Consider the following 144,179-nt stretch of genomic DNA (forward strand, 5'->3'; position numbering starts at 1 on the left):
AGGCTGCCCAGCAGTTGAAGGATAGAAATAGAATTAAGACTGCAAACTTCCTGCTCCCAAGCAATGTCCTTTCCACTCCAGTTCTCTCTCTCATCCAGGTCACTACCAAGAATTGGAAGGAGTCGGGACTATATCTTATTACTATTGTACACCTCCCACCAGACCATAGTGGGTTCTCCAATATCTGATGAATGGATATATGTGTGACTAAAGGAATGAGTAAAGGAATTTGGTGACCAGATCTCTGAGAAAGGTATTATGAAGGTTTTATAAGGCAAATTCTCATCACACAAGTAGCCATGACTACTTCATGTTAATTTAACCATTTGGGACAACATTCAGGTACAAAAAGGTAACATTTCTTCCTTTTTCTTATTGAAACTACCTGCAGCTAAACTCCCATCTACTAAGTCATTTTTCCAGGACCCTCACTTACCCTCTCCTTTGTGTTCTTCCCCCCAAATTCAGAGTTTAGAAACTCAGGAAAGTGGAAGACAAGTCTCTGCTCTGTAGTTCACCACTGTGCAAGCCCACAAGCTCCATTCTCATGAGGGAGCTCCACTGTCCCAGGCGGTCCATCCCTCTGAGCTCAGCCCTGCCAGGGTTCCCAGGACATCCACCCAGCCATGTGCCGTTAGAAGACCCATCTCCTTCTGGCCAGTGCAAGGGGTCACAGGACCCGCCACCCCCAGAGCCCCACCACCGTCTATCTTCCTGATCCTTGACAGATTAACGTTTTCTTCCAGGCAAGAGCCTTCCTCCTTTTGAACTAGAGATGCAAGTAACGTAAGTGTTTGAAGCAGATGAGAAGGAGGTGATAGAGAGCAGCTGGCCCTTGGAAATCAGTGTCGGGAGCAATAAAGAGTGGTGGGGCTGTAGACATTAGGTCTCTAATCAGCCACAGCCAATTGTTTCCCTTGGAAATGCCAGCCCAGTATTGCCAGATTTTTCCAAAGAAACCCCAAACCTAGATTTTCATCATAATGTCCCAAATTTTTAATTGTGGCCTTTGATTCCAATTTAAAACAGTGTGGACCAAACAAAACCCACCTGCAGATCATATTTGAGAGACATGGGGCTAGTCTTTTGAGAGAAAAAAAAATCGCTTAATTCTCTCCCCTAGAACAAAGGATTCCCAAACCTTGGAAACAGGGATCTGGCCTACACTCTAGAGATGCTAAGAGCGATGTGCACTGTCCTTCCATGATAAGATAGGAAAACCTCATTATGTTACAATAACACAATGTGTATGCATACATATCTCACACAATATGTTTGAGAAAATAACACACTCAAATGAATACATTATTTTTCAAATCAAGCACAGTTCTTTGTCTAGAAGCCCTTTTCTACATTGGGGTAGCTGTTAACCACTCAGATTGGTTAACAGACAAATATCTGTCCCTCTGTTTCACCACCTGTCACCTCTGCCAAGGGCCCGGTGATGCCCCAGGTGGCACAGAGCCGCTCACTCTTGTGTTTCTTCACCCCCTCATGCCCGGTGGAGAACCAAGGATGTGCCACAAATGTTTCGGGAGGGAAGGAACAGAGGAAAGGGACAGAGAAGCACGAAAAGGAGGAAAGAAAGAAGGGAAAGGCCAATGGGGCGAGATGGCTCCTTCTCTTTAGGCAGTGATGAGGCTCCTGTGCTGATGGCGCTCCAGCCCCGGCCGACCTTAGCAAGAAGTACGGCAGTTGTCCACAAAATGTGACTTGAGGGGTGCTATACAGGTCTCCCCATGTCCTCAAATATCTCCCGTCCTGTCTGGCCTTCAGTCTGAAAATCTACCCTTAGAATTTTGCACCTTTAATTCTTAATGGTTTTGATTTTCAAGAATTTCTTAAATTCTGAGAGGCATTTGCCTAAGCGTCACCTGGAAGGCTATTTTAAACACAGCTAATTGGACTCTGACTGTGGAACTCAGCGTGTTCTCAGCCAGGTGTTCTGGCTTCCATGAACACAGGAAGGGCTGGAGTCAGAACCAGCCTAGGACGAGGACTAGGGTTAGATGGGCCGGAGTTCAGGGTAAGATGAACTCAAAACTGCTGCTGACTGAAGAGGCTCTGGGAGAAACTCTGTGTATAGAGTAGACTGGAGAGCCACACTAACTGCAGAGGGCGCTGCTGCTCCATTCTGGACCTTTCCTGGTCCTTGGGCTTCCTCTTCACCTCAGTTCCACTCTCTTGGCCTCCCCACTTGCTCCTCCAAGGCTGAGTCCTGGTCTGGATTTCTTCTGAGAGTTAATAACTCTGTGAATCTGTGTGTAAATTCTGGGAACAGATTGCCTGGGTTGAAATCCCAGCTAGCTGTGTGATCTGGAGCTCTCACGGCCACACCTTCCTCATCTGTACCTCCTTACGTTCTTGTAATAAGTAAACATGTTACATTCACAGAGCGCTTAAGCCCAGGCCAGCATACGGTCAGCACTTACAGGGTTGGCTACGCTATTGCTCAGTGTCCCAATTCTTACAAGTGAGTTTTGGGCTTTTCCTCACCCAACCCTGCCTCACCCCAGGCCTCTCAGGGACTGGGCACCATCCCACCCAGGGCCTCTCAGAAAGCAGATACTATCCATGAACTTTAGTCCTCATCAGAGACTGAGAAGGCCCAGGGAGAGGGTTTCCTCTCCTGATGGTTGTATCCCATGAGACAGAAACTATTTGCAGAGCCCCTTAATACTCATCTTCACTTTCTCAGTTTTCTACTACAAACATGCAAAACCCATGTTGTAAAAAAAGTTATCCAAAAACAAAAAGCATGAAGAATCTGAGCCTTGAGCTACAAAGTTTTCTTCTTAGGAGAAGATGGGGGAGTGGGGGACAGCTTTGAATACTTTGAATATTTATGGGTTTTTTTCTTGTGTATTTCAAGAAAATAAGGACCCCACATGAATCAGTTCACTCATTCAACAATGAAGCCAGCTACATAAATATCTGGTGAAACAGCTTTCCAGACTGAAGAACAGTGAGGGCAATGCCCCCTAACGGGAACATGTGGATTACTGGAGGAACAGTGGGACACATGAGGCCTTGTGTTGGTTGTGGAAAGGGCTTTGGGTTTTAATCAAAATGATAGAAAATAATTCAAGGTTGAGAGCAGGTAAATGACAAGATGGGCTAACGTATTTAAACTTCACTGTCTGCCATACGGAACAAATTTCCTCATTCCTCGTTCTCCTGAGGGAAGGATGCAGTAAGTATCGGTAATCATTTTGCGTCCTTCGAAGCGTCTTGGTTTACTTGGGGAAAAAATGTTATATAAAGCTCTCATGTTTTATAATAAAAATTCAATGAATGAGTTTTCTTTATCAATTCCTACACCAAAAATCAGAGCTTAACAATGCTCACGCATTGCTTAGAAAATGAAAAACAAAAACACAACACATGCAATTATGTTATCGACCAGGAGCACACGTCTCTGCAGAGAGGGCGGGGCACAAATCGCAGCAGCACTGGGAGTGTGACAACCACTTAAACATACCCATCCGTGTTACGAGCTTTTACTTTTGCCTTAGCTTTTTTATCAAGTATAACATATGTACAAATAAGTTCACACATCGTAAGCGTGCACTCACTGAATTGCTACAAGGCAAACATAGCCGTGAACCATCAGCCTGGTGAAGAAACAGCATCACCAGCGCCCGCTCACGTAGCCTCCAAATAACTAGCTCCCCCTTCTCCCTAAAGGGGACCACTCCCCTGACTTCCATAACCATAAATTAATTTGCCTATTTTTAAATTTTCTATAAAAAACACCTTTTTTAATCTAAATTTATGAGATCCATCCATGCTGTTGCATCCAGCTGTGGTCAATCATTTTTATTGCCATACAGTATCGCATTGAGTGAAAATATTACAAGTTCCATTCTATTTTTGATAATCGACAACAAACAAACAAAGAAGGTAATTTCAGATAGGTCTAAGTTCCCTACTTGTCCCTCATAAGAAGATTCAGACAAATACAGAACTTTACAGCGTTAAAAATGAAATTTCTCTCCCCTCCCGTACCTTCCACACAAGTAATCACTATTAGAAGTTTGATGTTTACCCTAAATATATATTTTTTCATTAATGAATACATACGTGCATGCACAGACACACACACAGTTTTATTTTTATTGTTAACATGAATAAAATAATTCTGTGCATATTTTTCTGCACCTTTTCTTTCACTTAATATATCTTGGGAATATTTCTACATCAACATGTAAATCTGCCTGATGCTTTTTAATTACTGCAAGGTGTTGTATAATACGTATGCTTTGCTTTTTTTAACAACTCCGCTAATAATTGATTTTTTTCACATTACAAACATTGTCGCAGTAAACATTCTTATAAATATGTGAGCACTATACATCCTATACTATATACAAAAGGCATGTATGTTTGTGTGTGTATGTAGTAGTTGTCAAGCATAGTGCCATGCAATCCTAGGGGAGGACTCTAAACACTTCTGCCCATTGCGTCTTGGTATCAGAGTCATCAAGGAAAACAGAAGGCAGTCAAGCACTAGACTGAAGAATGTTTCACTTACAAAGAGAAGAGACAGAGCAAAAGCAGCTTCAACAGTGGGTGCCAGTTCCCCATGGCCAGCAAGTCTCTCCCTGGGGGCAATGCGGGACAATTTGCCTACCAGCACCCCTCCCATGCTGCAGAAGGAACCCCATCCCCTATCTGCAGTGGGCTGATATAGCAGTAGGGTTGACAAGTGTCATATCACACACACCATGCTTTAAGCAAAGACGAAAGAGCGCTCCTCGAGATGAAACAAGGAGAGAGATTTCCACCCCAGGCACTAAGGCTGGCATAGGCTGTGTGGGCTCTTTATCTCTTGGTAAGAAAATGCTCCAGGCTCAAGGCCCATTCTTATGCGGCTGAGGTGGGGTCGCGGTGCCAGGGACTTGGGACACACTGCTCACTGCTCCTGAGACTGCCTTTCCTAACAGTAGTGTATATTGCAACTAAACCATAGGATTAACTCCTGAAAGTGGAATCGCTGGGTCAGAGGATATGCATATTTTATGGTTATTGCCACATAGCTTTCAAAAATACCACACCAATTGATATTCCCATCTACAATATATATGTGCCCACTTATCTTTCGGTTTGTCCTTAATGATTTATACATAACCTTTTAACATATTGTACTAAATAATCCTTTTTTCTGTATGTGTTGAATTATGTAATTCAGAAGTTGAAGCTTTTCATCATTGTATATTTTAAGCAGGAAATGTAGTGCCTTAAATTACAAGTCTCTTGAAAAAGCTTTGGAATTAAATTTTTTTTAAACTCTAAGAATCACAATAATTGTCTTCTACGTAGGAAGTTATTCCAAGTAAGAAATGAGTCTAAATGTCTCCCTATGGTTGCTTTGTTAATGTTAAATCGTTCTTTGTACAATAAAGCGCAAAAAATGTGGAAGCATTTGAAAGTTGGAGTACGATGCATGGAAACTCCTTTGTGCACAAATAATTTCACAAAACAAGCTGTCAACCCCTAATCCATGCATTCAGTTATTGACCCAATCAGCTTTTCAAAACTGTAGCCTGATAGCAATGGCTGCCATAGCCAACAGAGTGTGCAGAGCCTTTGAACGAAGAATAGTGAGCCACAAAAAGAGATCCAGGCAGAAATGGTTTGATATGATCAAGGATCTCTAAACTGAAGCCTGTAATCCTCCTTGAAACAGCAATAGGAAGATTTGTTTAGTTGAAAGTCTTCCAGACGTGAAAGTCAAGTGAAACAAAAACTAAATTTTTTGTTTAGTTGACTGGCTCCTTGCTACACAGGGTCTTAAAAGACGTTCTAGCAAAGGAAAAAGCTTTATAGAATTTGATCAGAAGTTAAAAGCCACTAAAATAAGACATTTCACTTCAGATCAATCAAACATTGTAAATCAATTGCACTGGAAAGCTAGTTACTGATTTATTCTATGATTGATGGAATCCAAGGGTCCACTTCCACTCTCCTCTCTGCTTAGATTATAGTCTTTCCTGCTTAGATTTCCCAATCTGATCAGGTTCTTTTATTATAGCTCTCATAGAACACATTTTTGTTTGACTGTTTGGGTTTTTTTCCTTCACAGCACTTGTTTCATTTTATAATTATTTGTTAATTTGTGTGATTGATTTCTGTCTCAACAAGTAGAAAAGTAGAAACTATCTCTGGTTTGCTTGCCATAGGCATTCAAAAAAATATCATTAGGAGTCCATGCTCCCATTTAAACTCACAGCAAAGATATGTAAATTGTTTTAATTTAAAAGACATATAATTATGCTCAGAAGAAGATGAACCCATGTGCAGCCTAGAATCAGAATAGAAACACACCACACGAAGCAGGTGCTGAAACGGTGGCTGCTGGCTCTGAGTCTAGAGTCTCCTGGAGGCAGCCTCCTACTTTACTTCTTCGTGATATCTGGGACTAAGTGGCAAGGCACAAGAGCTAGGTCCCTTGTCAAGGACCTTAGACCTTAAGATTTCACCCATCGATTGAAAAAGGCTTTAAAAAAAAAGGCAAGGATACTGACCATGGCTACTGGTTATGTGGGGTGGAAGGAGTGAGCAGACACAATTGAAGAACCAGCATCTGGGCAAAACCACCTACTGGCCTGGCCACCAGATTTGCAAAATGATTGACTTCATTATGAGGAAGTGGCCCCAAATCTCCAATGTAAATTCTATTTCTGAACCAAAATGCTAAGTAAGTAAGAATGAGGAAAGAGAGAGAGAAAAAAAAATACTCCCATTTGATAAGAGTAGCACTATAAAATTCCAAAATATATAAGGAAAATAACTTTAAGCCAAAAATTGCAACAATAATGACTTCACTTGTGATGAAATACAAATATTAAGACCATTTGAAAAGAGAGTTTAAAGCAAGTATTTCAAAATTTTCAAAGAGGTAGAGGCAGAAAGGCCATCCATTAAAAAGCAATAAATTATGACATTAAAATGTATTAGCGATAAATGATATATAATTATTGCGGGAAAAATAATGAAACAGGATAAATTCTAAACTAAACACAGTTAAGTATTGCATTAACTAATAGAAAGTTAATAATGGAGAATTCAGCCACAGCAAAACAAAATAAGATTTTTTTTTTTTTTTTGGTGAGGAAGATTGGCCCTGAGCTAACATCTCTTTCCATTCTTCCTGTTTTTGCTCGAGGAAGATTGGTCCTGAGCTAACATCTATGCCAATGTTCCTCTATTTTTGTATGTGGGACACTGCCACAGCATGGTTTGATGAGTGGTGTGTAGGTCCGTACCCAGGATCCAAACCTGTGAATCCCGGGCTGCTGAAGAAGAGCACATGAACCTAACAACTACGACATCAGGCCAGTCCAAAAAAGATTTTTTTTAAAAAAATTGAGGAAAAAGTGACAAGAATAGATTGAATGGCTTCGATAAATATCCTTTAGAAGTTCCAAAAGAAGAGAGTACAAAGTATGACAAAGAAGAAAATAATAGCCCTTCACACCCACTAGAATGGCTATAATAAAAACGATGGCTAATAACAAGTGTTCTCAAGGACACAGGAAAGTTGGAACTCTCATACATTGCTGGAAAACAGTTTGGCAGTTCCTCAAAAAGTTAAAGATATAGTTACCATGTGACCCAGCATTCCCACTCCTAGATTTATACACAAGAGAATTGAAAACATATGTCTGCACAAAACTTGTATACAAATGTTCATAGCAACATTATCCATAATAGCCAAAAAGTGGAAACAAGCCAAATATCTATCAGCTGATGAACAGGTAAGTAAAATGTGGTATATGCATAGAATGGAATACTATTCAACCATAACAAGGAATGACATACGCATTCATGCTGCAACATGGATGAACGTTGACAACATTAGGCTATGTGAAAGATACAAGATGCAAAAGATTACATATTGTATGATTCCATTTATATTAAATATCCTGAATAGATAAATCCGTAGAGACAGAAATCAAATTAGTGTTTGCCAGAGGCAGAGGGACAGGGTGAAGGGGCAGTGACGGCTAATGGTTCTGAGGTTTCTTGTTGGGGTGATAAAAGGGTTCTGGGATTAGATAATGGTGATGGTTATGCAACTTGGCAATATACTAAAACAACCGAATTGTACACTTTAAAAAAGTAAATTTTATAGTATGTCGATTATATATCAATAAGGATGTTATTTAAATGTACAATGGCTGCAAATTTTATGGGATTGAAGACTTTAAACCAAAGATAGAAAACATGAAGAAAGTGCCAGCAGTAAATCCATAAAAGTAAATCCATATCTAGCTACGCCACAGTGAAACTTAAAACACCATCAGTAGAGAGAAATCTGAAAAAACTACCAGTGATAAAAGTCAAAATCCATATCTAGCTACGCCACAGTGAAACTTAAAACACCATCAGTAGAGAGAAATCTGAAAAAACTACCAGTGATAAAAGTTAAACTACAAAGGAATAATAGCAGACAGACTGAAGTTTTTATATCAGACATAATATATTCTAGAAAACATTGGAAAATATCTTTTAAAGAGTGAGGACAGTGGAAGGAGGGTGGAGAGATTGAAGCCAAAAGCCTATATTTAGTTAAACTAGTATTTAAGAGCGTAAATTGAGAAATTTTGAATACTATAAACATTAGGAATATTCATAACTCTTTCTGGAAGATATACTAAAGGATATACGTAGCAAGGAAAATGGTAAATGGAGAAGGAAGGGGTAAAAGGAAAGAAATGAAATAAATCCAGAAAGGTAGGTGAAAAAGTTAAGTCTAACTAACATAGAGACTCTTGTAGAATTTACCTCTTTCCTGCTAAAATATTAATATTAATTAACAGTGACTATTTGAAAAAGCAAATTTGACATTTTTTAAAGTGAAATAAAAATTCCAGATGAAAATAACTAGGAAGTAAAGAGGCAGAAAATTCAGTGGGTAAATAATGCTAGAGTCAAAACTGCTTTCAAAAATAGCAAGAGAAGAAAACAAGCTACTCAATTCTTTTTCTAGGGCTTGTAAAACCTGTAACAGCTTTATTGGTGTAAAATTGATATACAATAAACTGCACATATTTAAGGTGAGAATGTTGATGAGTTTTGACATACATATACAACAGCGAAATTATCATCACAATCAAAATAATAAACTTAATTAGGCCCTAAAAAAGTTTTCCAGTGCCACTTTGTAACCCGTCCTTTCCCTTCCAACCCTGCCTAATCTTGAGTCTTTCAGCGTTAGGCATGATGTTATCTATGTGTTTTTCATAGTTGTGCTTTATCATATTGGGAAGGTTTCTGTATAGTCCTAATTTGGTGGAAGTTTTTAAGAGGACGACTGTTTTATTTTGTCAAAGTCATTTACATTTTCTTCCAAGCACTGTTTTACCTAGATCTCACAAATTTTGATGTCCTATTGTTGCTTTTATTCAGCTCAAAATTCTTTCTAATTTCCATTTTGGTTTTCTCTTTCACTCACTTTTTTTATGTGTACTGTTTAGTTTCCAGATCTTTGGGGATTTTACAGATATCGTTTTGTTAGACTGCTAATTTAATTCCATTGTGGTCAGAGAACAGACTTTATATGACTTGAAATTTTTGCATTACCCAAGAATTATTTTAGGACCCAAAGTATGGTTTATTTTGGTAAATATTCTATGTATTGTTCACTTGTTGGGTAAAGCATCTCTAAACGTCATTCAGATCAAGTTGGTTGATAGTATTGTCAAATCTTCTATATCCATTCATATTTTCTGTTTCCTTGTTCTATCAATGATTAAGAGTGAGGTACTGAATTTCTGGCTATAATTGTGGATTTGTCTATTTCTCCTTGCAGTTCTATTGGGTTTTATACAATGTATTTTGAAGTTCTGTTACTAGGTATATAAGTATTTAGGATTATTATATTCTCTTGATTAATTGATTCCTTTATCATTATGAAATAACCCTCTTTATTCTTTGCTCTGACATCTACTTTGTCTAATATTAGTATAGCTATTATAGTTTTTTAAAAACTGGTATTAAAAGAGTGTATCTTTTTCCGTCCTTTTGCTTTTAACCTATTTGTATCTTTATAGTTTAAGTTTTTTCAAAAACAAAAACAACTCATAGATACAGAGAGCAGATTGGTGGTTGCCAGAAGGGAGAGGAGGTGAGCAAAATGGGTGAAAGGGTCAAGAAATACAAACTTCCAATTATAAAATAAACAAGTCCTGGAAATATAATATACAGCATGGTTGCTATGGTTAATAATACTGTGTTGTATATTTGAAAGCTTCTAAGAGAGTAGATCTTAAAAGTTCTCATTACAAGAAAAAAAATTTTGTTACTATGTGTGGTGATGAATGTTAACTAGACTTATTGTAGTGATCATTTCACAATGTATACAAATATCAAATCATTATGCTGTATACCTGAAACTAATATAATGTTGTATGTCAATTATATCTCAATTAAAAAAATAAAATAAAAAAATAAAAAGCGTTTTTCTTATAGACCCAACATATGGTTGGGTCTTGCTTTTCTTTATCCAATGTGACAATCCTTGCTTTTTAATTAGGATGTTTAGACTGTTACATTTAATGTGATTATTTACATGGATGAGTTTATATTTGCCATATTGTTATTTGATGTATAGTTGTCTCATCTGTTATTTATTGTCTTTTTCCTCTTTCACTACCTACTTTTGGATGAACTAAATATTTTTAATTATCCTGTTTTATTTCCTTTATTGACTTATTAGCTAATCTTTGTTTTATTTTTAGTGGATGCTTTAGGGTTGGTAGATAATTCTTTAACTTCAAGTTATACCTTCAAGTAATATTATACCACTTCATATGTAGACTACATATCTTACAACAGTATACTTTCATTACCCCTCTCCTGGCCTAAGTATTATTGTTGTCATATGTTTTACTTCTACATATGATATAAACCCCACAATACATTATTAAACTTTTTGCTTTACATGATCAATTATCTTTTAAAGAGGCTTAAAAATAAGAAATAAAAGAATATTCATTTTCCATCGTATTCATTCATTCCTTTGTGTAGAGTCAGACTTCTACTTGGTATCTTTTTTTTTTTTTTTGCCTGAAGGACTTTCTCCAAGTATTTACATTTCTTGTGGTGCTGGTCTTGTGGTGATGAGTTCTTTTACCTTTTGTATGTCTGAAGAAGTATTTTATTTTTGTTTTTGAACTGAATATGGAATTTATACCCAGTATAGTTTTTAAGGTATACTCTTTAGCTGGGTATAGAATTCTAGTTTGATGGGGGTTTTTTCCTTCTGTACCTTAAAGATATTGCTTCACTGTCTTCAGGACTAAATGCTTCTCACAATAATTATGCTGTCATCCTTATCTTTCTTCCTCTGTTTGTATGATATCTTTTTTCCTCTGCTTTCTTTTAAGAATTTCTTTCACTGGTTTTCAGCAATTTGCTTATGATGTGCTTTGGTGTATTTTTCTTCATTTTCTTGTGATCAGGGTTTGTTGCATGCATTAAATCTGTAGGTTTATAGTATTCACAAGATTTGGACAATTTTTGGTCAATATGTCTCCAAATATTTTATTTTGTCTCTCCCCTCTTCATTTGGAGATGCCAAATATACATATGTTTGTGTCCTTGAAGTTGTTCCACATCTTAATGATGCTCTGTTAATTTTTTCCAGGACTTTATCTCTGTGCCCAACACTCTTAAGCATTTTATGTATATTACTTCATTTTTTTCTCACAGCAAATATATAATTTAGGTAATATTATCCCCTTATTTAGAGCACTAAAAGTTAGGTAACTTGCCCAAGATTACATTGTTAGGAACTGGAATATCAGTGTTCTAACCAAAGCCATCCACTTCCAGCACTTATAATTACACTTATAATTACCCTTATTTATAGTGAAAAGAACACAGAGAATATCTAGGGATATTATCTCTAGCTGAGGAAACCAACTGCCACTTTCCTTCTCTTCTTTGCCCCAGAGACATGTCACTCAAAACATCTCAGAAGTGAAAGCTGGCCACAATTTATAAGCACACTTCCCACAATTTACAAGTACTGTTCTTCCTAAAACATTCTGTTCTTCCTAAAACATTCTTCCTAAAACATAATGCTGGATGGCATAAACCATAAGCTCCAAGCCTTCCCTAGAACCCATCCACAGCTGTCATCCTAGGTCCAGGAAGAGCTGAAAGAGGAACTGGAGCTTGGCTCAGTCCATGAACAAATCCACCAAGTCAACCTTACCTTTCATCCAGTTCATTAAAACTAGAAATTCAGTATTAAAAGATGTGAGGTTTATATATTACAATCCATATCCCACTTCTCATTTCTTAAGAAATGTTTGACATTTGTCCAACCTTAAAAGTTCATAAAGGAGTTCCTGTCCAGAGCAAAAAAGTAATAACTACTAAAATAGTCTCAAGATGTATAGGAAAGAGTTAAATATGAGCCACTGCATCTGCCATATAAAGACTCATTAACATAATAGCTACACTGAAAATATGCTTCCAAAAGTGGGAATCTGGAGGAGGATGTAAAAATTCTTAAAAGAATAGGAAAAAAGTTAGAAAAATCAATGTTTCTAGGACTTCTGTCTTCTCAGGTCCATCCCACCCAGAAGTTATCTCTTCCATAGGATAGGAACAGAATAAAAACATATAACTCAAGGATGGCAATGGGGGCCATCCACCAGGGAAGAATCTGGGTCATGGGAACCAGGAGGGCTCACCAAACCAGAGTGGTAGGTTGAATAGAGGATTAGTCAAGACAGGACAAGCTATTTATTTGCTCATTCCTATTAGGCATTCTTCCAGGTTGCACCATCTTAAAAAGGTCTTCACAGTGGCAGTAGTGCGTCACAAAGCCAAAATCAAGCTGTTCAGCAGATATTGGGGGAGGGAGGGCCAGAAGTTGGGAAATGAGGCAAAGCAAAGGGTACCAGAGTTCAGAAGCCATTGTGTTGAAACAGTCAAGCTTTGCCTGAAATGATTGCCCCAACTTGCCTCTCTTAAGGAGGCCGGGTTTTTTTATAAGCTTGGGAGTGACGATCTGATAAATAACCTCCACTGGATATTTTTCATTTCCCTCTCCAGTTCAAGCTCCATCTTCTCCACTTTGCTCTGTGACCCCAGGAGGCTGCCTAAATGGATTATATCAATGGGATGCATTGCTCTCTGACTTCCTATTGGGTTTCACTGAGCAGAAGCACGAGGGCATCAGAGAATAAGTGGCAGATTATTTACACGTCCACCTTCTTCCCTGCAGGTTAGCCACAGGCTAACTGGGCCCCTGGACTAAAGGTCTCTGATTCCAGAGGGGCCCTCTCCATGCTGCCCCTCTGCCTTCAGTTCTGGTGATGCTCCCTCCTTTGCTTCTTTAGACCTACAGGTGGCAAAGGCACCTGCGGTTTCCAGCCACTGGATATTGCACTATCACCTGTGGTTTTCTCAAGCCCTTCCCACACCTCTATATCTAGTCTCGTTATGCAACTCAACTTGAGTTATCCTAATTTGAGTGCTTCCTGCTGGGGCCCTAACCATAGAGTTGGCTGGGACCATGCATGCAGTGATGAGAAAATTGAAATCTCTGATACGCAAAAATAAATAAGTAAATAAAATAAAAGTGAGGTACTATATTAAAAGAAAGAAAGAAAGAAAGAAATCGCTGAGATTTGAGGAGAAGAAAAGACAGCAGAGAGGCAGTGCCCATGATGGGGCTGGCACACGTGGTCGGTACAGATTATTCTGTATGGTTAGCCATTTGTATAGCCATGCTAATAAGGAACCTAGAAAAATGTGACTGGTGAGATCACTGTGGGGTTAGAGGGGATACGGAATTCCTCAGACACCCAGAATTGTGGCCATTTAAAAGATACTGTGATTAGAGTGAACAAGGCCACTCATCAGAAATCCACTCAGGATCTATCCTTCACTTCTTGGAGGGCATCAAAATATAACAACATTAAATTTGCATCCTGGAGGGAATACTTAACTCCAGGGAAGAGATCATTTTTTCTGAATAAAAACACAAATGCAGTAATTTTAGTAGATTATTTTAATGAAACATATCTCTAGTGCCCCTAAACCCTGGGAATCTACCAGATCTGAATTGCTATAGAATATTACATTCCACAACCCCTGTTTCTCTTAAATGCATTTTGTTCTGTTAAAGTTGTTTCTATTTTTATAAAAATAAAATTTTTTTCTAGGTATGTTTTTAATTTTATAGATGCTTAACTGTATAAATTTTTCAGATGTGTTGTGGTGGAAAGAGTAGTAGGCTGTGAATGAGGAGACTGGGTCAGGCTTTGGGTCACCTGCGTGACCTAAGCATGACCTTCGCAAGCTCTGGGCTATTGACTGGTCAATTAGGGAGGGATGGTAGCAATCAATCTCATTTTGAGCATTCTTGCAATAAATGTCTTCGTGCTCTGCCTAAAATAGAATACTATATAAATATAAAGCCCAGTATTCTGATAAGGAAGAAGCGCCTTTGTAAATTTTATTAAAGTGGGTCAGATGTGCATTTCTATTGTCAACAAAATATTTCTTGAAAGGAGTTTTATTTAATTCTCTGCTACCACTATTAGTTCACTCTAACTAGTTTGAGCAAAATAACATTTGTTATGATTAACCTTGTACCTATTATAAGAATTTCAAAATGAGCTGCGTAATCAAGAAAATTTCACAGCAGCCCAAAATATTAATCTTTCTATCTATTTTTCTATGCCACCATATTAGCAAATGCTGTTTCTTCATGTTTGGCTTTACCTGACTATTGAACTCTAATCTGATTTGTCAAACTTATGGCAAAAGACCAAATAACTTCAAAACATCAAATGCTGTTGTACAATTCCATTTCAGCATCATGGGACAAAGTTCAGCAAATTCCAGATGGTAAAAGGAAACCACATCTACACATACTAAACTTTTCTTTAAGTATAAGAAACTCTCAACATGTTTATCTTTAAATCTATTGTGATTTTTCCCCCATTTGACAAGGAGAATTAGGTTATATGTGTTTTATGGATGCCGTCAGTCCTGAGTTGCTCATTAATCAATTAATAAATAGCTACTATATACCTATCATATGAAAAATTCTATATGGTAACAAAGGACATCAATCTTACTAGGAAGATCTATTTTAGATTCCCTGATTACACTGCATTTTTCCTCTGTCACATATAACTGAAATGAAACATTTTCACTCAATTAGTTGTTTTCTATTTGTCTCCCACTAGACTTCTAAGAAAAAAATAGTCCTTGGTACTTTGTCATAGCTATATCCTGGGAGCCAAGCATATGAGTTTCAACAAAACAGGTATTTGAAAATATTTGTTGAATAAATGAATGGCTTAAAAATTAGTTGGAAGACAATGCACATTTTTTATTTAGAGTTAATTACCAGTACAAAGAACAACTGATAGGATCAGACAATAATTCAGAAAAAGAGGTGTCACTGTGCACTGTGTAGAACAGATGGAATCTGAACTGTGATTGGACAGAGGACCTGCCCATCACAGGATGTAGTGTGGGGGCAGGATGGAAGGGAGTGATAGGGAGGGAATCTAGCCCAGGCCTCACATAACTCTTACATATATTTAGTCGTAGAAGTCCACTCAGGGTTCTGGAAGCAGATTATGCTCATTACAGGACACATCACCTGAACAGCACCATGAATTAATATTTTTTAAATAAATCCAGTAGTTGTGTCATTATCAAAATTATACGTCAGTGTGTCTTCTAGGTTACAAATGTGACTCATTAAATGCAATTTTAAAGCCATACTTTTGGTTCAGGTATGGGAAGGCACATAGACTTCACCCAAGCAAGTGTGATTAATACCTAGTGAGGGTTGACAAGATCTGGGCCATGTCAGGGTTCAGCTCATACCAGATAGCATTATCCACCAATGCATGTGGAATGGAGAATGGCTGCAGGTGACCCCTGATTTATATCAGAGCATGCCTTCATAGGACTATTGGTAAATCATCCAATCTAATGAGAAAGCACAGAAGGCAGGAACAAGGCAAGAATACCCAGTATTACCAGTACTACTTAACATTGCCCTGGAGGCATCAGTCAATGCATTTGACAAGAGAAATCATGAGTATAAGGATTGAGAAGGAAGAGATAAAACGATGCCCGTTTACAGGTGCAAGAATATCAACTGAAAAGCTACAGTCAGAAAATTCACTAAAATAATAGGATACAAAATTAACGTAGAGAAATTTACACAGAAAATAGTGGAAAAGAAGAGCAAATATTGAGTGGCCCTAACAGATAATAAAACAAAAATATAAAGCCTCAACATCCAAAACAGTGCAGTCCATGAGTAAATGGGTAAAACAAGAAAAATAATAGAAAGTTAGAAACAGACACAAATACACACAAGAATTTAGTATATGATAAGCATAATTTCCACTCAGTGTGTTAAAAATGAACTTTTTAAAGAAATGATGTCAGTATAACTGGTAATCATCTGAAAAGGTAAAATTGAACCCACATTTCACACCATAAACATATACTTTGGAGATTGTTGAGCCAAAGGGTAAATGCATCTTCACTGTTATGATCTCTAGATATTGCTGAGTTCTGCTACAGGGTTGATATCACATGATCCAAATGATCTAAGATATAAAAGTAAAAAATATAACTATACAATTGTCAGAAGAAAACATGTGTGAATTCCTTTACTTTTAAAGTTGGACTGTGGTAGTCCTTTCTAACTGTGACCCAAATTTCAGAAACGGTAAAAGAAAACATTGAGAAATTCAACTACTAAAATAAATTTATTCATAGCAAAAAAAATCATAAACAATCAAAGGACAAAAAGCAAACTGAGGAAAAAAAATATTTAGTACACTTGTCATAGTTAAAGTTTAATCTGACTAATATATATATAAGTGCCAGTATAAATCAACAAGAAAAAACAATATCCCATTGAAAAATAGGTGAAGAGCATAAATAATTTACGAAAAAAGAATTATAAATGGCCCCTAAACAAATGAGAAAATACCCAATTCATAATTAGGAAAAGGAAAATTAAAGCTACACTTGGATGCTGGTTTTCATTCAATAGGTTGTTAAAAATCCAAAAAGTTAGCATAGACTATTGGCAACACTGGGGAAGCAGACGCTTCTCATGTGGGAAAGAAGGAGCACAAACCCTAGAGGCAGGAGTTTGGCAATAATGAACAATAATAAGTGGATTTACCTCTTGATGCCTCAAGCCCATATCTGGTGATCTATCCTATAGGTATGCCTGCAAAAGACAAACTGAAATTTATGCAAAGCTATTGGTTTCAGCACTGTTTGAAATAGCAAAAGATTGAAAAGTAGCCACTTGACTACCATGCAGATGTTAAAAAAAAGAGAGATACTTAAAAATACACCCAAAATATGTAAATATTAACATGCAAATATGTAATACATAAATACATTTCTAAGGGAAAAAAATCAAAGCACACCAAACAATATATACAGTGCTTTCTCTGTGTGCACAACAAGTGAAAAGTAAGAATATGGATATATAAATAGACACATGCAAACTCAAGCGTTTGTATTGTAAAAATAAGGACAAGAATGAGAAATAAGGAAATACTAAAAATTATATGTATGGGTATAAATATGTGTGTGTATATATATGTATGTATACGTGTGTGTGTGTGTGTGTGGAGGGGGCAGGGAAGCAGGAAAAAATGGGTGGGAATAGGCATGGCTTGAGTAGAAGGAGGACCTGTCTGGGCATAGCTTTCTGTACAATTTTGTTCTTTGAATAATGAAGATAAATTACCTATTCCAAAAAATAAATAAACCAAATTTCTTCAAAAAGTTTTCTTTTTAAACAAGCTGAAACAAATGAACTTATCTGTACATCAAATTGACAACACAAAGCACACAGGAAGAGATTGATCTCTATCGACTTTAATACATAGTACTTTATATACTTGTAGCAAAATAGTTTCTACAGATAAGAAGAAACTCAAAGAAATTTTAAGTTCCTGACTCTCTTGCCTCCATCTTCCACATCTAAGGAAACTTGTGATCACAGTGGGCCCACCCAAGTAATCCAGAAAAATCTATTTTAAAGCCAGCTGACAAGCACTCTTCATTGTATCTGCAACCTTAATTCCCCTTGGCCATATAACATAACATATTCAGAGATTCTAGAGAAGCGTATGAACCCCTTCTGCAGCCACTGTTCTGCCTACCCGAGTTGGCTTCTATATTAGTGTCTTAGGGATGCCATGCCAAATTATTACAAACTGAGTGGCTTAACACAATAGTAATACATTCTTTCACAGTTCTGGAGGCCAAAAGTCTGAAATCATGGTGTCAACATGCTCCCATTCCTTCCATGAGGCTCTAGGGGAGAAGCCATTCCTTGCCTCTTGAAGCTTCTGTTGGCTCCAGGTATTTCTTGGCTTGTGGCCACATCACTCCAATGTCTGTCTCTGAAGTCACATTGCCTCAGCCTCTTCTCTGTGGGTCTGTCTTTCCTTCTCTGGGGGTCTATCTCAAAACCCCCTCTGCCTCTCTTATAAGCATACGTGTGATTGCATTTAGGGCCCAGCCAGGTTAATATAGGATAATCTCCTCCTTTCAACATCCTCTACTTAGTCACATCTTTTGAAACATTAATACTGAAAGGTTCCATGGACTGGGATGTGAACATATCTTTGGGGCCACCTTGTCTGATCAACAATAAATATCTGATGATCACCATTACCACCTGCCTTGACTAACCCTTAGAATACGGGTACGGATTTCACAGCAGCATCCTTATCTGCACTAGCAGGGTCACCAGATTGCTTCACATCTATTAATTCATGCCAATTGCTAAAATGATGAAACGAGCCCTTACTGCCATAAAAAGTTCTTCTGCAGTAGCTTTATAATTACTATTTTCTTTCAATGTGACAACTAGCTTCAACATTTTGACTGCATGCTAGCCAAACTAGTTGAATTTTTTTTATTGTCTTCAAAGTAGAAGTAAATACTCCATTTCAATCATAAGCAGCTTTGTATTCATACAGCAATTTAAACTAAAAGATGCTGAAGCATCTTTACCTTGTTTTTACATTCACAGAAAATTTCACTATAGTTTGTACCAAGCTCCATGCAGGCCTAGGTCTCATTCTATCTTCGCTTTACTGTCAACATATTCAAAACTTCTAATCAAATCTAGTCTACTTTCAATGTTATCAGTTTTCATCTCTTTGCTGCACTTTTATCCTTTTTGGTCAATTCCCTCTTTCAATTATCTATCTATATAAAATGTCACCTGGGTTTATCATGGGGAGACAAGGAGTTAACATAACTACATATTTTGCTGTCTGCGTATGAGCTGAATAATAGACACATGGTGACCCATCACTGACAGACGATGAAAGTGGCATGACTGGTCACAAATCGTGATTGCATCTGTTATTTATGTAATGATTTTTAGACTGAAAAGCTAGCAGCAAAGTTTGGACTTTATGCAATTACTCACAGTTAATATACCATGGTAAGTGAAATTCGAACCATGTTTTTGGGGGATTGGTGTGACAACTAAACTGTAGTAGCTGAAATCCATGCATATAAGAACCACACAAAGAGAGGACTGCCTGTATTCACCAGAATGGCTAAAACTTAAAAGACAGACAATACCAAGTGTTGGTCAGGATATGGGGCAACTGGACCTCTCATACACTGCTGGAAGATCTAAAAATTGGTACCATTTCTTGTAAACTCTTTGATGATATTTCCTAAAGTGTAATATACACATATTCTTTGATCCAACAATTCCATTTCTAAGTTCTTATGCAACAGAAATTCATATTTATGTGCACCAAAAGACATGTATTAGGAAATTCATAGCATTATCTGTAGTCACTCAAATGTTCATCAATAGCAGAATGGTACATCAATACAATTGAATATTATACAGCAATGAAAATGCACAACTATTGCTACATGCAACAACATGAATCCCATGAATATCACATTGATCAAAAGAAGATCGAAACAAAACAAAACAAAATACCATGCTATAAAACTCCACTTACGTGAAGTTCAAAAACAGCCAAAACTCACCTATGGTGTCAGGCCAGTGGGGTGAGAGAGAACAGTGACTGGGAAGGGACACACAAAGGACTTTAGAGTGCTGGTAATTTTCTTTTTCTTGATCTTAACTTTGTGTCTTATTGAAAATCCATTGAGCCATACATTGATGATGGGCACTTCTTGGTAATAACAATATACTTCAATAAATACAGGCATTGTTTTAAAATGATGGGGCCATATAAAAAGTATTCTGACACCAGTTGGAAGGTGATCCCAGATGTCAAAGTTGTGACAATTTCAGCATCAAAAACAATAATGAGTTTAATTGATTTAAGTGCATTTAATCAATGAAAAATTATGTTTCTAATAATCCAAAAAAATAAGAGAATTTGAAATATTGATATATGTGACAACGTGAATGAATTGCTAAAGAATTATGCTAAGTGAAAAAAATGACAGTCCCAAAATGTACATACTGTATGATTCCATTTATATAACAGTTTTTAAGTGATGGCATTCTAGAAATGGAGAACAGATTACTGACTGTCATGGGTTAGAGATCAGGAGGAGGTGATGGGGTATAGGATTTTGGGGGCTGGTTACAAAAGGGCAATTCAAGAGATCCTTGGAGTGATGGGACTATTCAATATCTTGACTGTGGTGGTAAATACACATACCTACACATGTGAAAAAATTATATAGAACTAAATACACATGCACGCACAAATGAGTACAAGTAAAATTGAGGGCATCTGAATAAGATGAGATGGATTGTATCAATGGCAATATCTCGGCTATTATATTATATTATAGCTTTGCAGATTGTTACCAGCATAAGAAACTGGGTAAAGGGTACACAGGAATCTCTCTGTATTGTTACAACTGCGTGTGAATCTACTATTAACTCAATTTAAGAAAAGAGAGAACTCAAAAACAGCTACGATTTGAGGCATCTATTAAACCAGCTCCTTTCTTAGAAAATCAGTAACTAAAGAGAAATAACTCAGCATTTCCAGTAGGCATCATATTTCAAGGAAACCAAATGAACACAGATTTTTACAGAAGAAAGCTAGCTAACAATGTAAAAGGAATGATCAAATTAGAAAATCATCATTGTGTAATACCTAATAAGATTATTGATGATACAAGGATTATGTCAGTATTAAATGTATTAAGTGTATGTTTACTTCTCATAAATGGGAAAATATAACTGTCTAATGAGGTAACCAGATGATCATTACACTAATCTAGCAGACAATCTCAGCATTCCAATCTAAATTAATCAGATATTTTAATTTCCTGATGTGATACAATACAAATTACACATTACTTATCATTTGTCTAGATAAAAATGCTTAACATTTATCCTGTGAGATAATACAAAATATAATAGTAGTCTCTGCCCTTGGTTCCTGGCACAGAGCTCCTCAAACCCTTGTAATTTCCTAAGTGATAAGAGCACTAGGAGCATCTCTCATTCTAATATTTATCTTTGACCTCTGCTCCTGAAACCTTGGAATTTCATGGGTGATATGAGTGTCGTTTGTCCAAATGAGGCCACTCTGGGTGGGCTCCTGCATGGCTCCTAGTTGGGGGCTGGTCACTAGAAATACCAAGCCATGATTAGAAGCTTGGAATTTTCAGACCCACCACCCATGCTCTAGAGAGGCAAAAGGGGCTGGAGATGGAGTTAATAACTGATCATGCCTATGTGAGGAAGCCTCCATAAGATCTCAAAAGTTCAAGATTCAGAGAGCTTCCAGGTCAGGGAACACATCTACATGGGGAGGGTGACATACCCCAACTCCACAGGGACAGAAGCTCCTGCACTCAGAACCCTCCCAGACCTCCCCATATGTATCTCTTCACCTGGCTGTTCATCTGTATCCTTTGTCATATCCTTTAACAAACTGTCAAACATAAGCAAATGTTTCCCGCTCTAGAAAATTAATCAAAACCAAAGAGGAGGTCATTGGAACCTCCAATCTACAGCTGCTTGGTCAGAAGGCACAGGTGATAACCCTGGCTTGTGACTGGTGTCTGAATTGGGGTGGGGAGGGCAGTCTTGTGGGACTGAGCCCTTAACCTGTGGAATCTGATACTATCTCTGGGTAGATAGTTTGGAATTGAATTAAGTTGTAGGACACCCAGATGCTGTCACAGAGAATTGCTTGGTGTGGGGGAAACCTCCACATATTTGCTGACCAGAGGTGAACTGTTTTATGTGAGTAGTAAAGGACACTCACAGGAAAGAAACTCGTAATAGGGAAGAACTGGGACTTTCCCTACTCAGGAGGTAGAAGACTGAGTTTTTCTCTTTATAATCCTTAAGGTTTATACCTAACTTCTAGTTTATAGGAAATGCAGGAGATAGAAGAACAACCTAAACTGCACCATGAGGAAGCAACCAAAGAAATTTAAAGATGTGACAACCCACAGGATAACACCTGAACCTCTTCAACATGCCAGCATCAGGGGCTTAGAAAGGGAGGGTCTTATGGCAGGGAGGTGCTCACTACAGTTCCAGGCACTCCTCTACATTTTCCAACTTCCCTTGCTGGTAGGTTTGGACTATGCAGCCAGTTCTGGCCAAAGAACGGTGAGCGTGTCAATTCTGGGCCATGGCAGTTGACAGCCAGGGGCCCTCCTCCATCCGTCTCTCGGAGGCCACCATCCAGATCCAGACGGCCAAAAGAAAGGTGAGGGAGGGCCACCCAACCTTTGTTGAATTAAGCAAGTGAAACCTCAGGCTTTGTCAGCTGCAATATCTAGCGTTAATTATTCTTCACCAATGCAGGGCCTGTACTAAATGAAAAAGAACTCAAGCACAAAGCAACAGATGTACTGCATGCTTCTGGATTAGAGCTAAGTCTGGATAAACTCCTGAAAAACATATTTGGGAGTCAACAGGAGAAATTCAAATATGGCTTGGGTGTTCAACAGGAGGTAAAATTTTGACATGCAGAGTTGGAGGTTGTCAACTTAAGAGAACAAGTTATAAACAACTTTGTGGTATGATATTACTTATGTGTGTATTGTGGATGTGTGTTTATGTCTGTGAATAAGCACACATGTACATTTATAACATGTAGAAGCGTTAACAGTGGTAAACTTTGGGTGTTAGGGATATAGTTGTTTTATTTTCATATTTTTGCTAATCCACGATGAACAAATAACTGCTCTCATAATAGCAGTTTACATAAAAGGTTATTTTTTAATTTTAAAAAAGATTACTGGTAAGACAAGCATTATGCTTGGTCATGTTAAAAAACAAGATTAAACTGAGTAAATTTTAAGGATCTGATTGGCTTTATTCAATGATTCATGAATCAAGCAGCATCCAATCTAGCAGACAGAAAGAGCTCTGAGGAGCTGTACAAAATGAAAGGCTTTTATAGGCAGAAGGGAATAGAAATAAGGGAGTTATACTAGGCAAAAAACAGATTGGTTGTGGCAAGGTCACTTTCCTTTAGGGGACGGCAGGGGTCTCTCAGGCAGGTGGCCTCAATGCTGCTGATGGGCTGATTCCTGAGGGGCTGGTTAAGACTCCACTTCTGGGAGAGCCGAAACTGTAATTAAGTTAACTCTTGGTTCGGTGACATGGGGCTTAGCAAGTGATTCCATCTGGGGCCTGTGTTTTCTAACAGTCACTAATAGGGGTGGGGTCCAGGTAAACAAAGTTTTGGTCAAGGAACAAATGTGGGAACAGAACAAAGTTGAGGCCTGAGAAAAACACCAGGAAAGAAATCCCAGGGAAGTTTGCTGTTGCTAAAATTGCTTAATTTCAGAAGCAGCCTTTTAGCAAAGGCAATTAAAATCTTCCCTAAATAGCCTATGCTATTCCAGTTAGGCAGGTCTTCCCCAGCTTTAAAAGGCCCTGAAATGGTGTTGTCCAACAGGACTCTCTACGATGAAGGAAACATTCTAAATCTCCATTATTTAATATGGTGGCCACGAGCCACATGCCGCGACTGAGCACTTTACATGTGGCTGGTGGGACTGAGAACTGAATTTTTTATTTTTTATTTATTTTATTTTAATTACACTTTAAATGTAAATAGCCGAAAATGCAGATCTCAACCACTGATCAAGGATGCTGGACCATAACCCAGCCACTGAAAGCCCGCTCTGTCAGGGTGGAAAGGCATCACACATCCTCAGGGATATGGGCCCCTCCAGGAGAGAGGCAGACTCCGCTGCGTTTGGAATTCTCCCCTCGCTGAACGTTTCTGCCTCCAGTGTCTAGTCTCTCGCATCCCTCTGCCAGGGCTAGGGCAAAGGTCCTCATTATGGCGGGAACAGAGGCGCTGCCTCAACTCACACAGACCCGAGAGAAGGACATACGGCGCTTTGATGACGCCAATTACAACAGAAAGCAAAATGATGATTTGGAATATCTGTTCATAGAGTGAATTCAGTAAAAACTAAATAAGCCAGCAAACACCTAAGTGAGCATGCCTAGTACTGCACTAGTTAGAACTGCTCCTGGACGTTGCGGGAGAGAGGGCCATCTAATCAATACCTCTGCATTCATTGCTGCTGGTCCTTCACATCTTCTCCTCAATGTCAATCCCAGACAATTGCAAAGAACCATCAGAAAGCCATAACAAAAATATACAAATATATGTGAGTGTATAATATATAATGGATATAAATATATACATACATGGTTTACATGCATATGTATAGGTAGATACATATCTATGTGCAAATATAATAAATATAAGGGCATACATTTATGCATTTCTGTACATATATGTGTGCATATACATGCATACATATACATGTACATGTTTATAGATGTATACATATATGGACATGTGTATATATGTACATGTATATCAAAGTACTGTCTCCACAAAATCATAGCAGAAGAGAAATTAGAAGGATTGAATTCAACTAGAGTCAAGACAACTCTACTAAGGATTTCAAGATAAAAAAATAGGAAATTTTGCCCCAAATTGAGTGTGCGTGAATACTATCCCCTTCTTACCTGGTAACAGAATGCTAATTTTACTGGAGGGGCAATATGTCCAGCTGCAAGATGACATTTCCCAACTTCCTTTGCAGCTAGGAGTTGCCATGAAAATGTAAGCAGAAGTAGCAGAAATAGGCATCAGGGGAAAATGCCCTTTTGCCTCTCACTTTCCTCTTCTCTCCGAGTAGAACTCAAATGTGATGATTGAAGCACCAGCAGCCACATTATGAACCTGAGGAAGGAAGCCAGGAACTTAAAAAACAGACGGAAAGGACAGAAGGAGCGTGGAATCCTGATGACTTTGGGGAGCTGTCATACTAGTCCAGGAACACTTAGCCACTGTATGTGTATTTACATTTAAAGAGCAGTCCCTACTTCAAAACAATAGCTCAACAGCCAATCAATCTTACATCTTTTTTTCAGGGATTCATCAAATATTCATGGAGAAATGACTATGAGCTACACCTCTCATTGGGTGCTGGGGAAACAGAGTGAACCGGGGCAGTCTTTTCCCTTAAGAAATTCCTAGTCTGGTGGAGGAGAGAGACACGTAAACCAGTAATTACAGAATGGTAACCTAAAAGATGATGTGGCAAACTCGAAGCTTCTATAGTTATTGTACTTTCAAATATTTCTCTTCTGCCATAATATATTTAATTCATATCATTGTCTGTTTTCCAAGGCCTTGAAATGACATTGAGAGTTTACTGACCATATCCATAATGGCATTTGAAGCTCATTATTCAATTTAGTTCAACAAATAATTACTGAGTACTTGTTATATTCAAGGCATTGGGCTAGGTTTTATGGGGAATACAAAAAATGACGGAGTAACAGTCATCCTTCACGTAGCTTTCTGGAGTCCCTGAGGGGTGCAAAGCATGGTTAATCTACATGGCCAAGACAGTCATTCTTTTCTCTAAAATTCCCCATGCTGAGAAAGAATTTAAAAAAAAACAAAACACAGCAAAGTGTTTTTTCTGTTACAGAAGAAGGCTAATTAATAAATGTAGAAAGAATGCTAAATTAGACAATCGCCATTTTGCAAACCCACTGTAAACATCAATTCAGGCAAGGGTCATGAGTGAACGTTAAAATCGTTGGGTGTACTACAACCTATTAGAACAACTAAAATGCAAAGCACAGACAACACTCAGTGCTGGAGAGGATGTGGTGCAACAGAAACTTTCATTTATTGCTGATGGGAATGAAAAACAGTATAGCCGCTTTGGAACAGAGTTTGGCAGTTTCTCACAAAACCTATAGACTCTTTCCATATGATCCTTCAGTCATGCTATGTACCCAAAGGAGTTGAAAACTTATGTCCACAGAAAAATCCAAACACAGATGTTTTTAGCAGCTTCATTCATAATTGCCAACTAAGATTAAGCTAAGATGTTCTTCAGTATGTGAATGGATAAATAAACTGTGGTGCTTCCAGACAATGGAATATTATTCAGCTATAAAAAGAAATGAGCTCTCAAGCCATAAAAAGTCATAGAGGAAACTTAAATGCATATTACTAAGTGAAAGAAGCCAACCTGAAAAACCTACGTACTATATCACTCCAACTATATGACATTCTGGAAAAGACAAAACTATGGAGACAGTCAAAAGATCAGTGGTTGCCAGGGGTTGGGAGAGGGAGGGATAAATAGGGGGAGCACAGAGGATTTTGGGGGCTGTGAAACTACTCTGTATGATACTATAATAGTGGATACATGTCATTACATGTCTGTCAAAACCTAAAAATAGAATGCACCTTAATGCAAACTCCATAGTTTGACTTGGGGTGATAATGACGTGTCAATGTGGGCTCATCAGTTATAGGTAATGTACCACTCTGATGCAGATGTTGATAGTGGGGGAGGATTTGTATGTGGTAGGGGAGGGAGTATATGGGAACTTTCCATGCTTTCTGCTCAGTTTTGCCGTAAACCTAAAACTGCTCTAAAAAACAGTCTATATAACCGTATTTTTAAAAATCACTAGGTGAAAGATTGTAAGAAGCAATATAGTCACATGGTGCCCAAGTACCATCATCAGACCACTGGTAATTGTAAAGGTGAAATCAGCCTTTACAACAGAGAACACTTGTGGTTGCTGCCTTCTCCTAGGGACTAAATTTAGCATCTCTAATGGTGGAACAGCCTGATACTAGACATTATGACAGGTTGCAATATGACGTATTCCACAGTATGTATCATATTTTCTTGCCAAAAATGTTTAATCTGAAGATAATCAATTTAAATAATCTAAATCTAACTTGAAATTTGAAGAAGATACAGGGGATAGAGGTTCAGTTAAACAATACCATGAGAAAAGTAAGTCAGACAAATAGAGAATACAGGATGTTCTGTAAGAGAACTTCCCTGAGCTTTTCAAAGTCGATGGCATATATATTTTTTTCAAAGTTGAGATGGACAGACTTATTCTAGGCAGAAAGTTATTAAACAGATATAACAACCAAATACAATGCATGAAACTTGATTGGATCTTTAGGACAAGTGGGAAAATCTGGATATGGATCAATATTAGATGGCATTCTAGAATCAATGTTAATTTTATTAGGTATGATCATTGCGTCATGGTTATGGATGACAACTTCCTTCTTCGGAGTTGAGTGCTGGGTACTTGCAGTTGTGTCATATTAACAACTTACTTTTTTTTATCCCCAACTAAAAGTTTATTAAATTTTATACATTTTAGAGACTTCAATTAGTTAACATCTACGTTGATTAAAATACTTAATAGATATGAACATGAATATAGAACAATTGAAAAAGTAGAACAACTGGAAAATAATCACAGGCAATTTTTCATTTTTACTTATTTTTTTCATTTTTACTTTTTTATTGAGGTAACATTGATTTATAACATTATGTAAACTTCAGGTGTACATCATTACATTTCAATTTCTGTGTAGACTACATCATGTTCACCACCCAAAGACTAGACCACCCACCACCGTACACATGTGCCCTGTCAGTCCTTTTGTGCTCCCCACTCCCTCTCTTCCCCTCTGGTAACCACCAATCTAATTTCTGTATCTGTGTTTGGTGGTGGTGGTTGTTGATTTTCTTCTACTTAAGAGTGAGATTGTATCGTATTTGACTTTCTCCAGCTGACTTATTTCACTTAGCATAATACACTCAAGGTCCGTTCATGTTGTCACAAACTGTAAGATTCCATCTGTTTTTTTAATAGCTGAGTAGTATTCCATTGTGTATATATACCACATCTTCTTTATCTATTCATTCCTTTTTGGGCACTTAGGTTGTTTCCAAGTCTTGGTTATTGTGAATGATGCTGCAGTGAACATAGGAGTGCATATATCTTTTCGCATTCGTGAGATTTTTGGATAAATACCCAGAAGTGGAATAGATGGGTCATATGTTATTTCTATTCTTAATTTTTTGAGGAATCTCTATACTGTTTTCCGTAACGGCCGCACCAGTTTGCATTCCCACCAGCAGCATATGAGGGTTTCCTTTTCTCCACATCCTCTCCAACATTTGTTATTACTTGTTGTTTTAATAATAGTCATTCTGACGGGCATGAGGTGATATCTCAGTGTAGTTTTGATTTGCATTTCCTTAGTAATAACTGATGTTGAACATCTTTACATATGCCCATTGCCCACCTGTATATCTTCTTTGGAAAAACGTCTGTTCATATGCTCTGCCCATTTTTTAATTGGCTTGTTTGTCTTTTTGTTGTTGAGTTGTATGAGTTCTTTATATATTTTGGATGTTAATCCCTTATCAGATATCTGATTTGCAAATGTCTTCTCCCCATTGTTAGGTTGTCTCTTCATTGTCTTGATGATTTCCTTTACTGTGCAGAAGACTTTTAGTTTGATACAATCCCATTTGTTTATTTTTTCTATTGTTTCCCTTGCCTGGTGAAGTATAGTATTCAAAAAGATGCTTCTAAGATCAATGTTGAAGAGTGTACTGCTGATGTTTTCTTCTAGAAGTTTTATGGTTTCAGGTCTTATATTCAAGTCTTAAATCCATTTTGAGTTAATTCTTGTGTATGGTATAAGATAATGGTCTATTTTCATTCTTTTGCATGTGGCTGTCCAGTTTTCCCAATGCCGTTTATTGAAGAGACTTTCCTTTCTCCATTGTGTAATTCTTGGTTCCCTTATCAAAAGTTAGCTGTCCACAGATGTGTAGGTTTATTTCTGGGCTTTCAATTTTGTTCCATTGATCTGTGTGTCTGTTTTCTGCCAGTACTTTGCTGTTTTGATTACTATTGCTTTGCAATATATTTTGAAATCATGGATCGCAATGCCTCCAGCTTTGTACTTTTTTCTCAGGATTCTGTTGGCTATTTGGGGTCTTTTGTAGTTCCCTATAAATTCTAGGTTCTTTGTTTCATTGCTGCAAAAAATGTTGTTGGAACTTTGATAAGGATTGCATTGAATCTGTAGATTGCTTTAGGAAGGATGGACATTTTAACTATGTTAATTCTCCCAATCCAAGAGCACAGAATATCTTTCTTTGCTATTTCTTTGCATCTTCTTCAATTTCTTTCAAGAATGTTTTATAGTTTTCGGTGTACAGGTCTTTCACCTCCTTGGTTAAATTTATTCCTAGGTATTTTATTCTTTTTGGGTTGCAATCGTAAATGGGATTGTATTCTTAATTTCTCTTTCTGCTACTTCTTTTTAGTGTATAGAAATGCAACTGATTTTTGTATGTTGATTTTGTATCCTGCAACATTACTGTATTCATTTATTATTTCTAGTAGTTTTTTTGTGGATTAATTAGAGTTTACTATATATAAAATCATGTCATCTGCAAAGAGTGACAGTTTCACTTCTTCCTTTCCAATTTAGATCCCTTTTATTTCTTTTTCTTGCCTGATTGCTCTGGCTAAGATTTCTCATACTATGTTAAATGAGAGTGGTGAAAGTAGGCATCCTTGTCTGGGTCCTGTTCTTAAAAGGATAGCTTTCAGCTTTTCATCATTGAGTATGACACTAGCTGTGGATTTGTCATATATGGTCTTTATTATGTTGAGGTACTTTCCTTCTATACCCATTTTATTCAGAGTTTTTATCATAAATGGATGCTATATCTTGTTAAATGCTTTTTCTGCATCTATTGAGATAATCGTGTGATTTTTATTCTTCATTTTGTTAATGTGGTGTATCGTGTTGATTGCTTTGAAGATGTTGAACCATCCCTGCTCCCTGAAATAAATCCCATTTGATTGTGGTGTATGATCTTTTTATCATATTGCTGTATTTGATTTGCTAGTATTTTGTTGAGGATTTTTACATCTATATTCATCAGTGATGTTGGCCTGTAATTTTATTTTTTTGTGTTGTGCTTGTCCGGTTTAGATATCAGGGTAATGTTGACTTCATAGAATGAGTTAGGAAGCTTCGTCTCCTCTTCGATATTCTGGAAGAGTTTGATAAGGATAGATACTAAGTCTTCTTTGAATGTTTCATAGAATTCCACAGGGAAGCTGTCTGGTCCTGGACTTTTGTTTTGGGGGAGGTTTTTGATTACTGTTTCAATCTCCTTACTGGTGATTGGTCTATTCAAATTCTCTATTTTTTCATGATTCAGTTTTGGAAGGTTGGATAATTCAAACATTTCTTGCATTTCTTCATAAGTCGCATTCCTTCTAGAATATCCAATTTGTTGGTGTATATCTTTTTGTAGTATTCTCTTATAATCTTTTGTATTTCTGAGGTGTCTACTGTAATTTCTCCTCTTTCATTTCCGACTTTATTTATTTGAGTCTTCTCTCTTTTTTTCTTGGTGCCTCTAGCTAAAGGTTTGTCAATTTTGTTTATCTTTTCAAATAGCCTGCTCTTAGATTTTTTTCTATTCTTGTTTTAGTCTCTATTTCATTTATTTTCACTCTGATTTTTATTATTTCCTTCCTTCTACTGACTTTGGGCCTCATTTGTTCTTCTTTTTCTAGTTCTTTTAGGTACACTGTTAGATTGTTCATTTTTCTTGCTTTTTGAGGTAGGCCTGTATTACTATAGACTTCCATCATAGTACTGCTTTTGCTGTATCCCATAAATTTGGGCATATTGTGTTTTCATTTTTGTTTGTCTTCAGGTATTTTTTTATTTCTTCATTGACCTAATAGTTGTTCAGTAACATTTTGTTTAATCTCCACATATCTGTGGCTTTTTCAGTTTTCTTCTGGTAGTTGCTTTCTGGTTTCATACCATGGTGGTCAGAAAAGATGCTTGATATTATTTCAATCTTCTTAAATTTATTGAGACTCCTTTTGTGGCCTAATATGTGATCTATCCTGGAGAATGTTCCATGTGCATTCAAAAAGAATGTGTATTCTCCAGTTTTTGGATGGAATAAGTCCATCTTGTCTAATGTGTCATTTAAGGCCAATGTTTCCTTATTGATTTTCTGTTTGGATGATCTATCCATTGATGTGAGTGAGGTGTGAAAGCCTCCTACTATTATTGTGTTACTGTCTATTTCTCCTTTTATGTCTGTTAATAATTGCCTTATATATTTAGGTGTTCCTATGTTGGGTGCATAGATATTTACCAGTGTTATATCCTCTTTTTGGATTGTTCCCTTTATCATTACATAATGCCCTTCTTTTTCTCTTCCTATAGTTTCCATTTTAAAGTCTATTTTGACTGATATAAATATTAGTACCCCAGCTTTCTTTTCTTTGCCATTTACCTGGAATATCTTTTTCCATCCCTTCACCTTCAGTTTGTGAATGTCTTTAGGTCTGAAGTGTGTCTCTTGTATGCAGCATATATATGGGTCTTATTGTTTTATCTGTTCAGCAACCCTATGCCTTTTGATTGGAGCATTTAGTCCCTTGATGTTTAAAGTAGCTATTGGTAAGGTCATAGTGATTCAAAGCCCAGTTTATTGAAAGTTATTAGGGGAAGTTACATGTGCAGTGGTCAAAGGAACAGGACTTCTGGAATCATGGTCTGGGCTCAAATCTCATTTCTACCTACAACATTTGCCTCTTGGTGAGTTAGGGGCCTACCTGAGTGTCATACTTACCCCTCTGGGATATTCTGAGGATTAAATAAAACAAGGCATACAGCACACATAGTGCAGTTCAGACTTGATTGACGTTTGCTCATCATAACAATTGCGTAACGATTTTTTTTTAACTGTCGGATTGCCACAACTAACCAAGGATCCACCTGTGAGCAATCGTCTTTTCTAGACAGCATTCTCTACATCCAGGTCTTACGTGTGCTTTTCTTTCTTTGTTCCAAAGTTAAATGCTTTCAGCGGCCTGACAGCACCATCTCTCAGTTGAAGGAATATTTAAACAATGAATGATTGGCGAAATATCATTTTAAGTATAATATGTCTTGGTGTGGGCCTCTTTGGGTTTATCTTGTTCGGTGCTCTCTCTGCTTCCTGTACCTGGATGTCTATTTCCTTTCTTAGGTTAGGGAAGTTTTCAGCTATAACGTCCTAGGTTCTCTGCCCCTTTGTCTCTCTCTCTTCTCTTTCTGGGACACCTAGAACACAGATGTAGTATGCTTGATATTGTCCCAAAGGTCCCTTAGAATGTCCTCATTCTTTTTCATTCTTTTTTCTGTTCAGCTTGAGTGATTTCCTCTACTCTTTCATCCAGCTCACTGATCCATTCTTCTGTGTCATCTGCTTTGCTGTTGATTCCCTCTAGTGAATTTTTCATTTCCTTTGTTGTATTCTTCAGTTCTGATTGGTTCTTTTTATGTTTTTCAATTCTTGTTAAAGTTCTGTGTTCATCTATTCTTCTCCAAGATCAGTAAGCACCTTTATGACTATTAATTTGTACTCTTTATCAGGTAGATTGTTTATCTCTGTTTCTTTCAGTTCTTTTTCTAGGGGTTTGTCCTGTCCCCTTATTTGGAACATATTCCTTTGTTTCCTCATTTTGCCTATTTCTCTGTGCTTATATCTATGTATTAAGTAGATCAGCTACATGCCCTGTTCTTGGAGATGTGGTCTTATGTGAGAGATGCTTTTTGAGGCCCAGCAATGTGCTTCCCTCTAATCAACAGTTCCAAATGTTCCAGGTGTGTCCCCTGTGTGGGCTACATGTGCCCTTCTCTTATGGTGAGGTTGCTTTTGCTGCAGGTGCATGGGTAGGCTAGACTCTCCCCCTGGCCAGCCAGTTATAAGGCTCAGCTGTTTGCAGCTGCTATGATCACTTTAGTCACTTCATTGGGTGGAGGAGCCCCAGGACAACTGATTCCAAGGTCTAATAGCACACACCTTCTGCTGTTTTGCTGTTAAGTGAGTCAGAACCCCAGCACGATTGGTTGCTAGTCTCAGGGGCTCACAATTGCAATAGGCCTCTAGCTTGAGAGGCTGTTATCAGCTCTCTCAGGAGCACAGCTGGGTTGGCCCAGCCCCACGTGTGGCAGCACACAATCCATTCAGGCTTTGGAATGTGGGGCTGGTCCCCTGTGTGGCTGTTTGAGAAGGCCAGTGGCACAAGACTTCATGCAGCCAACAAGCCCCACCCCCCACACACCGCATCAATGCAGTCCTGCCCTGTGGGTGAATGCCCCACTGAAGGAGATCCTCTCTTCCAGACCCTGCCTATGCCAGCCCACCCCTGTGCATGCCCTGCCCCATGGAGGTGGACCTACTTGCCCCACTGCATAGGTCACATACACCCTGCTTATGAGGGTGCACAAGTTCCCTGCTCATTTTCTGGTGGGCAAGGCCAGTCCCTAGGGTGGGCTACCTTCACCTGGCTGAGCTGGATTAAATCAGTGCTCTAGTGGGTGGGGCAAACCTCTGCACTAACAGGCCAGGGGAAGAAATCCAATGGCATCTGAAAGCATCTGTGTCAGCACACCTGTACTACATCACAATAATGGCTGCCACCAGTTTCTCAGCCCCTGGTGAGGTGGTCCCAGCCACCTTCTGCCTCTCTGAGACACACTCAGAGCTTATCAAGTGACTCTCTTTTACCAAAGGCCTGTGCATCTTTCTTTCTAGTGACTTTGCATTGGTTTTCAGAATGGGTGAATTTGTGTGTGGGCCCTTCAAGAGCAGGTTTTTCTTTCTCTTATGTTCAGTAGTTTTTCTGGGAGTATTCCCTGTTGGTTTTAATAGCCAGCAAAGCCAAGTACTATAACACTCATTTCAGTTGTGCTGAATTCAAAAGCTGCTTATTGTGGCATAGCTTTCCCACTCGGATCACTTGTTCCTCCAGGAAAAGTTACCTTAAGATTGCTCCTGGCCGTGAAGCACTGCAGCTAGAACGTGGGTTTTTCCTCAGCAAAGGGGTATTTCTGCCTCTTCCACCTCAGTCAGTGTTATCTCTTGTTGTGGGGTTTCTTTTTATCTAGTTTCTGGCTCTCTCGGAGATAATTATTCCATAGGTAGTTGTAAATGTGTTGTGTCCGTTGGAGGAGGTGAGTTCACAGTCCTGTGCTACCACCTTCCCAGCAATCCAGCAACTTACTTTTAAATAGTTCATCAAAAGAGAAGAGGAACAAGCAAGCAAATAGGGTAAAATGTTAACAATTTTTTGGTCTAAGTGTAGGTTCTTGCAACACCTATGTAGTATTTTTTCAAGTTTTATGTGTATTGGAAAATTTTCATAATAAAAATTTGAGGAAAATAATGTATCCTGACCATCAAGTTGTTTTGATGAGTCAGCAACTTTCACTTTTTCCTAACAGAGCTAAAGAAGCATTTCTGTTATCCTAATGATGTGGATTAAGGCTGCCCCAGCTAGAGAAGCCCAAGGTGACCTCGCCTACATGCCAAACTATATGACCCGGTGGATTTTTTTATGGTATGAATTAGGGCTGCCCCAGGGAGAGAAGCCCAGGGCATCCTCACCTACGTGCTGATCTATATGGCCAGATTCGTATCTAAAAGTTATATGACTGCACAATAACCAGACCACATCTGCACTGAAATCATTTAATGACTTTTTACATCATCTTTTCTTTTTCCAGTAAAAATAAGTCACGTACCCATGCCTTATAAAATTAGCCCTAACCCTCAACTCAGGGCAGCAGCAGGAGTTCTGACTGTCCATGGATCCTGTCCCCATGCAGGAGCAGAAGCTCTGACTGCCCATGGGTCCTGTCCCCATGCTATTCTGTACTATTCTCCAAATAAAAGAGCACCACTGCCAGACCTTGAGAGTTCAAGAAATCTTTCTTTCTACTCCTCGGCTCACCGACCCCACATCACTAACATAGAAGTAAAGATTTCCTTATCCCCATGGAGTTGAGGGGGTGGGGAGGGCAGGGCTGATGGTAATGGCAGTATTATGCCTGTAAATTACTTCTCAGGACACACCTTTACTCCAGGCCATTTTGGAAACTGAAAGTGCCACATTGCTGCAATGTAAATGTGGGTGGAATCCCAGGTAAATTCTCACAATTGACTCTCTTTATCTGGCACCCACAGAGAAAATAAAAGCCATGAGAGAAGACATAAAACGAGCATCATTTAAGAGCTTCTGGCTGCTGACATGAGCTCTGGTTGCTTCATTTCCTAGAAGGATTCTTGTGCTGCTGGAGTGCAACCTTATCCTGCAGGTGAGACTTATGTATTTTGACCACTCAGGAGAAAACATTAGGTACCTGCTGCTGAGAGCTAGTTTCTCTGGGAACAATGTAGTGCAGTTCCCAAATAGCGGCAGGAGGTAATTCTATTATCATCTCAAATGTCTCTTTATTCTTCTTTTCTAACTGTTTTTGCACATTTACCAACAGCTAATGCGAAGAATGTGACTCAGATGAACTCCTGTGCAAACCCCTCTCCCAAGTTCTCCTCCACAATTTCATAGCAGATGCATCCTCTGAAAAGTAGAGAGAAGGTTTCTAGGCCTCAGTGATTAATATGTTTATGGATGGCTAGCTGCAAACTCAGTACCATTATCAAAGAGTCTCCTGCCAATGATAAAAATCAATATTTGCAAGGCATTTTACAATTTACAAAATGCCTTGTTATATTTGTTATTTCAATATTTTGAACATTCCTGAGTTGGGTATTTGTGTGAATACTCACTCCATTTCGTGGCCATTCCTTTAACCTGAAGCATTCAGTATATGCCTGAAAAATGAAAGAAGGTCATCGTGATTCAAAGCCCAGTTTATTGAAAGTTATTTGGGGAAGTTACATGTGCAGTGGTCAAAGGAACAGGACTTCTGGAATCATGGTCTGGGCTCAAATCTCATTTCTACCTACAACATTTACCTCTTGGTGAGTTAGGGGCCTACCTGAGTGTCATACTTACCCCTCTGGGATAGTCTGAGGATTAAATAAAACAAGGCATACAAAGCACATAGTGCAGTTCAGACTTGATTGACATTTGCTCATCATAACAATTGCGTAACGATTTTTTTTAACTGTCGGATTGCCACAACTAACCAAGGATCCACCTGTGAGCAATTGTCTTTTCTAGGCAGCATTCTCTACATCCAGGTCTTACGTGTGCTTTTCTTTCTTTGTTCCAAAGTTAAATGCTTTCAGCGGCCTGACAGCACCATCTCTCAGTTGAAGGAACATTTAAACAATGAATGATTGGCGAAATATCAAAACTCTTGTCCTCAGAGTGCTCCTAAAGCATAACAATATGTTGGTGAAATTTAGTAATTTTTATAAAAAGTTACTTGAATTTCTTTCAAGATAAATCATCTACTTTAAGAATAAACTTTCTCCAACAGAAAAATTATGAGAAAAGTCACAATCTTCTCTTGTTCTCCACATAGAAATCCTTTGACTCAGAATGCCCTCACCATCACATTTGCATTTGTTTTTAACAGATGCTAAGATATGGGTTCCTTTTACAATTGAAATGTGCTACAAGGTTCCAGGATTGTGCTTGAGCCAGAAAAGTCTATATAAACTTGAAGAAGAGAGTGAGTTTTCTATAGCTTGATCTCTTTCGTAACTATAAACCTGAAATCTGCATTAACTCTTAATGAACATTAAGACAAGTGGAAGTTCCTAAATTTTCCAAGGATAATACCTTTAGGTAGATACTTAATATTCTTAATAAATCCAAGTGAGTTAATGGGAGAGATCAGTAATGCCCTTTCTCCTTGCTCTGTCTCAAAGACAGCCTTCTAGATAAAACTCAAATGCACTCCTCCCTGCCTGTCTTCCTCATTCCCCCGCGAGGCACCACACTCCCTGTCCTCCAACCCCAGCCCCTAGGCCTCTGTCCAGACTTGACCTGCAGCACTTTTCACTCTGTGGCCATGTGCTTACTGGTGAAGCTCCAGAACCACATGCCATGCTCCTCAATGCCAGGGACTGTAACTTAGCATCTTTAAAATTCAACACCTGATGTTTTGACTCTAACTCATGTTCCATAAATATTCATTGAACGCAATGAAGGCCCAAATGCTTTCCCAGGGATTTTTCTTCTCTTCCATAATCGACATAAATTTTTATAACTGTGTTTTGGCAATAATGCTCTTTTTCTATCCTTTCTCAGTGGAAATTTCTCACGTTCAGGGCTGACAGCAATATGAAGGCAGCCTAGGTCCTTTGGCATCCACACTTGGGTCCCAGGGACATCTCAAAATTAATTCCTGACTGACTTAAAATGCAGTAGATGTAATGCAAAGACAATTCTTTTTACCAAACTCAACTTTCGCCCATTTTTTTGGCTATATCTCTTAACCTTTGAGAGCTTGGACAGTGAAGTCACTGCGCTGGTTGTACTGGTTCAAATTCCATTCTCACTATATTAACTGTGTGACCATGGGCTAGTTTGCTTAGCCTTTTAGTAACTCTCTTCTCTCAACTCTCTCAACTGTAAAACAGGGCAACCCTTGCAAGAGGTAAATGAATTGATACATGCAGAGCACTTAGAACTTGCCTGGTAGGAAGATTCCAAATCTATTGCTGCCATTCTTATTATTATTGTGCTGCTAGTGGTTGTTATTTCCTCAAGCAGCTGTGGTCCGTTTTAATGTGGGTTTTGTAGATGTCCTGTCTAACTTCAATGTGAAATGATTATGTAAGAATGCTCAAGTGTAGCAGAATATGATTATCAAAAATCAAGGAAGTGAGGCCGGCCCCGTGGCCGAGTGGTTAAGTTCGTGTGCTCTGCTTCGGCAGCCCAGGGTTTCATTGGTTCGTATCCTGGGTGTGGACAAGGCTCCGCTCATCAGGCCACGTTGAGGCGGCATCCCACATGCCACAACTAGAAGGACCCACAACTAAAAATATACAGCTATCTACTGGGGGGATTTGGGGAGAAAAAGCAAAAAAAAAATTGGCAAGTTGTTAGCTCAGGTGCCAATCTTAAGAAGAAAAAAAAAAAATCAAGGAAGTGTCACCAAAACCAAAAAATGCTCTATTATTTCTTTAAAAGATGGGTCTGGGAAAAGGACACATTAGCTCCAAGAAAAGCCTGTTCTATTGGTAAAGGCCTGGACTATGGACAGAGGAGACCTCCGTCCTTGATTCTGATATTGCCTATTTTATTAGCTAGTTATGTGACCTTGAATAAAGCTACTCAATCTTTCTTACCTCAACTTCTCGCTATAAAATAGCAACAACTGTTGCTGGCGTGACTCTCTCAGAGGAATATTGCAAGGATCAGTTGAAAATCTATAAAGACGTTATTTGTATTACAATGTAATTTTTATATTATTGAACAACTGCCTCAGGAAAAGCAAATTTCTATTATACATGAAATCATCAAGTAAGTTCAAATAATAGAAAATTGGCTGGACTGACAATCCAAAGTCTTGGTTTACTAGTCACATAATGTTGGGCAAGTCAAGACTCAAAGACCTTATGTCTTTAACTGTAAAGCTGTGCTAGTAATCTATAACCTACCTGTAGGTCAAATTAGATTACGTGTAAGAAAGTGTCCTGTAAATTGGAAAGATTCTTATTAATATAAAATGTTTTCATACTCATTATTTATACTATAATTTAAAAATTCAACAATTTTAGCAGTTGTTAAAATATGTATTCCGGAGAATTAACGTCTCAGAGGTAAGTTCCCTTGTACTAAATGCTGTATGTGTATTGCCATTGTCTTGATAATGTAATGAATATATCAGTTATCTTTTTCCTTATGAGGACATTTCTTCCTTCAGTGAATCAACATGGATTTAATTTTGGACACTGTCACATTTTGGGGAAAAATTCTACGTTGTCTTTTAGAATCTTTAATTTACAAGATAATTTCCAAGAAAAAAAAGAATGTTGCTGGAGAGATTGTACTTATAACAGGAGCTGCAAGTGGACTTGGGAGGCTAATGGCCATAAAATTTGCCAGCCTTGGAGCCATTTTAGTTCTATGGGACATTAATGAAGAAGGCAATATAGAAACATGTAGACTGGCCAAAGAAAAGGGTGATGTGAAAGCATTTGCCTATAAGTGTGATTGTACCAACAGGCAAGATATCTACCGAGTTGCTGATCAGGTAAGCTGACTGGTGTTTGTAACTTCTCTTCCCAGGAAAAATACTGTATCTAGTATGTACTTTTACAAAGAAAGGAGAAGAAAAGATCTTCATAAACTCCCCCTGAGATCTCTAGGCACCTCTCGCTTGACTCTGTATGTCAGAAATCTCATTGTGTAGCTTCCAAAAAAGAGGCACAGAATAAAATAATGCATGTGGGAATTTGATGAGCCTTCTGAGCTGTTGCCCAGCTGGTTTTTTTGGTGACTTGTTTACCATTGGGAGTCAGTAGAAACTAACACTAGTCCTGGCTCTGCTGCTCATTGGTTGTGCAATTTTTACCAAGTCACCTGCGCTCTCTAGGTCCCTGATTCTTTATCGGTAAAGTGAAAAGATCAGACTAGACAATCTTCAAGATCACATCCAGCTTTAATTTGTCCATATTTTATGATTCTAACACATATCCATTATCATCACGGACTGAGGATCGAAAGGGTGTGAAGTATAGGATAGAAGCATTTAGCATATTTCTAGACTTAATTTCATCTTTGATTTAGCCTATTGATACTCATTCTAACTTCACACTAAATATTGATAAGTACTCTAATAGTAAGAGCTAACATTTATTGTGTAGTTACCAGTTACTCTAACAACAATGGTCAAGCTTTTGAGTAGAGTTTTACCCATATTACCTTGAGTGAGGTGTGGTGAAACCAGACACACAGATCAAGATAGGGAAACTGCAAAGAGTTTTACCGTTATGCTCACAGTTCCCTGGGGAGGACACAGCATGCCATGTAGGGCCACCAGCGGAAACACTTGGGTGGTCAGGAGGGCATTGGGGGAAAAAATGGACAACAACATTTATTCTGGTTTCTGCAGGTAGGAACAGGAGAGGCAGGGTCAGCAGGTTTAGGATTGACAATTTGAATCATTTCGGCAGGTTCTGGGGCATAGAGGTTGCCCCTCATTGTCTAGTACCTTAACAGGCAAGTGGGAAACGTTTATAGTAGCACATGGTGTGAGAACCCAAAAAGGGGTTGGGTTGTGGTCTTAAGCAGCTGCTCAAGAAAGGGAACTGACTGGCCTCTAGCCAAGGTCTCAAAACTGGGTGAAGATAAAACAAAACAAAAAGCAGCAAAAAACTATATTGCAGGGAGCTATTCTAAGCACTTTATACACATAATAACTCATTTAATCCACACAACACAGGCTTCTTGGGAGTATATCATTATTATCATCCCAATTTACAAATGAGGAAACTGAGGAACTGGGAGAATATGCAACTTGCCCAAGAATTAAAACTAGTGATAGGCAGAGCCAAAACTCAACGCAGGTAGCTTGAAGTCAAAGTCTGATCTCCCATCCACTGCCCTATGATTGGAAAGGGTGCTTACAATGCTGTTTGATAACAGAATCCCCAAGGGATTTTCCTTTCCTTTGGCAATCTGAGCTCCAAGTTTAGAATTCACTTACTTATTCATTCAAAAAATATTTATTGAATCTCTATTCTGTGACACCTACATTCTGAACCATCCTCTTCAGTTTTCCCCTTCATTTTCAACTGCCTCCTTCTTTGTTTGAGATCCCATAGGATTTGTTCTTTGCCATTCATCACCATATGAATATGGTATTACAGATCTCTAAGTGTATTTTAGAACAGATCAAGTGGAATCAAAGTTAGTTCTTATTTTGCAAAAGGGAAAGAAATAGAGCAGGAAAGAGTCACAGATAAATGTCTTTGGAGTAAGCTCCAAGAAGTAGTCTATCCAGCAGGGGGTCCAGTTCCAGTGCCACCACTGACGAGCCAGAGCAGGACTCCTGAAAAAGTCTGAAGCGTTATCACATATAATCTTCCTAATGAAGTAGGTACTATAACTTTGTCCATTTTACTGATGATGAACAGAGGCGGAGAGTGATTAAGGAACTTGACCAGGTCATAGAGCAGATAAGTGATGGAGGTGAGTTATGCCTCTTCCCACCCAGCATCAGAGCCCATGCTGCATCCCCAGACAGTTAGCAACGAATGGGTGAGCAATGAAAAGACTTCTTCATAATCCTCTTCCTTTGATCAAAAGTACTATACCTCCTGCACCTCCCCCCAATAAATCTTTCCTTCTTGTTTAAAATTTTCTTGCTGTCTAGTAAAAAGCCAGGCTGAAAAATTTAACCAAAAATTGTCTTTTCACCTTTTGAATGTATCTTAAACTTTTTTTCTTTTCTCACAGTCCTATAAACAGAATTATTTTAAGTCAACTACAGTACCTGCTTTTCTGTTTAGCTTCAATTACTCGTCAGCTCCCAAGAAACCCAAATACTAGCATTAGACTTTGCCAGAATTTCAGCAAACCATGGGCCTTACCCAAACCCCTGAAATTTGTGGGCGAGTTGAATAGCAATAACAACATTCTAAAGGGACAGAGTCATTAACTTCCCAAAATTCGTTTGAGGTGACATTCTCATCTCTACCATAGTAACTCAGTATACAAATAAATTGTTTTTGTTAGAATAACTAGCTTTACACCTTATTCCCAGATGTCCAGTTCCAAATCAGTTATGAATATTTATTACTGTGCATATGTGCACGTGCATACACCTGGGATTGGTTTGTTACAGCAACAACCATTTCAGCTACAGAGTAGTAAATTTGGGTGAAAGAGCTTTTGCTCCTTTGTGTGTGAATCCAAATTGGGTGTGAATCACTTATTTCTGTCAAAAGCTGTGGGTCTTTTGGCAAAATCTTAATTTCTCAGAGCTCTGTTTCCTCATCTATAAACTGGGATAATAATGCTTTCTCCAACTCTCAGAGTTGCAGTGAAAATTAAATCTCATTGCCTCAGTAAAGTTCCTCTTGGCTCTGGGGTCCTGAAGGCTCAGCTCTCCTTGAACAGCATGACAGTGACCGTGAGGTTTTGCTTAAGTATTCAAGAGTGTCTTACACCAAAGATTCCACCCTCGTCTTGGGCCAGGGTGCCACCCCCTCAATCAGTCTAAGATGGAACACTTCTTCATACTGTGTCCTTCATCAAGCCAATGAGATGTTCGTCTTCAAAAGTTAGCCTCTTCCAGATGTTTCCCTCAGTCTTGCCTCTCTCCAAAGTAGAGGCGTCTAATCCCTCAGCCCAACTCCAGCTCAGCAATACCAACCCTTCCTTTCAGAGCTTGTTCAACTCGACCACGTCGGGAGCAATACTGACCTAATGTCTCCCATTTGTATGCTCCAGAAGGCTCAACACAGGAGTGCCTGGACCAAGAATTAGAAAATCAGTCAAGGCAGGTAGTACTTAGTATTTCCTGTTCAGAAGCAAAGAAACAGACTATAGTATCAGTGCGAAAGATCCAGTTCAGGGCAACAAAACCACCAAATCATTGTTTCAGCATGCATCATGCTTTGCCCCCAGATCAGCTTTATCGATGTCACTTAGAAAGCCATAATTTGAGACAAAATGGTAGAACAGAGAAAAACAGGGTTTTTCTGGAGCATGCTTTCCTCTGAGGAGGGCTGGTGGTATGTTGTGGATTATGCAAATAGGCAAGGTGGCCAGTTCAGAAGGAAAGTGAAGGAAAACACTGAGGACACATCAGCGGTAGTGCAGCTGGGGGACTCAGGGGACCATGAGCCACAGACAGTAATTAGATTTGGGGAGGACTTTTGGACAGAAATGCACAGGCTCACAGAGGTCTCTGGGTAGTGGGTCAAACACATAAGTGTTTGGGATGTCTTCATGCCAAGCACTGGCCAGGCTCTAGGGGAGTGGTATGTGCTCCTGCCACTCAGCTCACATAAGCGTCAGGAAGAAGACACCTACAGAAGTAGCTGTCAGCCACACCATGCTGAGGAGAGACCTAACTGTCAGGTGAAGGAAGATGTTCAGAAGCCTTCAGGGAGACAGAATTGGACATGATGCGTACAACACATCATATGGCATTCCCAGCTAGCAGGAAAGGGTAGTCGCAAACAGAAATAGGAGGTAGAGAAAATATGTTGCAATTTTAGGTCACCTCTATACAAAAAAAATCAAGATTTTTAAAGCAAAACTGACAAATCAAGGTTTTTTATCTCAATATAATTGATCATAAAGTTACTTGAAAATTGCTAAATTTCTATGTGCAAGATAAAATACCTAGTTTTAAAGAAACTATCTGAATAAGAAAAAAAAATGATGATTGGGAAAAATAAATATCAAAAGGTAACACCTCCAATGAATTAATGTTTGCCTCACTTGTGTCCAGGTTAAAAAAGAAGTCGGTGACGTGACCATCCTCATTAACAACGCCGGAGTTGTCACAGGAAAGATGTTTCTCGACATTCCAGATGACATGGTGGAAAGAACATTTCTTTTAAATGTCCTCTCTCATTTCTGGGTAAATCTTTCTTCTTCATTTTCTTTTGTTGATGGATATGAAAATTCCATGTATTTCTGCAAACAGTCATTCAGCCACTTATGGGTAATGTACCATTTGTGAGTTTTCCACTGATAAACTAGTGGCTTGTCCTGCTCTCCAGGTTTCATCTAGCCAAATTCTCAGCTTTGTTTTTCCTATTCCTGCCCTATTCCAAATTCTCAGGGTAGGGCCTTTGTCTCTACCCTCTCTAGTTTGGTCCCAAGACTTATTAGGCTGTTCAGAAGTCTTCCTACCAAAACACAAACAGAATGTGACAGCCATTATACGAGAGAGATTTAATTTGTTCATGAGTGAAAGAGGATCTTGTGCAGAAAGACAGGGGCTATTTTTAGAGTGGTGGTTTATGTTCATGCATGACTTGGCATCACAACAAAGGAAACAACAGCAGGAGGAACAGTAATCATCAACATCTACTGAGCTCTTACTGTATACCAGGCTCCCTTCTAAGTTCTTTTCCTGCACATGGTAGCCATAGTGCTATTTCCATTCTTATTTTACAAATAAGGAAATTGAGGCTCAAAGGGTTTAAATGACTTACCCAGGTTGCTGCAACTGTAAGTGAAGGCCCACGCCTAAAGAAGGGATAAGTGAGAGAGAAGGAAAAACTCTTTACAGAGGAGAATTAGTAAATTTATAACTCAGGGGTGTCTTCTGGAGTGTCTAGACCAATGCTGTCCAGTAGAACCATCTGTGATGACGGGAATGTTCTTTTTCTGTGCTTCCCAATATGGTAGCCACTAGTCACATGGCTATCGAGCACTTGAATGTGGTTGGTGGAACTGAGGAACTAAACTTTTAATTTTATGTAATTTAATTCATTGAAATGTGTATTTAAATAGCCACATATGCCTAGAGGCTACCATCTTGGACAATACAACTCCAGAAAATAGATAGGAGGCCAAAGGAGACTTGAGTTACCAGGGGAATTTCCACCTAGACAGCTTAAACTTGAAGCAATAATGGAATTAAGAGGCACAAGTAGTGATAGGGCATGCAGGTGGCACAGGTGGCTGGAACCAGGGCCTCTGGAGCCATGGGGAAGGGAGGGAGAGGTAGGGCCTCAGTCCCCTGTGGCTCCAAGGATAGAACCTTGGAATGGGTTTGCTTTAGGTGTCCCAGGCTCCTCCTTCTTTCCGCTCAATGCTCCTATACCCACTCTCTGAGGCCCTCAGAACTGTTTCCTTGATCTTTCTTGGTCACTAGAACACCAATGGGCACGCCCACTGGAACCCAACAAAACTTTTTCAACCAATATTTAGTGAGCATCTAGAATAGTGCTTAACATACAGTAGATATTCCATAAACATTTGCAAAAATCACTGATTTCTTTCCCTCTCCAACTTTACCCCACTCCAAAACATTTTTGGGTAGGAGGAAATACCATCTTGGCCAAGAGAGCTAGGGTGCATCCATTTCTAATCACACCACTAATCTAAAAGCCATCCTTGATTCCTCCTTTCCCTTAACACCAATATCCTTGGCTCTCCCTACAAAACATGCTCAAGTGAAGTCATTTCTCTCCTTCTCTTCCGCCAGCCCTGAGTCCAAGCCATTGCCCCTCTCACCAGCAGCTCAACATGGCCTTCCATCCTCAACCCCAATGCCTTCTAACTGTCTTCAGACAGGAACAAAGTCATCTTTAAGCACCTTAACAAAATCACCTCATTCCCCTGCTCAAAAATGTTCAGAGGATTCCAAATACACTTAGAATAATATGCAGTTACCTACCATGGCCTGTAAGCCTCTACCTGACGTGGCCGTATCCTTCTCCATCTGTCGCCCATCTCTCATTTTCTTTACCTTCTGCTCACTTGCGGTACTCCAAGGATCCTAATAACACCCCAGAGCACATGGGGCTCTCTCCTACATGAGGCAAGCTCTCTGACAAGAATATTCTTCCTCCTGACTCTCACACAGTGGCTCCTTCTCATCCTTCAGGTCTCATGTAGTCTCTGAACTTGTACATTTATATCGTGTGTTTTATTCTGTTTTGCTTGATTCATTCACATACTTATAGTAAAAGGTATTAATAAACACACATAGCCCTCTTGTTGAATGTCAGCAAATCTTGAGAAAAATGATGTTGAGCAACCACTAAAACCAAAGAATCTAAAGATTATGGAAGGAATATTCATTTACCACTACAAAATTCCAAGGTTTTTTTATTTTTTACTGATCTTATTAGCTCCTGTATTTCCAGACTAGGGGACCAAAACCAAGAAATGTCTCCACCAAGGTTCACTCCTAGTATTTTTAACTATGACAGATTTCCTTTTTCTTGAGGTCCCTCAATCCCCGCCCCCCCCCCCCCAAGATTCCTGGCCTGCCAGGAAATGAACTTCCTTAATACCTGTAAGGCTGGGAGAGATCCTGTAAGTCTCAGTACAGGTATCAGTCCAGCTTCCTGAGAAGGCAGCTTGGTAGGCATTGCTTCCACAGACGAACTATAACCATTGTCCCTAAAAAGTGAGTTTGTCATACATGATTAAATGAAATTTATCCTTAGATAGGACACATCTGTGCTCTGGTTGCACTATCAATCTCCTCAATTATATCCTGGGAACAAGAATATCTGGCTCTAATTGGACCTATGATAATAAGCACATGGCCATGAAAGAGGAAGGATCTCAGTAATGGTCATTGTAATACAGTCATGCATTGCATAATGATGCTTCAGTCAACAACAGACCACGTATACAACAGTGGTCCCAGAAGATGAGTACCATGGAGCCTAGGTGTGTAGTAGGCTATACCATCTAGGTTTCTGAAAGTACGCTCTATGTTGTTCACACAACAAGGAAATTGCCTAACATTGCATTTCTCACAATATATCCCCAACATTAGGTGACACACGACTATAGAATCTGCCTACTGCCCTAAGTAGGTTTGTAAACAAGGGCAATTAATATCTTTCACATTATCTATAAAATGGCTTGATTGTTTAGGGATATATGGTGGTTAGAATAAGTAAATTTCATTCCATATATTTGTCTGAGCTTAAGATGACATTCATTAAGAAGACATTCATCTAAAACCCAAGTTCAGAACTAGAATTATCATCATCCTCATGTTCCTCTGGAGAGGTGTTAGTTTATAGTCCACGCTAAGATTCTCCATAAGGTATTTTTCCAGAATTCTGAAGGTAACAGTTGGAGTGAGATACATTTCCAAAAGAGTGTCATTGCAGGTTGCATAAGTATAGCTTCCCTAATTGAGGATTAGAAATAGATCAAGAAGAAAGGAAAAGGACTTCATATGCCCAACAGAAAATAGATCATTGATCACATTTAAATCTCCTCATTGATTCCGTAATCCACCCCTATACAGTTATTTGTGTTTTGCTGGTTCCTGGCCAGAGTCTGCTTTCATATTGTCAGCTGCTTCTGGACTAAAGAGGCCCTAGGGACCTGATTCAGTCCCTGCTGTGGCCTTACAAGTGTTCCCTCACAGTGGCAATGACAGCCCACACTGAAAAGCCTGTATCAACAGTCAACTCCTAGGTGCAGGCCTTTCCAGTGTGACTTTTAGTGAGTCCTGCTGTCCTGTCTTCCACAATACAAAGTTTCTGTCTTGTAGCACCACAGGCTTCAGGCAAGATGCAGGAAGCCTGGAAACTTCCTATTGATGACAAAACTGAATGGATCGGATTAATTTATTTGTTCTCAATTGAAGAAAGTATAAACCTCTATTGAGGTATAATCCACAACTATTTCATACAAATTTGGTTAATTTTTGCAGTGAGAGCACTGACAAATCTTTAGAGCCCCTCTCTCCATCCTGGCAAGTATACAATTGCTGATGAAACATATTTGTATTAATAAGCTTACTCGGGAAAGGTTGAGTTTTTCTTTTTGACTTGACAGGTCTTCCCCACATTTCCTCAAGGCAGATCCTAAAATAGTGTTAAGCTAATGAAGAAAGGTGGAGCATGCCAAATATACCTCATTGTTCCTAGCATCCCTGTTGCTGCTGATTCCATGTCATGGGTTTCAGCCAAGGGAAGAGGTCTTGTGTGCTTTAGTCACCTACAAAGTGCCAAAGATGACTCTGAATGCGGTAATACCTCCATAGTTTTATTTCTCTAAACAAAAGCATAGCTGAATGGTTATTGATATCTTAATAGCTAGAGTGACAATACAGTCTTTTTTAAACAAGCCTACAGAAGGTGACAGCATAATTAACAAGGAACCTAAGAGCTTTCAGACGTGACAAATTTTTGTTCTTTGTTTTAACAATTCAATAGTGTGACAAAAGTTAGCTAAAGGGCTCAGAATATTCTGACAAGCTAGGAATCTCCACTCTTGGGGCAGATTACAGGAGGGTAAACAATAGCCTTTTAATACCTTCTTTATAGCAGACTGAATATTCTAAGGCCAATTTTAAGCTACCAGGTCCCTCAGCTTTATCATACATACCTTTATTTTGCTTATTAATTTTAATATGCATTATATACATGTATAATCTTAAACATATAAAATATATATATAGCTACATAACAATATCATTTTTAGCTGTCAACCTAACTTCAAAATATAATTAACTTTATCACCCTGTTAGAAGATAAGGTGTATGCCACATGGAACTCACCTTCTCAATTTCAGCTTTACAACAAACAAGTCAAAACTGTGCTAAGAGGCTCCATACCTTTGCTCTGTGAATTTTTATTTCTTTTAAAACTTTATGGGGAACCAAAGATTTCCCATAAATTTACCCAACTTTAATATTATCCTAAAGCCTTCAAGCACTTACTTTGACACTAGAGGGTAATACGACCACTGGTGATATTAAAAGGTTGTCAAAAAGATGACATTGAAAAGTTGTAAAAGACAGTGCAACTAGACTAAGTCCAAACAATTTGCAAAAACTAAAGTTCAAAAACGTCAATCCTTTTCTGTGCTATAAAGTCACCATCTGTCATAATTCAATTTAACTGAACACAAATATTTGTATTCTTCATAACCTGAAATATTTTGTGGAAACAATGATAACTTATCTGACCCATAAGCAGGGTGAAAAAATTTAAGTTCACTAATCAGACTTTTCCATAAGAAAAATCAAGTCTTACATCAAATGCAATAAAATAAAATCAAGCAAATCCGATACTTGTTTGCATTAAACCCAACACATGATAAAACCAGGGGAAAATAGATATAGCTGTTTATCAAACAAGTTTCATTAGTTCACAGATTTCTCTTGATTATGAGTAATGTGTAAATCTGGACCCACAAATAGCTCTCTATTGAGTTCCCTGGTTAAAAATTCTTTACAAGTTTCATTAATACTTTTTTTTTTCTGGTGAGGAAGATTGTCCCTGAGCTAACACCTGTGCCAGTAGTCCTCTATTTTGTACGTGGGAAGCCACCACATCATGATGGGCAGTGTGTAGGGCTGCGCCTGGGATCCAAACCCGCAAACCCCAGGCTACCAAAGCATAGCATATGAACTTAACCACTACACCACCAGGCTGGCCCCATCATTAATACGTTTTTGATGACTAATTGCTCACTCAACACTTATTTGCATTCCTTTTTCTTCTTTTTAATGGTGGATATCTAGATAGTGAGAACAAATGATGAATTTCTGTGATAAATTCAATTTCCAGAATATTCAGGAAAAGCCCTGTACTGATACATAGCACTACAAACACAAACAGATCCTTGAAATACCTAGTCCCTTTCCCTCTTTGAAGGAAAACTTTCCTTAATTGGAATACAGAAAGCTGGCAGCAAATACATACACACACACATTTGAAAAAAAAACCCTCGTGGAGAAAAGTGAAAAAACTGAACCCCTGCAAGTGGTTAGCTCCCTGTGAGTAGATAACAGCATACACTGATCATTTTTTTAATTTCTCCAGTGTTCAGCCACATCACAAACTGCTATGCTACAGGCCTCTACTTTCTCTCTCTTTCATCTGGGGCATTTCGCTGCCCCAAACCATGAAATTTCTTATCAAAAGTAACACTGACATATATTTTCAATTCCGTTACTCAGGTTCACCTTCTTGAAAGTTTTAAAAACTTTCAGACGTTCATAGTGATGCTGCAGCTGGACCTCCACATCCAGGCTTTCCAGTCCCTAAATTCCATGAGGTCTACCAGATGATCACCCTAGAGATGCCCTCTGGGACCTAGCCAAATTCTTCACACACTTGTGTTGAAAGACAATAACTAACTCTTGCCATCTCCAACTAGCCTGTAGTCATGACTAACCAATGCAACAGGATTTTTTGTTTTAAAGATTTTATTTTTCCTTTTTCTCCCCAAAGACCTCCGGTATCTAGTTGCATATTTTTAGTTGTGAGTCCTTGTAGTTATGGCACCTGGGATGCCACCTCATCATGGCTCGACAAGCAGTGCCATGTCTGTGCCCAGGATCCGAACTGGCAAAACCCTGGGGCCACCAGAGCAGAGCGCAAGAACTTAACCACTAGGCCACAGGGCCGGCCCCACAACAGGATTTTTTAACTTGTAGATTTGAAAAACAAAGATGTCGTAACCACAAGAGACAGACGCATAAAATACCACCACACTTGGACATGAAATGTCAAAAGAAGCCAACTGTCTGCATTAGGAAGAAATTCACCAACCAGTTCAGCAGCTCTGAAACAAAGTTGGTAAGATCCAGAAGATCTTGGAAGCAAAGGTGACATTCTTTGATCCACTGGCTGATCTCTACTGTACAGGGTCCTTGTAGATAAGCACATTTCTCGGACTCCCTAAAACTCAACACAAAATTCTGACATTGTTAAAATCACATATCTCATAGAAACAGATGGTGAGCATTGTCTGTCAAGGTTTTATATAATTCATTTATGGGAGAACCAGCAGAATAACACAGCCGATAAATTGATAATATGTGGAATTTGAAATTATATACTCGATGAAAAAGAATGCTGAAATATGACCTCTTAACTCTTACCCCTAGGATTATCTTTTCTATTAGACAAAAAGAAAAATCACGTCTATTAGTTTTCTACATGTTAACCTCTAATTTTACAGGACTGTAAAATATCTGGGTCCTAATAATTCTTAGGCAATGTTATATTGCCTAGAGAGTTAGATAAACCTCAGGCAACATTATTAGAAAATGCTCTAGCATGTTGAAAGTCACGGAATCATCTCTTTGCCTTATTTCAAGTTTCGGATAATTATTTCTGAACAGAGATTAGATAAAAGAACCCAATATTGGGGGACAGAGGAATGGAAAAGTTTCCTGAGAGAAGCTAAGAAGCGCAGAGGGAGGGAACTGGGACTTTTTCACGGCATGGAGACTTAGAATACTGAATTAACTTCTTGCTTGAGGATGAATGAATGAATTTTCCAAAAATAGCTGAGAAAATATCGAAATTACGGTAAGCAATTCCAAACCACTTTATTCACCAGAGTGTGTTTTCCTTGCATTGAAATTCCTCTTTCCTGGAACAGTTTTTCTCATTCTGCCAATCCGTTAGAGTGAGAGGGAATCTTATTTACAGTAAAGCCAGGAAGGTGAATGTGATTCAATTTTAATACAAATGCTGAACACTACGTGGAAGAGCTCAGCATACTAGAAAAACCAGGTTTTAAGTTTTTTAGCAAACTATAAATGTGAAGTGATGATTTAATTCAATTAGTCTAGTTTACATAAAAGGAAGAACAAGCCAAACAATACCTCATAGATTAACACATAGTAAATTTTAAGATCCTTGAGAACAGTGACTACATGGTACTGGTGACTATTTGGTGCTGCCACAATTTAAAACATCAAAAGTGTTAAATAAGTTGGTAGAAGCAGAAGGAGGAGTTTGAGTCGGGACGCAGAGGCAACCAGCAGCTAGCTCCTTGGTGGTCATGGGCCTTGTTCGTTTTGGGCCTCCTTGCTCCCTGAGAGGGGAGGGGAGCTTCGCTGCCGAGTGGAGCCGCCACCGCCCAAGGCCCCAGCGTGAAGTCGCCAGGACTTCTCTCAAACTTGTGGGCTGGGGAGACTCAGATGTTGGCCTCAGCTCCTAGGCTGAACTCAGCGGATCGGCCCATGAAAACTTCTATATTGAGACAAAGGAAAGGATCCGTCAGAAAGCAACATCTGTTATCCCGGGCTTGGCAGCAAGAAAGAGGACAGGTAGTGGAAATCCTGCAATCTGAAAAGCAGACTGAAAGGTGACAAAGAAGCTGAAGATGGGTGGTGGAGAGAGGTAGAACATTCCAGCCCTCAATCTAGAAATGTTAGTAAGGACCAACAACAGCTTAATAGACAGAAGACCAGGGATCAGAATTCCCAGATGAAGATTGTTCGTAAGAAAAAAAAAGGGACATGCTTATAACTTCTCAGTAGTTGCATGGCAGGCCATGCAAAATGGGGGAAAGAACAAACATTTTCCAAATAATCCCTCTGGCTTCTCAAGTCTCAGCTTACTTTTTAAGTCTCAGAACTATGCTGGAGCCAAATTTAGTGAGCGGCCGTCACCAAGTGTTCTGCCTAAACCACCAAGCCGGTGGGTTCCTGTTTCTTTTTATCCTTCTGATAAGGAAATAGTGACATTTCAACTTAAAACTTTACTTAAAGTCTGGGTATAAAACAAGAAAAAGTACTAAGGTTTAATTTTAGTTACATTTAAGGGTAGTTGTCAGGTGTTTCAGACCAAATTCACTAGGGAATTAATCTATTTGTGTAAAACTGCTAATTAACATAGAAAACATAATTAGACTTCATCTCGTTTTGTACTGTGTGCACTGTGATGTAATGGTAATATCAGTGCAACTTAAAATATCTAAATTATTGATAATTGTACTTGATATTAACTATTCTCAATTGAGTAACTCTTAAGTGAAACCATTCGAGTTTAGATTTGGGGAACGATAAAGGAATCAACTCTTTGTGTTGCCTGTTGGAGGAAAATACTGATTCAAGATTATCATTCATGGATCAGTAGATTTACTTGTTGAAAGCTAGTGAATCTCATTATAAGCATCTAGTTAGGGCACACAGATTGAAAACTAGTTGAGTACTGGAAAGTTTAATGTCCTAGAAATACCCAAACCGGTAACATGCCAACAACCTGATGCACTGCCAAAAGAAAACGTGAATTTTTCTTAGAGTTACATTTTAGTAAACTGTACAGTGGTGAATGTGGAAGGAGCACTAGGGGCTATTTAGATGCGACAGTATATACCCCAGTGGCCCTGTTTCTTACAGACAGTGGGGGTAAGTGTTTGCCAACAAATGCACCAAAACAGTGTTTGTAGAAATAGTATTTGGTGGTCACTGAGTAGCTCTGAAAATACATTTTTTGTATTACAGCACTGCACAAGCTATTCTGACAGTGATCTGGCTGCAAATCATCCCTGCAAACCTTGCTTAAAGCGGGGAGCTGTATAATCTGAAAGTTTAAAGTACCTAGGAAAGAGCCATGCAAATACATGTAATAAACTTGTAGCATCTGTAAAGTTTTGTTGGCATTTATTCTACAAAAATAGAATATTTTAGTATGAATTTGCCAAATGTAAGACCATTGACTCTTTCTTATACTATGGCCTAATTTCAAAGGTCCAAAATAATTTGTTTTTAAAGTTTGCCCTTGTGCTAAAGTGCCAGTGATATGCATAGCTGATTTGGTTGTAAGCTATATTACAAAGTAAATCCTAGTGTAGTAAGTTTTATATAACTGAAAGGTTTTAAGCTGCTAAAACACTTCCTATTTTTAAGAGATTTGAAATTCAGTATGGGTCTATTTTTTCTTCCTTAAGCCCAAAGATTAACTATTAAAGGGTCCCTTCATTCTTAAAGATTCATTTTGGCTGTCAACAATTTTTGTAACCTATGATACAAGTATAGTTTACTGTACAATGGCAGTGTATTTTTGTCACCAATAAGTGCAACCCGGGGACTACTTATACAAAAGATGTAATTTCTTCCTTCAAACCTCGATCACATGTTTTGCCTCCTTTAAAGGTAAATGCTAAGTGTAACAGTTAACTCAATAGTAAAAGAATGTGTGTGGAGGGGTCAACTAAAAATGTCTGATTTTTTCTAATTTGGCAGCTTTTATTGTTATTTTTATGCAGAATGGCTAAGCTGTATTTCTCCAAATAAATTCAGATGAGATAATATTGCCCAAGTCAAATAATATCCTAAAGACAAGTTTATATAGTACTTACCATACATATACGAATTCGAAGCATGAAATTAAGTAAAATTGCTTTTCTCCTGCCTCCAAAAAAAGTGTTAAATAAATAGTAAATGAATCTGTAAAGTCATCAAATACTTGCTGGGCAAATAAAATAATAAACGAATGACATATTGACACACTCTATTTATATCTTCTAGACTTGTAAGGCTTTCCTTCCTTCCATGATCAAAGCTAACCATGGTCACTTAGTCTGTATTTCAAGTGCAGCAGGACTCGTTGGAGTTAGCGGGCTATCAGGTGAGTACTTCACTTCACCAAGTCCCTTTGTATTCTCCAGTCCACAGCACCCAGAAATTAGGACTCTTCCAAGGTACAGAGAACTCTTCCTGTGCCAAGGGGAAATCTCTGGAACATTTGGCTCTGTGTATATTGCCAGCATTCCTTTCCATTTCCCTCCTTAAAATGGCAGTGATAAAGGGAGAGAGTCTCTTCTATTTAAAAAACAAAGAGAAGAATGTGCCTGTTGGCTCATTAGTCTTCTTGGGTTAAGAGAAATTGAAATAATTTCCGTCTTGTTGTTGGATATATAGTGTGGAGATACAGGAGTAGAGCAGCCACAAAAATGACTTTAACAGTGATGCTTTGTCCCCAAGGATAAGCCGGAGAAAGGGGAGGGAATTTCGATTTTTAAAATAATTCCAAAAATTAACTTGTCAAATTCTATTACTAACAGCGCTTCACTTTATTTCAGATTATTGTGCCAGCAAATTCGCAGCTTTAGGCTTTGCAGAGTCTCTCTTCCTTGAATTAAATCTGGTAAAGAAAACTAAAATTAAAACCACCATCATTTGCCCATATTTCCTCAAAACTGGAATGTTTGAAGGTTGTACGACCAAGTAAGTGAACTCTTACGGTAATCTTTGCTCTTATAATAATCTTCCAATATGTGTGAATTACCGTCTGTTCATTTTGAAGTTTTGAAATATGGACAGTAAAACAAAAGAAATTATTTGAACGCCTAACTTAGTAAAAGAAAAAGTTCAATATGCATTGGATTGATGAATTTATTCAATTTAAAATAAAATATAGTAATGAAGTTTATGGTATGGTGAAATTGAAAACTAAATAGCTAGTCAGAATATCACAATATAACAGGAAAATTGGTAGTGAGAAGTTATTAAAATATTTAGGATTGCAGTGTTGAAAAGATAATTTCTTTCCTAAAAAGAATACTGAAGTAAAAATAATCCAAAAAATACAATATTTTGTAAGATTGATTAATACATGTGGGGAAGTATTGGGGGGTGATATTTTGCCATAAAAGTTACATTTGTTTAAACAGTACAAATGCGGATACAAATAAAATATGAGGGTTTTTACACAAAGGAGCCAATCAGTAGAGTATAGTGAAAAGTATAAACAGGATTTAGGGCAAGTGTAGACATTTGAATTACTAAAAAGAGGACTGACATGATCCAAATAACATAAATCAGCTGTATTTGCAGGAAAGAGAGACAGCCAACAAAAAAGGCTCTCTAAAAAGCAATGAGGCTATTCAGAGTCTAGTGAAACTACAAATTTACATAGAAAGCACCAAAACAGGAGGTGAAGAGTATAGAGGGAGAAAATCTCTCACAAAGAGACATCTATTAAGATGGTCAAAATTAGCAAAAACAATGGTCTACTTTCATTCTTTTGCATGCGGCTGTCCAGTTTTCTCAACACCATTTATCGAAAAGCCTTCCATTTCTCCATTGTATGTCATTGGCTCCCTTGTCAAAAATTAGGTGTCCATAAATGCGTGGGTTTATTTCTGGGCTTTCAATTCTGTTCTATTGATCTGTATGTCTGTTTTTGTGTCGGTACCATACTGTTTTGATTACTATAGCATTGTAGTATATTTTGAAATCAAGGAGTGTGAAATCTTCAGCTTTGTTCTTTTTTCTCAGGATTCTTTTAGCCATTCTGGGTCTTTTGTTGTTCCATATAAATTTTAGGATTTTTTGTTGTACTTCTGTGAAAAGTGTTGTTGGAACTTTGATAAGGATTGCATTGAATCTGTAGATTGCTTTAGGAAGTATGGACATTTTAACTGTTAATTCTTCCAATCCAAGAGCACAGAATATCCTTCCATTTCTTTGTGTCTTCTTCTATTTCTTTCAACAATGTTTTATAGTTTTCAGTGTACAAGTCTTTCACCTCTTTGCTTAAATTTATTCCTATTTTATTCTTTTTGTTGTGATTATAAATGGCATTATATTCTTAATTTCTCTTTCAGCTACTTTGTTGTTAGTGTATAAGAATGCACCTGATTTTTGTATGTTGACTTTGTACCCTGCAAGTTCACTATATTCATCAATTATTTTTAATAGTTTTTTGGTGGACTCAGAGTTTTTTACATATAAAATCATGTCATCTGCAAATAGTGACCATTTTACTTCTTCTTTTCCAATTTAGATCCCTTTTATTTCTTTTTCTTGCCTGATTGCTCTGGCTAGGACTTTGAATTACTGTGTTAAATAAGAGTGGTGAAAGTGGGCATCCTTGTCTTATTCCTGTTCTCAGAGGAATAGCTTTCAGTTTTTCACCATTGAGTATGATGTTAGCTGTGGTTTTGTCATATATGGTCATTATTATGTTGAGGTTCTTTCCTTCTACACCCATTTTATTCAGAGTTTTTATCATAAATGGATGCTGTATCTTGTTAAGTACTTTCTCTGTGTGTACTGAGAGGATCGTGTGATTTTTATTCTTCATTTTGTTAACGTAGTGTCTCATGTTGATTGATTAATGGATGTTGAAGCATCTCTGCATCCCTGGAATATATCCCACTTGATCATGGTGTATGCTCCTTTTAATGTACTGTTGTATTCGATTTGCTAATATTTTATTGAGGATTTTTGCATCTATGCTCATCAGTGATATTGGCCTATAATTTTCCCTTTTTCGTGTTGCTTTGTCTGGTTTTGGTATCAGGGTAATGCTAGCCTTGCAGAATGAGTTAGAAAGCTTCCCCTCCTCTTCAATATATTGAAAGAGTTTGAGAAGGATAGGTATTAAGTCTTCTTTGAATGTTTCATAGAATTCACCAGGGAAGATGTCTAGTCCTGGGCTTTTTGAGGGGGAAGGTTTTTGTTGTTGTTTCTTGCTGAGGAAGGTTTGCCCTAAGCTAACATCTGTTGCCAATCTTCCTCTTTTATTCTTTTTTTTAATGTGAGCTGCTCCCACAGCATGGCTGCTAACAGATGAGTGGCATAGGTCCACACGTGGGAACCGAACCCAGGCTGCCAAAGCAGAGCACGCCAAACTTAACCACTAGGCCACCAGGGCTGGCCCTTTTGCTGAGGTTCTTGATTACTGTTTCAATCTCCTTGCTAGTGATCAGTCTGTTCACATTTTCTTTCTTCTTTATTCAGTTTTGGGAGGTTGTACAATTCTAAGAAGTCATCCATTTTTTCTAGATTATCCAATTTGTTGGTATATAGCTGTTCATAGTATTCTTATAATGCTTTGTATTTCTGTGGTGTCCGTTACAATTTCTCCTCTTTCATTTCTGATATTATTTTTCTGAGCCTTCTTTTTTCTTGGTGTGTCTAACTAACAGTTTGTCGATTTCGTTTGTCTTTTCAAAGCACCAGCTCTTGGTTTCGCTGATTTTTCCTTTTTTATTTTTTTTAAGTCTCTATTTCATTTATTTCTGCTCCAATTTTCATTATTTCCTTCCTTTTAATAAGTTGGGGCTTCATTTGTTCTTCTCTTTCTAGTTCCTTTACATGTATTGTTAGATAGTTTATTTGAAGTTTTTCTTGTTTTTTGAGGTAGGCCTGTATTGCCATAAACCTCCTCTTAATTCTGCTTTTGCTGTATTCCGTAAATTTTGGCATGTTGTATTTTCATTTTCATTTGTCTCCAGGTACTTTTTGATTTCTCCTTTAATTTTTTCATTGACCCAATAGTTGTTCAGTAGCATTTTGTCTAATCTCCACATATTTATGGCTTTTCTAGTTTTCTTCTTATAGTTGATTTCTAGTTTCATACCTTTGTGGTCAGAAAAGATGCCTGGTATTATTTCAATCTTCTTTAATTTATTGAGACCTGTTTTGTGACCTAAACTGTGATCTGTCCTGGAGAACGTTCCATGTGCATTTGAAAAGAATGTGTATTCTGCCGTTTTTGCATGAAATGTTCTGTATATATCTACTAAGTCCATGTGGTTTAATGTGTCATGTAAGGCCAATGTTTCTTTATTGATCTTGTCTGAGTGATCTATCCATTGGTGTAAGTGGAGTGTTAACTCCCCTACTATTATTGTGTTACTGTCAATTTCTCGTTTTATTTCTGTTAATTATTGCTTTATATATTTAGGTGCTCCTGCGTTGAGTACATAGATATTTACAAGTGCTATGTCCTCTTGTTGGATTATTCCCTTTATCATTATGTAATACCCTTCTTTGTCTCTTGTTACAGCTTTTGTTTTAAAGTCTGTTTTGTCTGATACAAGCATTGCTACCCCAGCTTTCTTTTCATTTCCATTCACATCGGGTATCTTTTGCTATCCTGTCACTTTCAGTTTGTGAGTGTCTTTAGGTCTGAAGTGTGTCTCTTGTATGCAGCATGTATATGGGTCTTGTTGTTTCATCTGTTCACCCTGCATCTTTTGGTTGTAGCATTTAGTCCATTGACATTTAAAGTCAGTATTGATCACTAGGTACTTATTACCATTTTGTTTCTTTTTTTTCTGGGTGTTTTTGCAATTCTTCTCTGTTCTTTTCTTCTTCTCCTGCTTTCTTGCCTTATGATTTGTTGGCTTTCTTTAGTCTTATGTTTGGGTTCCTATTTCTTAACTTTTTGCGTATTTATTATAGGTTTCTGATTTTTCATTACCGTGAGGTTCACATATAATAACCTATGTAAAGAGCAATGTATGTTAAGTTGATAGTCTCTTAAGTTTGACCTCTTGCTAAAAGCCCTACACTTTTACTCCTCCCCCCACATTTATATGTTTTTTGATATCATATTTTACTTCTATTATTTTCATGTATTCCTTAACCTCTTATCATGGAAATAGATATTTTTAGTATTTTTGTCTTTTAACCTTTGTACTAGCTTTATTGGTGGTTGATCTACTACCTTTCTTGTATATTTCCCTTTACCAGTGATATTTTTCTTTGATAATTTTTCATTCCTATTTGTGGTGGTTTTTTTCCCACTTAAATAAGTCCCTTGAATATTTCTTTTAAGGCTGGTTTAGCGGTAACGAACTCCATTAGTTTTTGCTTGTCTGGAAAACTCTATTTCTCCCTCTGTTTTGAGTGATAACGTTGTTGGCTAGAGTATTTTTGCCTGTAGGTTTTTCCTTTCAGCACTTTGAATATACCATGCCACTCCCTTCTAGGCTATAAGGTTTCTGCTGTGAAGTTGGCTGATAGCCTTATGAGGTTTCCTTTGTATGTAATTTGTTTCTTTACTCTTGCAGATTTTAGGATTCTCTCTTTAATTCTTGACATTTTAATTATAAGGTCTTCGGTGGGCCTCTTTGAGTTCATACTATCTGGTGCTCTCTGTGTTTCCTGTACCTGGATATCTGTTTCCTTCCTCAGGTTCAGGAAGTTTTCAGTTATTATTTACTCAAATAGGTTCTCTGCTCCCTTTGTCTCTCTCTTCTCCTTCTGGGACATCTAGAATACAGATGTTCATAGGCTTGATGTTGTCCCAGAGGTCCCTTAGGCCATCCTCATTCTTTTCAATGCTTTTTTCTTTTTTCTGTTCAGCTTGGGGGATTTCCTCTACTTTTCTATCCAGCTCACTGATCCATTCTTCTGTGTCATCTGCTCTGCTGTTGAGTCCCTCTAGTGATTTTTCATTTCCATTATTGTATTCCTCAGTTCTGATTGGTTCTTTTCCATATTTTCCAATTCTTTATTGAAGTTCTCACTGCATTCATCTATTCTTCTCCCAAGATCAGTAAGCACCTTTATGACTATTAGTTTGTACTCTTTATCAGGTAGATTGTTTCTCTCTGTCTCATTTAGTTCTTGTTCTGAGGATTTGTCCTATTCCTTTATTTGGATCATATTCCTCTGTCTCCTCATTTTGCCTGCTTCTCTGTGCTTATATGCATGAGTTAGGTAGATCGGCCACATCTCCTGATCTTGGAAATGTGGCCTTATGTAAGAGATGCCTTATGGGGCCCAGAAACATGCTCCCCTCTCATCACCCATGCCAAACGTTCCAGGAGTGTCCCCTGTGTGGACCACTTATGCGCTTCTATTGTGGTGGGGTTGTTCTTGCTGCTGGTGCCTGGCCCCCAGGCCAGCTGGTTGTAAGGCTCAGATGTGTGCAGCTGCTACAGCAGCTTTATTGTGTGGGGCAAGTCCTGGCATGGCTGACTGTGAGGTTTAATAGCACACAACTACTGCTGTTTTGCTGTGAAGTGAGTCAGGCTCCCAGTGTGGCTGGTTGCTAGGCTCAGGGACTCACAATTGCTGCAGACCTCTGGTGGGGCTCTCTGCATCACATAGCTGTTGTCACACTCTCTCAGGAGAACAGACGGGTTGGGCTGGTCCCAGGCACAGCAGCACACAAGGATTTCAGGTGTTGTGAGGTGAAACAAATCCACTGTGTGGCTTTTTGAGATGGCCAACAGCACAAATCTGCTGTGGCCGACATGCCCCACTACCTGCAGAACCATATGCACACCATGTAGGCCCACACAAAGACTTGTACATAAATGTTCGTAGCACCATTATTCATAATATCCAAAAAGCGGAAACAACTCAAAAGTCCATCAACCAGTGAAGTGATAAATGTGGTACATCTGTACAATGAAGTATTATTAAGTCATTAAAAAAATGAAGTACTGATACATGCTACCACATGATGAACCTTGAAAACATTATGATACTTACAAGCCAAGCACAAAAGGCCACATATGGTATGATTCCATTTATATGAAATGTCCAGAATAGGCAAATCTACAGAGACAGAAAGTGGATTATTGGTTGTCAGGAACTGGAGGAAGGGCAAATGAGGAGTGATGGATAATGGATACAAAGTTTCTTTGGGGAGGGGTGAAAGAAGTCTGGAATTAGGCAGTGATGAACGACTTTCTGAATATAGTCATGTGCTGCATAACAATGTTTTGGTCAATGATGGGCCACATATATGTCAGTAGTCCCATAAGATTAGCACCATATACCCTAGGTATGTAGCAGGCTATACCATCTAGGTTTGTGTAAGTACACTACATGATGTTTGCACACTGACAAAATAGCCTAACTACACATTTCTTAGGACATATTCCCACCATTAAGTGACATGTGACTATGTTCTAAAAATCACTGAATTGTATATTTTAAAAGAGTGAATTTTATGGTGTATGAATCATATCTCAATAAAACTGTTATAAAAAATACAATGAGATAATTCTTCACAACAACTAGGATGGCTATAATAAAAAGGATAGATAATAACAATGTTAGTGAGGATATGAAAAAATTAGAACTCTCACACATTGCTGGTGAGATTGTAAACTGGTACAGCTGCTTTGGAAAATAGTTTGACAGTTCCTCAAAATGTTAAACATGGAATTACCACATGGCCTAGCAATTCCACTACTAGGGATATACCTAGAAGAAATGAAAACATACATCCCTACCAAAACTTGTACAAAAATGTTCATATAGCCTTATTCGTAACAGCTAAAAAGTGGAAGCAATCCAAATGTCCACAAACTAATGAATGAATAACCAAAATGTGACATATCCATACAGTGAAATATTTTATATGGTGAAATAATGCAGCAAAAAATCAACAAAAGCATTCTATGAGAAGCAATTGGCTACAACTGTCCCTCAGTATCCATAGAGGATCGGTTCAAGGACCCCTGTGGATACCCAAATCCACGGATGCTCAAAGCCATTATATAAAATGGTGTGTTATTTGCATATAACCTATGCACATCCTCCATATACTTTAAATCATCTCTAGATTACTTACAATACCTAATTTAATGTAAATGTTATGTAAATAGTTGTTATACTCTATTGTTTAGGAAATAATGACAAGAAAAAGTGCCTGTACATGTTCAGTACAGACACAACCATGGTAAGCCTTTCCATCTGCAGTTGGTTGAATCTGCAGATGAGCAACAGAGGGTTGACTATGCATGCAATTCACAATATTTTATTATTATTTGCAAATTTTACATTATAAATTCTTTATATAGATAAAATTTATAAGTTTATATATACACATAATGTATATGTGTGTGTATATATATATACAATGTACGTATATATATACATTTTTTTTTCAGTTTGATTTGTGCTAATTCCCTCATTTACAGAATTAGTGTGCCTTGTCTCTGATTGGCCAGGCCAACTGTTTAGACCATTTATTGTCGCAGTATTATTGCTAGTCCACTTTCCTCTTTTAACTGTCACAATAACTTCCAAACCTTGGCTGACTGCCTCTCCACTCAGGGTCAACATCTTTCATCATAAAGCACGCAAAGTGATTAAGCCTCAACACTTGGCAGCACAGAAGTCAAAGGACTTGTAGATTCATCCGCTTGTCCAGGTCCTTGCCTCACAGGCTGTCTGAACTCTTCTCCATCAGGGACCTTTTGTAGTAACAAGTGCTGAGCTTGTCTTTGGCATTGACTCAAGGCTAAGAACGAGATGAACACAGCTTTCTGAACTGCCTGGGAATACACACCCATCCTCCCACCCACCCGTGTTCTCCAATCCTAGTGTAAATCCAAGTAAGTCAGAAGGTGAAGTTTCTGTCTCATTTTACACCTTCCTGACTAGCCAGTAACATAAATATAGCTAATGGTAATACTTTTCTCATAATTATTGAGTATTGATCATTTTCCAGAGATTGTGCTAAGCACTTTTCAAGTGTCATCCCATTTAATTCTCACAACCATATAAAGTACACACACTATTATTACCTCCATTTTATAGGTGAGTGAACTGAGGTAAGGAGTTATGTGGTAACACACTCAAGGCCACATAAGCAAAAGAGCTGCATTCCAGATTTGCACCAAGGCAATCTGAATAGAGAGTCTGCTTAAATACCACGCTAAATATATAATATGTAAAAATAAAAGGCAAATAACAAATCGAGAGACAATATTTTCAATATATATAATAATTATCAGCCTTAGCATATAAAGAGATAGAAAGGATAGGAAGAGGCAGTTTATGACAGAATTATGAAAGCTAATAAGCACATAAGAAATCTCTACATAAATGAGTAAAGAGATTTCAATATGAAAATATAAAGTTTTACTGAGCATATTGGAAATATTTTTTTACAGTAATATATAGCATTGGCCAGTGTATAAGGAAAATTTCCACATTCATAAATCATGAGAATGTAAAGTGTTCTTCACTTTTGGAAGAGACTTGGCGTTAGAAATTGCCTATCTTTTGGCCCAACAACTTTATAATTAAGATTTTATCCCAAGGAAATAATTGTGGATGTGTATCGAGAATTATCTACAGAGATGATCATTGCAATACTGCTTTTTCCTCTCAGCTTTACTGAGATATAGTTGACATATAGCATTGCATTAGTTTAAGGTGTACGACATAATGATTTGATGTATGTTTATACTGCAAAAGGATTACCACAATAAGGTTAGTTAACATCCCTCACCTCACATAGTTACAATTTTGTTTTCTCGTGATGAGAACTTTAAAGAACTACTCTTTTAGCAACTTTCAAATATACCATATTATATTGTTAACCATAGTCACCATGCTGTACATTATATCTTCACAACTTCTTTATCTTATAACTGAAAGTTTGTACCTTTTGACCAACCTTCACCCATTTCTCCTCCCCCTACCCCCCACCTCTGGCAACCCCAATCTGTTTTCTGTTTATAAGAGTTTAGTTTTTTTAGATTTCACATATAAGTGAGATCATACACTATTTCTCTTTCTCTGTCTGACTTACTTCACTTAGCATAATGTCCTCAAGGTCCATCTATACCAATGCAAATGGCAAGATTTTCTTTTTATGGCTGATTTATACTTCATTGCATGTGGCCACAAATTTACATTCTCACCAACAATGCACAAGGGTGTCCTTTGCTCCACATCCTCATCAACACTTGTTATCTCTTGTCTTTTTGATAATAGACATTCCAACAGGTGTGAAGTGACATTTCACTGTGGTTTTACTTTGCACTTCCCTGATAATTAGTGATGTCGAGCACTGTTTCATATACCTATTGGCCATTCAAATGTCTTCTTTGGAAAAATGTCTATTCAGTTTCTCTGCCCTTTTTTGTGAGGAAGATTGGCCCTGAACTAACATCTGTTGCCAATCTTCCTCTTTTTGCTTGAGGAAGATGTCCCTGAGCTAACATATATGCCAGTCTTCCTCTGTTTTTAATGTGGGATGCCACCACAGCATGGCTTGATGAGCAGTGCTAGGTCTGCTCCCGGAATCTGAAACTGCAAACCCTGGACCATGGAAGCAGAGCACACAAACTTAGCCACTACGCCACCAGGCTGGCCCCATCTCTGCCGACTTTTTAACCAGGTTGTTTTTTTCAGTGTTGAGTTATATGAGTTCTTTATATAGTTCAGATATTAACCCCATATCAGATATATGATTTGCAAATATTTTCTCCTACCCTATAGGTTACTTTTTCATTTTGTTAATGGTTTTCTTTGCTGTGCAGAGGCTTTTTAGTTTGATGTAGTCCCACTTGGTTTTTTTGCTTTTGTCTTTGCCTTTGGTGTCAAATCCAAAAGTCCAATGCCAAGACTGATTATCGTGTTCTTCTGGGAGTCTTATGGTTTTAAGTCTTATGTTCGAGCCTTTGATCCATTTTGAGTTAATTTTTGTGTATGGTGTAAAATAGTGGTCCAGTTTCATTCTTTTGCATGTGGCTGTCCAGTTTTCCCAACACCATTTATTGCAGAGACTATTCTTTCTCCATTGTAGATTCTTGGCTCCTTTGTGGTAGATTAATTGACCATATATGCATAGGTGTATTTCTGGGCTCTCTATTCTGTTCCATTGGTCTATGTGTTTGTATTTATGCCAATACCATACTATTTCGATTACTAGAGCTTTGTAATATGGTTTGAAATCAGGAAGTGTGGTGCCTTCAGCTTTGTTCTTCTTTCTCGAGATTGCTTTGGTTATTCTGGTTTTTTTGTGATTCCACACAAATTTTAGGATTATTTGTTCTGTTTCTGTGAAAACTGCCATTACAATTTTCATAGGGATTGCATGGAATCTGTAGATGGCTTTTGGCAGTATGGACATTTTAACAATATTGACTCTTCCAATCCATGAGTATGGAATATCTTTCCACTTACTTGTGTCTTCTTCAATTTCTTTCATCATCGTCTTATAGTTTTCAGTGTACAGATCTTTCACCTCCTTGGTTACATTGATTTCTAGCTATTGTATTCTTTTTGATACAATTGTAAATAGGATTTTCCTTTTTTTTTTCCTTCTGCTTTTTCTCCCCAAATCCCCTCAGTACATAGTTGTATATTTCAGTTGTGGGTCCTTCTAGCTGTAGCATGTGGGACACTGCTTTAGCATGGCCTAACGAGTGGTGCCATGTCTGCACCCAGGATCCGAACCAGCAAAACCCTGGGCCGCTGAAGCGGAGCACAAACTTAACCACTCGGCCATGGGGCCAGCCCCAGGCTTGTTTTCTTAATTTCTCTTCTGATAGATCATTATTAGGGTATAGAAACACAACTGATTTTTGTATATTAATTTTGTATCCTGCAACTCAGTTGAATTCATTTATTAGTTCAAGCAGTTTTCTGACGGAGTCTTTAGGGTTTTATATACACCCTATCATGTCATCTATAAGGAGACAGTCTTACTTCTTCCTCTCCAATTTGGATGCCTTTTGTTTCTTTTTCTTGCCAAATTGTTCTGGCTAGGATTTCCAGTGCTATGTTAAATAAATGTGGTGACAGCAGGCATCCTTGTCTTGCTCCTGATCTTCGATGAAAAGCTATCAGCTTTCCACTGTTGAATATGATATTAGCTGTGGGCTTGCCATATATGGCCTTTATTATGTTATGGTAAGTTTCATCTTTAAAATTATTTTCTTCACTTCTTTGTTTCTAATATTATTATTAAAATAGCAGTAAGAAATGATAATATGTAAGTGCTATAAAAGAAAAAAGGTATTATGAGAGAGAATAAGGGGCATATACAGTCATACACTGCATAATGACATTTTGATCAAGGACAGATTTCATCCACAGTGGTGGTCCCACAAGTTTAGTAACATATAGCCTAAGTGTGTAGTATGGTATGCCATCTAGGTTTGTGTAAGTACACTCTATGATGTTCACACAACTATGAAATGGCCTAATGATGCATTTCTCAGAACATATCCCAGGTCGTTAAGCAGTGCATGACTGTAATTTAGAATAGGGTAAGGTGGCCAGTGATAGGCTCTCAGAGAAAGTGACATTGAAACTGAGACCAAAAGGGTAAATAGGAACCAACCAGGTAAAAAGCAAATAGGAAGAGCATCTAGGTAGCCTGCATAAAGCCTCTGGGATCAGAAAGAACCAAGAAAACTTAAGAACCTGAAAGAAGATCACTGTGTCTGAATAGAGTGAGCAAAGTAGAGAGTGAAGTCAGATGAAGTTGGAAACTATATATACATTTTTTCTCTCCAGAGGAACCATTGTTAACCATTTATCAGCACACCTCTGTTCGTTATAGTCTTCTACTTTTGTTTCTTTGAAATTCTTCATGATAAATATTTTTAAATAAAAAACCCATATAAGCTAAGGAAATGGTCATAAAGGAAAAATGTGGTATTGGGAATAAATTTCTAGAAAATTTGAAAGAAGTGCACCTACAAAAGAAATCTTTTTGTTGTTGTATTTTTTTTAATTGCAGTAACATTGGTTTATAACATTATATAAATTTCAGGTGTACATCATTATATTTCAATTTCTGTGTAGATTACATCATGTTTACCACCTAAAGACTAGTTGCTATCCACCACCACACACATGTGCCTAATCACCACTTTCACCCTCCACCCTCCTCCCTTCCCCTCTGGTAACCATCAATACAATCTGCTTCTATGTGTTTGTTTGTCATTTTTGTCTTCTGTGTATGAGTGAGATCATACAGTATTTGAGTTTCTCCCTCTGACATTTCACTTAGCATAATATCCTCAGTGTCCATCCAAGTTGTCACAAATGGCCTGATTTCATCATTTCTCATGGCTGAGTAGTATCCCATTGTGTATATCTACCACATCTTCTCTATCCATTCATCCCTTGATGGGCACCTAGGTTGCTTCCAAGTCTTGGCTATTGTGAATAATACTGTGATGAAGATAGGGGTGCCTGTATCTTTATGCATTTGTGTTTTAAAGTTCTTTGGATAAATACCCAGCAGTGGAATAGCTGGATCATATGGTAGTTCTATTCTTAATTTTTTGAGGAATCTCCATACTGTTTTCCATAATGGCTGCACCCAGTTTGGACTCCCATCAGCAGTGTGTGAGAGTTCCCTTCTCTCCACATCCTCTCCAAGACTTGTTGCTTCCTGTCTTGTTAATGGTAGGCATTCTGATGGGAGTGAAGTGATATCTCATTATAGTTTTGACTTACATTTCCCTGGTGGTTAATGACATTGAACAACTTTTCATGTGCCTGCTGGCCATCAGTAAACTTTGGAGAAATCTCTGTTCAGATCTTTTGCCATTTTTTAATTGGGTTGTCTTTTTGTTGTTGAGATATATGAGTTCTTTGTATATTTGGCATATTAACTCCCTAGAATATATATGGCTTACAAATATCTTCTCCCAATTGTTAGGTTATCTTTTTGTTTTGTTGATGGTTTCCTTTGCTGTGCAGAAGGTTTTTGGTTTGATGCAGTCCCATTTGTTTATTTTTCCTATTGTTTCCCTTGCCTGGTCAGACACGGTACTTGAAAATATGCTGCTAAGACTGATGTCAAAGAGTGTACTGCCTATGTTTTCTTCTAGAAGTTTAATGGTTTCAGGTCTTTATCTTCAAGTCTTTAATCCACTTTGAGTTAATTTTTGTGTGTGGTGTAAGATAATGTCTACTTTCATTCTTTTGCATGTGGCTGTCCAGTTTTCCCAGTACCATTTATTGAAGACACTTCCCTTCCTCCATTGTATGTTCTTGGCTCCCTTGTCAAAAATTAGCTGTCCATAGATGTGTGGGTTTGTTTCTGGGCTCTTGACTCTGTTCCACTGATCTGTGTGTCTATTTTTGTACCAGTACCATGTTATTTTGGTTACTACACCTTTATAGTGTATTTTTAAATCAGGGAGTGTGATTTCTCCAGCTGTGTTCTTTTTTCTCAGAGTTCCTCTGGCTATTTGGGATGTTTTGTTGTTCCATATAAATTTTAGAATTCTTTATTCTATTTCTGTGAAAAATGTTGTTGGAACATTTATAGGGATTGCATTGAATCTGTAGATTGCTTTAGGAAGTATGGACATTTTAACTGTTAATCCTTCCAATCCAAGAGCACAGAATATCTTTCCATTTCTTTGCATCTTCTTCAATTTCTTTCAACAATGTTTTACAGTTTTCAGTGTACAGATCTTTCACCTCTTCAGTTAAGTTTATTCCTAGGTATTTTATTCTTTTTGTTGCAATTGTGAATGGGATTGTATTCTTAATTTCTCTTTCTGCTGCTTCGTTGTTAGTGTGTGGAAACACAACTGACTTTTGTATGTTGATTTTGTATCCTGCCAGTTGACCGTATTCATTTATTATTTCTAAAAGTTTTTTAGTTAATTCTTTAGGATTTTCTATATATGAAGCACATCATCTGCAAAGAGTGACAGTTTCACTTCTTCTTTTCCAATTTGTATCCGTTTTATTTCTTTTGCTTGCCTGATTGCTCTGGCTAAGACTTCCAATACTATGTTAAACAAGATTGGTGAAAGTGGGCATCCTTGTCTGGGTCCTGTTCTTAGAGGAATAGCTTTCAGTTTCTCTCCATTGAGAATGATATTAGCTGTGGGTTTGTCATATATGGCCTTTATTATGTTGAGGTACTTTCCCTCTACACCCATTTTACTCAGAGTTTTTATCATAAATGGATGCTGTATCTTGTCAAATGCTTTCTACTTGTCTATTAAGATGATCATGTGATTTTTATTCTTCATTTTGTTAATGTAGTGTATCATGTTGATTGATTTGCAGGTGTTGAACCATCCCTGCATCCCTGGAATAAATCCCACTTGATCGTGGTGTATGATCTTTTTAAAGTATTGTATTTGCTTTGCTAGTATTTTGTTGAGGATTTTTGCATCAGTGATCGTCAGGGATATTGGCCTGTAATTTTCTTTTTTTGTGTGTGTTATCCTTGTCTGGCTTTTGTATCAGGGTAACGTTGGCTTCATAGAATGAATTAGGAAGCTTCCTCTTCTCTTCAATTTTTCTGGAACTGTTTGAGAGGGATAGGTATTAAGTCTTCTTTGAATGTTTGCTGGAATTTACCAGGGAAACCATCTGGTCCTGGACTTCTATTTTGTGGGAGGTTTTGATTATTGTTTCAGTCTTCTTAGTGGTGATTGGTGTATTCAATTCTCTATTTCATCTTGATTCAGTTTTAGAAGGTTGTATGATCCTAAGAATTTATCTATTCCTTCTAGATTGTCCAATTTGTTGGTGTATTGCTTTTTGTAGTATTCTCTTATAATCTTTTGAATTTCTGAGGTGTCCGCTTGTAATTTCTCCTCTTTCATTTCTGATTTTATTTATTTGAGCCTTCTCTTTTTTTCTTGGTAAGTCTAGCTAAAGGTTTGTCAATTTTGTTTATCTTTTCAAAGAACCAGTTCTTGGTTTCATTGATTTTTTTCTACTGTCTTTTTAGTTTCATTGATTTCTGCTCTGATTTTTATTAATTCCTTTCTTCTACTGACTTTGGACTTTGTTTGTTCCTCTTTTTCCATTTCCTTTAGGTGCACTGTTAAATTGTTTAATTGAGATTTTCATTGTTTGTTGAGGTAGACCTGTTTCAATATAAACTTCCATCTTAGAACCACTTTTGCTGTATCCCATAGATTTTGGCATGTTGTACTTTTATTTTGATTTGCCTCCAGGTATTTTTTTATTTCTCCGTTGATCTCTCCAGTGACCCAATTGTTGTTCAGTAGCATTTTGTTTAATCTCCACATATCTGTGGCTTTTCTGATCTTCTTCATGTAGTTGATTTCTAGTTTCATACCTTTGTGGTCAGAAAAGATGCTTCGCATTATTTCAGTCTTCTTAAATTTATTGAGACTTGTTTTGTGGCCTAATATGTGATCAATCCTAGAGAATGTTTCATGTTCATTTGAAAAGAATGTGTATTCTGTGGTTTTTAGATGGAATGTTCTGTAAGTCCATCTGGTTTAATGTGTCATTTAAGGCCAATGCTTCCTTACTGATCTTTTGTTTGGATGATCTATCCATTAGCGTAAGTGGAGTATTAAATTCCCCTACTATTATTGTGTTACTGTCTATTTGTCCTTTTATGTCTGTTAATTTCTTTATATATTTAGGTGCTCCTATGTTGGGTGCATAGACATTTACAAGTGTTATAGCCTCCTGTTGGATCGTTCCCTTTATCTTTATGTCCTGCCCTTCTTTGTCTGTTGTTACAGTTTTTGTTTTAAAGTCTATTTTGTCTGACATAAGTATTCTACCCCTGATTTCTTTTCATTGCCATTTGCATGGAGTATCTTTTTCCATCCTTTCACTTTCAGTTTGTGTGTCTTCAGGTCTGAAGTGTGTCTCTTGTATGCAGCATATACATGGGTCTTGTTTTTTATCCAATCAGCCACCCTATGTGTTTTGTTTGGAGCACTTATTCCATTGACATTTAAAGTGGCTATTGATAAGTATGTGCTTATTGCCATTTTGCTACTTTTTTTCTGGGTGTTTTACTAGTTCTTCTCTGTTCCTTTGTTCTTCTCTTGCTCTCTTCCCTTGTGGTTTGATGGCTTTCTTTAGTATTATGTTTGGGCTCCTTTCTCTTAACTTTTTGTGTATTTATTATAGGTTTCTGATTACCATGAGGTTTATATATAATAACCTATGTATATAGCAATCTACCTTGAGTCAATGGTCTCTTTAGTTTGACCTCTTTATAAAAGCTCTACTCTTTTACTCCCCTCTTTTCACGTTTTATGTTTCTGATACCATAGCTAACCTCTTTTTTTGTGTGTATCCATTATCCCCTTATCATTGAAATAGGCAATTTTAATACTTTTGTCTTTTGACCTTCATGTTATCTTCATACGTGGTTATCTGCTACCTTTATTGTATATTTGCCTTTACCAGTGACTTTATTGCCTTTTTTTTTTTTTGGATAATTATCTTATTCCTAATTGTGGTCTGCTCTTTCCCACTTAAATAAGTCCCTTTAGCATTTCTTGTAAAACTGGTTTCTTGGTGATAAACTCCTTTAATTTTTGCTTATCTGGGAGACTCTTTACCTCTCCTTCTATTCTGAATGATAACCTTGCCGGGTAGAGTATTCTTGGCTGTAGGTTTTTTCCTTTGAGCACTTTAAATATATCGTGACACTCCCTTCTAGCAAGTAAGGTTTCTGCTGAGAAGTCAGCTGATAGTCTTATGGGGTTGCCTTTGTATGTCACTTATTGCCTTTCCCTTGAGGCTTTTAGGATTCTCTCTTTATCTTTAATTTTGGACATTTTAATTATAATATATCTTGGTGTGGGCCTCTTTGGGTTTATCTTGTTTGGTGCTCTCTGTGCTTCCTATAACTGCATGTCTGTTTCGTCCTTAGGTTAGGAAAATTTTCAGCTTTATTTCTTCAAATAGATTCTCTGCCCCTTTGCCTCTCTCTTCTCTTTCTGGGATACCTATAATACGAAAGTTAGTGCAGTTGATGTTCTCTCAGAGATCCCTTAGCCTGTTCTCGTTCTTTTTAATTCTCTTTTCTTTTATCTGTTCGGCTTGGATGATTGCCTCTAATCTTTCATACAGCTCACAGATTCATTCTTTTGTGTCATCTACTCTGCTATCGTGTCCCTCTAGTGAATTTTTCATTTCCAAGATTGTAGTCTTCATTTTTGATTGGTCCTTTTCTATATTTTCCAATTCTTTGTTGACATTCTCACTGAGTTTATCCATTCTTCTCCCAAGATCAGTGAGCATCCTTATGACTTTGTGTTTGAACTCTTTGTCAGGTGGATTGTTTACTTCTGTTTCATTTAGTTCTTTTTCTGAGATTTTGTCCTGTTCCTTTGCTTGGAACATATTCCTTTGCCTCCTCATTTTGCCTCTTTCTCTGTGTTTATATCTATGTACTAGGTGGGTCAGCTACGTCTTCTGATCTTGCAGAGGGAGCCTTATGTAAGAGATGACTTATGAGGCTCAGCAGTGTGCTTCCCTCTTGTCACCAGTTCCTAATGTTCCAGGAGTGACCCATGTGGGCTACATGTGTCCTTCTCTTGTGGCTGGGTTGCTCTTGCTGCAGGTGCCCAGGGAGGCTAAGCTGTCCCCCTGGCCAGCTGGTTGTAATTCTCAGCTGCACGTGGCTGCTATGGACACTTCAGTCACTTTATTGGGTTTGAGGAGCCCCAGCACAGTTGGCTGCAGGGTCTAAAAGCACAGCCCTGTTGCAGTTTTTCTATTAAGTGAGTAGGTCCCCAGAGTGGCTGGTTGCTAGGCTCAGGGGCTTACAATTGCTGTAGGCCTCCAGCCTGCAAGGCTGTTATCAGCTCTCTCAGGATTGCAGCTGAGTGGGTTTTACCCCAGGCACGGGAGCACCTACTTGTTTCAGGCATTGGAAGGTAGGTCCGATCCCCTATGTGGTTGTTTGGGAAGCATAAGTCTTCTGCAGCTGACAAGCCCCACAGCCCGCAGGTCAAAACACACCATCAACATGGTCCTGGCCCATGCACATGTCCCAACCCCCTGAAGTGGACCCAGTTGCCCCACTGCAGAGGTCCCCAGACACTCTACCAATGTCCCACACACTCCACACACTCCTTGCTCATGCCGTGCCCCACAGAGGTAGACCCCTTGCCTGCCTGCAGGGGATACAGGCACCCAGTATGTAAGTCCATAAGTTGCCCAAAGGCTTGCTGTTGGGTAGGGCCAGTCCCTAGGGCACACTGCCTGCTCTGGCTGAGCTGGACTAAATTGGCCATCTAGTGGGGGGGGGGGGGGGGGCGGGGGCAGACCCTGGGCTAACAGGCCAGGGGAAGAACTCCAATGGCATCTGCAAGTGTCTATGACAGCACACCTGTACTAGGTGACAATAATGTCTGCTGCCAATGTCTCTGCCCCTGGAGAGGTCTCACCTCTCACCAAGATGAGCCCAAACTCTATCAGATGAGTCTGTTTTCAAAAAAGGACTGTGCACCTTTGTGTCTGGTGATTTTACGTTGCTTTCTGAAATAGGTGAATTTGTGTGTGGGTCCTTCAAGAGCCAGCTTTTTTCTGCTTATGCCCAATAGCTTTTCTAGGGATATTCCCCATTGTAGCTAATAGCCAGCAAACCAGATATTATGAGACTCATCTCAGTTGTGCTGAGTCCAAAGGATGCTTATAGCAGTAACGCTCTCCCACTCAGTTCCCCTCACTCCTCCAGGGAAGGCTGCATACTTTAGGATTGCTCCCAGTGAGCTGTGAAGCTCCACGGCTTATGAAGGTGGGTTTTTTTCCCCTCCAGAAAGGAATTTCTGCCTCTCCCACCTCAGTCAGGACTGTCCCTTGTTGCAGGAGTTCTTTTTATCCAGTTTTCAGTTCTCTCTCAGGGGTAATTGTTCCAAGAATAGTTGTAAATTGGTTGTGTCCATGGGAAGAGGTGAGTTCAGAGTCTGGCTATGCTGTCATCTTGACACCAACCCTCCTACAAAAGAAATATAAACAGGAGAGTTAGAAAGCTCTGGGGTTAAGCAGTCATTAAAGTCAATAAGAAAGTTTACCTGGTCAGAGTGGACAGCCGTGAATGGGAGGAAGAGTTTCAAATGGTGAAAGAAGAAATGACACCTTTGCATTGGCTAAGGAAGTTTTTCTGACAACTTAACATAACATTAGGATAAAAGCTAGATCACAGAATGAATGTGACCAGCTGAGAGAAGGTGGAATGGTAGCTAGGGAAGGGAGTGATGTTAAATGACGGCTTTTGTAAACTTGGAGTCTGTATGCACATAAAAGCTAAAAACAAAGTCTCCAGAAAAGTAAAGACTAATAATCCTAAAATGGTACGGTACGAAAGAAACAATGATGTGTAGATGATATTTTTCTAGCTTTATTGAGATATGATTGACATATAGCATTTCGTAAGTTTAAGATGCACAAATGTGTTGATTTGATACACTTATTTACTGCAAAAAGTTTACTACCATTGCATTAGCTAACAGCTCCATCCCATCAATTAATAACTATTTATTCGTTGTGGTAAGAACATTAAAGACCTACTCTCTTAGCAACATTAAAGAATATAATACAGTATTATTATTATTAGCTGTAATCAGCATGCTGTACATTAGATCCCCAGAAATTCTTAATTTTATAACTGGACGTTTGTGCCCTTTGGTCAACATCTCCCCATTTCCTTCTCTCCCCAGGCCCTGGTAGCCACCACTCTACTCTCTGTTTCTCTGAGTTTGGCTTTTTTAGATTCCACATATAAGTGAGATCATATGCAATTTGTCTTTCTCTGTCTGATTATTTCACTTCATATAATGCCCTCAAGGTCCATCAAAGTTGTCACAAATGGCAGGATTTCCGTCTTTCTCATGGCTGAATTATATTCCATTGTGTGTGTGTGTGTGTGTGTGTGTGTGTGTGTGTGTACCACATTTTCTTTATCCCATCTTCTGTTGATGGACACTTAGGCTCTCTCCATATCTTAGCTATTGTGAATAATACCACAATGAACATGGTAGTGCAGACATCTCTATGAGAAGCTGATTTCAATTCCTTTGGATACCCAAAAGTGGGACTGCTGGATCATACGGTAGTTCTATTTTTAATTTTTTGAGGAACCTCCATAAGGTTTTTCATAGTGGCTACACTAATTTACATCCCCATTAACAGTGAATAAGAGTTTCCTTTTCTCCCTACCCTCACCAACACTAGTTATTGCTTGTCTCTTTGATGCTAGCTATTCTAACAGGTGTGAGGTGACAAGTCGTTGTGGTTTTGATTTGCATTTCCCTAATTACTAGTGATGTCGAGCACCTTTTCACGTACATTTTGACCATTTGTATGTCTTCTTTGGAAAACTGTCTTTTAATAAATGTTGGAGCCCTTTAGGCTATAGTTCTGAGGAACTTTTAGGAGACTAAACTGTAAAGACTAATTACCTACATTCAATTATGAGAAATCAATCCAATTTCAAGAATTAACTGAGATAAACAGAATTTTTTTGAAGAGGTGAGGTTCAAATAATAGAAAATCATAATATAAAAGTATAGAATATCAAAGTAATACTTTATGGGAGCTATATTTATACACTCATCCCATTTCAACTGCAATTGATTTCACAAACATCTAATTCTACTTAATGTTTTAACAATGGTCTACCTACAATGAAGACATGTTACACATGCTCAAGAGATTCTGGGGTTTTTTGTAAAACAGTCTTTGCAATTTTGCTTCTTAATAGTATACAATTACTTGATGTTTGGGATGAAGGAGAGGGAAGAAAAATATTTTAAAAATCTAAAACAATTCCTTCCATATGTTCAGACTATCACATCACAGAAAATCAATAAAGGCAGGGAGTTCACTCCAGGGAATTAAATGTATTAGCACTGGTCCCAGTACTGCTCATGAGAGAAAACACAAGGTAGTTCCTAATATTTACATTTTGTTTGAAAATTTACAGCTATATGTTATAACCCCCATCTCAAATTTAATAATTAGTGCTCATGGTGACAGCAAAAAAAGACTACTCTGACAATATACTTTTTTTGTTATTTTTATCCCAGGTATCCACTTCTGTTGCCTCTACTGGACCCGGAGGATGTGGCCCAAACAATTTTAAATGCTATTTTAGAGGAACAATTATACGTAATAATACCAAAAATCATAACATTCACATTGTTCCTTAAACAGTAAGTTAATAATGACCTATCATTTTGGCTATTTGTGAACAACTTGTCCCATCATTGCTATCTTTTTTGCCAGAAAGCAACTTCATATTTTTTGAAATGATAAAAGAAAGATCTTTAATAGCACAAGGACAATTTATTAGACTCTTGTTAGCTGCGTGTTGGTTACTCCAGACACTGAGAAAATTTAGCAAGTATTAGGCCTTACAGAGTATAAATTATTTGCTTCAGCAGAAACAAATAGCACCAAATTTTTTTTTTTTAGTGAATTCTTTTAGTTCAACTAATATAGAATTCTATTTTGAAAACAAAGGACAAAAAAACCTGAGTAAACAAAGGACCAAAAAACCTGAGTGTGTTGCCAGAAAAATATTAAGGATATTTGGCAAATTCCTCATTTCATTTAGTGAATGAGCACCTACAACTTCATGCAGGGCAATGTTATGAGTTCCAGAGCATTCGTGCATGGATTGGGCCAGGCCCCCTGTCTTCTCTGGAGAGAATACAGACAATGTCTAATTCACTGAGTGCCTACATGTGTCAGACTCTGCGTGACAGCTTTGTATGCGTTTTATCACACTTAAGGAATCTGAGGCTTAAAGAGAATACGTGATTTTTGTGCGATTAAACAGTTAATAAGTGCTGGAACGAAGTTCCAAGCCAAAGTTTCAAATTTGATTGCAGATCTTACCATGAGGATATATTCCTCCCCCGTTGTAAGTTACTAGCAGAGTAGAAAACACAACCAGTAAGTCACTATTATAAAATTGTTATTAATAAATCTAGTACTTTCTTTACTATTTATACCTTATTCAACATATTTTTGTGACATGTTGGGTTTATTCATGCATTCACTGAACATATATATACACAAGGAAGTTCTAAGATGGCACCTTCTATTCATCCGTACTTCAGAGCTGCCCTGACTGCTTAGCTTGGTCAGAGTTCCTGATCTTCCATCCCATCACACCTGTCCCTGCCTTTTGTAGCACTCATCGTTCCTAACGTTGCTTGTATAACATCTGTCCTCCTGGCTAGCTTGCATGCTCCATGAGGACAGGACACAGTTTCTGAATTGTTTCCTGCTCCATGCTCTGGGCTTAACACAGTACCTAACCCAGAATGTGCCCACAATAAATATTTGCTAAGTTGGGTTGAGTTGAACAGAACTGAGCTGATCTAAGCAGCACTAAGCCTAGATCTAAGTTGATCTAAGCAGAACCAAGCTGAAGGTAAAGTTCCTCTATCTTCTAGGAACTAAAGTAATGGTTCTCAACCTCGGGTACACACTGGAATCACCTGGCAAACATCTAAAACTACCAGTGCCCAGGCCCGAGAAATTCTCCTCTCATCAGTCTGGCTTTCTTTCTAGCTTTTGCTACCACTTATTAGTCTAGTAAATCAGGATGACCGTAGTCTATCCACAGTACTCAGTGAGTGCAATATATGGAGAAATCATGGCCTGAGCACTGGGATTTTTCCAAGCTCCCTGGATGTTAGACAGCACTCAATGTATGTGACACATCATTTCTTTGTTCATCGCTCTCGTTTAGTGACACACAGCATGAATCAGGACAACTCACGCTTTCCGTTAATTCAAAAGTAATCTTTGCAAAGAAATCTCTTTGACCCCTTCTAAAGGATTGTGATATTTTTCTCTGCTTTTCTCTAGAATACTATCTACAGAAATGACGATTGCTCTTGCGGAGTACCTTGGAGTACACACTTGCATGGCTTCTTTCAAAGGGAGAAACAAAGCAGACGAAGTTCAGACTGAAACCGAGAGAGAACACCTATAGGTGAAGCCTTAAATGTGGTAATAAAATAAAGTGTTAGAAGGATAGACTATTTGGAACTGCTCCTAATGCTTAAAGCATTCCAGTTCACCAAGAATTACTGAGGCTTTCAAAAGTGCCAACCTTCTCGCCAGGACACGGTTTACACACAGATCATTTTTCTAGGCGTTCAAATTACGTATGCAGTTTTTGCTACCATTTTTTAGTTTGGCAAATAAGGACATCACAGCCATTCCAATGAACTAAGTGAATATAATGTATCTATAAAAATATATTAATGTAAATTGATCCTAATTTAATTTTTAAATAGACAATATATGATACTTTTAGGAAAGAGGCCATTATAGATAATGATCTTGTAAATCAGTGTTTTAGGCTGATAATTTTTCAACATCAGATTTAAAGAAACATATTAGTTTTGTGATTAAGAAAAATACAAAGCGAAGGCTTATTCGGTTGCCCATTAATTCCTACTGGAGTTGGATGACCATAACAAGGCCCTTAGTGGGATTGAATCTGCTTATTTGATAAAATAAATCTGTAACTAATCATGTCTGTTTGCATCTGAAGGTATCAAACAATTCCTAACTTCTTTCCTGCATAATGAAAAAAATTTCACATTAGACTTCTGTAAACTACTGGTTGAGAAGGCAACTTATTTTCATAATTAGGTCAATAAAATGTTCTTAACAATCATGTATTTGAACACACGATGTCAACTCCTCCCTTTAAAAAAATGTATTCTCGTTTGAATGTGCACCACACATGCCAGCCATTTGGCAAACATTCTTAACAATGGCACCTTCTGGGTTTGGCATAGTTCTTCAGCTGTAATCACTAAATATCAATCTAGCTTTACCTCCATCAGGTTCAAGAGCTAGAGAGCAGTGGTAAAACCAAAAAATGAAATTCCAAGTAAATTAAAGTACATATTTTGTTAACCAAAGCATGAGCACTCAATACATAAGACCTATCGCATTATTTGGGACACAATATTTCTATATTCATTCAAAGAAAGCATAGGTTAACTTGAGATGAACAAATTAGAGAAAAAATTTTGAACAAATAGAGGAACATTCCAAAATGCAATGCAATATTTTTAAGGAAATGAGTTATCTTTTAACAGTTCTGTTAGTAAAAACTTTGCAAAATGTTGACCCCTCTCTGCCTTCGTCAACCAAGTATTCAAATAACAATTTAAATTTTCTTTATGCCTCAGGAGCATTAACATACTTTTGTCTAACTGTGTTGACACCCAGCAACGGCTTTTGAGGTGTCATTTATCTCTAAATAAACTGGTCCACATCCCCTCACTTGGGTATCAGAAGACCTGTCCTGTCAGCTTTCACGTCACTCACCCAAGAAGGTATCTTACTACTTCTAGGTTAGGCCTGTCTTATTTTCAATTGTCCAGCCTAAGGAGAGTCTTTTATTCATTCACTTATTCATTCAACTGAGTACTATGTATGGCACTAGAAATTAGTGGTGAATAAGACAGTCACTAAATAAGGTATAGGATCATTGTGACAGCTATTAGCCACATAGGGGCTTTGGTTCAGTTTAGTATTGCCTATTTCCTAGTTAATATTGTTGGAAGTCTGGCTTCCTATCTATTAGCTTTACACTGCATAGTCTGCTCATCTGTTATCTTTCATTTGTATTTACATATTAGGAGTAAAGGGTTAACAAAACCTGCTTTTCTGCAAGAGAATTTTCTTTTAGGTTGACCCCCTAGCTCTTTTCTCTCTAGCAACGCAGTAAGAGTCACAGGTGAAATATGGCTCTAGGCAACGCTGCTTATGATGGAAAGGATCCCTGGGGCCCGCCCCGTGGCAGAGTGGTTAAGTTTGTGCGCTCTGCTTCGGTGGCCCAGGGTTTCACTGGTTCGAATCCCGGGCGTGGACCTAGCACCGCTCATCAGGCTATGCTGAGGGAGCATCCCACGTACCACAACTAGAAGGACCTACAACTAAAATATATACAGCTATGTGCTGGGGGGCTTTGGGAAGCAGAAGGAAAAATAAAATCTTTAAAGGATCCCTGATGGTATACTGCAGGCAAATCAAAGAAAACAGTGAGTAAAATACGCAATTCCCTCTTAAAATAAAGAAAAGATGTCTCCAGCAGGTGCCTCAGGTTCAAGAGCAGGAGATAGGTTCCTGAGGCGCCACGGCCCCAGTCAGCTTCAAGGCGCTCCAGGAAAGAGGGATCCCACCCTGGGGGAGAACAACTGTGCGGGGCTAGGGCAGAAGGCGCAAGGCCCCACGCAAAATAAAAAGGTGGGCCCTTTGTCCGAAAAGCAGGGAAAAAGTGCCATAAAAGGTACTAAAATATAAGGCTCTTCCTTTAAAAATATTTTATTACTTATAAAACATAACAGTGATGATTGTGATACATGGGTAACAACAAACTTACAAATTATAAAAAATTATAAAATTTTTGGTTTCGTCATTTTATAAAATATAATAAATAATACTTTATCAATATGATAACTTGATTGGTGATAAGATTTTTCTGACTTACTTTTTTGCAAATTCATTTATTAGATCATCAAAATCTATACTTTTAGCAACTTCATTTTCAATCAATGTAAGTGAAAGTGACATCTGTCACTCTAGACGAATAAAAGATTGCAGATAATTTTTAATAATTATTGTAACTTTGAAAACGAACTTTTTGCTGAAGCAATTGTTACTGGAGCTTTCAAGTGTATGTTACAGACTATGACAACATTAGGATAAATTTCTGATAAATTACTTTGAAAACTTAAAGGTTAGTGTATTTAGAGCTGATGAATCTCATACAATAATTTTTCTAAAAATATTTAACTTTTCATACAAATCAGATGCATGTAAATCTATGTAAGTCTATGATTTCAAATGCAAATTTATACAATGGCATTTTAATGTTTCTTCTGACATTTCCTATAATTTGTAGATATCATATGAGGAACCAAAATTTATTTCATGATTTGCACATAATTCAAAATGCCTATTTATGTATTCTGTCACAGTATCTTCAATTACAACGAAAAAATTAATTTATAAATGGCGTTTCTCACTCAATTGGTTCATGGGAAATTTCAAATAAAAAGTGTTTTTTCATCCAATGCAACGATCTTTAAATTTAATTCCTCTTTCTAAGCCTGTGAATGTTTGCTTTGCAATGTAGCAGCAGTTTTCACAAGCAGAACTTCTAAATCTTTGAAGGATTTTGATAACTCTTTGATATGCTTTATTACCATGTCCAAGGGTACACTATTATTTTTCAATGATTTACTAACAAAGTTTACAGCCTGAGCACCGGCAATTCTTGTTCTGGTGCTCAGACAGGAGAGTTAATATTTGTGCCAATGCCTTAGGGAGAGGCTGTGGGGACAGTGGGCAATCCAGCCTTACACCCCAGGTCTTAGCACTGCCTCCACTTGGAACCCTCTGTCTCCTGCAGCCACAACCACTGCCACCTCTACTTCTGCTGCTGCTTCTGCCAGCAATACCAGCACCAATCTGGGCAGTTCCAGGCCCAGCGACCTTCTTGGGGCCCTGTGACACCCCAAACTGCCTCACGTGGGCACATGAATGCAGCACCAACTGCTACATGTGCACTGGCCACTGTGCGTGTGGGCGGCTGCTGGACCACAACCCCATGTGCACACTGCCACCCAGCATACTGTCTGTGCTCGTGCACACACTCCATCGTCTTATCGAACTCAACTTACAACACACAAGTTCAAAAATAAATGATGAAGAATTTTAAGCCAGCAAAAGCAGAAGATGGGATATGATGCAGTTGGCTGATCTGCTCCTGGGGGTCGACTGTGCACTGCATGCCGGCACAACCCAGAGCCCCTTGACTACTCCTGTGCATCTCCAATGGCCTCAGGAGGATGACCAAGGGAAGGCCCTCTCACATGCTCAACATCCCACTTTGCTAGAGGTCTAGAAGCTGTTGTAGGAGGGGAATCCCTCAATTTCTAAGGAGGGGAATCCCTCATGAGGTTCAGCTGCAGCTGATTTACAGGGAGCTTTCTCCAATACAGGGAGGTTTCTCCATGCGGGATGGACACCTTTTTGTTCTAAAGATTGCTAGAGAAACAGCAAATGGCCAGCTGCCTGCCACCACTCCTTCAGCCTTTATGTACAAAAATTAGGGGCCGAATACTTGCAAGTTCCTTGTTACCTGGGTCCAAATTACTAAAGATGATCTAAAATTACATTGGCCACAGTGGGGCTCCTTTGATGTTCCCAAATTGATTTATTTGCATGCTCAATTGGAAAAAAGGAGATATCAAACCTCTCAAAGACTTTGTGAAGTCTATTTTAACTTTTCTGAGGCTTGTAAACAAGACCAGGAATCCCTTACTGCCTCGTTAAAAGAAAATAATTAAATAAAAAGCATGCTAGATTGGAGAGTGTCAGCTGCTGACCACACTAGTGCTAGCGCTAGCAAAACAAAATCAAATCTGCTGCTCCTCTCTCCTCTCTTGCTGTGCTCCCCTACTTCGACGCCCCAAAATTCCTGATCTAAAATTAAGCAAGTGAAAATGGGTAAACTTCTGCGATAATTTGAAATTATAATGGCCATTCTAGAAAATCTCTGTTTCAGGTAAGTCCACCTTAAGGGTCACCTTTAAAGAAGAGGATTCAAAACCCGCTCACAATGGAAGGCATTCTTTGATTAACATGCAGAAGCTTCTAAAAGACAAAATGACTTCAAAAACAACTCTAAAAACAATCCTTAGAGCAAAAAAGAAAAAAAAAATCCTTAGTAAAAGTCTTTGGCCATCTGAACAGGTCCATCTGCCAGGGAACAATTTGGATCCAACTATTCTTTTGAGTTCTGTGCCTGAGACATAGCTAAAATCTTAAAGATCTCTGTTTAGGTTTATCTCTCTGTACATGTCCATGTATGTAAGTCTCTCTATATATATGTATTTATCTGCCTCCTGATGATATAATTTCTAAAAGAGTTCTATATAATTGGCTTGAAGTAAGCACTTATATAAATTATTTGTAACTGTAATACAAACTAGCCCAGATATGTTTCAGATTAACATGATTTAAAAAATGATCTTTGGTAAATCAAAGTATGTTTAAGTTTGTTGGTTTAATAAAAACAGCAGGCATGTCTTCAGAGTTATCAATATTGAATATAATGCAAACATACAATTTCTCCTACCTGGGTTACTGGGCAGATGGGCTCATGCTGTTTCTGTTGTGGAATTTGTCAGTGGAGAGAATGACTTGTGATGATGGTTAACTATTTAACATCTAATCCGAACACAGTTGTTAAAAGCAAATGTTTAAATATATGTAAATATGATAAAAGCATATACTAAGTTAACCTAATAATGGATATTCATTGAATATCTAAATCATTTCTGGATAGGATGGTATATTGAGACATTGATTGCTAAACATAAGTTTGTCTAGTTTTGGCTTTCTAAATGTTTTTTATAGAGACAAACAATATTTGGGTATATCAGTAGACATGTTTTGTGCCACATTGAAAAGCTTGCTGTAAAAAGAAATATGCTTCTAAAAATTATGAAATGTGTTTATGGGTTTGCTAATCTACTATAGGATGCTAATATATGATAGACAGTTCACGATTGCCTGCTTCCTAGTTTTCACTGGAAAGCAAAGAATACAAATAGTTTTTAAAAGGTGGAAAAAGAGCTAAAAATACAAAATGAAACAAAGTGAAAATGTCAGAACACTTAGAATAATAACCATAAATTAACTCCATGCAAACTGGGTGCATGGATGCTGAGGGAATGCAGGCAAAGAAGCAGGAGACCCTTTGGAAAATGAGAAGCAATGGAAATCTCATGAGAGCTTTCTCTCTCATCTATATATATGCTGGGCCATAATATACAGTATATACCTTGCTATGGAATGATCCAACATGTTTGAAAGTCACGGCTCCTATCCCACAGTAAACTGAAAAACAGAAGGGTCTATGCGGCCAGATGGAGAAGCCAATACGAGGACAACCACCCTTTCTGTTCTGTACACACACAATGATAACTCCTCAAGGCCAAGCTGCAATCACTCTCTGATAAACCCAAACTCTGTGCCTTTCTTTTCAGATTTACAGCCAAGAAACAGTCTTTATTTAAAAGAACTTCCCCCATTTCTTATAAGTATTCGCAGGGCTGAAAATTCTGGTGGTGGCTTCCCAGATATTTATAGCTCTGCCATCAGTTTAGAAGTTGTTCCATCTTTCAAATCTTTATTCCGCCTACTCAACTTAAAGCAACTCTCTTCAGCAATAATGTGGGGATCTTCTTGCCACTGTCTGTTCTATCATTCCCAGTTTGGTAGAACAATGTCAGGATGAACCTATAGACACAAGTGGATCTCATATTGTAATTTCCAAAAAGTGTATGGTTTATTTTAACTATATTATTTAAAAGGAGTTTATATTCATTCAGTATAATGCATAGGCAATTACACTATCCTCTAATACTAAAATCTGTAGTTATCCTCTAACCACTGCCCTGCATCATTTCTTTTCTAGATAAACTGTGCAAGTTTTAAAATTGAGAAATGACTATACATGAAAAGTAGACAATAGGAGGTTTTTTCAGTAAGAAGGTATAAAGAAAGGATATATTTTTCTTTGTTTTGTTAAGGAAGATAAATTCATCCTCAAGCACTAGGGAGGTAAAACAGAAAGGAAGGCATGGAACAAATTCTAATGTAAAAAGCAAGTGACACAAGGTTTATGGAAGTAAAACCTTGAGGAAAGAGTTTTGTACACAGTCAATTTGGCTAAGATTAAAATAAATCCAATTAAGTAAATAAGTGTTAATATCAAAAGTAAGCTGGTACAAAAATTAGAATGTGGCTTTCTCTCTCTCTTAAAAGGATAATTTTCCTGAACTTTTACTTTACTCTCGATAAGAAATTTTAAAAGGTTTTTCTTTATTTTTTAGTAAGTCTACCTAAAAGACAGAAAATCCATGTTTTGTTAAAATAATTTCCTATGTTCAAAGAGGGTGAGGTCTGTCTTTTAGGGTTTGATTTTTTTTTTACCTGTTTAACGCTGTATGTTTGCCTTTAACATCTTCTTTGTCACCTTGGTAAAATAGATAACCAAGCATTATTTCCCATTTGACCAAGTGTTTTAAAACCTTTTGATATTTTTGACAAACTTTCCACAGGGTTCAAATCCTGGGTAAAATCTTTCTTTTGACTTAAAAAAGGAACTGCGGGAATTTTCAATGGGCCCTGAGACTTCTCAAAAAATTTGTTCTCTCTGTCTATAAAGAGGGAGATATTAAACTAATTAGACATATTTTGTAAGTTAAATTACATGGGAGGCATTATCTGAAAAAAAATAACATTAAGTCTTCTTTATGTTGTCTTTATATGTTATGAGAGCTCCTGAAATTATGTGAAATTCCTAGAAATCTAATATATCCTGGTATAAAATGTTGTTTGTCATGAAAATTGAGGTTCATGCTAAATATAAGGAAAGTGCTCTCAGCTGACTTTCACGCAAAGGCAGCAAAAACAGAATCTATAAAGCTTATGACACATGTGGATGAAGTCCACACTGCTTCTCTTGCAAAAAAAAGAAAAAAATGACCCCTCATTGCCAGACTTTCACCATCCTTATGTCCTTGTAACATGGCAACAGTCTGCTCCTGGATCAGAGAAATTATGATGAGTGAACACTGGCTATAAATGAAACAAACAGTTAGTGCTATGGGAAACCCAAGACACCACTTGGTTCTTCCCAGCTCCCTGGAAAACCCCATTTTTTTCATTTTTAAATCCATTCACCCACCATGGTGCATTAAGAAAAATTATTTCTTTCCCAAGAGGCCTCAAAAATCCTCCCTCTGGGTCCTTTGAGCACCCGCAGCTGGATTTCATTCAAATGCTAGAGAGTATGGGTTATCATTATGTTCCTTTATTGTACGTATGTTTTCAGGATGGGTTAAAGCCCTCCTTTGCCACAAAGCTGATAACCTCAAAATGGCAAAGAAATTATTAGAAAATGTATTTCCTACTTGGAGTATACCCTCCACAGTCTCCAATGATCAAGGCACCCACATCGCTGGGCAAATTGTACAAACTTTAACAGAACCCTTTTAAACTTCTTAGACTTTTAACCTTTTTTAAACTTCTTGATTCCTATCATCCTCAATCATCAGGCATTGATGATCCTCAATCATCAGCCAAAGTTAAAAAAAAAAAACTAATGGAAAAACTGGGTTCAAGTAGAAGAACTATTCAATTACATGCGATACATGAACCAAGGAAGATGCTCCAATGTTTTGCTTTGCCAGATTTAAAGAAATCTTTTCTCTTAAGCTAACTAAGACTTATAGCAATTTGTAAGTAGAATTAAAGTATTTATCTTTTTCTCCATATGTGATCCCTCCAGAATTTGGAAACTTTCGATAAGTGAGTATTCTTATTTTCATGGCAATTTATTTGTTTGCATAATTTCAATAAAAATCTGTTCTCCTTATAGCAAGACACAATTGGAAACACTAGATATATTACCAAGGTTTTGACTGAAATGTCATATTTGAGAAAAGCATGCATAAACTCAGATATGGCCAAACAGCTTTAAGGAACAAGGATTGACTTTATAAAATAAATAAAGCCATTTGGAAATATTGGCCTGATACCTTGCTTACAGGCTTCCTAGCAGCCTTACCAGGTGAGTAAAGAAGGTCACTTCCCTGGCAGGTGCAAGAACCTCAGGATATTTGGGGGACCTTAAAAAGAGAGGAATTCACCTAAATCTGTAGGTATTACAGGCAGAGTCTAATGAAAAGCCCTTGGCTTGCCTTTCCTGGCCTCAAGAGGCCTTTAAAGTTCAATCTGAGATTCCTTATAAAAAGTTCCAGCAAAGCAGATTTAAAAGAGCCCGTATGATCAATTGTCATTCTTGCTGTACTCATGTAAATAATTGGGCCAAGTTTTTTAAAACTAAACTATTTTGCAAGCCAGTGAGTCTTCATTTGGCAATCTTTGGCAAAAATGAGGGTGATTATGGAGAGAAAAATTATGTTTCAGTAAAAACTATAGTACACATTTGTGGGTAATGGATTCTAGTTCTGTTAATTGTCTTTGAGGTTTTTGTTTTCTATCTGTAAACTGGGCTGGATCCTGAATTCTCCTAGTTTCCTCAAATATCTGGTACAGATCTCCAAACTAATGTTTTCAATTCTTTCTATCCTTTTCATGTGGAATCATTGAGAACTGAAACCACCCTTTTTTTCTGAGGCCCTGCAAACTGAAACTGGGCAGCTTGGTATAAACTTAAGAGAGATCACTATAATGGGCCATGTTTAGACAATCTCCATGCCTGTTCTAAGCCACTGCTGTATAAGCCACTCAAAAAGTTACCTGAACACCCTCATGACATTATCAGAGACATTTCAATCTGCAAAAGGTGCTTCAACCCTGATATCTAGAAATCTTCTTGATTGGCTGTCCCTAGGCTCAGGAATTAATTTATAATTTGCCCCAAGTGTTAATTTGTTTTTGTTTCATCAGATTCCACATGAGTTTCCAAGCCCTAACTTTGATTGGGTTACAGGCCTCTTTTCCTGGATTCCCCAGGGATTGAGGTCCATTATGGAGGGGATACTAAAATTTGGGCTGTCTATTATGCTAATACATGTGGTTGTCTATGTAATTATAAAATGTGGACTTCTGTACTGTTTCAAAGCCATTAATCAGAGTACTAAAATATTAGTCATGTCAAGCATTCCTCGCTCTCCCCACCTGGTACCCAAAAATATTTTAAAGTAAAGGTAGAACAATTTCATTCCTCTGACCTTGATCTTTGCCCTTTCACAGCAGGAAGTAACTACAACAGTCTTTGCCCCCATTCCCCAAGATTGAGGAGTGATCATAAGACACTGGGATTGAAACTGAGAAAGAAACAGTTAGAATTTCCCCTGGATTAGGGTGAAAGCATGCCTCATACCCACATGTTGTTGTGAGAAACAAAGTAACCAAAGTTTCTGAGTTTGCTTTACAGAACAGGAGAACTGCTGAAAAGACAGCAATTTGCTGACAGCTCCCCGTCACCTGACTAAACATCTCGCAGTGGTGTCTGGATACCACCCCACCACTGGCAACCCATAGGATGTTGGTTCAAGTCATGACCTACATTCAGCCCATGCCACCCTCTCTGATGCCTCGTCTGTGGGACTAGATAGAACCCAAGCAGCCAAGAGGGCACTCGGGCATCAAAGGTCCTGAATATTCTCCTAATTGATCAAAGGTGTCACCCTGGTGAACCTATGATCAAGAAGGGGAACTGATAAAAGAAAGAGATAAGAACCAAGCCAAAGTCAACAGGACAGTTACCATGTACCTCAAGGATGAACTATAGGCAGAAATAAAAAATTACATTTTAACCTTGACTGTTGCCAGATGGCTGAAGAACAATGTGGCAGTTTTTCCCTGCAGTTAGGACATTTGGAAAGCCCCAGGCACAAGATAAACTCTAGCTGGAAAGGTCAACCAATCAGAACTGGACTCAGCCTGAAGCTTGCATACTCTGCACTTTTTGCCTTTAAAACCCAACCACTCCAAGACCGAGGGGGGTCACCTATCAACTTACAGGTTGAGGTGTAGTTTTCCAGTTTGCACTTTGTGTGTCTGTCAGACCCATTCTTCCATGCATTTTTACCTGTATCACACACACACACAGACTCCCAAATAATATAACCATAAAGTTAACTTCAATGGAGTAATTGTGTCCTTTTTTTCACTTAACATACTCTGGAGATCTCTCCCTGCCAGTAAACACACTTCTAACTTCATTCTTTTTGTCACCTTCATAGAATTCTGTTCTATGACTACACCATGATTAATGGAACAGATGTGCATCTAAGTAGTTTCTAATTTTTTGCTATTGCAAACAAGCTTCAATGAGAATTTTCTCCACACATGTGTCAATATTGCTATGTGATCCATTCCTAGAAGTGAAAGAGCAGAGACAATAGGCATGATAGCTACTGCCCAATAGCCTTCCATAAAGCGTACGCCAACTTATACTCTCACACACAATGCATGAGAATGCCTGTATTCCAATACCCTCACCATTTCTGGATTTTTATCTAACTTTTTAATATCTCAATACCAATGAATGAAAGATATTCCTTTTCAAATTGCATTTTTATGAATACCAGTGAAATTTAGCATCTTTTCAGATGTTTTCAGTCCTATGTATCTATTTGCCTACAAATTGCCTGAGTATATGCATTTATGTATTATTTTCTTCCCAAATCCCATCAAAATGAAAGGAAAGATACAAAAATGTGAATAAAAACATAATAGTGCCAGAAAAAAAGAAATGGGCATTTCTTCACCCATTTTTCCTACTGCTTTACTCAAATTGGTTTATAGAAATGCTATAAATTGTGGCTAATTATCAATTGTCAATTCTTTATGTGAAAATATTTTCTCCTAGTCTGTTCCTTGTCATTTTACTTTGCTTTTGATATTTTGTTTTTGCTGTACAAATGTTTACATTTTTTATGTAGTCAAATCACCAACTGACAGTTTCTGTGGAAGTTTCCTTGCCCAGTCCTAAATTATAAAATAATCTTCCCGTATTTTATTTCAATACTTTCATAGTTTCATTTTCAATATCCAGACTCTTATTCCTCCTGGATTCCCCATGTCCTATTTCGCCTCTCCGTGCTTGTTTACTGGCTAGGAGTTACTCAAGGTTTTTGTCAGGAAAAACAACTCACTTCTGTGGTGCCTCCTGGATGTGTCTGAGGTTAAGAGATCTTTCCATCTGGTCTCTGGAAATGGGATCCATCTGCTTACCAACCTCTAGTCAGTGTTCACTGCTAGTCCCTTTCTCTCTAGTACTATTATGTTTTTATTCACTTTTTTATATCTTCCCTTCCATTTCAGTGGAATTTTGGAAGAAAATAGGATATAAATCCATATGTTCAGTCTGCCATCTTGAAGAGAAATGTCTGTGTATGTATGTTCTAAGAAACATTTTTATTATGGATAAAAATATGTACATTATGAAAAATACAAAAAACAGAGAAAAAATAAAAATCAACCAAAATTCCACAATTTGATAATTAAAAAAAGTTAAGATGTTGGTAGATTCACTTCCAGTGTTTCTAATGCAAATAAAATTTTCATAGGAAAGTAGGATCATATCATATATATAGTCTTAGACTATCCTTTTTAAACTCACATAATGTGAAGAGTATTTTCCTATACCCTTGAAAAACATGATTTTATTTTTTTTAAGTCTATAGAGTACTTTATTTGCACATAATTCTTAGAAATGAATGATTATTTTTTATTAATGTACCTATTTCCAGAAAGAGTAATATATTCCCATGATTCAATACAGTCAAAAGCCTCCTTTCTAACCCCTGACTCCCAGTGATCTGGCCCTTCCTGGAGTCAACAAAGGATACTTGATTATTTTGTAAAGATAAAGGCCCACAAGTAGAACCCACAGGTGGAATTGGGTGAGAGGATATATACCTTTCTAGCTCCTGATACACACTTGCTCTCCAAAAATGTATAATTTATAGCCCCTCCCATCCCCCCATATAAAGACATTCTCTTTTTTTAAATTTTTGGCAATTTGGAAGGCAAGAAAGTTTTTTGGGTTTTGTTTCTTGTTTTATGAGGAAGATTGGCCCTGAGCTAACATCTGTGCCCATCTTCCTCTATTTTGTATATGGGACGCCTGCCACAGCATGGCTTGATAAGCAGTGCATAGGTCCATGCCCCGGATCCCAACCAGCCAACCCGGGGCCACCAAGCGGAGTGTGCAAACTTAACCCCTACGCCGCCAGGCAGGGCTCCCCCCCCCACCCCCGGCCACCTGCAAGAAACATTTTAATACACATTTCTGTGACTAACAATGAAGTTAGAGCGATTTTTCATACGCTCATTAGCGCACTCTGTATCTTCCATCATAAATTGTCTGTTTCTAGCCTTTGCCACACAGGACTCTTTAAAAATACTTTCTTAACTTTCAGGATTATGGTCAATGCACTGAGTTTCTCCCACATCAAGTCAAAGTGAGGCCTTCTCCAGACAGCAGGGCCTCTAGTTCCCTTAATTACATCACCAATGAACTCTCACTGCTTTACCTTCATATCCTGTTTTAATGAGATTTCTAATAATGCTTGAGATTTCTTTCTTGAGCTCTACTCTGACCCTCTGCCCAGAAAACGAGTGACAGCCCAGGCCTTTGCTCAGAGAAACCTGGAAGATTTCATAAGGCTGGTGTTTGCCAATATCTCCCCATCTGCACTCTTGCAGGTAGGCTGTATGACCTGGAGTCCATCACCCAACTTTTCTATGCCTTAGTCCACTCATCTCCACACCCACCCTTCCACCTACCTCTCCCTATCCAGGCTGGCTAGGTGCCCCTCTTCTATGCACCCGGGGTAGTTCCCCAGCGTCACGCACAGAGCCCTGCACAGCACATGCCCCTGGGTGATGACTGCTAACCTGAAACCAAAGCACACACCTGCCCCATTCACTTTCCAACAGAGCAGCCACTCGAAGGCTTTCCACAGCTCACCACTGCCTACAGAACACAAGTAACCTCCTAAGCACTGAAATGACAGTCCAGGCTCCACCCTTCATCTACTTTTCCAGGCTTCTACAACCTGTTTCTTCTCACAGCCAAAGAGAGAACAAACGTGCAACTCTTCACACACCCAGGTCTGTGCCAGGTATAGGTTGGCTAACGACGCTCTCCTCTGAGCCTTCGCACTTGGGTGTGTCCGACCCAACCCTGGGTGAATTCCAAACCCAATCTTGTCCTGACTCCTCGTTTTTTCTTCAACACCTCCTAATTTATTGATACTTCTGCTCCTTATGCCACCCAGCAAACTCCATCCTTTTATTATAAGCATTTCAGTGGTGATATGCTTACAGGAACTTGATGATTAGCTAATGTTATTAACTGATTTTTATCTTTTTTTTTCTTAGACGTAGCACTGCCGCATCCTCTTGATCTTTGTACACAGAGAAGATGTTTAGTAAATACTGGTTGGATCAAAGTACACTGTTGACTTTTCTTTTTTTCTCAACCTCATCTTGTTATAAGAAACTTCTCGCTCACCACTTCTCCTCTACCTCCTGCCAGCGTGGCACCCACCCCCGCCCGCACCTCCCGACCGTTTACCTACACCGGGAGGCAACTGACCAAGTTCCCAAGTAGGGCAGTCAGACGCCGCAGGAGAGCTCCGCACCCGTGCCCTGCGCTGCAGGCTGCAGAGGCATGACCTGACTCCCGCTTCCCATCGACGCCTCCACCTGTCTGCCCTCTAACACAAGGTTTCGCAACCTCAAGACTGTGCTTTGGAAACACCTGGGGAACTTTTTAAATGCTGATACCTGGGCCCCCTTCCAACGCAGAAATTCTGATTTAATACTCCAGAGTGCAGCCTGGGCATCGGGATTTTCAAACGTCCGCGCGTGATTCTTATGTTCGAAATCCCGGCGTGCAGATCCAGTCATCACAACCGAATTTGCAGCTTCCAAATGTGGCGGCCGGGGCAAAAAAGGAAGGGAGCGCGGGCCCACGTGGCGCGGGACCTGGGCGGCCCCACCCCAGCGGGGCGCGGCCGGCGGCCCTTGGGCGTGGTTTCCGGCGGACGCTGGGATAAATCCTTGAACCTCGCTCAGCGGCGAGCCAGGGGCCCGGTGCCATTGGCAGGCGAGCGCGGCTTCTCGGCGGGCAGCGAGGGCAGCGTGTCCGGGGTGAGTTGCCGAGGTCCGGGCCCGGGCACTGGGCAGCAGCTCGGGGAGGAGGTGGCGCCGGCTGGCTCCGACGCGCCGCGCCTCCGCACCCCGCCGGCCCGCAGCGGCCCGGGTGGTGAGAGGCCGGCCGGCCGCGGGCGTGAGCGCGGGCAGGTAAACCGAGGCCGAGTGGCGCGGGGCGAGCCCGAGGGAGCGCCAGGCTGCAGCGTCCCTGCGGCCGCCGTGGCCGAGCACCGAGGGGTGAGCTGCCAGCTTCCCTCCCCACCGGAGCACAGAGCGGGAGCCTCCCTGGTCCGCTCTTCTTCTTTGGTCCATTCTGCCCAAGCGCTCTGCTCTCTGCTGCTCAATGCATCTCTTTCTTGCTTCCCACGGCCCCCAATTCGCCCCATTCCCCTTACCTGCCCCCCTTCCCAGGGTAAACATCCTGCCACTGCTGGGAAGCTGACGTCACTTGTTTACATTGCACCAAGTTAGTTCAGCTTTTGGTTTAAGCGGCTAGGCCATGGGATGGAGACACCAAAAAAGTCTTCAGCCTGATTAAATTAAATATGCTCTGTAACCTCTAAGGAAGAGTCTATACAGTAAAACTGAACCTTACATTTACACTTGTTTGTAAGTATACTTACTATAACCGTCTGTCATTGGTTTAGCCAAGGGTCATTAATTCATACGCTAGCAGGAACACCAGTCATAGCTCTAACTAATATTTATTTTGCTGTCGTTGTGTGCCTGGCACTGTTCCAGCAAGGCCTCCACATCATGGGAATTTGGAGCAGAGGGGGAGACGATGTGTAATCTGGCAGGTGCTGAAATCCAGCCCAACTCGTCTTGCCCCACCCCCACCCCCACGCATGCATGCATGCTGGAGAGGGCTGTCTTAGAGCAAGAAGGGCCTGTTCTTTTTTTCCAACTTGCTTAGTAGTTCCGTGTGCGGTATAGTGACCATTTAACACTCCTTAACACTTTACCTGTATTAACTCATTTTACTTCCACACCTCCCCTATTCCATAAGTATTGGTACATTCTACTAGAATCCCCCTGTTTAAAGGAGGAAACTGAGGCACAAAGATGAAATAATTTTTAGCAAGATTGCAGAGAAGTCAGGGGCAGATCCAGAATTCCAACTCAAACTTTAATGCCTAGACCTCATTACCTGTGCGGGTACCCAGCAGACACCCTAAACCCCAAATTAGGGAGACCTCAGGATGCCAACTTTTTAAGAATCTAGTAAGCATCTGCCAAGACAGGGGTAAACAATGCGTTTGTTCTAGGTCTTGCGTCATGCCAACGTTGAGACAGTGGCATGTCCCATCATATTGAGACATGAGTCAGTCCCATCTGTAGAATGAACCAAGAAACGACAATTTAGGTCACAACAATTTCCTAAGGGTTTGACCATGCTCCAAGGCCTCCTGCAGATAACCTATCCACCTGTAGTCATTAATAGTAACTAGTCTGTCCTTAGCAAACTGCACAGTAAGTGAAGACCTGCTACTCTTTTTTTGTTTTTTTTTTTTTTGTGAGGAAGATTCACCCTGAGCTATCATCCGTTGCCAATCCTCCTCTTTTTTCGCTTGAGGAAGAGTCGCCCTGAGCTCACATCTGTGCCAGTCTTCCTCTACTTTGTATGTGGGATGCTGCCACAGCCTGGCTGATGACTGGAGAAGGTGCGCACCCGGGATCCAAACCTGTGAACCCAGGGCCACTGAAGTGGAGCACAGAAAACTTTAACCACTCCGCCACAGGGTAGCCCCCCTGCTACTCTTTAATGAAGAACGTCTCCTGCCCTCATCTGTGCCTCTCAGTTGGACACCCCGTTCAGGGAAGCTCCCTGTCCCCAGCACAGTATGCCCTCCACTACACATGTCTTCTCACCCTGGAAGAAATAAGACCTTCCATTCTTTCTCAACTGGTTGTTAGTAAAGCATCTTATAAATTCATTCTCACTGAAGTGTGAGTAACTGATAGCAGGATGTAAGCAGTGAGCCCTGTATGAGTTTGTCAAGGGGAGGATTTTATTCATTCAGCAAACCTATTGAGTGACTTCTTGGTGAGCAGCAGTATGAATCTGAGAACCATGGTAAGATTTGCAAAGTGCTTCCTGTGAGCCAGCATTGTGGTCAAGCATGTAACATACATTCTTATTTCATCTGCAAAACCACCCTGTGCCACAGGACTAGTAGAGATGAGGAGACCGACTGAGGCTCACAGAGACTCCACAGCCTGCCCAAGGCTCCACAGCTAGACAGGGACAGGGCAGGACAGGAATCCAGGTCTCTCTCTAACCGACATCCTACAATCACAGGGCCCAGTGGTAAGTGATGTGGCACGGAGACAAAAGAGCCTGGGGAAGGGGTATCCCGTGCCGACAGCAAATCTATCAGAAAAGGTTTAGAACATCTAATTATTCCTCTTCAAATACGTTATACAAATAGGATTTTACATTTTCCTCTTGAATCTCAGATTTTAAATAGTGACACAGTGCAAATTAGAAAACAAATCCAAAAGGAGATAAAAATAAAACCAGAAAGATAGTAGTCATCCCATAAACATTATGATGTAGTCAAGATTTTGAACATAAAATCAACAGGACTCGTGATCATTGTGAAGAATGGTTAACTGTGAAAACAGTGGACTTCTCCTTGGCTTAAATTTGGATATGCTTTCAGTTCCAGGTTAATGAACATTTCTGTCACGCCCAATGCCCAGCAGGCATGCAGGTGTGTATCGAGCTTGGTGCTGTGAATGAAAGTTGGCTAAGATACCTTTCCTGTGGGTTCCCTCCCCTGTGTAAGGTCAGAGTCTGCTACCAAGAGAAATGTTTAAATCATGCTTCTCAGTTGGCTTCACTGTTTCAGAAAGTATGAGCTCCATGTAGTAGGCAACCCGGAAGGAATGGACACCTGGGTCTTTATAAGAGTCTATCTTTCTTTATAGGTGTCAGCCAGAATATGGCACCCGACCTGAACTCAACAAAGGACTTGTTCGTTTTCTTAGGAAAATCAGTGTTTAGTGTTCTGGAGGACATGGTTTTTACCTTAATCCCAAAGCCACAGAAGAACGTTGCTGGTGAAATAGTGCTCATAACAGGTGCTGGGAGTGGACTCGGAAGGCTCCTAGCCCTCAAATTTGCCAGCCTTGGATCTGTGCTTGTTCTCTGGGACATCAACAAGGAGGGGACCGAGGAGACATGCGAGATGGCTCAGGCAGCTGGAGCCACGAGAGTTTATGCCTACACCTGTGATTGCAGTCAAAGAGAAGAAGTGTATAGGGTGGCCGATCAGGTAAACCTTGAGTGCTTACTGGCTTCGTCGGGTAGTAAGAACTCCATGTTAATCTTTTAACATACATCAGTTTCTTTGTCTATTTCCCTTTGTCAGTGCCATTTTGCCTGTCTCCAATATCTCTTTAATTTAAAAAATATTGGGAGTGGGAATTAGGATTTTTGAGTTCTCACTGTATGCAATACAGCTTGCTAAGCACTCTGTATTATATCATAATCCTATAAAGTCTAGCCCATTATTATCTCCATTTCACAAATAAGGAAACCAAGACTTAAGGCAGGTAAGTAGCGTACCTAAGAAACATAGCTAACAAGCAGCAAAGCTACAGCTGGGACTTGAGTCTGATAACTCCCAGTGTGTGCTCTAATCACCACGCTATACTGACTGTGCTGGCCCCCATTATAGTATAGGAGGTAGGTGGCAGCACCCTTCTTTGAGGATAAAGCTGAGACACAGAGATATTAAATAACCTGCTCAGGGTCACAGACCTAGCACATGACTAAGCCAGGATTTGAAGCCATGTTTGGTCTGACTTTAAATCCAGCCATTTCCACCCTACCACAGTGCCTTTCATTTGAATGTGTATTTCTCTTAAGCAGTCATAAGAAAATCATAATATTTTATTCATCCTAAAGACTCTTAACCATAGTTACTCCTTTGGTGATGATACAGATTCGCAGATAAAGAACACCTTCAGGAAACCACAGCTCCAATATTCCAATGGTAAGGGTTTCCTTCCTTCAGAGAGGCATATGCTTGTTTGGTGGCTGCCTCCTTTCCCTCATAAGGATTTCTCTGTCCTCACATTGGCATGACTACTCCAGACATCACACTCCTGGGCCACTTTTTTTGTGGCTCCCAGAATTCACCAATGCAGTGAGAAGAAAGGAACCAGACCAGCCTCCAACGAGCAGCCCTATCACATTGGAAAGTCCTTGCATATGCAAAAAGGAAAAAGGGAGCCTGATTATTCAGATGTCCAAGGACAGGTGGGTTCATCAAACTCTCCTTAAGGCCTTAAAGGCTATGTCATCCTATTCTTCCCATAAAATTGGATCGGGGTTGTTGTTCTTTAGTAAAATATACAGAGGATTGGCCAGAAGAGAGAAATTTGGAATCCAGTTTTGGCAATAACCAACTAGGCTGAAAAAATCTTGCAGTTGGCTCTTAGTTTTGGGTTTCGGGAAACTTAAGACATCATGAAGCCTGTCTGGATCTAAAGGTAGCCCTTGTTCTCATATCAGAGGTGTTAAATATCAAACGTGAGTTTGTGCAAACTACAAGTTGCCCTTGGTGATTTTATGTCCCTTTAAGGCTAAAAGCTTTAGCAAGTGGCTGCTGTCTTCCTATGAGGAGACTTGTGAGGGAGAGCAAGGAAGCATATCATCCACATATTCTAACAAAGTAGAACCCCTGGGGAGCTTATATCATCCAGATCAGCCTCCAGGATTTGTGAGAAGTAAGAAGGGCTTTCAGTGAAACTCTGCTGAAGTTTTCACTTCTCTTCAGCATACACTGCTGTCCGGTGAATTGTTTTCCTTCCCAAGTGAAGACAAAAAGGTATTGACTAGCTTCATCAACTAGGATGCTAAAGAATGTACTATGTAAATCGACTGGCATAGAGAATTTGCTCCCAGTGGGAACGGATGTTAGGAGCATGTGAGGGTTTGGAACAACAGAGGTGAGGGCTAACAGTGTAGTTTATTGCTTGGAGGTCCTGGACAAACCTCTGCCTTTGGCCGTTGGGTTTTCTCACAGGTAGAATACAGTGTTACAGGGGCTACTACAAGGGATAATAAGGCCTTGAGCCTTAGTAATCCTCTATTATGGGCTTTCTATCTTGAAGGGTCTCTTTACTTATAGGGTACTAATTAATCCTGGGGAGAGGTTTTGAGGGATCTTTTTGAATCTTGAGGGGAGGTGTGCTGTGAATTTTACTGATATCATTTGGAGATTTTGCCCATAAGGAGGGTGGCAGCTGATTCAATAGGGACAAATGATCGGTGTTTCCAGAATCAACACTAGTACTGTCAGGGGCAGCGCAAATAAAAGATGTCAAAGTGTCATTTAATTCACCTGGTTGGCCATTTTGATAACTACTGTCAAATTCTAGACTTATTTTCCCCTTTTGGGAGAAAGAAATTCTGGCATGATACTTTTCCAAGAAGTCTCAGCCTAAAAGATGAATAGAGGTGAAGGGACTTAGGAAATAAGGGTGTATGTCTCTCATAGGGCCTCAACAAATGGGAATAGGTTCAGAGACAGGAAGCTTTGGAGGTTTGTTAGAGATCCCCACTATTTGAACTGTCGTAGTACTCTGAGCAGGGCTGCTTTATAGTAGTGAGGTTGAACCTCAAGAGGGTGGCTCCAGTGTCACTTAGGACAGAAAGAGATTGATCGTCAATCTGGAGAAATGTTTCTCCAAGCCAAATAAGAAGGAGGATGGCAAAGAACACCTGTAGTTCCTTGGATCCCTGTCATTGGCAATTTGTAGGACATTGGAAAGGCTGGTTAGAGGGCTGAAGGCACCTGAAGTGTTTAAATTTGTAACAATCTCTTTTCCAATATTCTGGTTCTTTGCAATAATAACAGAGACTAGGTTTTTGGTTTCATTTAGGGGCCGTCATTTGCTGAAGGTGAAGACTAAGAATTTTAGCCGTCTTTCTTCAGGTGACTCATCTAGAGTGTGAGAGAGTTGGTTTGCCAGATTAACTAAATCTGCAGTGGACACAGTTTCCCATTATATCCTGGTCCTTTTTACTGGAAGGGAAAGATCCCAGGTCAGCCCATTGATAAACATAGAGTTAAAAGCTACCCAGGTAGAATCAGCGTCTGAAGGAAGACCAGAATTTTCTTTAAAAACAATCTGGAGTCAATTATAACAGTCATGAACAGGTTCATCAGGTTGTTGTGCACAAACCTGAATTTGTTTTGTTTTGTTTTCCTGGGGAAGATTTGCCCTGAGCTAACGTCTATTGCCAATCTTCTCCTTGTTCTTCTTTTTTTTTTTTTTGGCTTGAGGAAGATTAACCCTGAGCTAACATTAATGCCAATCTTTGTCTATTTTATATATGAGCTGCCACCACAGCATGGCTGACAAGTGGTGTAGGTCCATGCCCGGGATCCAAACCTGCAAACCTGGGCCACCAAAGTGGTGTGTGCCAAACTTAACCACTACACCACGGCATGGCCCCAACACAAGCCTGAATTTTGTTCCAATCAACAGGCTTTGGGAAAGCCTTAGGAATTTCCCAATGAAGTTGTCTAGCTATTGCCTGAGCCTGATCATACAACAGGTCCAAGGGTTGGTTTCCTGGTTGTAATTCAAGAGACCTTGTAGGATTTTCTCAATTGGCAGTTTTCACATCTAGTGGGCCTGGCCTTCACTGACAAGCATATGAACTAGCTGCTATAAGTTAGAGAAACCAAGTTAAATGGTTGATAAGAAACCAAGTTAAATGACCATACTAAATTCTTCAGCAAATTTGTGAGGCTCGTAGGGAGCTTTGGAAAAATCTTTGACTGTGGCTCGCAGTTAGGCTTTAGTCCAGGGATTACATAAGGGTTTAGCCTTTGGATCCTCAGAAGGCTTAATTTTAAAGGGACAGGTTCTGATAGGTTCAGAGGAAGAGGGAGTGCGAGCGGTTCCACAAAAAGGGGAAGTTCAGTGAGAGTGTTAGTATGGGGTGACTGAGAGTATAGCGGAGGTGTGGACTGTACAGAAAGGAAGGAGGAAGATGGTTCCCAAGGCGGAGCCTTAGATGAAGAAGCCAAGAAAGAGGAATGTGAGACTTCAGAAGCCATTTTTATCTTTCTTTAACCGTTTGTTTGCCTCAGCCGACCTTAAAATTTTATTTTGCAAACAGGGAATTTGAGACTCCTGGTACTGTTTGGAAGCCTGAAAATACCAGTCAATATAGGCGTTCCATTCAGCTTTGGAAATTACAGAGCTAGGGTTGTCCAATTCGGCTTTAAGAAAAGTAAGTTTGGGGAGTTCCGAAGTTTCCCAAATTGGCCATTCTTATTCTGAATTACTTTTGGTCAAGTCAGTCCATTTACTTGGAAATGCGCATGAGGAATGACCACAGTTTGTGACCATAAAATCAGCCAGGGTCTCTGTGCCAGAGGCAGGGCAGGGCTCAAAATAGTTAGATAACTGGGATCTCATTTCCTAGGGCTTTTTTTAGAGCAGAGGAATAATTCTCAAACAGCCTAAACAGCTCAAACAGCTGAAACAGCTTGACCAGCTCAAACAGCCTGCAGGCTTCACACCAGCCGGTTCCAATAGAACAGTCCGATTTCAGTAAGGTGGCCTGAGGGTTGACTTGACACAGTTCCAAAGAACAGTCTGAGTCCAAGTGGAATCAGACCGAAAGTTGATCGCTGCATCTCCGAGGAACAGTCTGCTTCCAAGGGAGGCGGGCCCGCGCAGCTCCAACGGACCGTCCGAAGGTCGGACTGAAGGCCAGCACCGTTTCAGTAGAAACACTCCAGTTCCAAAAGGAATCAGGGCCAGCCCCAGTGGCCTACTGGTTAAGTTCTAGGCACTCTACTTCAGTGGCCTGGCTTCGGTTCCTGGGCACGGACCTACACCACTCGTCTATTTGTGTCCATGCTATGGTGGCAGCTCACAAACAAAAAGAGGAAAATTGGCAGTGGATGTTAGCTTAGGGCGAATCTTCCTCAGCAAACAAACAAAAGGAATCAGACCGAAGGCTAGCACAGTCCCAAGGAACAGCCTGATTCGATGAGTCAGGCTGAAGTGCCACCTGAGTACACACAGACAAACAAGGCCTTAACCAGAAAAAGACGAAGGCTTAAAATAGATAACCGATGAAACCTAGAGAGCTTCAAACACACAGAGGACAGAAGCTCGGATCCAGGAGAAAGACTCACCCTCAAACTGTGAAGTTGGTGAGAAAAGCAGCGGGCTCAGTGGGCTCTGTTGTGGGTACCACACCTGTTTGCTCACCATCCTCAGAGTCTTCGGGGGTCTTCTCTGGATCCCCTTACAGGCCGCCTAAGTGTTGACCTTAAACAAATAGACAGCTAGTTATTTCTCCAGAAAAAATGCATTCATCTGAGATCGGCAAAAAATTGCAGTTCAAGGTCCGCAACCACAGTGAGCCGCATGCAAGTCCCAGAGCAGCAAGAGAGGAGAAACTCTTTTATCGAGGGGAGGAGGAAGTTGGCGGGGCTGAAGTAAACAGAGGTCGAGGTGTCGTGGCTTCTCGTTGACTGAGTTAAGTCTCTCACTGGCTGAGCTTGCTGGTCAAGAAGAGGGAGTCTTTCTTCTTCTTGTTGGGCTCTGCTATCAACCTAAGGCATGAAAGCTCCCCCTTTTGGCCTCCTGACTCCAATTTAATGCGGTTTTTCTTTATTCATATGCCCACCAGACAGTTGATGAAAACAGGACAGATGGGTGCTGAGCTACACTGTGTGTTTAAAACATGAATCTGAATATCATACTTCCTCCACTCTCTCCCTGCTCCACCCCCATGTCAGTGTGTGCCAGGTCTTGATTTATGACATAGATCTAATATCTTACGTCCCATTGCAATGGTTAAAATTATGTACTAGTTATACACAGCATAGAACAAAATTACTAATCGCTGAGTATAAGAATAGCTTTAACTGTAGAAGGAAAGTAACATTGCAGCGTTGGCACCATCATAAGAAGGGGAGGAAATGAGAGGAATGGCATCAGACTGGCATCACTGGTGCGCTGTAAACTCAGCGAAAGAAATAAGACATACTTTGTTTTTAGAGTGCGTAAACTCAATCTGCGTTAACAAGGAAAAGAAGCATATAAAACTGTGGCAAAAATTAAACCTAGATCCTATGAGGAATTACTGCATGTGCGGTGTTGCTCTTGCTGTTCGATTCAGGTTAAGAGAGAAGTTGGTGACGTTTCCATCCTCATCAACAATGCTGGAATCGTAACTGGCAAAAACTTCCTCGACTGCCCGGATGAGCTTATAGAAAAGTCTTTTGATGTGAATTTCAAAGCACATTTATGGGTAATTATTTTTTCTTCTCATAATAAATATAAAGTTACTCTGACATTTAGAAGTACCTTCCTCTTGTTCTCTTACAATAATAACAGCCTCTAAGTAAAGCACAGACTTCTCAGTTTTAGATTTGTCCTGGTCTACTCAGACATCCTCTCCTGATCCAACTTAACCTACACCTCCCAGGGCCTCTGTTCAGGGAATCCTGCAAAGACACAACTGTCCTTGTGGTCATTTATTGATGGTCAGCCTATGTCGGATACTATCCTAAGCACCTCACGTATAATCCCTAAAACAGCTCAGTGAGATAAGGGATCACATAAGTTAAAAGATTTGCTCAAAGCTACACAGCAAGTGATTGCACTTAGACGTGACCAGGGTGACCTTATCACTTGCCTAAGCTGGAACTCTTTTGAAAGTGAAAGGAGGCATCGTTAATAAGCAAGCATTCATCAGGTCTGTTCTGGGCAAACGAAGACCTAACCAGGGAAAGGAGAGTTTCTACCAGTCAAACCTGGTGACTACGTGCTGCAGACGTGAGTGGCACGGCCCCTGACTTCTAAGATGATGTGCCTACTTTCAGAAGTTGCATTTCCCCAGCCTTTGCTGAGACCAGTCATGTCAGGCCTCCCCACACCACGCACTTCTCGTTCTGCCCCTCCCAGCCCTTGGGCCCATTTCATTCTGCCTTGTTCACAGCTCATCCTTCCCTGGGCAAGCTCTCTCCTTCTGGGAGAGTGTCTTTGCTGGAGATTTCTGAGATCCCCCTCCATTCTCTTCACCTCTCTCCAGATGGACTTCCTGCCCAGCTCTCCTTTGACCCACCTTTACATATTATTTGGAGTTTGTCAGTTTTCTGTCCCCTAGTTTCACCAAAAGGATAATGGTGCCATTAGTGTAATGGTGGCATTCTTGGTGTTCCGTCTAGTTTTTGGCGAAAGATGGAAAGATTCAGAACTAAGTGGCCACGATGTTCCTTCAGGAACTACTGCAAGTGATTTCTCTTGTCTTGTCCCAAAGGTCCTTCTTCATTAGCATATGTGGTCAGGATGAAGATAAAGACATGATCTCCTTAAAGGTCTCCACTCCTGTAGCTTTAGTGTTCTTTTCCCATCTCTCTGTTTTTCTCCAGTCTCCTTCACGGTCTCCCCTTTCTCTTCTTTTCCTCTCTCTTCTAGTTGTTCCTGAAGTGCTGGCATTTCTCTGGCCCTTGTCATCCCCTCCCCTCTTCTCACCCTATATGCTCCTTCTGGGCAAGTTTGCATACACTCTTTGAGCCCCTGCATGGAATGGGCATTTAATTGCTAGTGGGTCAGGGAGCTCATGGTGACCATGCTCCCAAGCGGAGTGTCCCCGTGGAGAAAGGAAGTGACCACTGCAGACTATCGAAACTCAAGGTGTTTTTATTATGCTGCACTGTTTGCTGGTTTTGATTTTCTAGCTCTGTCTACATGTTAGTTTCTCTCTCAAACTCACTGCAATGCAGACAAACAAAGGTTGTTTGAGTTTTATAGGAGATCCCTTTTCTCATATTTATTCATATTGTCAATGTAAATAATCAATTGTCATTCTATAGCAGGGAGTTTTATTCCAGCCAAGCTGAGGACTATAGCCTGGGAGTGCAGCCTTTGCAAGGGAACATAGTGCTGCAAAGAATGGTTTTCAGCATCATTATATACCATTTCCTAACAAAGAGATGTACATCAAGCGTGACAAGAGTGTATTCTTTCAAGGATTTAAGGAGATATTTTGTTACAAGTCAGCACGTACACAGCAGGTCAATATGACCCTGGTGTGTGGAAAGGGAAACTTATCTTCAAAAACTACTGAGTCATAAGAAGGGAGGCATCAATTCTTGTCTTCAAAAAGTACATTGTTTCCTTGGGGATAATGATTAAAGCAGACGTACAATGAATGTTTCATAGGCCATAAGTCAGGCTTCTTTGGTTTAAATAAAATTTAGGCCAAATCAAGTTTAAACAAAGATGGCTTTCCCATATACCTCAATATATAAAATTTTCTTACATCAATATTATTCATATTTGAAAAGAAATATGAAATATAAACTTATGTCATATGAGTGTGCAGTTATTCATCTTTGATTAGTTATTTTTTTGTTGCAAAATATATCTTCTCCCAAAGCTCCTTTCTCCTTTACCTTCTTTCTCCAGATCCCACAGTGAAGGTGGAGGTGTTCTATAGACTGAGACCCAGTACATGCCCCCTCTTCATAACAGATACTCTTTTTTATGACGAGGAATAAAAATAAGAAACCATTATTCAAAGAAGTAGAGATGAATTTAAGAACCAAGTGATACTTTTAAACTGAAGCCAAGAGCAGCAAGTCCTGTGAACAATGTTCAGGAAACACTTGAAATTCAAATATGATCCAAGGAGGAAAAAAAGGAAATATAAATCTAAATAACCATATCCTTGATTATAGTCTAAATAATCATATCCTTTCCTTTCTGGACTGTGACTGCCACAACTAAGATTTTCCTATACTGCTTCAATTATTGTCTTAATATTGTGTTTTTAAAAGTCAAATATGAGCAAAATATGTCTAAATAAATTATTTTTAATAATATTGGAATTGCCACCAGGCAAATATTGATTTAATAAGTTAAACAAGATAAGATGATTACTTGCCAGATGTTTGTTTTCATATCCCACTGTCTTCAGGTATTTTTATGAGCTTAAAATTTTTTTAATCAAAATGATCATATAAACATCTAAAAAAAATATGGAATGTGGTGTAAAATGTTAAAAGTTTTACTTTGCTCTTCTTAGACTTATAAAGCCTTTTTACCTGCTATGATTGCAAATGACCATGGACATTTGGTTTGCATTTCAAGTTCAGCTGGATTAACTGGAGTAAATGGACTGGCAGGTAAGAGAAATTTAATATTTTGCAATTGTAAAAATGTCTTAGAATTTTAACTTACATGATAGTTCTGAAGAATCAGCATTAACTTGATGTACTGATGATAAAGGATAGTAAATTAAGAAGTACATTCAATGAGGTAAGTTATTGAAAACTTCATTGTGCAGCAAAACTGCCCATCAGGTATACATAGATGAATTTGAACTATGCACTTGGGAATCATTAGGTTTTATGCAATCCTCTTGGTTTAAAAAAAGAGAGAGAGGCTTTACTGATAAATTTTTGATACAAGTGATTAGCATAGCCACTGTCCTCCAAAATTCACCTAGCACTCTTTATCAGGATGGTGGAAGGACCACTATGCTTTCTGAATTTTCAGTAGGTAGAGCGGAAACCCCTGCTGTGAGTTTGGAGAAAGTTTCTTGACCCCAGGAAACCTAAAATTAACTTCTTTGCTTTTTTGCTGGTTAAAGACTTACCGAAAGTGGTTGTCATTTCCATCTCCTTTGCAACTGACTTGACATTAGCAGTGGGGAGGGGACAAAGAGAAACACGAAGATCTTCGGTGAAGGCAGCCCCACTCAGAAGCTGGCCCTAGGGCGAACAGAAATCTTGTCCGTACCTACCAGGGTGTCCCTTCGAGCAAACACCCTGGGTCCTGGCTTGTGCAGATCCCTGAGACTCATCCATCAGAAACCCTAGCTGCAACATTCGGATCACAGATTGGCCAGTTTGCTAATCAGGCACTTCCTAATCCTTTTGAGCTGAGCAGCATAGTTCAACATTCACAACACTAGTCTAAGCATAGTTCATCTCAGTTATGTGGATAGGTTTTTCAGAACCACCAGTCACCCAAAATATTACCAGTCTGTACACATCTCCCTGTACCCTAGACTTCCCTTCCTCTATCTTTCTTAGAATTCTTTTTATTACCCCTCTCTCATATGTCTGATAAGTCATGGGGCTTTAAAATAATACAGGTGTATTTACAGCTCCTATTAATCCTTTTTCTGACATAGTATTTCTATCTTCAGATACAAGACTCTCCCACCCCCAGTGAAGTGTCAGCCTTTTGTAATTTGCACAGCGTGGGGCTCCTGTGCATCAGACCACTAGGGGTGCTATTTAGAATGCAGGTTCCCTGGATCCTGGGCCATGTCTCTTCATCCGAATCTCAGGGGTTGAGGGGCTCAGTTAGCTGCATTTATGCCAAATGACTCAGACGATCCTTGAAGCTGCTCAGGACCCCTTCTCTCCCCTTTCCTCCCTCTATCATCTTACCCACTGTCTTGGAAAGAGCAGGGCCCGTCAACCCCATGCCTGGCACTTGTAGCCTGGTTCTTGCCAGTTGTAGTAGCTACTCCTTAACAGAGTACTAAGTATGCCTCTGACTGTGTGAGGCAAAGGAAAGAATAAGTCTACCTAAATGCCTTTTCTACTCCAAACTTGGCCATTCAGTGAATTGAATATTCAGGTGTTTACTTGAAGTGAGAGTGTCTGAAGATAGAAAGCTCCAAACTAACATAAATGCCGCTTCCCACTACCCCTGCATTTTCAAGATATTTAAGAAGTTGATGTTGAAGCTACTGAGTCCTTTCTTTTTCTTCTAGAAGTAGGAGAAAGAGTTATAGTTGGAAGAAAACTTGATCCAAGTATCACAACCCACACTGATCTCTCTTGCTGAGACTCCTACATCACTTATTATTTTGCTTCTTCTTTTGTGTGTCTTCCTGCCCTGATTGGGTTGAAGCTCTTTGGGACAGGGACTGGATGCACCTTTTGTACCCCGTGTAATAGCTAGCACAGTTTCTCCTGTGCTAACCCTGCTTCTCTTGAGTCCACTTGGTCGTTATCAATTGACCATGTTCTCTCCCACTCATTTCACTCTTCTTCCAGTGGGAGTAGACCAAGATCATACAAAATAAGAACCTGAGATGTTGTCCCAGTCTCTGTCAGTATGAGTGTTTCGAGAAAACCTTAATGTAATGCCATTTAAAGACGTTAGAATATACATTAGCATTGTTTGTCTTTTTCAGATTATTGTGCAAGTAAATTTGCAGCCTTTGGATTTGCTGAAGCTGTGTTTGCAGAAACAGTCGCTCAGAAACAAATGGGGATCAAAACCACTATTGTGTGCCCACTTTTAATAAACACTGGAATGTTTGAAGGTTGTACCACTAAGTAAGTATATCCTTTGATTTCAAAGAAACTACATTTTTAAAAATGATTGGCCATCTATTTTTTTTCGTTCTTTATCTGTTTGTTAAAGTTGCTTAAGAAGACATTTTTCTAGGCTTTGGCCTGATTTATAAATGGTTTCCCAATTTCTTTTTTTCCTCAGACGTGTTTGTGTTTAAGGTACTGAGTTTAATGTGAATGGGTAATGAAGGCTGTGTCCATCTCATAGCCACCCTGCAGCCCGGATCTGCTCATCCATCTCCTTGGGGCTCCTGGTCACATCCACTTTCCGCCACCCAGCTCCATTCTGCCCTCTTCCCTGATTCCGCAGAAGGACTGGACATCATTGAAGGGGCACAAATGCCCAAGTCTGTATCTCAGGGAGATCACAGGCAGTTGGTTTTCAAAGACTTGCTTTACATTATTTAGACCATTTGTTTAATATGATTTTACGTATATGCATATTGTTACATCAGTGTATTAATTAGAATCATCATTTTCCATTTCAAATTCTAGTTATGTTATTACTCATCATGTTTATAAGGGCATAAATATAGAAATAAATCACATATGGAAGGGAAAGAAGTAAATAGATGATCATGTCTTACAACCCTCTTATCCCTAATTTGTAAGAATTGTTTTTATGAGTTTGTTAATTTGGGGATTATTTTACCCTCAGGTTTCCTTCTCTGTTACCAGTTCTGGAACCAGAATATGCAGTGAGAAAGATAGTAGATGCTATCTTGCAAGAGAAAGTGTACCTGTATATACCAAGGGTATTGTACTTCCTGGTGTTTTTAAAAAGGTAACAATATAAGCTTCTGTTATTTCTCTAATGTGCCAGTCAACAGCTTATTCCAAATCCTACCCGGAGGAGCCACTTAGAAACTACCTGTTAAGTGAATTTAGAGCTCTTCATTGTGCTCATTTGCTGGCACAATCTCAAAGTTGCATAGTTGCAGTGCCCCCCGAGTCTAGAAAATGGAATTGGATCCTTCTAGTCATCTTAGTATTGCATTGTTGTCAAAAAGAAGTATATTTGCTAAATGATCTGTGGACAGATTGAAATGATTTTTTTTTTTTAGGCAAGACACTTTTTCTTGTGCTCATAATGGAACAATCATCTTGGAATAGATATTGTGTCCATGCCTTCTCAAGTACAGGGCCCCAAAGTCAAGACCAGACAATAAGCCAAATATTTCAGGAATTTGTGGTGTGGGTAAAGCTGATAATAGATGATAAATTTGAGCTATCAGATGGTTAAAGAACTTGGGGGGAAAAAACTGAAAAGATAACCACCTCTTAAAAGCATGAGAGAGCATCTTTGCCCATCCTTCTCCGCTCTCCATTGGGTTTCACACTGAGATTCACTGGCTGCAGTTTATGAACATTTGACCCCGTTACAGAAATTCTGAATTGCTGATGCACCTGCTTATTCCCACAGTCTCAATTCATTGTCTAGACTGTGACAGGTCCTCTAATACTGCCCCCTCATCTAATACTTCCCCAGACGAGGCTTTGCAAGGAAGCACATTTCGTTACTGAACCACTCCCCTCTATTGAGTTGAATTCTGCCTCGTTTTCACTTCCATTGTTTCTAGCTTTGCCCTCTAACACTGTGAGTGATTCCATTCCTCTTGATAACAACAATTCTTCGGTTCTCTGAACACAGATATCATGCCTCAAGTCCACTGCATGGCTAGCAGCCGTTGCCTTTCCTGCATAAGGAAATGTCTTCTTTCTTTAGCTAGTTGTATCTACTTTGTGTAATGAATAAAAATCATTCTTACATCCTTCCCCTTTGTCACACTTCGCCTAACACAAGAGTGGTATGGCTGACTGAGGCTGTTTGGGGCAGGGCAAAGGGTCTCTGACAAGCAGTTTGAGATCTCAAGTTTTGATCCTGCTGTTACTAAGTCTGTGGCTCTGAGCATGCATTTTACTCTCCGGGTCCGGTCTCCTCTTTTACAACATACAAGGCAACACTGGTTATGGCTTGTGGATTAGTGAGTTTAATGCACTGTTTATTGGGCAATGTGTGTGCTCACTACCTCCTGCCTAATAGATAGAGGTTTATAGGATAGTAATGCCAATTGTAAAGAACGTGGGACTTAAGTTTTTTAACATTTTGAATAATTATTGAGATTATGTTTACTTTTACAGGATATTAGTTCTGGGCCCCAGTTTCAGAGAGCTCTACATAGCTCCTGAGAAGGCTTGGAAACCTGAAGAAGTTCGGTGAAGGGGATCAGATCACACACTCCTTCAAATATTCATTCAACAAGCATTAGAGAGTGCCTACTGTGTGCACACATTGCTGACCATCCTAGGATCTGAGGTTTACAGCAAAGAACAAGAGAGAGAAGAGTCCCTGCCCTCATGGAAATTGTCCTCTTAGTGGGTGGGTGGCAGGGAACAAACAAGCAAAAAGGGAAAGAAAAAGAAAAGGTATGGTCAGAAGTGCTATGAAGAAATGTACAGCAGGAAAAAGAAATCCCAGAAGGGGAGGTGGAGGGGTGCAAGTTGAGATTTAATTTTCAGTATGGCATTCAGGGGAGGTCTCACATAGAAGGTAACATTTGACCAGAGACCTGAAGCTGCAGAGGGCAGGAATCACCTGGATATCTTGGGATGCCCCCAGAGGGACAGCGAGCACAGGGTCCTTTTCTTCACCCCCCACTTAGGACAAGTCTCAGGTTGACTGTGCCTGTTCTGTTTACCGTGCTTCTCCTTGCTCTGCAGTGTGGACATCAGGATCTGTGGAGTCAGAGTGCTCTGTCGGGAGGGGCGAGTCGGGGTGGAGAAGATGAACAGTCATAATTGGGTCTTGCCAAAGGTCTGAGGAGTTACTGCATAAAATCCTCCAAGTAGTCCCAGAAAGAGTAATGATCTCATTTTACACTGGAGGAAACTGAGGCTTGTGTGCTAAGTAACTTGCTTGAGACAGCGTTGTAAATGACTGAGCTAGGATTCAAGCCAGGCTCACCCATCTCCACAAGACTTCACTGCTTCCCATCAATCGTTACATAGAGTATCAAGGAGTATCAAGCAAGGAGAGATGTAGAGACCCTGGGCCAGTGTTCTGCCCCATAGTGGACAAGCCCTGGTGACCCTAAGGCACGCACGCTAATGTGTGTGTGTGAATGAGTTCATCTGCAACAAATCAGTGATGCTGCTTTTCGGCTGAGCTGGTAAAGATGCTTTCACGACTGATAACCAAGAAAGTTTTCTCTTGTCTTCTCTTTAGCATCCTTTCCAGCAAGATAGCAACACTTTTGTGTGAATATTTGGGTATCTTTAATGTAATGGATGGCTTCGTTGGCAAAAAGAAGAAAGACTAAAGACCAACTTTATGGCTGATGTCATCTGATACCCAGCATTACATAATGCTTATTTCAATGAAGAAAAGTGTTTTTGTCCAAAAAGATATATCTGGAGACTACAAGTACCATTCTTATTCTTCTATCTGGACTAGTATTTTCAACCAATGCCTTTAAAAATAATATTGCTATCTGCTGTTTTACTGAGTTTTAAAAATAAAAAAACAGCCCGTTTTGTCATTTCTGCTTGCAGCAGATGTGAAAGAGGGATAATCTGCTTTCTCATGGACTACCCTTCACCTTGGGCATTGGGGTGGTGGCTCAAATGGAGCAGGTGTCTGTGCTTGAGCCCGCATTGGAGAGCTTGGCTGAGGGATGGAGAGTGTGAGTGAGTGTTTAGTTGGCGTGTTCTCTCTCCAGAGGACTCAGAGCTCTGAATTGCCTGTCACCTTCCTCTCAGTTTCGGCCTTTTTTGAACTTGTGCCACCTAATGTATAAAAGGTCAGCCTCCCTTGTCCTTCTTTCCAAAGCATCCACACAAACACTTACTTATACACGCCCTGGGTACTCATAGACTAAGTGCCAATCCTGCAGAAAGTCCATCAGGTGCCACCCTGTCAAGGAGCCTTACTGCACATTCCCTGAATGAGCTTAGCAAGCAGTGATCTCAGACCAAACTCTAAATAGGATCACATTTTTTTTTCTTAGAATATATCAAAGAATGGTTGCTTCTTCTCTGAAAATGACTTTCTACTAAGTTACATGAACTCTACCTATTAATCCAGAAGACATAGTAATGTGGTTAATTTCAGGTGTTTAATTTGCTATTTCAAGTTGGGATTCATGTTGAGATATTTTTCTACAGAATGGAAAGTTTTATGCACTTGTATTCATCAGTGCTGTCTTCATTTCAGATCTATTATATTCTTACAGTTTAATTAACTGGCCAACTGCTTTCATGCTTTGAAAATTAACTATAAAAGCATGACTAAGAAAAATCTGTTAATTACCACATCCCTGGAACTCCTTCCCAGGCTGGTGGGCAGGCTCCTTCCTTGCCTTAGGAGAAAAACAGCAGCCCTCGTGTCCTACCTTCTTTTGAGTGGGGAACGGGAGAGGATGAGAGGTCCCGTGGAGGACCCTGTGAGAGTCAGACGAAAGCTCACATATCTTGGGGGTAACATGCTCTTAGAAGGGCAACGGTCTCAGGGAATGTGGAGTCTGGAATCCACTGTGGACTCACTTATTTTGAGCTGATTGCATGATTCTGACAACACTGTCCCTGTATTTCTTTTACGTTCAGAAAGCCTTAAAAAAATTAAAAAATAAAAAAAAGCTTGTTTTATGATATTAAAAATCAAAGTATTTATTATGCCTAGCATGAAACTGAGCACTTTGCACACGTTCTTTCATTAAACACAACTATCACATTATTACTCAAAGAATAATAAAGGTATTTGGTGTATGCCAAAGAATAAAAGGCATTTTATTTCACAAAAGTGACATCCTGCTCAACTGTAGATGTGTACTGAGAGGATCAAAAGGCCCTCTTAGACTAACCAACTGATGTTCCAAATCCTTGGTTAACAAGGTTAATTAAGAGAGAGGCACAATATTGCTCCTATATTACAATTCCAAAAGCGTATATTCCAGGGGCCTGTCTATTTAGTTGTAGAATAAAGAAGAGATTCTTAGCGGATTTAGTAGAACAAAGTTCTGGGGTGTAGTGGGCATCCACCACATCATAACAGCATTAACAGCAATTATTTCTAATTGGAGTGCATTTTCGCTGGATGACTACAAAGGCCTGAAATTCAATTGTGGTTTTATAATACCCATAAAATTGTCTAAACAAATTCAGATTTACTTGAAGCACTCATATGAGAAGAGACCATGTGTAAATTAGAGCATTCTAGAGGGCGATAAATAACAAGGTGATTTAATACCACTGGGGAGTAAATGTTCTCAGCATGTGTTTCATAACCAGTTTCCATCTGAAATTTAATCCTAATGAAGCCATAATCAAGAACCCAACACCTAAGCAAGCCCTATGAAATGGAAAGCTAACGGACAAGGGCTGCACCCCAGGATTGGGCACTCTGCCCTCCAGGATGGCATCATCTAGCACCCTGGAGTTATCGTGCTGCTCAAGAACTAAGAAGAATTTGTCATAACAAAATACTACAGACTAGGTGGCTTAAGCAACAGAAATTTACTTTCTCTCCATTCGTGAGGCTGGGAAGCCCAAGATCAAGGTGCCAGCTAATTCCCTTTTTGGTAAGAGCTCCCTTCCTGATTCAGGATGCCTCTCCTCTCACTGTGTCCTCACATGGCCTTTCCTTGGTGTTTGGGCATGGGGAGAGAGATGTTGCTCTCCCTCTTCCTATAAAGCCACTAATCCCATTATGAAGACCCTACCCTCATGACCTAATCTAACCCTAGTTACTTCCCCAAGCCTGCAGCTCCAAATGCCATCACCTGGGAGTTATGGCTTAAACATGTGAATGTAAGGGCATACAAACATTCAGTCCCTATGGATACCAAGACAGAAAAGTAAATCTGGGCCACAGGGTTCTTTACACTCCTAGTATCCTAATGCTGAGGTGGTCACAGTTTGTCAATTAAAATCGTTTACAGTCTTGGAGGTAGAGTAAATTGGAGATGCTTGGAAAAACACCTAATTCAAATCTCTGAGAGTCAGCACTTGAAAGAAACATGACTAAGAGTTTGGACCACCAAACAAAAGCTTATGTGAGGGAAGACGTTCCATGCAGAATGGTTCTGTGAAGAGATCATATGGCAGTCTAGGTACCTTCAACATTTCCAGGCTAGTGACCTGTTTAGGGTTTATCCAAGCATCCCCAGCGCATTTCCCTTCCAAGCGGCTGAACAGTTTCCCTTTGCTGCCGTGGAATAGGCCACAACTGTGCCATAGAGGAGAGCCGGGGCCTGCATTCCCTTTTTGTTTTTTCAAAAGTTTGCTATCAAATTGGAAACCAAACCAATATCAGGTGCATGACTCATTGGTGCTCATCCCTTGGGGAGTCTGCTTGTAGGGTGGTAATGGTGAAGGCTCTGTCATTTGTGCCTATGCGGTACACATGTGCCTGGATATCCTTACTGTGGATCAGCACTAATTGAAGCAGTGATGAATCAGATAAGACAGCTCAGCTCATCATTATTAGTTATAGCTTCCAGGCCTAGGACTTCATTGATTTGTCTCACATTGGTCTTTATCATCACATTTTACAAAGGCTAGCTAGCATTGAAATCACACTAGCCCTCCATACAAAGCCAGGTAGACCTGTCACCCCTTAGCTCTGTCTCCTCTTTCCCATGGTGGTCTTTCAGACCGGCTTCTTTCTCAAGCCCACCACAATTCTGTCACCTACTCTTTCCCAAAGATAAGCTTTCTCTCCTACCCCACCAAGAAAATTGAAGCTGAAAAGTATAAACTCCCTCAGCTCCCCAAAGCAATATCTTCAAAGGCATTTATTTCTGCCTCCACCTCCCTTTTTCTCTCAGCCTCAGAGGAAGCAGTGAACTTGCTCAGGCTATCCTGAGGCTGATCAGGCTGATCCACTGAGGGCTTTCCAGGGCTTCCTCAGAGGTCCCCTCTCCCATATCTCAACCTCTCCACCTCAAGCTGCTCCCCCGGGTCTAAAAGCATACTAAAGACCATGGTCTTTAACTTAAACTTAAATTGTAACTTAAAAATAAACTTCCATCTCACTATGGCAGTAATTGTCCCTCCTTTCCATTAGCTACATCATTTAAAATGCAGCCTAGTGTAATTTGTCTATCTCCTCGCCTCGCCTTTGTCACTGGCTCCTTAAGCCATCCAGCTTTCACGTTCACCAACTCACAGCAATTTTTATGAAAAAGACCTCTGGGGATTTCATCGCTCATCTTATTTTACTTCTCATGACAGATATTATTAACCTTTCTGTCCTTGGTTGTGGTATCATCTGCCTACCAGCCTCTTCCACTGCTCACTCCTTAAATTATTACTGTTCTTCAAGCTTCTCTCCTTGGATTTCTCACTTTGTAGATTACCCTGGAGGCGCCTAACCATGCCCATCGCTCCTCGTCCCATGCCCCTTCAAGCCAACCAAGCTGGAAACCCAGGTATGATGCTCTGCTTTTGCTTTCACTTCATTTCTCACCTCCCCATTCAGTTAGTAATCAAATCCAGTCTGCTCTGCCTCTTGACCATCTTCTAGCAGCTTTCCTCACCATCCCCACTACTACTGCCTTAGTTCAGGCTCTTATAATCTGTTGCAATATTTTCCCAGCTAGTCTTTCTGCATCAAGGCTTGCTCACTGTATTAGTGAGGATTACATTCAGCTAAGATAACTGAAAAGCCCCAATGTAACAAGGACTTAAAGAAAATAGAAGTGTTTTTCTCTCTGAGGTTTAAAAAGCCTAGAGGTAGCTGTTCAGGCTGGTAGGGTGCTTCACAGTATCAGGGACCCAATCTCCTCTATGTATTTGCTATGCATGGCTTACAGGCCAAACATCATTTGTAAGCACAGTCTACAATGACCACTGAGACCTCAGCCATTATGCCACGTTCCAGCCTGCAAGAGACCAGAAGGCAGAAGGCACATCTATGTCCTTTAAGGATGATCCATGTACATTACACATCCCACAAACAACACATTCTATTAACCAGCATTAGTCACGTGACTAAACCAACCTGCAAAGGATGCTGAGTATGGTCTCTATTTTGCACTGCCATGAGCCAGCTGAAGATCAGGAGTTCCATTACTGTGGAGAAAGGTAAGAACAGATGTTAGGTGTCAACTTACAGTTTCTGCCAGAGTCTACATCCCCAAATATCTATGTATCTTCCTATTATTGGATAGAACCCACAGATCCGCTCCACCTCAAACCCCTGCCCAGTTCCTGCATGCCCCACAAAGCTCAGAATTTCTGGTGCAGGGCAGCACTCTCCATCAGATCCAGAAATGACTCTTCACGGCCTGATGACCAGGTGCTGCAGGAGATCATAGCAGCATTCTTGCTAGGGTTTAAGCCTAAGGAAAATAAATTCAAAATGAGTGACTGGCGGGATATGTGATCTGCTGATTCTCATAATCATTATACCAGATTGCTTGTGCTTTGGACTCTCAGGCCTGAGGGGAATATGTTATTGGGCATAAAGGCAAGGGGCTTAGGATCCCCGGGCCCTTGCAGGAACAGAACACTGCCTGCATACGTTGCTGGTTGTCCTTAAGATACTCCCCAAGGGAATGACCTGGGATGGGGTGGTGTGCTTTGGGGGATGAAGAATAGAACCTTTGGACTCTGGCCTGCGTGTCCCTGCAGGCATGAGTTTCTGCTATTGTAATTGCTTGTGATTCTTTACCAGCAAATAAATATGTGGCGATCCGAGGGACCTCACCTCAGTCCTTGCGGCTGATGGTCCCCTGTCCCATTGAATAATATAGATCGTGTTCTGTCTATTAATTCCATCCGCCCCTTCGGCTGGCTGGCCAGCTGGTCTCGGCAGCAAGTGGCGCCCAACGTGGGGCACGAAGGAAGGGTCGCCAAAGAACGACGGTGGAGTTTCAGCGGTGCGGAACCTGGAAGCGGTGTGAGGCCTCGGAAGATTCCCCGTGTGGGTAAGTGCTTCCAGAAGTTTTAACAGGGTAAACGGGTAATTTTGAAAGTACAGAACGGTATCTCCCTTACATCTGCTTACTCAGGCAATTGCTGAGGGTAGGGGCGGGGCCAAGGTCAGTAAAAATAAATTGAGATGTTGCAAATCATAGAGAAGCATTGTACTTGGTTTCCTACTCTAGGTACATCAGATTTACAATTATGGGAAAAGGTGGGAACTGAATTAAAGAAGGAATATCAGAAGGGCATTCTGATGCCTGTGACAATATGGAACACTTGGTCGTTAAGTCGTTCCGTACTAGAGCCCCACCAAACCCATGACTCCTCAGAGGAGAGCGAAGGAGAGACAGAGAAGATGGAGGCTCCTTTACTGATCACATAAAGAGCCCTGAATATGCAGTCCCTGAAGGGACGGCTACTAAAAGGAAGGAGTGCATGTGGCCGATGGCACCTGAGCCTGATGATATATTTCCACCGCCCCCTCCGGTCCCACTCCTTCCTCCACCCTTCTGTAGTTTGGTGGCCGCGCCATAGCTGAGCGTCGTCCGGCTTCCACACTTTCACCTTTACAAATGGAAATTAGACAAGCAGTAAAGGAGGGAGATCTGGAAGCCCTTCACGTGGCATTCCCTGTAACGGTTCATGAGAGAGTGGCTCCTGGTGTTGATCCTCAAAATCCCAGTGGCATATATGAAGCTGTTCATCATCCTTTTCCTTTGAAGATCTTAAGAGTTAAAACAGGCAGTAGAGAACTATGGAGTTAACTCTCCCTTCACAATCGAGATAGTTCAGGGGATTGCTGAGGGCAATAGACTGATCCCTGCGGACTGGTCAACTTTGGCAAAAAGTGTCTTAGCCCCCGGGGAGTTTTTACAATGTCGTACGTGGTGGCAAGATCACACGGAGACAGCAGCCGTGCATAATCAGACCAGACAGATCCCGATCTCTTTAGAACAACTGATGGGCATCGGACCTTGAGCTGAAGTACAAAATCAACTAAGGATGGAGGATCAGGCTGTAGAACAATTAAGACGCTGTTGCCTGAGAGCATGGGAAAAGATTGAGACGAAAAGTATTGCCACTGTCTCATTTCAGAGGATCATTCAAGGGCCTAAAGAATCATACACAGAATTTATTGCTAGACTACAAGAAGCTATTAAACCACAGGTAACTAATGGAGAGGCAGCAGACACAATTTTACAATTACTGGCTTATGAGAATGCTAATTCTGATTGTAAGAAGGTACTTGGGCCATTTAAGGGAAAGGGTAATTTGACTGATTATATAAAAATGTGCCAGGGAGTGGGAACTGAGACTTTTAAGGCGGAGATGTTAGCACAAGCCATGGCAGGGCTGCGAGTGGGCGAATTTCCCGGAGTATGTTTTAGTTGTGGGAAATCGGGCCACACTCGAAAGGAATGAAAGATAAAAAGGCAGAAAAGTGATAATGGCTCTAACCAAAAAATGAGGAAAACACCTGCCATTCCTGGGCTGCGTCCTCGTTGCCAGAAAGGGAATCACTGGGCTAGTCAATGCAGTCTAAATTTCATAAAAATGGGAATGTACTATCAGGAAACTACCAGAGGGGCGGGCTCCCAGCCCCAACAAACAAGGGGGCCTTCCCTGCTTAGAAGCAGGAAAACGACACTGACGATTACAATGCCGTGCCTTGGATTTATCCCCCGCCACAAGCGGAAGTGCCGCAGTAGACCTAACCAGCAGTGAGAATTGTATAGTCACTCCCTCTGAAACTCCTACTCTGATTAACACTGTGATATGTGGTCCCTCACTTAAAGGCACAGTTGGACTACATTTAGAGAGGTCAGGATTGACTTCACAAGGGGTTAGGGTGCATACTGGGGTTATAGACAGTGATTATCAAGGGGAAATAAAGGTTATGATGTCTACATCAATTCCCTGGCAGATAAAAAAGGGAGATCGCATTGCTCAACTTTTAATCTTGCCCTTCATTGCTATAGAAAACTCATAACAAACTAGAGGGCAACAAGGATTTGGCAGTACAGGACAAGCGGGGGTTTTCCTTACTGAAAAAATTTTAGAATCTCGACCAACCTGCAAAATTAACATCAATGGAAAAACATTTGATGGGTTAACTGATACCGGGGCAGATGTCTCTATCATCAGCTCTAAACACTGGCCTTATCATTGGCCTACCATTCCTCCCCTGATTTCAGTTATTGGCCTTGGGGAAGCACAGGGCTTGTGGCAGAATTCAAATATATTATATTGCATGGGGCCAGATGGACAAAAGGCTACCTTACAGCCTTATGTCACTGATCTTCCCATTAATCTATGAGGATGAGACTTAGAACAATGGAAAGCTGAAATATGTATTCCTCCTCGGGTATTCTATAGTGAGCAGTCACAAAAAATTATGGAAAAACAACAATATGTCCCAGGTTTAGGACTAGGAAAGCAATTACAGGGAGAAGTAAGCCCTGTAGCCCCTAGTGGGAAACAGAATAAGCATGGATTAGGATACTCGCCTTTTCAATGGAGATCACCGCTCATATAAAGCTTCCCCCACCGATGCCTATAGCACTGGTATGGAAATCTGACAAACCAGTGTGGGTAGAGCAGTGGCCTTTAAAAAAGGAGAAATTGGAAACTCTTAAAGAATTAGTTAATGAACAACTCGAAAAGGGGCATATCAAAGAGACGTTTAGCCCGTGGAATTCTCCTGTTTTTGTAATTAAAAAGAAAACAGAAAAATGGAGAAGGTTAACCGATTTGAGAGCTATTAATGCTACTATAATTAGCCCATACTTCTCTTCCAGGACCTCTCACAGAGGGAAACGCCTGAGCAGATGCATTACTATTCTCAATTTTTTCTGACGCTCAACATTTTCATGCTTTAACTCACTATAATGCTAAAGGTTTAAAGATGCAATAGGACTTAACATGCGCCCAAGCTAATCAAGTTGTACGAACTTGTCCCACTTGCCAAGAAGTAAACATAGTCCCTGAAACTCATACAGGAGTTAATCCTAGAGGTTTAAAACCTAATGACCTCTGGCAAATGGATGTTACTCATATTCCCTCCTTTGGGAAGATGTCATTTGTACATGTTTGTATTGATACTTTTTCTCATTATATTTGGGCAACTGCCACTATGGGAGAGACTGTCAAACGTGTGATTATGCACTTTCATAGTTGCATGGCAGTAATGGGCCAATCTAAAGCCATAAAGACAGATAACGGTCTGGCCTATACCAGCGTCTCTCTTGCTAAATTCTTAACAGATTGGGGTATCCGCCATTCTGCAGGCATTCCATACAATCCTCAGGGACAGGCCATTGTAGAACGAGCAAATCAAACTCTGAAAGCCGTGCTACGAAAACAAAAAGGGGGAGATGCCACTATCTCCCCTCCACAAAGAATTTATAAAGCATTATTCACTTTGAATTTTTTGCAACCATATGAGGAAGGGACCCCAGCAGAAAAGCATTATGCACAAGAGCGGAAGAAGAAAAACAAACCATCTATCTGGTGGTTCGATCCTGGGAGTAATACATAGAATAGGGGGTCACTAATAACATGGGGATGAGGTTTTGCTTGTGTTTTGACAGGAGACTTAGAAAAGGCGATCTGGGCTCCTTCTAGACACCTTAAGCCATATCATGAGCACCCCACCAAGAAAACGTCGATTCACGTGGGACGTCGAACCACCGGTGATGAGGTTTCAGGGTCTAAGCCTGAAGACTACCAAAATCACATTCGCACTGCCACAGATGCATCGTGCATCAATTCCAACCTGGGGACAAATAAAGAAATTGAGTCAACAAGCAGAGAAGTTGTTAGAACAAGAAAATACATCTGTCACTCCAAATAACTTGGCTCTGGCAATGTTCGCGCTGGTGTTGGTGGCCGTAAGTATACCCAGGGCCATAGCCCAGCCGAATAACAGTACTTACACATATTGGGCTTATACTCCTAACCCCCCATTGATCAGAGTAGTGAACTGGGGAGAAAATTCCATCCCTGTATATGTTAATGATTCATCCTGGGTCCTGGGGCCCGAGGATGTCCGTCTACCTATATTTGAAAAGGAAGAAGGTACCCCATATGAAACAACTGATTTTGGTTTCAACCCTTGGCCTGTTTGCATAGGAAGAGGAAGAGGCTGTTTAAATTTCACTACACAGGCTTGGCTAACTACTTACATGCTCGATAGAAATCACAGCAAAACACAATTACACATGTTATGGGGCTACAGTTTCCACTATTCTATTGCCCCCCAAAACAATCTTACTGCTCCAAATCATCCAGTGTGTGCTAGCCAAAGATTATGGGTGGACAACATTGATCAAATACAGTGAGATGTTTGTCGTGGGACGGAGGGGGTAATTTTGATTAATGGTTCCTATGGAACAGTATGGGACTGGTCCCACAAGGGGTATGCACTCTCAAATTGCTCCCATACAGACTCCGCCTGCAATCCCTATAAAAGGTTAAGATGGCAAATTTCAGGGTCTAAGCACACTACTATTACAACACTTAGTGTATATCCCATTTTATGGCACGGGGAAGGATTTTCTCCTCTGCAACCTCAATTTAATATGGGTAGACCACAGATTGACTTATGGAAACTAGCCTTCAGTCTAAGGTGATTCAGAATTTGGGATGGAAACTATGAGAACACAAAATTGTCTTTCAACACATCTGCCAAGTGGACTTTTTACATCAAAGCCTGTGTCCGAGATCCATATGTATTGGCCGTAGGTACGGTATCTATTAATGAAGCAGGTAAAACTGTGGATTGTGAGGATTGCAAATTATACACTTGCGTCAATAGCTCCTTATACAATGATTCTCACTCATATATGCTATTGAGGCGACGTTTGGGCGTTTGACTTCCAGTAAGTCAAAATAGGCCGTGGGAAGGCTCTCCTGATAGCCACGCCTTACTACAAATAATTGAGAAAATCTTAAAAAGATTTATAGGATTATTAATTGCTGCTATATCAGGCATTATAGCAATAGCATCCACTGCCACTGGTGCTGGGGTGGTACTGCATCAAGCAATTCAAACCACTACCTTTGTTCAACAATGGCACAAAAATGCTTGTGAAGCATGGAACAGTCAGATAAGAATTGATCAGGGAATCAGTGAACAGCTAGTGGATCTGGAAAATGCTGTATTAATTTGGGAGACGAAGTACATAACTTTAAAAAGCTAATCAGGGGCTGGCCCCGTGGCCAAGTGGTTAAGTTCACTCACTCTGCTGCAGGCGACCCAGTGTTTCGTTGGTTCAAATCCTGGGTGCGGACATGGCACTGCTCATCAAACCACGCTGAGGCAGCGTCCCACATGCCACAACTAGAAGGACCCACAATGAAGAATATACAACTATGTACCGGGGGGCTTTGGGGAGAAAAAGGAAAAAATAAAATCTTTAAAAAAAAAAAAAAGCTAATCAGACTGCAATGTGATTGGAATGTTACTGAATTCTGTATTACACCACATCCTTATGATGATAGTGAGCATGCCTGGAGCACTATAAGGTGGCATTTAAAGGGCCACTTCAAGGACAATCTCACATTAGATATAGATTATTGCAAGCTAAAGTAAAACATATGCAAGATGCTAAACTATCATTGCTACCTGAATCTGAACTATTTGATAGTATACATACTGACTTATCAAAGATGTTTCCTACTGACTGGATAAAAACCATTGGCAGTGGCCTTATTGGAACTGTTATATCAGGATGTATATTTTTCATTATTTTCTGCTTAGTCCTCAGATGCATGAGAAAAACCTTCCGAGAACTGACTAAGAGAGAAACTGCCCGGACCGCCTACCTCCTCTTACAAAAACATAAAGGGGGAAATGCTGCAGGAGATCATAGCAGCATTCTTGCTAGGCTTTAAGCCTAAGGAAAAGTAAATTCCAAATGGGTGACTGGCGGGATATGTGATCTGCTGATTCTCATAATCATTATACCAGATTGCTTTTGCTTTGGACTCTCAGGCCCGAGGGGAATATGTTATCGAGCATAAAGGCAAGGGGCTTAGGATCCCCGGGCCCTTGCAGGAACAGAACACTGCCTGCATACGTTGCTGGTTGTCCTTAAGATACTCCTCAAGGGAATGACCTGGGATGGGCTGGTGTGCTTTGGGGAATGAAGAATAGAACCTGTGGACTCTGGCCTGCGTGTCCCTACAGGCATGAGTTTCTGCTATTGTAATTGCTTGTGATTCTTTACCAGCAAATAAATATGTGGCGATCCGAGGGACCTCACCTCAGTCCTTGCGGCTGATGGTCTCCTGTCCCATTGAATAATATAGATCGTGTTCTGTCTATTAATTCCCTCCAACCCTTCGGCTGGCTGCCTAGCTGGTCTCGGCAGCAACCAAGAAGGTAAAAGGTAAGTGATTTATCCCCATCACACTCAATATGCAATGGTGCATGGGAAGCAGGATAGCCATATTAGAAAGATAGAGAAAAGAAAGAGAAAAAATAACCTTCCATTCAAAAACAGGAGGGTGGCAGAGGAAACACAGCAATGGTCTATAGTGACAAAATCCTGCTGAGCAAGAATCAGAAGGCCTCCTGAGAAAGGAATCACTTTCTCAGGTGGTTCTCTCTGGTTCTGCTCTGTGAACTGTCCCCTTGTCTTTGCCTTCCATAGCCCTGGAAACTCTTTGTTGTTTGCTTTTTTCCAAGGCCACATGTGAGGTAAGCTTTGCAGACTATAATTGCGTATGTCACACTAGAGGGATGAAGAATTACAGACTGTTTCGAGCCTGGCCTCTGTTTGCCAAAAAGTATTTCCAGACTTCTAGTCTGTAAGATTCTGAGCACTTGCCACCCCTCACCTGAAAACCTAACCCTAGTTATACCACGTACTTCCATTGCTCTTATGTGCAGCCATCCTCTACAAGGTGCTGAGCTCTCTATTAGTTTAAAATGAGGTTCAGCTGTAACAATGATCCTAAATAACAGCGATTTAAGAACTATGAATGTGTACTCCATCGCGTCAAAGTCCTGAGATAGATGAACCACGTCTTCTATGTTGGTTCTGCTCTGTGAAGTTCCAGGGATCAGGGCTACTGACAACACCCCACTCGCCCATCTTGAGAGTGTGGCAAGGATCATTGTCATCAAAATGGCAGCCATTCTGGCCACCTTCCAGGCAACAGATGTAGGAAGGGATAAAGACAAAAAGGCCAAAGGCACCAATTTTCCTTTTAAGAATATTTCTAGAAGCAGCTACACAACACTCTCTTCAAACGTTATTAGTCAGGTGTAAGTGAGGCTGGGAATTATAGTTTTTATCATAGCAGCCATGATTCTATCTAATAACTGCAGAGGTTTCCAGGAATGGGAAAAGGGGGCATTAGTAATCTTGGCCATAGGCTCTCCAAAGTCACCCCCCCCCCCCCACAGGTGGGGACCCAAATCAGTTTAGCAGTGCAACTCAGGTCAGGCCATTTGCAATTTCCGTAACCCTTTTCCGGTTCTTCAAATGACTGTAATTCCTCATATGACTGTTGTAAGGATTAGGTGAGCTGGCAGATATAAAATGCCTAATGTAGGGTTTGGTACATATTAATGCTCAATAAACACCAGCCTCTACTCTGTCCCCAGCTAAACTCTGACCTTGAACTTCTAGTTTGTGACAATGTGTCTGGTACCACTTGAAATCTCTTTAGATCAGATTTATGTTGACATTTTTTAACTAGTATTTAAGGGTATTTTCTTATTTTGTTGTGGGGAAGTAGAATTATTTAGAGCTATGGATTTTTATAGAATGAGGATTGTTTCAATGCTTTGTAATCTGAAAGCCTTGGAGAGTATACTAGGAAAGAGAAGATATAATGCTCTGCTTTGAGTTTCTACTCACATCACTATTCAGTATACTCTTGGTGGGCCATTTATATTGATCTAATTTTGGATAAACTTTGGATCTTGGCTCTCTTTCTACTTATGATTCCTATTTATGCCCCCTTTCCTCCTCATTTTCTTCTTTCTAACTTCTCTGTCTCCCTACCTCTTCCTTTCTTCCTTTCAAATATATGTACTGAATGTCCATTATGTTTCAATCACTTTGCAAAGTACTATGTGGTATGTATGCAAATATATATTATAGGCTGTTAAATGGAACATTTACTCGATGTCTTGAAATTTTGGCTGAACCAAATTAGCACATGGGTGGTAAAATAAGTACTTTTATGTTCTTAAAAAAAGTAGCATTTGGGCTGGCCTGGTGGCACGGTAATTAAGTTCCCACATTCCACTTTGGCAGCCCAGGGTTCACCAGTTCTGATCCCCGGTGTGGACCTACACACCACTTATCAAGCCATGCTATGGCAGGCACCCCACATATAAAAAAAAAAAGTAGAGGAAGATGGGCATGGATGTGAGCTCAGGGCCAATCTTCCTCAGCAAAAAGAAGAAGATTGGTGGCAGATGTTAGCTCAGAGGTAATCTTCCTCAAAAAAAAGAGTACTAAATATATCCATGCAAGACAGGTTAATAGATAGCAACCTCAGGTTTCAGGTTTTATCTTCCAAATCTCAGGTTTCATCTCTGACATGGAAGTTGTCATTCCCATCTTTTTCTTTTTTTTTTTTCTTTTTTTGGTGAAGAAGATTGACCATGAGCTAAAATCTGTTGCCAATCTTCCTCATTTTGCTTGAGGAAGATTGTTGCTAAGCTACCCTCTGTGCCAATCTTCCTCTATTTTGTACGTGAGACACTACCATGGCTTGATGAGCAGTGTGTAAGTCTACACCCACGATCCAAACCTGTGAAACCCGGGCTACCAAAGTGGCGTGTGTGAACTTAACCATTATGCCACCAAGCCAGCCCCACATCATTCCCATCTTTAACAACAAAAACCAGGATAAACTGAAAATAAGTTACTTTTTCTTTAACCCACCAGAGAACTGAGGGCAAACTGCCACCCAAAATCTGGAGAAACAAGATCATTCAGAGAGACATAGCAGAAGCCACTGGAGCTATAAACTAGGAGGAATACTTAAATGGCAATTTTGACAAATTGTTGCAAGCTGAGTATGAGTTAGCATGGAAGTGAGAAACTCTTGGGATCAAAGTCTTTGGAGGGCCCCTACACCTAAGTGGGCTTTATCTCCAGGAATTCCAGCAGGTCCTCACAGTGAAGCTCCCAGAAAGATCTCCTCCTGGCTCTAGGGAAGAGGAACCATTGTGAAATAAGCCCCAAGCCTTCCCCATAGCAATGCCCACTCTCCAGGGAAAGGACTTTGCCAGAGCCTTATTCCAGCTGGAGTAAGGACATTCCTCCCCATTCTACCCCCTTCTAGCCCTCCTGTCTCACCTAAGGGGAAAAAATAGTTCATGTGGGCCAGGGCTTCAAGGAAGTGGGGCCATCTTGTGGGATTGAGCCGTTAACCTGTGGGATTTGATGCTATCTCCAGGTAGATAGTGTCAGAATTGAGTTAAATTGTAGGACACCTAATCAGTGTCCACTGAGAATTGGAAAATGGCTTAGTGTGGGAAAAAAAATCCATACATCTGGTGTCAGAAGTGTTGTTAGTGGATAGTAGTATGAGAGTCAAGGAGAAACACAGGAGGAATATGTCTTTCCAATTTGGTGGTGTTGGAAAACACGCATCAGAGTAATGTAAACAGAGAGATGGAAACTCTAAGAAGGAATCAAAAAGAAATACTAGAAATAAAAAACACCATAGTAGAAATGAAGAATGCCTTCAATGAGCTCATCAGTAGACTAGACACAGCCAAGGAAAGAATCAATGAGATTGAAGATAGATCAACAGGAACCTCCCAAATCGAAAAACAAAAAGAAAAAAAGAACGGGAGAAAAGGGGAAAAAAACCCAGAACAGAACATCCAAGAACTGGGGGGCAATTTCATAAGGTGTATCACATGTGTAAGTGGAATACCAGAAGGTAAACAAAGAGAATAGGAAGAAGAAGATATATTTGAGAACTTTCCAAAATTAATGTCAACACCAAATCACACATTCAGGAAGCTCAAAGAATAACAAGCAGGACAGACACCAAACACACACACACACACACACCCCATATTCAAACTGTAAAAAATCAAAGACTAAAATCTTTAAAGAAGCTAAAGAATGAAAAACCTGACATATAGAAGAACAAAGATAAGAATTTCAGGGGGCCTTTCATCAGAAACATGTTAGAAAGAAGAGAGTGCATGTTAAATATTTAAAGTGTTGAAAGAAAAAGACTACCTACCTAGAACTCTATATCCAGCAAAATTATCCCTCAAAAGTAAAGGAGAAATAAAGACTTTCTCAGGCAAACAAAAGCTGAAGGAATTCATCACCAGTAAACCTACCCTGAAAGCAAGAAATGTTAAAAGAAGTTCTTTTGAGAGAAGGAAAATGATATATAGGTCTGAAATTTGGATCTACATAAAGAAAGGAAGACTGTTAGGAATAAATGAGGGTAAAATAAAACCTTTTATTTTTATTATTCTTAATTCATCTAAAGGCCAATTGTGTATTTAAAGTAATAATAGTGACGATGTATGTCTGATTATGCATAGGGAGAAGTGAAATGAATAACAGCAATGTCACAAAGAATGGAAGGCAGGAATTGGTAATACTCTGTTATAAGGTACCTGCATGCCACATGAAACTGTATAATGTTATTTAAAAGTAGATTTAGATTAAAGCTATATATTGTAAACTCTAGATCAACCATTAAAAAAAATTTTTAAGAAGTATAAATTGATACACTAAGAAAGGAAATAAAATAGAATTATACAAAATGGTTAATTAAAACCAGAGAAAGAAGAAAAAGGGGGCAGGGAAGAAACAAAGAACAAATTCAACAAGCAGAAAATGCTTAATTAATCTATATGAAAAATCACTTCAAATGTGAATGGTTTAATACACCAATTAAAAGGCAGAAATTGTCAAAGTGGAGTACAAAAATAGGACTCAACTATATATTAGAAGAAACTCACTTTAAATATAAAGACTCAAGTTAAGAATAAAGGGATGGAGAAAGATATACCATGCTAACACTAACCAAAAGACAGCCGAAGTAGCTGTATTAATTTTAAGACAAAGTAGGCTTCAAAAAGCTTTATCAGGGATAAAGAGAAACATTACTTAATCATAAAGGGGGTCAATTCTCTTTGAAGACATCATAATCTTAAATGTGTATGCATTAACAACAGAGGGTCAAAATAGATAAGGTAAAAACTAATAGAACTGAAAGAAAAATTAAGCAAACCTACTAGTATAGTTAGAGATTCAATATCCCTCCATCAGTAATGCATAAATAAAGCAAGTAGAAAATTAGGAAGGATACAGATCATCTGGATAGCACTATCGATTGATCTAGTTGACATTTATAAAATACACCATCCAACAATGGCAGAATATACATTTTTCTCAAGCTCATCTGGAACATCCATCAAGATAGACCACATACTGGGCCATAAAACACACCATAACAAATTTACAAGAATTGAAATCCAAAGAAGTCTATTCTCTGACCAAAATAGAATTGAACTAGAAATCAATAACAGAAAAATATCTAAAAAGCTGCCAAATATTTGGAAATTACTCACCACACTTCTAGATAACACATAAGTCAAAGAGGAAGTCTGAAGAGAAACTTAAAAATACTTTCAATGAGGGGGCCAGCCCCGTGGCCGAGTGATTAAGTTCACGCGCTCTGCTTCAGTGGCCCAGGGTTTCGCCAGTGCGAATCCTGGGCGCGGATATGGCACCACTCATCAAGCCACGCTGAGGCAGCGTCCCACATGCCACAACTAGAAGGACCCACAATTAAAAATACACAACTATGTACTGGGGGGCTTTGGGAGAAAACAAGGAAAAATAAAATCTTTAAAAAAAATCGCTTTCAACTAAATACAAATGAAAATACAACTTACCAAAATGTATGGAATGCAGCAAAAAAAGTGCTTAGAGGAAAATTTATGTCATTAAATGTATCCTTTAGGAAAAAAGAAGGCTTTCAAGTCAATAACCTAAGCATCCATGTTGTAGAAAAGAGCAATTTAAACCTACAGCAAGGAGAAGAAAAGAAATAATAAAAATTAAAGTAGAAATCAGTAAAGTTGAAAACAGGAAAACAATAGAGAAAATCAGTGAAATGCTGAGATAGGAGATAAAATGGAATCATACAAAATGGTGAAAACTAGAGAAGGCAGAAAAGAGACCAAGAAAACTGACAAACCTCTAGTTTTCTTAATGTCTGGCAGAGCAGTCCTCAATACGTTCTTCTTAAGATTGACTTGGATTCTCATGGCCCTTAGTCTTCAATTCCTCCATTAAATTTTTAGAGCCAGTGTATTAAAGTTTCTTTTACTAAGATCATAAATGTGTGATTTCTTTTAGTTTTCTGACGTAACTTATAAAACTGGAATTAGCTCTTCCTTGAAAATTTGATAAACTGTACTCATAAAACTGCATGGGTTTGCAAGTTTTGAGAAGGAGGATCTTTGATCATCATTTTCATATGTTTAGTTTTTACTGGTTGATTCAAGTTCTCTATTTCCTCTTGCATTCATTTTGAAGTTTTATCTCTTTCTAGGAATTTAGCCATTTCATTCAGGCTTTCTGTTATCATGTAGCTATTTATAATAATCTTTAATTATAGATCTCTCTCTGTAATTGTTTCCCCTCTTCTGTATTACAAATGATAGCAAATCCACCTATTTGTTCTATACCCACATTGCCTTTATTGGAAGTTGGAGCTTGTGTATTTATTTTAACGTCTACATATTTTTTTCTAGAAAAAATTAATAGCACTGGGATTTGCCAAAGAGGCTGCCTTTTTAATAGAGATGTGCACTGTTTAGCCTCCCAAGGCAAGTAGCTTGGCCAGGCCCTGAGACATGTCTGAAGCTGCACCAAGAAAGATTTGAAATTGGGAAAGGAGTGAGATTAAGAGATTTAGGAGCTAGAGGCTTTAATTGATACAAGGCTTTACAAACTTGGATAACAAATTGTGTATAATCACAACTACACAAAAAACATTTTAAGCAATTTAAGATCATTTGGGGAATACCTTATGTACAGGCCCCCAAACTATCTTAGGTGTTGCCTCAATGGGTAATGTGACTAAGGTTGATTTTTCACTTCTCTTTCCTGTATCTTTCAAACTGCAATGTGGGTGTCATAGATGCTGTTGGTGCCCCACCCAGATCTCCTTCACCCGCTGACACACCCACCCCCGCTGCCGCAAGTGATTGCTAACAGCTTACATCTGTAACCTTCTCCCCAGACTCTTCCTTGCCTAACTAGATCCAATCACCCACCTCAGGGCCTGTGTTTGCTTATTTCAGGAAATAAGGGAGACCACTCAGTGATACAATTTAAGCTCCAGACCCCCTCCACCCTGAGGAGCCAGTCAAGATAAGACCTTACTTGCCCACACTCTGCTTAGCTCTTTCCTCTTCCCTATACAACTTCCCTCACAGCCCTACAGGTTTTTAGCAACCAACCCATTTATTGAGTGGTGGGAAGGCTGGGAGTTTTAAGTGGCCCAGAATAAGAAAGGGCTCTGCAGGTGAGCTGTATAAGCTGTGGCATACGTAGCCCTACTACTTGGGCCATATGACCCGGAAGACTCCCTGATACTAGAAATCCAACAGGAAAGATGCTAGCATACTTCTGGGTTTCTGCAGCAAGATTACACTATCCGTAGTAGGAAATCAGCTACTGGCATCTAACTGGGCCGTGGTAGAGATAGAGCATCTGGCTGTTGAACGTTGAGTAACTATGTAGCAAGAACTTCCCATATGAGATAAGAACTGGCTGATGTCACCAAGACATAAGATTAGGCAAATCTAGCTTCATTTCATCACAAGATGGATGTGGTTTATCCAGGATCAAGCTTGGACAGGCTCAGAAAGCACAAGTAAGGTGCACATACAGATCAGTCAGGCTCCCAAGTCACCTTCCACTGTTGCATTGGTTCCACTCCTTTAACTCACACCTATAGAAAGTCCCCCATGACCAGGTGACAGAGGAAAAAACTTGGGCTTTGTTCACACTCCGGTAGCTTCCGTATGTTGGTACAAGTCAAAAAAGGACTGCTTCTACACTTCAACCCCACTGGGGCTGGGAAGCTACAAGACAGCGGGGAACGGAAATCATCCTAATGGGCAGAGCTTCAAGCAGTATATCTGGTCATCTCCTTTGTGAAAGAGAAGCGGTTCAAAGTGAGGATACACATAGACTCTTGTGCGGTGAGAAATGGCTCATGGGGATCGGAGCCTGGAAGGAGCAGATTTGAACTATCAGAGAGAAGGAGGTCTGGGGAAGGGGCAGGTAGATGGGCAAATGGGAGTGGCCATAAAGCCTGAGGATCTTTTTATCACGTTAATGCCCACAGAGTATGAAGTTCTAACGTAAATGCCATATCAGAATTCCAGAAGAATGAGAAAATGGAAGAAATACAATATGTGAAAATGTAATGGCAGAAAATGTTCTAGAATTGATGAACTGGTGAAAGAACACTAATCCTCAGATTCCAAGGGTTCAAATAACTTCACGCAGAATAAAATAAAAATAAATCCACACCTAGATATATTACCTAAGCAGAAATGACCACTAGGGTTACTGCTGAACTCTCGAAAGCAATCTTTACAATCAGGAGAGAGTGAAATAATGTCTTCAAGGTGAGAAAAATTAACTGTCACCATAAAACTGTACAAAATATGTTTGGACAAAACAAAAATTCTTTTAGAAATATCTTTTAGAAGATTCTTTTAGAAATGAGTGATCTAAAATGTCTATTTTATTAAAAATATCTTTTTAGCAATGTATCCTTTAGAAATGAGAATGGAATAAAACAATTTCAGACACATGAAAACTGGGAGAATGGGCCACCAGCAAACCCTCACTATTTAAACTCTAAAGGATCATGCCACAGGTGGGAAAAAATGATCCCAGAGAGAACGGTGAGCACAGAAAGTAGTAAATTGTGAATAACTCTAAATGAACATGTGCTTTATAAAACAATAATAAATGTATAGTTTTGAAGGGTTAAAAAAAGGTGGGATTAAACACATCCAAAACTATTAAGAGATAAGTCAGGAGAGTATTCTGAGGCGCATGTACTACTTGAGAGGAGATATTGATTTCAGATTTTAAAAAATTAAATGTATATGCTAACATTGCTTGGGTTGTAAAATTTTTAAAAGGTAGAAATATAGTATATAACTTTCAACAAATAGGAGGAAAATCTATGAAATGAGAAAATATATTCAATAATTCTAAAAAGAGAGAAGCCATGGGAAAGAAAGAAAAAGTATCATAGAAAAAGCAGAATTGGGATTGTGGGGAGATGCCAGAGGCTGTGACAAAGCTTTTCAATTTATCCAAATCGTTACAGAGAAAAAAAAAACCAGACGGAGCCTCAAGAGCAAAAGCAAAACCCATAGTTAACATTTTCAGCAAAATTAGGTGACAAATAAGTGAGAAGAAATCATCAAGACCTGTGTGATATACAGCCCCTGTAAGGGAACTTGCCCAGGAAAGCAAGATGCCTGACAGGAAAATCCCAAAGAGCCAGTAGGAGCCTGCGAATGTGTGTCTGGCCACTTTGAGAACAGCGACCCAAGTAGAAGAGGTTTGCCACTCTTATGGAAGGTGAGTATGATGTGTCTACGGTGAGGAGGAGGGGCTGGAGGAGCCTAGTCTCTAACAATCCTACAAGCTGACTAACCAGAGCTCCCTTCCAGGACAGGGCACAACCATTAGGAGAAAGTCCTGGGAGTGGAATCAAAATTGTACAGGATAAGAACATCAGAAAAGAAGGAAAGAGAGTCTGTATAGAAGAGAGGAGAGGAGAAAGAGATAGGAAGAAAGGAGAGTTATGAAGTTAGAAAAGCTACCCTGAACACCACCACCTTCTAATTGTCAAGAAAACTAACTTCTCATTAAAAACACAACAGAAAAGTCAAGGTCAAATCTCACTCAAAGTTACTTTAATAAAAAAGAACAGGGAGAAAAATAACATCTTTTGAAACAATGGATGGAAGTATGCCAAAAGGAATGCCCATAGAACAGGTCAAAACTATAACTTTCTCTTCTTTTAAAATGAGCCCCCAAAAAATGAAGAAAACAATAGAATACAAGAAGGAAAAACATAATTCAGACCCAGAAAAACTCCGAAATAAGGTCACACAACTAAGGAAAAAGAAATAAAAAGAAAGTTTATTTCAGAAGTGAAAACTAAACCAGCAGGAACAAGTGAATAAACACAACAGATAATACTGACAAATAAATACAGAGTGGAAAGGAGAGAAATGATAAAAATCAAAGCTAAATGAAGAATTTTACATGACTGTTCATAGCAGCGCATTCATCATAGCCAAAAAGTAGAAACAAGTGTTCATCAATTGATGAATGGTTTAAAAAAAAAAAAGTGACATATCCATACAATAGAATATTATCCAGCAATAAAAAAATGAATTATCTCCAGACTTTTCTACAGCAACATTTACGCAGGAAAAAAGGAGGTAACATATTTAGGATACTGAAAGAAAGAAAATGTGAGCCAAGGCTTTTCATATTGAGAAGAATATCAAGTATAAAGAGCACAGACAAAGTATGATCAGCACGATAATATTCAGGGAAGAGTGTTCCTATGAGTCCTTCCTGTGGAATCTACTAGAGCGTAAACTTCAGACAAGCAAAAAAAGACTACAGAAACATGTGTAGTAAAGAATTTAATCCTTACCCAAAAGAGGTCTGGCCTTTCTTGGGTTTCTGGAAAGTAATCTCTAGGAACTTAGAATATCATGACCGATAGGAGTGTTTTTGTTTGCCTGGGGACCTTGAGTCACACTGGATAGTCTAACAACTTGATTTGGAGTAGGGACTGACCTTACCTTAAGGTGGGAGCTGGCCACACCAAATAAGAACAATGATATGATTTGAGGTGGGCCTTTGAGTCAGATGGAATCGGTTAACCTGGAGATCAATCACAGGAGCAACCACGCCTAGGTGGGGGAGCCCCAGTAAGCACTCTGGACACCAAGGCTTGGTTGAAAAAACTGCATATATATTGTCACACATTGATGCCAAGAAAGTAACACATCCTGACTCCACAGAGAAAAGACGGGAGCTCTGCATTTGTTATCTGCCCAGACTCCACCCTATGTGCTTCTTTTCTTGGCTGATTTTATTTTATTTTTTGTTTGCTTGTTTTGTGTTTTTACGAGGAAGATTAGCCCTGAGCTAACATGTGCCACCAATCCTCCTCTTTGTGCTGAAGCAGATTGGCCCTGAGCTAATATCTGTGCCCATCTTCCTCCTCTTTATATGCAGGACACCTGCCACAGCACGGTTTGATAAGTGGTGCACAGGTCCACACCCAGGATCCGAACTGGCAAACCCTGGGCCACCGAAGCTGAATGTCTGAACTCAACTACTACGCCACTGGGCCAACCCCTCCTCTTGGCTGATTTTAATCTGTAGCCTTTCCCTATAATAAATCATAACCACTAGTATAATAGCTTTCAGTGAGTTCTATCAAATTATTGAATAGGAGGATAATTTGAGGAACTCTTCCAAACTTGCAGTTGGTATCAGAAGGGAGGGCAGTTTTGTGTGGACTGCATACCCTCTAACATTTGTTGTTGGCTAAGGCCTTGCAGACATCAACATAAGGATTGGCAGTGAGCACTACAACATGTGATTACTAGTCGAACTAAAGTTAAATAGGGGCTAAAAGGGAGATAGTCTGACATGCAATGTCTGTTTGCTCAATTTAGATATTGTACACCTATAAAAATGGGGGAGTGGGGAAGCATATACAAAAAAAGTTTAGTCTTCCCAGTAAATACATTGATCAATAAATATATTTATTGGTAGTATTACTATTGTTATTCTGAAACTTATGTGTGTAATGTGTGATGAAATAATTGGACATTCTAATTCTGTAATCTCCTGTGTCCCCAAGAACAGTATTCTTAGTGTGAAGGAAAGGAGATAAAGATGTAACAGAGAAGAGATTACTAAAATTATCTTCTAGTCCTGATTTGAATGTGTGTGTATATGCTTTCTAGGCCTCCCATACCATATGGTATGTGGTATGGGAGGCCTAGAAAAAGTAACTCAGTAGCAACAAATATCCCCAAGTGCCCAGAGTGTGGTCTTGAAATATCATTTACCACTAAAAGAAACTGGAGCTTCTTGGAGCTGCTTGCAAGACTGGGGCATGAAATACACTAGATGTACCTAGAAAAGTTATCATACCCGACAGCAAGGAAGCTATCAAAGATTGCTAAGATTGTGTTAAAAGGATTCAGGGGTCAACTTGAAGAGGCTCCCACTTGCCAAAGATTGGACAATTTGAGTTTCAAAAAGCTCAAATTCATCAATAATTCATCAATTAATAACTCATCAATATATTTCAACACATGATTTCATAATGATATATTTTTTAAAAATGGGTCATCCTTAGAAGGATGATAGGGAAGAAATTATTATCTTGAAAACTATTACAGAAAAGGAAAGAATCAATATTTTAGCCTGCCTTTCCACTATGAACTACAACACACTGGGAAACCCAGCAGTAAATGAGGGGATCCATCTCATAATAAAGTGAGTCACTATAGGATGATAAAGTGTCCAATATACCAGTTCTTGCATTTACCTAATAAAGTATCCTCAAATGTGTAAAGCTAATATATAAAGCTACAGTTGACAGAACTAATAGGAGTCAAATACAAATTCATAATCAGAGTAGGAGATTTTAACACACTCCGTTCTATAATTGATTGGTCAAGGAAACAAAAATCATTAAGAACATAGCAGTTGTGAACAGCAAATGAACAAACTTGATCTAATAGATGGTTCTAGAACATTGCGACCAACAAGTGGTATATTAGTCGTCTATTGCTGTGTAACAAATTACCCCAAAATTTAGCAGCTTAAAATAACCAACATTTATTATCTCGCATTTTCCATGGGTCAAGAATCGGGAAGCATCTTAGTTTGGTGGTTCTCATTCAAGTCTCTCATGAAGTTGCAATCAAGCTGTCTGCCAAGACTGCAGTCTCATCTGAGGGCTGGGCTGGGAGAGAATCTGCTCACTCTCATGGTTCTTGGAAGAACTTAGTTCCTTGCTTGCTGTAGGCCAGAGACTTCAGTTCCTCACCACATGGGTCTCTCAAACCCAGCAGCTTGCTTCCTCCCGTAGCAAGGGATCTGACAGAGAGAGAAAGCAAGTGAAAGCACCCAAGATGGAAACTGCAGTCTTTCTTTCTCCTCTTCCTCCCTTCCTTCTTCTTCTTCTTTTTTTCTAACAGCTGTATTGATCTATAATTCACGTACCATACAATTCACCCATTTAAGTGTATGATTTAATGGGTTTTAGTATACAATATTCACTATTCATAGAATTGTGTGATATTCTCCACAATCAATATTAGAACGTTTTCATTACCACAAAAAGATATCCCATTCCCATTATTTATCAACCCCAGTTAGCCTATCCCCCAGCCCCAGCCCTAGGCAGTAACTAATCTACTTTCTGCCTCCACAGATTTTTCCTATTCTTGACACTTCATATAAATGGAATCATATAATATGTGCTCATTTGTGATGGACTTCTTCCACTTAGTATGATGTTTTCAAGGTTCAGACATGTTGTAGTACATATTAATACTTCATTCATTTTTAAGCTCAAAATATATTCCACATTTTATCTATTCATCAGTGATGAACATTTGGGTTGTTTCCACGTTTTGCCGATTATGAATAACGCTTCTGTGAACATTCATGTAACAAGTTTTTATATGGAAATATGTTTTTATTTCTCTTGGGTATATACCTAGAGTGGAATTTCTGGGTCAAATGCTAACTCTAAGTTTAACCACGTGAGGAACAGCCAGACTGTTTTCCAAAGCAGCGGTACCATTTTGTATTCCCACCAGCAATGTATTAGGGTTCCAATTTCTCCACATCCCGGCCAGCAATTATTATCTGACTTTTTTATTCTAGCTCCCCTAGGGAGTGCAAAGTGGTATCTCATCTTGGTTTTCATTTGCATTTCAATGATGACTGATGATGTCGAACATCTTCTTATGTGCTTACTAGCCATTTATATATTCTTCTTTGGAAAAATACCTATTCAGATCCTTTGCCCCTGTTTTAATTGGATTATTATTTTCCTTTTTATTATTGAGTTGTTAGAGTTATTGATATATTCTAGATGCAAGTCCCTTATCAGATATATGATTTGCAAATATTTTCTTCCATTCTGTGGTTGTCTTTTCACTTTATTAATAGTGTCCTAGCAACATCACTGATTGACATAGATGGAAAAATCCTAAACAAAAATAATGGCAAACTACCTCAACAATGGATTAAAAAATCGAATCAAGACCAACTTGGAGTTGTTCCAGGAAAGCAAATTTAAAGTAGAAAAAAAAAATCATATGGTTATCTCAATATATGCAGAAAAAGTATTTAATGATGATAAAATAAAAAAGAAACTCAGCAAACTGAGAACAGGAGAGTACTTCCTTAATCAAATAAGCACAATCTACAAAAAAGCAAATAACAAAGAAAAGGAATGAAAATCCAGACATGTCAGAGTGGAGAAAAAAGAAAAGGAAGATGCTCCGAGTGGATTACCACTTGTGCCCAGGGAGGTGGGGAGAGGTTTGGACACTGAAGCCAGATGGCACACTCAAACCTAGGCTTCACCACTTAAGAGCTTTGTGACCACGAGAAATTACTTTTTTACTTCATCTGTAATATGTAGATAATGATAGCATTTATCCTATAAAGTTGCTATGACAATTAAATAAGTTAATATATGTTCAGCAGTCTCAAGTAGTGCCTAGCATATAGGAAGCACTCAACAAAGATTAGTTTACAAGGTTCTACACTATTACTCCTCCATCTTTGCGTGATGTCTTCAGTTTAAACCACCCTCTATTTCTCTGATACCTAACAATTCTCCCAATTTTTCCTTCATTCATAGAATTTGAACCTAGTTCTCTGGTTCATGGCTCCATCCTGCCCCTTCATCCTACCACCCTTTTGATAACTTGGATGATGCTGTCAATGTACCCATGACTAGTTCAGCTCTCCAGGATCACTACTCCTCTCTAGCATCACCTTGTCTATGGGCTTCCCTATAGCTTGCTGTAATGGATGGAATGTTTGTGTCCCTCCAAAATTCATATGTTGAAATCCTAACCCCTCAATGTGATGGTATTCAGAATTGGAGCCATACAGTCTGTGGTATATACATATTTTTTTTTTTCCTGAGGAAGGTTCACCCTGAGCTAACATCTGTTGCCAATCTTCCTCTTTTTGCTTGAGGAAGATTCGCCCTGAGCTAACATCCGTGCCAATCTTCCTCTGCTTTATACATGGGACGCCTACCACAGCATGGCTTTTGCCAAGTGGTACCATGTCCGCACCTGGGATCTGAACCGGTGAACCCCAGGCCACCAAGAAGTGGAACGTGTGCACTTAACCACTGCGCCACCGGGACAGCCCCTGGTGTAGTTTTTATAGTAGCCCAAGCTGACTAAGACATTTGCCTGCCCTGTTCCCTCATCCCTGATGTCTTCAATTTCAGTATCCCGTTGTGATTACCATCTCCAGTTCCTCTAACTCTCTCATATTTACATCTTTCTCCCCTACTTCAGCAGGTTCCTTCCATTCTATCATTGTCAACCTGTATTCCTTTATAATACTATCTTCAATGAACATGTTTTTCAGTCTGTTACATAACAAAATTGTTTTATCACCTGAACTAACAGCTGGCTTCCTGTTAAAAATTTCCTTCTACCTCACTGATATTTCTTTTTGTTCTTCTTCACATCTTTCTTCAACACCTCTGAAGTGCAGGCCGTCCCTGGGGTTTCTTCCTCACATCACTCTGATGTTCGCTCTGGCACCTTCCTTGGTTTGATAAACAATCAAGTGTATTTCATAAAACAAAAATAATCATCACCTCCTATTTTTTCAGCAACCACAAATATGCCCATTGCTCCCAAATCTGCATCTGAGTCCCAGCTCTTGCCCCTGGACTTGGATATGTGAAACCTGATGGACATGGGCACTGATCCTTCCCCTTCAAATAAAACAGGACCCTCCGCCCTGATACCCTCTGTGTCGGTTGGTGGAACCACCATCCATCCAAGCACCCTGGAATTCATCCTCCATTCTCCCTCAGTAGTATTGAATTTCAAGGTACCAGCAACTGAAGGACACAAGAAAAAATATCTGGAAAGAATTCAATATTTGAAATAGCACACACACAAAAAAAATTTACTACAGGAAAAAAATCAAAAAACAGAACTTGGGTGAATTTCCTTATACTCATTATATGGCCCATTACAACTTTTAAAAATTATACGTATGGGGCCAGCCCAGTGGCACGGCGGTTAAGTTCACACATTCTGCTTCAGCGGCCCGGGGTTTGCCAGTTCAGATCCCGGGTGCAGACATAGCACCGCTTGGCAAGCCGTGCTGTGGTAGGTGTCCCACATATAAAGTAGAGGAAGATGGGCCAGTCTTCCTCAGCGAAAAGAGGAGGATTGGCAGTGGATGTTAGCTCAGGGCTAATCCTCCTCAAAAAAGAAATTCTCAAAAAATATATATATACATGTACAATGAGGCAACACAATCTTATCTGGGGGAGTGAGGGGTAAGATCACTAGATTTTCTTCTATTTAGAGATCATTAATCAGAAGAAGTATAGGGGCCAGCCCCTTGGCATAGGGGTTAAGTTTGCACTCTCTGCTTTGGTGGCCTGGAGTTCACAGGTTCAGATTCTGGGTGTGGACCTCACCCTGCTCATCAAGCCATGCTGTGGTGGCCTCCCACATAAAAAACAGAGGGAAATTAGCACAGATGTCAGCTCAGCAATAATCTTCCTCAACCAAAACAAAAAAAAGAAAGAAAGAATAAGTATAAATATATTTTTATAAAATTTTATTTTATAAATAAAAATACATTTATAAGAAATATAAATATACATTTATAAATTTTATAAGTATATAAAATTTTAAAAAGGAATTTTTGTAAACATGTAAAAAACTCAGAAATATGTAAATTAAAAAGAGAAATTCTACATAATAACACTATAGAGAAATGATCACTACCAACATTTTAGTGTAGTCTTTTTCAACTCCTTTATTTTGTGGTTTTTATGAAATTGGAATCAAAAAAAGCCTATCTTTTTTCCACTCACCATTATATCTTACATATTTCCAACTTATTAAAAGTCTCTAAATCATAGCGTTTAATAGCTATAAACTATTCTCCTAAATATATAGCACATTTGTTGCAGTCTAATCATTTTAAAGTACTAGAGTATTACTATAACTAAATGAAAAATTTCCCTTTGAAATAAAATAAAGATAATGTGTAGGTGAAGTGAAGACATTGCTATTTTGAAAATAAAATACAGTTTTAGCCTGAGTTCCCCTCAATAAAATATTCACACTTGGTTTCTGGTCTGTGATTTTACCACTTCTATAAAATCAGGCTTATTTTCACAGTCATTTATGTTTTCATAACGTAATCATTACCAAATTTTGTGAAAACAAGAATCAAATGCTAAAGGCTTGTATGTATTATATATGTATATACAGGTTCTGATGTTTATGCTATATAGATGACAGAACGTAAAGTTATTTATAAAGTTATTCTGATATATATATTTGCTGTATTTTCATTTTCAAAAAATAAATAAATTTATAAGTAGTATTGAGCAAAAGTATGCACACAAAAGTTCATAATTCATGATTTTCAAGGCAAGGAGAAACCATATCTTGTAAATTATATATGCTATTGACTCACTGTACTTTTTCCTTGTGGTAAGCTGTGTGCATGTGTGTGTATGAGCATATCTATGTAATGGATACATACATGCATGCATTTATATGTGTAGATATTTATATGTGGCAATTGTACTAATTACTATTCTGCCTTATAATTGTTCAACTTCCTTCCTTCTAAACCAGTTCTTACTACTCTATAGTACGTGATTGAATGGCAAGTCACAGTTTTAGTATAGATTCTTATTTGTGTCAACTAAGTTAAATAATTAAATTCCATCAAAAGCAAAACTTTAAAAAGTGGGGCATAGTCTAAAATTTAATCAGGAAAGGAATATGTAGTGTTCCATCAACATCTATACTAAATTGTAAAAAGATTTAACTGCCTTTCCCCATATTAGAAATCATGCTTGTTTGTTCATTTTTAAGCTCCCTCCAAACCAGCTCATTTTTAATACTTTGGGTCCCTAAAAACCTCGGTCTAGGCCTTTCCTTCTCTTTTAGCCCCTATTGGTCACCATGTCCTGACAACTTGTCATTCTAAATATCTCTGGCATGCCCACTATCCCACCACCCCACCCTCATCCTTAACAACCACCACCCCGGTTAGGCTCTTCCCCTCTCACCTGGAATTTTAAAGAGCTTTCTCAATTGTCTCCCTGCCTCCTGGCACATCATCCTGTCCACAGGATGGCTGGAGTGGCCCCTCTCAAGAGCAATTCCAAAACCGTCTCAGTCCCTTGAAAAACACAAAAAGCTGAAAAACAAAACTTCTTTAACAGTACCACACTGACAACAGGACAAAGTCCGAGAACCTTAGCATAACTCAAGGCTTCCTTGATGCCTTCTGGTGTTTCTCAGATGTGACGTCCCAAGCACTTTTATCAGATTCATTTGGAAACTGTTAGAAATTCACATTCCTGGATTTCACCTCAGGTCTGCTCAACAGAATTGCTGAGAGAGGGCCCAGATTCTACAAAATTACCAGGTTTGACAAATGAAACATGTGAAGACTCCTGTCTACACTCGCCCTTCCCCCGAGCTCATTTGTCATCACTCACCAACAAAAACAATATTTCCCAACCCTGGATCCTTGTTAAAATCACCCAGGGAAATTTTTTAACACCAGTGCCCAGGCATCTTGAGATGAATTAAAGAAGACTATCTGGGAATGAAGTCCAGAAATTGGTATTTTTTTAGAGGTCCCTAAGTGAATCTAATATGCAGCCAGGATGGAGAAGTACCGATAGTATTTAAGGTGGAGCTGCTCTGAAAAGTGCCTACACATCTATGATGTATCTCACCTCTAGTGCTTCACCCAAAACACTCCCTACCTGGAATGTACCTCCGCCCTGATATTTGAAAACTAATTCCTCTTCATTTCTGAAGACTCGGCTTAGGTAATGTTAATAATTTCAGGGAACTCTCCCACACTCCCTCCCACAGGCTGGGTTTGGTCCACTCTCTCTGGGCTCCCTTAACACCGAGGGTGTATCTCTAATATTGTAATAAGTATAATTGTGCATATATTATAATTGTTTCTCTCTGTCTCCTCCAAATAAGTTTTGAGCTCTTTAAAGGCAAAGACCATAGCTCAGGCATCTTTGCATCCTTTGAGCTTAACAGCATCTGGCATATGGTAAGTACTGAATGAACGATTGTCAATTGAATAAATGAAACAATGAATGACTTGATCTTCTTGATAAAACAGTAGATGGGTCACCTTCTGCAGTAAGAGGACTAGGATGAAGCTAGAATATTGGAAAGAGGACAATATTTGAGACTATGGATGTGAATCACCAAGAGATGAATGAAAGAATTGAATTTTGCAAATCTATTAAAGTAAAATGCGAGAATAAATTTCTTCACTGTAGTTAAAATATTGTCTTAACCATGCAATCTATTCTGTGTGCAAGGTACTGTAGGGCTGTAATTAATTAGCTAAGACCCAAAGAGGATTTAGTAACTGTTGTAATGGATTGTCAGCCTTTTACACCCTAGCGTAAAAACAAAAAGCTTTGAAGGTAGGAGAAGGGTGCCATCTACTGAGAAAACGGAGCATAACAGAGAAGTGAAAGCTTCAGATTTCTCATTTTTAAGCTGTTTCTAGGAACTGCCCTACCTAAATTCTTGCTCTGTCCACTGCATATTTTATTAAATATTTTTCTAGATTATTTTAAAAGCATTAATATCTCAGAAAATTTTTTATCTCCTCAATAATATTCCATGCCCATTTTTAAATACATCACACTTTGTTCATATTTTCCTTAAAATTTGTAGTGTATTTTTTAAGGTCTTTAATTAAAATTTTAAAAATAAACATTTGTGGATAGCACAGCCCCAAAGTTCAGACTATCATTCATTAACAGACAAAAATATCTATCATTTATTTTGTTAATAAATTCAGGGAGGGGGAAGAATTTTTGACCCAAGGCAAGGACCAGATATGTTCACATTATTTCACACAAAAGACAAACAACGTGCAATTAAATGCATCGTTGGAGCCTGTGCGAGAAGGCATCCTCGGCGTTGTCATACACACGATGGAGAAGATGAAATCACCTGAACCACAAACGAAGAGAGGGCCACCTTTGTTCCCCCTTAGTTAGAGGGCTCGTTAGTTCCTACTGGCAGAGTCTGGATAATACTCTGTAGGTTGCGTAAGATATTTTCTCAAGATCCTTCCTTGTACACAGAGACTTTGTTATTATTCAGGTAGAAGGCCGAACCAAACATAGAGTTGGTTCCACAGCATTCCTGCTAAGAATTCCTGAAAGTTCAAACATACATAGAAATAGCATTTATTGAGCAGTTTCCACATGCCAGTCACTGAGCTTTTTATCTTATAGATACTGTATAATTTAATCAAAATATTCGTATAAGGTAGGTTTTCTGTCGAGTTTAATGATGAAGAAAAAGAGATTCAAAGCAACTGAAGAAACATACCTGAGCTCCTACATCTAATAAGTAGTTGAAATTCCAAAGCCAAACTCTGTGACTCAAAAGCCTAATTTCTTCTCCACGTGCCCAGGCTACATGCATGGCAAGGGAACAGTAAACAATCTAAACAAGAAAAACAGTTGTAAGCAGCATCAAAAGAGAAACAGATCCTTAGATCGGGGATATAGAGCTGATTAAATCCCCACTAATTTGACTTCTTTGCAATATCTATCGGGAAGTGTTTCTCAAAAATGTTGACTGGAATCCTAATCACTCACACTGTCCCCAGGAAAAATGGGTGCTGCATGTCCAAGTGGATGTGGGAAATCTCATATCTTCTCTTAAGGGTCAAAATGTTCGTTAGTGTATTAAGAGCCCTGAGAGGTAAAACAAAACAAAAACACTCTGTTGAAATTGGTTTATTCTAGGTTTCACGCAGAATTATTCTTGCACCACATCTCATATCCTAGTGAACACAAGTTAGAAAACGCTGCCCTGACCAGCAAGGAGGTGTGGATGGGTTTTAAGCAGGGCAGCCACATGGTTAGATTTGCATTTTTGACACAAGATTCTGGCAGGTGGGGTTGAGGTCTGGGAGAGACTGAATATGAAGGGTACCACAACTTGAAATAAGATATCTGGGAGAATAAAGATGGAGAGAGAGGGAGGAAAAATATTTAGGAAGCAAAATTAATAGGTCTTGGAAATAGATTAGATGCGGGACAGAAATAAATAAGTAACCCATAAATTTCTAGCTTGGGTGACCAGATAGATGTTGTACCATATAAGACAGAGAAATTGGTTTAACTTTTTAAATTCAGTACTTTTCAAGTTTACTTATCCCTACCTTATTTTTTTTTTTTGAGCTATCCAAACGGAACTGATGTCCTGCAGAACACAGTTTCAGAAACACTGCTACGAGGGTCTTATGCATCAGAAAGGCAAGTGGCCCAGAAAATCTGCTCAACATCATCCAACATCTATGGGGGAAATCCTAAGAAAAATTCTATGGAGACAAATGAATTTTGCTGTACAAATTAAAGTGTAAACATGATTTAAGGGACATATAAATCTAACTTAAGAGAAAACCTAACTCATTTTTTGTGCCACTCTAAGATCCAGAGCAAATGGTTGGCAAACTATAGCTCTCAGGTCAAATCCAGCCCACCACCTGTTTTGGTAAATAAAGTTTTATTGAAGACAGCTATACTCAACTATTTACATATTATCAATGGCTCTTTTCATGCAACAACGGGCAGTGTTGAGTAGTTGTGACAGACTGAATGACCTGCATAGCCTGAAATATTTACTATGTGCCCCTTTACAAGAGTTTGTGAAAACTTGATCCAGTAAACTGTTAAGCATGTGGTAGATACTTGTAAAAACTCAGCAAATTGATACATTGAAATCCATGAACATGAACACCAATACACATGCAACCCAAGTTTCCTCAAGCTACACCAGCTGATGACTACAAAGCAATCACAATAAAGAAAACCCAAAGTGTAGTTCTTTAGTTGAGCCTCCCACCCCACTTGCAGAAATTTAGGAACTCCAGCCCAAGCACATACCTACCAAAGTTTATGTACCCTTGGCATCCGTGAG

General features: G+C 39.3%; 3 protein-coding genes, 1 long non-coding RNA gene and 1 pseudogene across 17 annotated transcripts; 3 read left to right on the forward strand and 2 right to left on the reverse strand.

Moving 5' to 3' along the window:
- Positions 1 to 15,342: 15,342 nt before the first annotated feature.
- Positions 15,343 to 92,963, reverse strand: LOC138915393 (uncharacterized). Of its 7 annotated transcripts, XM_070221534.1 has the most exons (7): positions 92,169 to 92,917; positions 73,623 to 73,779; positions 47,735 to 47,818; positions 46,144 to 46,252; positions 42,584 to 44,365; positions 36,022 to 36,066; positions 20,062 to 25,241 (listed from the first exon to the last, which is right to left on the reverse strand). In XM_070221534.1, the coding sequence occupies exons 1-2, from the start codon at positions 92,847 to 92,849 to the stop codon at positions 73,741 to 73,743; spliced, it is 720 nt and encodes a 239-aa protein (XP_070077635.1). In that variant the 5' UTR covers positions 92,850 to 92,917; the 3' UTR covers positions 20,062 to 25,241; positions 36,022 to 36,066; positions 42,584 to 44,365; positions 46,144 to 46,252; positions 47,735 to 47,818; positions 73,623 to 73,740. The 7 variants fall into 7 exon arrangements, with proteins under 7 accessions (XP_070077638.1, XP_070077635.1, XP_070077637.1 ...); XM_070221537.1 differs by lacking the exons at positions 42,584 to 44,365; positions 46,144 to 46,252; positions 47,735 to 47,818 and adding exons at positions 15,343 to 16,610; positions 17,198 to 17,245 and having other exon boundaries at positions 25,025 to 25,241; XM_070221536.1 differs by lacking the exons at positions 46,144 to 46,252; positions 47,735 to 47,818 and having other exon boundaries at positions 23,320 to 25,241; positions 44,332 to 44,365.
- Positions 35,013 to 80,896, forward strand: LOC100067739 (short-chain dehydrogenase/reductase family 16C member 6). The gene is made up of 8 exons (XM_001497709.4): positions 35,013 to 35,209; positions 35,419 to 35,549; positions 39,078 to 39,407; positions 43,620 to 43,751; positions 54,099 to 54,198; positions 54,653 to 54,797; positions 75,869 to 75,994; positions 77,664 to 80,896. Exons 3-8 carry the CDS (start codon positions 39,087 to 39,089, stop codon positions 77,788 to 77,790), a joined length of 951 nt encoding a protein of 316 aa, XP_001497759.2. The 5' UTR covers positions 35,013 to 35,209; positions 35,419 to 35,549; positions 39,078 to 39,086; the 3' UTR covers positions 77,791 to 80,896.
- Positions 46,951 to 52,496, forward strand: LOC138915394 (proline-rich nuclear receptor coactivator 2-like; annotated as a pseudogene).
- On the forward strand, positions 92,398 to 110,451 carry SDR16C5 (short chain dehydrogenase/reductase family 16C member 5). 8 transcript variants are annotated; one of them, XM_070221527.1, is made up of 8 exons: positions 92,404 to 92,534; positions 95,204 to 95,254; positions 95,472 to 95,818; positions 101,707 to 101,838; positions 104,620 to 104,719; positions 106,750 to 106,894; positions 107,571 to 107,696; positions 110,139 to 110,451. In XM_070221527.1, the coding sequence occupies exons 2-8, from the start codon at positions 95,236 to 95,238 to the stop codon at positions 110,230 to 110,232; spliced, it is 963 nt and encodes a 320-aa protein (XP_070077628.1). In that variant the 5' UTR covers positions 92,404 to 92,534; positions 95,204 to 95,235; the 3' UTR covers positions 110,233 to 110,451. The 8 variants fall into 8 exon arrangements, with proteins under 8 accessions (XP_023504345.1, XP_023504344.1, XP_070077632.1 ...); XM_070221529.1 differs by having other exon boundaries at positions 92,417 to 92,534; positions 109,055 to 110,451; XM_070221528.1 differs by lacking the exon at positions 92,404 to 92,534 and adding an exon at positions 94,059 to 94,201.
- Positions 110,452 to 134,750: 24,299 nt separating this feature from the next.
- LOC138915633 (uncharacterized) lies at positions 134,751 to 140,617 on the reverse strand. Its single transcript, XR_011421728.1, has 2 exons — positions 140,261 to 140,617; positions 134,751 to 135,036 (listed from the first exon to the last, which is right to left on the reverse strand). It is a non-coding gene; the product is annotated as an uncharacterized lncRNA (long non-coding RNA).
- Between the last annotated feature and the right edge of the window lie 3,562 nt (positions 140,618 to 144,179).

This window comes from Equus caballus, chromosome 9, assembly GCF_041296265.1.
Source record: "Equus caballus isolate H_3958 breed thoroughbred chromosome 9, TB-T2T, whole genome shotgun sequence".
In the NCBI taxonomy this organism is placed as follows: Eukaryota; Metazoa; Chordata; class Mammalia; order Perissodactyla; family Equidae; genus Equus; species Equus caballus.

What these genes read in the sequence shown, in the direction of transcription:
- LOC100067739 (XM_001497709.4), top strand. Translation starts at nt 39,087, where the DNA reads ATGGATTTAATTTTGGACACTGTCACATTTTGGGGAAAAATTCTACGT. An exon ending in TCTACCGAGTTGCTGATCAG is followed by an intron (nt 39,408 to 43,619) that starts GTAAGCTGACTG and finishes ACTTGTGTCCAG; the next exon opens with GTTAAAAAAGAAGTCGGTGA. An exon ending in ATGTCCTCTCTCATTTCTGG is followed by an intron (nt 43,752 to 54,098) that starts GTAAATCTTTCT and finishes TATATCTTCTAG; the next exon opens with ACTTGTAAGGCTTTCCTTCC.
- LOC138915393 (XM_070221532.1), bottom strand. Translation starts at nt 92,957, where the DNA reads ATGTTTACCCTGGGAAGGGGGGCAGGTAAGGGGAATGGGGCGAATTGG. An exon ending in TGCGTTGGAAGGGGGCCCAG is followed by an intron (nt 73,780 to 92,168) that starts GTATCAGCATTT and finishes TTTCTTTTGTAG; the next exon opens with GAGGGTTGGTGTCAAGATGA.
- SDR16C5 (XM_070221527.1), top strand. An exon ending in TGTATAGGGTGGCCGATCAG is followed by an intron (nt 95,819 to 101,706) that starts GTAAACCTTGAG and finishes TGTTCGATTCAG; the next exon opens with GTTAAGAGAGAAGTTGGTGA. An exon ending in ATTTCAAAGCACATTTATGG is followed by an intron (nt 101,839 to 104,619) that starts GTAATTATTTTT and finishes TGCTCTTCTTAG; the next exon opens with ACTTATAAAGCCTTTTTACC.